Source organism: Sphaerodactylus townsendi, linkage group LG07, assembly GCF_021028975.2.
Source record: "Sphaerodactylus townsendi isolate TG3544 linkage group LG07, MPM_Stown_v2.3, whole genome shotgun sequence".
Lineage (NCBI taxonomy): Eukaryota > Metazoa > Chordata > Lepidosauria > Squamata > Sphaerodactylidae > Sphaerodactylus > Sphaerodactylus townsendi.
The window spans coordinates 23,015,744-23,136,422 of NC_059431.1; the positions used below are offsets into that span (position 1 = coordinate 23,015,744).

At 43.9% G+C, this 120,679-nt stretch overlaps 2 protein-coding genes and 1 long non-coding RNA gene across 6 annotated transcripts in view; all 3 read right to left on the minus strand.

The window, feature by feature from the left end:
- Positions 1-8,246, minus strand: part of LOC125436959 (rapamycin-insensitive companion of mTOR-like) — a 13,757-nt gene extending 5,511 nt beyond the window's left edge. Inside the window, exons 1-2 of the mRNA XM_048504341.1 lie at positions 8,109-8,246; positions 2,462-2,526 (exon numbers count right to left, since the gene is read on the minus strand). Coding sequence (XP_048360298.1) covers positions 2,462-2,526; positions 8,109-8,246 — 203 coding nt within the window. The remainder of the gene's footprint in view (positions 1-2,461; positions 2,527-8,108) is intronic.
- A 9,203-nt stretch (positions 8,247-17,449) lies between these two features.
- LOC125436843 lies at positions 17,450-37,235 on the minus strand. The gene is made up of 3 exons (XR_007245123.1): positions 37,065-37,235; positions 36,863-36,910; positions 17,450-17,495 (listed from the first exon to the last, which is right to left on the minus strand). It is a non-coding gene; the product is annotated as an uncharacterized LOC125436843 (long non-coding RNA).
- An 8,061-nt stretch (positions 37,236-45,296) lies between these two features.
- Positions 45,297-115,796, minus strand: FYB1 (FYN binding protein 1). 4 transcript variants are annotated; one of them, XM_048504715.1, is made up of 19 exons: positions 115,769-115,796; positions 95,478-96,624; positions 86,866-87,031; positions 80,679-80,725; positions 80,210-80,229; positions 75,739-75,782; positions 72,524-72,632; positions 70,831-70,987; positions 69,526-69,670; positions 69,094-69,116; positions 67,205-67,274; positions 63,763-63,906; positions 61,627-61,655; positions 59,173-59,242; positions 58,229-58,343; positions 55,862-56,024; positions 50,117-50,150; positions 48,326-48,357; positions 45,297-48,182 (listed from the first exon to the last, which is right to left on the minus strand). In XM_048504715.1, the coding sequence occupies exons 1-19, from the start codon at positions 115,769-115,771 to the stop codon at positions 48,160-48,162; spliced, it is 2,541 nt and encodes an 846-aa protein (XP_048360672.1). In that variant the 5' UTR covers positions 115,772-115,796; the 3' UTR covers positions 45,297-48,159. The 4 variants fall into 4 exon arrangements, with proteins under 4 accessions (XP_048360672.1, XP_048360671.1, XP_048360674.1 ...); XM_048504714.1 differs by having other exon boundaries at positions 61,627-61,658; XM_048504717.1 differs by lacking the exon at positions 63,763-63,906.
- Between the last annotated feature and the right edge of the window lie 4,883 nt (positions 115,797-120,679).

The window sequence follows — 120,679 nt, forward strand, 5'->3', positions numbered from 1 at the left end:
ATCAGGTTCTCCAAATTCCTAGCTATCACATTAAGAAGTTCCCCTTGTTTCATAGATATGACTTCACCTTCACATTTCAGCAAACAAAGAGAGTAGAGACACTTCTCTTCAGAGGCGTTCCTCCCATTGGGCAAAGGGGGCAGTTGCCCAGGGCACCCCCTTGTGGCAGGCCCCAAAAGTGCAGGTTCGTTTGTGGGATCTTTTGTATTTTCAGTGTTTTTCTCCGTTTTTGGCCAGCAGGGGGCGCAGTTTTTAGGCTAGCAGCACCAAAATTTCAGGGATTTTTCAGGAGGCTCTCCTGATGATATCACCCAGGTTTGGTGAGGTTTGGTTTAGGGAGTCCCAAAGGGAGTGCTCCATCCCCCATTGTTTCCAATGGGAGCTAAGAGGAGATGGGGGCTACACCTTTGAGGGTCCATAACCTTGGACAACCTGAACCAAAATTCACCAAACCTGGGTGGTATCATCAGTAGGGTCTCACGAAGATATTCTGAAATGTTGGTGCTGCTATCTTAATAATTGCACCTCTGACAGCAGGCATCCCCTAAATTTCCCCAGATTATCCTTTTAAATCCACCCACCTTCCCGCCAATGCTTGTTTTCTTTCTTTCTTTTATTCTCTCAATGCCTAATAAAGGGGTTGCTTCTATTATTACATATAATACATATTATTATTGTGAGCAATGTGTTATTATTATTATTATTATTATTATTAAATCCACCCCCTTCGGCATGGATTTAAAGGGAGAATCTGAGGTCCCCAGTTTTAACATTGAAAGGGATGCTGTTTCAGGGTGGAGGAGAATCCACCCTGAAATAGCATCACTTTCAATGTTATTTAAACTAGGGATCCCAGATTCTCCCTTTAAGGTGGATTTAAAAGGAGAATCTGGGCTCCCTAGTTTAAACACCATCGAAGATGCTGTTGGGGTGGATTCCAGCATTCTTTGTTTAAACTAGGGAGCCCAGATTCTCCTTTTAAATTCACCTTAAAGGGAGAATCTGGGGTCCCCAGTTTAAATAATATTGAAAGTGATGCTGTTTCCCTCAATTGGGGGGACTGGATACAACACCATAAAATGTTTTCATAGCAGAATTAAAACATTTTGAAAGCATTTTGAAAATGTTTTCAAAAAATATTTCTGCTGTGTGGCATGGCCTATTGCTGTGTTCAGATTTGTGAGTTGGGGCATGTTCTATAATGTGATGGCGACTTTGAAACAACCTGGTGGAAAAAATCATTGTTTGGTCACGGTGGGGGAGGGTGGCCACCCATGTGGGAGGCCATCAAACTCAGGTTTTGCCCAGGGCTCCAGTTTGCCTAGGTACGCCACTGCTTCTCTTTTTTAAAATGTAGAGAGCAGAGACTTACTTCTCTATTTTAAAATGAAATACAGATTGATATAACTTTATAGTGATATAACACTATTCAATTCCTGTTTTTCAAAGCCTCCAGTGGTGGGGGTAGGAAATGGCTGATGCAAGTACAAGGGCAATTCACATACATCCCCCTCCCAAAAAAAACTGGAAGTCATCCAGGCTTTCCAGTAATCTTTCCCAAAACTTTGCAGAAAAGATGGGTCCGTAAAAATCAGACAAGCTAGGGAAAGCCCAAGAGGCACATAAATACCCCACAGTGCTTTGGGAAAGCGGTGGGGGAGGGGGGGAGACACTTTCCAACAGCACTGAACCTGGAGCAAACAGCCCAACAGCCCAATCCAGTCTAGGCAGGATGGAGCCACTCTGGCACCTCCCCACCCTCTCCAAAGGGTTTTCCTGAAGTGTGAAGTCAAAAAAAACGGCAGAGTAAAATCATGGTTAGGGATCCCTCCACCAAAGCTCCCTCAGAATTTGATTCTGCGACCCCAGTCCCCCCCTGGATCATAGAACTGCCCAGCAGAATAAACACACAGAAGAAGAGAGGCCTTCTAGTATTGATCCTGACCAGCTCCTGCGAACAAAAATCTGTAATGGCTGCAGGTTTAAAAAGAAAGGGGAGGGAGACTCTTTCACGATCCATAAACATTAAGTTATCTGAAAATAAGTAATGCGTCATTTCCTATGCTGCAAAGATATTCAAAGATAATCTTTCTTCTCTGCTCACAAAAAGAAGCACTACAGAATTCAATTGCTGATACTTAGGAGTGAAGGACGTAGCAATGAAGGAGGGGTACACTTGATCTGGGTCAGAACCCCCTTTATCGCTCACTCAGCCAGTCTGAGAGCCGATCTGGACTAAGATACTTGTGGCTTCCAGGCCTGGTTGCTTTACAAGAACTAAGACGTTGGCAAACGATGCAGCACCTCCTACAGGGCTTCAGCGTGCCGATTTTGCCCAAGAGGTGACTTCAGCGTGTCGATTTTCAAATCCTGGCATGCGGATTTAAATCTGCTTTGAAACCACTGTGATTTTTATAATCTGAACACCCCAAATATTGCCATTAAAAAAAAGAATTCTTACCATATGATGATGTCTTCAAACGTAAAACCCAGCTTTTCTTCGGAATGCCCAGCATTACAAAGAAGCTGCAAGCAATAACAGGCTTTCAGTTCTATTTACAATATAATTCGTTCCATAAAAGACTCTTGCAAGCCAAACCCCAAATGTAATGTAAGATCTGTAGGTACGTTCAAGAACACAGACCTTCTAATCGAAGTTAGTGTTTATTGAACTTCTGGAACACGGTCCTTTTAAAAATTCAGTCTACCTTAGGAGTGCCCCAACCAAACATATGTTCGCTGTTCTCCTGTAAGCAACAGCATGCAGGAATTTGCTGATAAGAGTAGTAATCCCAGCACGTGCATTGGAATAACAGAACACAATCTTCCCTGACTTGTTGTAAAGCTGTGCATGGCAAAGTGCTAAAAGAACAAAACAGCAACTCCTTCTGATCCACCTTCTCAAATCACATTGAGATGAGGAGGAGGTGAGATTGCCCTTGCGTGCCCCGCCCCGTATTGTGAGTCAACAAGGATGCTCTCGCATGGGGGAATTAAATCGACCTGTGTTCTGGCTGGGAAGGAGAGGTACCACTTCTTTCAGAATTTTTTGCACCCACCCAACTGCTCTCTTTGAACTTTCTTCATTCCTTCTTTCTTCTCTCCTAGTGTTGTCCCTTCCGCGATTTCTCTCCCACAACCATGGCTTCTACCCTAAGTTTAAGAATTACAACTGTTTCTGTGAAGCTATCTCAAGAAAAAGCTAATTTTCCAATTTCTCAGCAAGTAGATCCCGGACTACTTTAGCTAGCGTTGCTCATGTTTCAGCATGAAACTAACCAATTCGTTCTGGCAATAAAAAAAAAAATCAGCCCCTCTACAAAAGTAACTGATTAAATTGAGCATGTGGGGTTATCCTGATCCTGATTTAACAACTGATTTCTTTTTAAAAATCAAGAAAAGACAGATGGCCAATAACTAGAGTGTAAGGGATTGTTTTAAGCAAAATTTTACTGTTCCAATGTGCCTGAAACTGTTATTTCCTTTAAAAGGAGAAAACGATTGTCAGACAAGTCATTCGCTAAAAATAACATTAGGCTTAATTTGTTTTCTTTCTCAGCACCTGGGGACAAACACCACTGACTAGGTTTCAAGACAACTGATTCACACCTTTGCCTAGGGCATTTCCTCCTTTGGTGGCTTGAAACTGCCTGGGACATCTGACGGCCACCTATTTGTCATCCTTATTTTGTACTTTGAGAGCAGAGTTTCTCACTTGCTCGGCAATCATCTTTACAGGTCTGTTTCTACAGTTCAGTGAAGACCACAAAAATTATTTTAAAAGACAGTCAGCACACAGGTTATTTTTTTAAGATATGGATTTTCATGTGCATATTTTAAAGGATAAAATTAGAGAAAGTAAACGCACATTAAAAACATTTTCCCCAGCACTGCACGTAGGAGTTAGGCTATATTTCACTGATTAAATATTAACTCATGAGTACTTTCACTGGGGGAAAAATGTGTTAAAGCAGCGTAACCACTTTGAAAAGAGGAAACTGTATATTTGTTTACCTCAGTGTTTAGCTGGCCAGTCAAAATGAGAACAGTAGCCTACTGAACATTATTATGTAGTATGAACATTATTACAAACATTATTATGTAGTATAATAACAGTAGTATGAACATTATTATAATTATAATATAATTATAATGTAATTAATATAATTATAATGCATTTTATTCCACCACTGATAAGCTCTTTTATGGAGCTATATATATGCCTCAGCACTCTTGCACGGGCAAGGAGCTCCTAACGTCTTTTCCTCATAGTCTGCATTACTAACGTCATGCTTATTCCTAAGCTTATTCCTCCACCTATTATATACAACTCAGTATCTTCCGTTCCCTCAACACATTATAACTCTTCCTCGAAACCATACCATGTAACAACTGACTCAAGGAACCTTTTAGTAGGAAGTTACCTATTCCTGCTACACAAATCTAAGAAAAACTACTAACATTCATCGACCAATTGGCCATGGTGGTAGGTGCTGATGGGAATTGTAGTCCATGAACATCTGGAGAGCTGCAGGTTGCATACCCGTGAACTAGAATATATCATGTGTCAAGCAAACTATATACTCAACTTATCTACAAGCTGAAAGAACGGAAACTAAATGAAAATGGCTGGCACCGCTGTTGGATTCCTGGAATTAACCGTCTGAAGCTCTAACGTCGATGCAGGGATACTGCCTGGAGATTTACAGTTATTTCAGTGGCAATGAGGTAGCCATAGATGCAGTAGAGAAGAGCAACTGATTCCCGGAACAGCTGGTTTTAATTGTGACAGCATTACTTTAGGGTAGAGATATTAGCTTCCAAACCTTCATATTTCATCTCCCCTATCATTCAATATCACTCCCAGCCATGGCTAGATCATGCTGCAGAGTTGAGTCATAGTGACTTAGGTCACCATGCCTTAGACAGTCGCTTAAAATTAGAATGATCAGAGACAGTGAAAGAAGGGAGGGGGAAGAAACCTTTCAGAATGCAATTAGTGCCTCTTTAAGTGAGGGTAAGAGTAAGGGAAGGGGACCAACGTTTTCCCAGACCCTTTCCAGTACATTAGTCTCTTGTTTTGAAAGTTCCTGAGTTTTCCCATACCTTTTTCAACCAAAGCAATATGAACGATTATTCAACACGGGTTAGCAAGACAATACAGGTCAATCAATACACTGGATTTACACAATTTTGGAGTTGAAGTGTGGGGTTAGGAGACTTGACAATTACATAATCCCTAGAACTCACTTTAGAGGGCATAATGTGTTTTCATTTTTTCTAATTGAGTCGTGGGCTCAAAATACCAAGCCTGGAAACAAAAGCATGCTTATAAACCATCTTGGCACTAGGAAAAGTCAAGTATAAATGCCTACAGAAAATGGAGGTAAGGCTGGTTAGAAAGGCAGAAATCTTGAAGGATGTTGTGCTCCCAATTTTTGATAGAGCTCAGCTTCCCCTTGCTGACTTAGTTGAGAGTTTTAAGGTTATCCTGGATCCAGTGTTATTACTGGAGAAGCAAATCAATGCAGGTGCAAAAGAAAGCTTTCTTCCAGCTCAGCCATTTGACCCCAAAGATTGGGTCCATTGGTTTACCACCGAGAGAGGTCCTTCTACTAAGGCGGGGGGACATCAAACATGATAGGTGCTTTTCCCAGCTGGATGCCGGGGAGCTGGAGACTACAATTCTGTCACTCTCCTGTGGAGCGTTGATGTTTAAGCCAGATCTTGGTCGACGCCTGATGGCAGTGAAACCTCTCCCTAACTAATAGCACTTCAGAGAGCAGAATTTAACAGGAAGAAACAGATAAACTGTCAACAGGACAGAAGAACTGGAGGCAAAAGGAGTGCTTTAAAACCAGAGCTCAGTAAATAGTAGGGTTCACCATACTGGAAGCCTGGTGCTGAGCACAATTGGGGACAGATAGATCGACTCACGGAGACCCAAGATAGTCCCCTGCGATCAGACAGAGACGCTATAGGTAGAAATAACCAATGGACCGTTCACTAGGCAGAGTTGGGACATCTCGATGGGACCCTCCCTATAGCAGAGTGTCCCTAAGAAGGGTGGTGATATCAGTCCCCTAATAGATGTACTCTGCAGCACCCTCCCACCGAAGGTAGCCCCATGGGCTGCCTGGAGTGTAGTTTGTAAGTACCCGAACAAACGAGGGAAACTGGGGACCATGTAAGCGCCTTCCGCAGATATCTATTACTGATGCCTGGCTCTGCAGGGGCGCGTTGCATGCAATCTGGCACTAAGTGAGATGTGATTCCTGATTTGGGATGGTTATTGGTTGGGCCTTGCAAACTGATTTATGCAGGCTTTGATGATGCATCACTAATAAGCATGACCTTGGACATGGGTCCTCCCAAGTTTGGGAGGGCAAGACGTTGATAAACAAGAGCTGAAGTGGTTTTCACGGATGGAGCTCCAGACCTTATAGAGGTAGAAGCTTTAAGAAAGCCGGCATTTAGCGTCAACCATTGTGCCATTAAGCGTTCCTTTTGGGAATTGAGACGGATTATAGGGGCAGAAGTTGGGGACTATGATGTCCTGATTCAGATGAAATGTTGACCTGACTTTCGGAATAAAGGTTGGATCCGTCCTCAGAATTACCCGACATCTTTGTGGAAGTGCAAGCGTCCTTGTTAATTATTGGATAGCATTGAGTTCCAGAATATCTTCTGGGTTGAGGTTATAGCCAGTAGAAAGAGAACCTTCATGCGTAGCCATTTCATGTGTATGGTTTGGATTGGTTCGGCGATGGCGTCGGGGCCGAGTAGGGACTAGATCGGGGGGTAGAGACCTACCAGATGTTCCAGGAACTACAATTCCCATCAGCCCTACCAGCATGGCCAGGCCAGCCTACTGATGCAGAAACTGATGGGAAATTATGGTTCCTGAACATCTGGAGAGCCGCGATAGTTCCTGGACTCAGACTAGACTCAGAAGCGCCAGGGCGGAAATCTGTCATGTGGGATGGTGGACGGAGCTGGAGGGCCCCTTTGCTGGAATCTGATAGCGTCTGGATGTTTGGGAGACAGGGGAACCCAGGTGTATATGGGGGCTACAGGCGGTGGTGAGTGCTGCTACCTGGCGTCTCAGTGTGGCACTGCGGAGGCCCATCTCCAAACCATCTTGTAGGAATAGGAGAACCTGGGGAAGGTCTGGAGCTTCCGGGTTGACGGAGTGTTTGTTACACCATCTTAAAAAGGTTTTCCATGAACAGTTGTAGATGTTGTTGGTTGAGGTTCTCCGTGACGCTAGAATGGTTGAGGGTCGCGTGCCGAATGGCCCTTTCTCTCAGGAGTCTCCCCCAGCTCAACAGCCATGCGCGGTCAAACGGAAACCAACGGGATCCGGGTGGGAGGACCGAACCCTATGATAGGGCGTAATAGATGCAGCGATTGGAGAGGTTAAGGCTGGGAGGTTCTTACTCTATTATCGTGGACAGCCAGGGTCTCCGGTGAATAGAAAGGGGCTAACACCCAGTATCACTCGAGCCTTCTCCTAAGATTCATCTTGAAGCACCTTGCCAAGGGACGGGATAGGTGGGTGGGAAGGCATATAGGAGGGGAGTTGAGCCATGGGTGCCGTGCGAGGGCGTCCACACCTCGGCGCTTCGGATGGTGAAAGCGTGACATGAACAGTAGAAGTTGGCGGTTGTGCCCGCTTTCGAAGCAAGCGGGGCTTCACTTCTGGGGTTCCTAGTGTTTTGGATTTCATGTATTGGAAGAGAGATGGCTGGTTTGAGCTTTGCCATTACATTCCATGACTGTTTGGCGGCTCAAAGCCAGTCCGCTGTGACATTGGTTTGACCCTGTATGTGTTCTGGCTGATATTGGAGTGCAGGTGCAAGCTCCCGCCCCAAACCCAGGGTTCCAGCTTTCACTTCCCTGATGCAGGTAAGCGGAGATGCTGAAGCGAGAACCCGCCTCTGGTTGTTGATGCCAGAGCTTTACTTGGGCATTATTTTGTCCGGTCCTGATCAAAATGTGTTGTCCCCTGAATCCTTAGAGGCGGAAATGTTGAAGTGCTAGGAATTATGGTACCGGATTATACGGTATGATGGGAGACTTTGTTTTGCTCCGCCGGTCACCTGTACCTTGTGATAGTGAGGTCGCTTCATGGTGAAATATACAGCGGCGTGCCGCTGTATGGGGTGGTACCGTGAAGATTTATGTATGTATTGAGGTGCAGATACGCTTTTCCTCTTTCCAGGTTTCTGGCGGGTGTCCACCATCTGAGTTGAGATTTTTTTAATTAGGTTGCTTGGCAGGATGAGGACTCGGGTCCTTTTGTTTGATTTGGTGCTGAAAGGGTCTTTAGAAACAATTGAAGTGGACGGCGTGCAACAGAGCCTTCCCATTGGACCAATGTCGAAGACCGACACCATCAGACCAAAGTAGGCTTCGCCAGCTGTAGTAGCGGAGTTTGTTTGGATATTATGCCTGGGTATTTACATAGAGTAGTTTGAATTTTTGTAGATCTTGGCTGGAGAGATTTTCGCAAATAAGCATCTCTGTGATGTGGTCTGTGATTAATCCCAGGGTGTCGTTAATTCTTGTGATGGGGTTGTATGGTTTTTTTTTGGTCCAGATTCTTACCTCAGGAATCCGATGTTGTTGTAGGGTTTCCAGGGTTCTTTCATTCGCCTCGATGGCTTGCTGGCATTCGGACTTGGACCCTGATTAGGATGCTCGAGTCCAAATATGGATGTATGAAATTGGATGGTTGCTTTGTCTGAGGAGGGTAATGGAACAGGAGTACCTTGAGAACACTCTGGAAGGCGGTGGCGGTCCAAGGCAGGGCCCTGAACTGAGTAAGGTGTTGACTCTACTGCTTAAGCGAAAGAAATCGCCGATGGGTTGGGATTGATAGACGCGATGTGGAGTGCGCCTCCGTCCAGATCCAGAGGTGAAATTCCCGGTAGATTTTTCTGACATGTGGATCTGAAGCCTTGTTCCACATCTGGAAGCTGTCTGAAAGTTTGATGCGACGTTTGAATCCCAGATTTCCATTATGGTAGCCAATCTCCGTTCTTTTGGGCGCGGTGAAGCTTTTGTGAAAATATGTGCCCAAGGATCTCTCCTGCTGAGGGACTGGTTTCTATCGCTTGTGATGTTCGAAAGCAGGTGTTGAATGGCTAGTTAAGGCGTCCTCTTTGGCTTTGATGATGTTAGGTTGACAGGAAAGGAGTTCGAAGCTGGGGGGGTATAACACCAAATTCTATGGCGTAACCTGTCTGAATAATTCTCAGCGTCCAAAGCGATCCATCGTGTCGCCTCCGGACCGCTGTTGTTGGAACAGGCTGGAAGGCTGACATCACTAATTGGGACATGGTCAGGATTTCCAGTTGAATGCGGTTGGCACCAGAAGTTGATTTACCCTGTTTGGAGTGGGGCCGAAAAGAATAAATTAAATTGTTACTGGGGTTGTTGCTATTTTGTTCACGGAATCCCTGAGTGGGTTGCAAGCGCCACGAGCCCTCTTTGGGGAATCTCTGTAGGGTTGGTGGGGTAGAAAGGTGTTGTTGGCCTTGGACATAAGGAGTTGATCTGCCAGAACTTGGAGCGCCCAGCTTCTGCCGATCCCGATGTCTCTACCAGTATGCGTTCTAGGTCCTTGACCGAGAGAGGGTGCCTTGGAAAGGAGAAGCCAGAGATGAGTTGGTTTGAAGTGGGTAGTCTGCCTGCACCAGGGCGTGAGCGAGGCTAAAAGGCGTCCACAGGGACTGAGGCCATGGCTAGGGACGAGGAGATTGTCAGGAATGCATCAAAGCTTAGATTCGGCAAGAAGGGAGATGGGCAGAAGTAGTTCCTCTCACTCCCTCTCGAATCCCATATGCTTAGAACTAGGGATGGGTTAGAGTTTCCAAGAACCCCTCGATCCCAAGTCTCCAGCCCTGGCCATGGTTTGCTGAAGGCAGACTTGAAGTTTTGGTGGCCATAGCCTGATTCTCATTACGATCTCTTGAGTAATATTGTAGCCGGCCCAGCTTATCCAAGGGGGGTCCTTGGGTGAGTTTCCATCCTATCCCTGGGAAACTAGTCCCTCCAGACTGGAGGTGGCGGGGGGGGAGGGAGGAAGGGGCATCCACCTGGTGGGCACCTGGGTAGTAGAGGCATGAAGATGTGGGAGGGGTGGTGTAAAGTTTCCTCTTGGAAGCTGGCAGGGGGGGGAAGCCTTTGCTGGAGGGAGGGGTTGGAGCCACTCCTTTTTTCATTCTTTTTGCAGTGCTCTGGCAGGGGAAGAGAAGATCATGGCCTGGATGGTCGCTCAGAGTATAATGTCGGTTTTCCCACCAGGGACACCCATGATTGGTTACATCGAAGAGGAAGAGGGACTGGGCGTGGGGTCCTGCAGCTGTCCCTCTGGGTCCTTTAATTCTAATGCCGCGATGGCCTTCGTGATAAGGAGGGAGGCATGCAGGCACTTCATGTGAACCCATGCGTCTGGTCTGTGGTGCTCAGTGGGTTTTTTTTTCCTCCGGTTGGGAGAAATGATCCCTGAAACCTCTCACATTCTCCCCTCACTGGCTCCCTCCCTCCCCAGGGAAAATGGTGAGTTTGAGGAGGTGACGCCCTGGGTCCCCCACTGGGTCTGGTGGGTGAGGGGAAGAGGATGATGAAGGGATCTGAGCCCCTGCTTGCTGACCTGGTGGATCTGGTGGCTAGTCTATCATACTTTACTCGTAAAACATCTCCACTTAACTGTTCAGGAGAGGCTTGTTTCATGGCTCCCCTGCTGGGAGGGCACTGAGCTGGGGTTGAGGTCCCTGGGTCACCCCCCTTTGGTCGTGATTTCTTACTGCCTGTTCAGCCGTCTTGATCCGACCTTAGAGGCTCTTGTTTGCAATGCCAGGTTTCGGCCTCCATCCCTATCCAGGACACTGGCGAAGTTCCCCTCCTCACTCTCCTCCTACTCGAACCTCCAGTGGGTGGAGGGCTAGAATGGCTCTCTCCAGCAATATACCGACACAGAAACCATGGGCTGGGATCAAGTCCACGCAGTCCGAGGCGATGGGCTGCACGATCCGGCCCCTGTAAGGGAATGGAGGTGCTGGGCTTCGTTTTCTTCTTTTTTAAGGCCCGGGTAGAGCACTCTCCTTCAATTTGCAGCATGCCCTTCCCTCTCAAAGGTAGCCATGGAGTTGGTGGTAGGACACCATGCCTTAGCGGTCAAGCCCATGTGGCGTTCTCCTCAAGCGTCAGCCTCGGATGCCATAGGGCTAGGCTTTGGCTTAGAAGATCATAGGCCCGGCCTCAAACAAATGGGGAGAAAAAGTCTCCTTTGAATGAGGGAGAAAATGGCAGACACTCCATGCCCAGGAGGGGAGCGATGAGTGAAGGGGAGGGGGGGAAGGAGAAAAAATCCAGCTTAAGCTTCTAAGGAAAGACCCTCTGCATGAGAAATACTGAGGAGAAAAAATCATTAAGAAGTAAAATCAAGAATAAGTTTGGAAAGATTTTAGAAGATTTTAGAAGAATTTAGAGGAGCTCTGTCTAAGTGCTTCCTTTATCCCCTGGATGAAGCAGGGGCGTTGCTGAGGGAGATCTGGTAGGGTGCCCAAACTGGCTCAAGGGTGCAGAGTGACAGCAATTCCTAGTTACTGCTTTGGGTCGGAGATCCAGTTGAAAACACTCTAGGAATATGTCCTCCATACTCAGTGTAGAAGGTCCCCGTACACGGGTGCCCCCCCCCAGTCAATCCAGCAACACCAGAGGGAGCAGAATACTGCGGCTCAGCTATTATCAGGAACTTGGTGGAGCATTCATTTTACCCCCACTCTACAATTACTCCACTGGCTGCCCATCAGTTACTGGGCTCAATTTAAGGTGTTGGCTCTTCATGGCCTTGGACTTCATATTTGAGAGACTACCTCTCCCCCTATGGACCACCACAACAGCTTTGCAAGGTCTTCTGCAGGTTCCAACCTCTACATGAGCCAGGGGAGATTGGCTGGGTGAGCCCTGAAGATGGCAAATGCCTCCTTAGGGAGTGGGGAGGTGCCTCCTGCCTTGAAGGAGGCAGCAGTGCACCTCTTCCTGAAGAGAAGAGAAGATCTCAACAACTATTCCCCGGCCGTCAATATCCCCTTTTGGGGGAAGGTCCAGGAGCAGATGGTGAAAGCACAGCTGCAGGTACACTTGGATTTTTTGCACACCTTTGCAAAAACAAATGCATAATTTTCCACATTAAATATTATCCACATTTCATCATTTTTTTTTGTGGTAAGTTGGCTGACTTTGGTTGTAGGTGGTATGCCTCATACTGCAGCAGGTTTTACATATAACTTATAACTCTTATCTAAAAAATGCTGTCAGACTTGCTAACTAAAACTTTTTGAAGGGACTAAGTCCTCTAGGTAGGTCTGCAGAAGGGCCCTTTTCTCCTAAATACAAATTACATAGCTCATAAATTAAGATTCAAAGAAGAGGAACAACAAAGAATCATAAGGCCTAAACTAAGAGTCGGTTTCCTAAATGAATCCATGAAGCATGTTTTGTTGTTATTTTGTGCACCTTGGTGCTGCAAAATCCTGGTGTAAAATCACAACGCTAGGGCATGCAAGCCTGATGCTCTAGTGTACCAAACAGGCTCATCTTTTGGCTGGATGTGTCTTCTAGATGTTTGCTGGGAGACTTGTTTTCTAAAAGACGAGTTCCCTAAAAGAAAGTCTCAAGTGGTAGGATTGCTTTGTAAAAATGTGTTCATAGCAACCTTACAAGCATTCTTTGAGTGTGTCTGTTGGTCAGACGTTAGCTACGCTTGTTACTTGATATGGCGTAATCACATCAAGCAAGTGAAACAACTGTGTGACACTCACATGGTTGGGAGATCACATCACAAGTTCCCTCTGTCTTTCTCTAAATAGGAGATTTAATTCTTGGGACATACTTCAAACAACTGCATCGCACAAGAGCCCTACCATAAAGCTTAATACCCTATAGCCAGTGAAAGTCAACTGAGGACAACACTGGATAAAAAAGATAATTCTTCAAAGATTTTTTACTATTTATTTTCAGAAGCTGCAGCAAGAGTGACATGACAGCAGCAATCATTCTGCAAGCTGAGCTCTGCTCAGTTTTTTATCACCTTTACCACCAAGACTTTTTGCCATTTGCATCTAGTGCAGGGTTCTATGAATCAGTCTCATTACATTAGGAATTTCCTTGTCATGAGAGAGCCTTCCTCTCCCACTACCATTTGCACAAGAGCCCACTGAAAACCATTGACCTTGTGGAAATGTAAGTTTCAATGGAACAGGAAGCATACTCCACAGTAGTGACTATCTAGCATGCACAGAACCTGTTCACAGAATAGGCTAGAACCACAAAAGCCATGTGTTTCAGAGGGCTGGTTCCTCCATTCATGTCCAGTTCTAGGGCATTTGTGTGAATTCTGTGAGCCAGTTGGGCTGCTGAAAGTGGCTCTGGAAATAATTGAGAGGGGATTGAAGATTACTGCTTGCGACGTTTTGATCTGTGGATCTGTTCATTACAGACATTAGTGTTACAGGTATTCATAAATGAAAAGGAACAATCTGAAACCAACACCTACGTGGAGTCAAAGAGAAAAAAAGGAGCTCTCTACAATGAGGAGCAAATATCAGCCAGTTCTAAGAGCTCTCAAGATATATATCACCTCAGGCATGAGAATGTTTGGCCATTAACCTCCTAGAGAGCTGCAATCCTGTACAAGCTTTGCCTCTGTTTCGGTGGTGGTAGGTGTTCCAAGTGAAACGTACACGGTGTCGGCCCTGTCATTGCCCCATCTACAGCTGCAGGAAGCTGGGGAGAGCGCTGTTGTCACACCACCTTCAGAGGCAGGGGGGCTCCTCCAAGAAACCTCCCTGCTGCTGTGAAAGCCCTGTGAGAGCTACATGGACTTATTACTTACTTAGAGACAGGCATGTTGGAGCCTAGAGCATCAGGCTGAATTCCCTATAAGTGGGGGGTAAGAAGTTGACCTAACATGGTCCCACCCTTTGAAATGCTCCTCTTTGCAGAATCCAACACTGTGGTTCACAGTTCTGGAAATATGGTTCAGGTTGCCATCTTTGCCCTTCTTCTGGGGTAAGTGCCCCAGGGGGCAAAAATCCACAGGTGCAGCCCCACACTGCTCCCCCAAGCTGTTTTGCCCCTCCTTTGGATGGCGTGTTAATCAAGTTAGACTCCTGCTGTCACCTGTACTTGTGAAACTTACATCCTGTAAAACCTGTGTGGTCCCATGAGTCAAGACCTATGGTTTCATTCCTCCATGTGTTCCTTAAATTAAACAGCAATTCTGTGCACACTGAAAGTAAGACACACTAATTAAGCAGAACTTACAACCCAAAAAAATACATAGGACCTGGTATTGCCTTTACCATATCCAAAGACGACTAAACTCCCCAATGCCCCTGAGCCCCAACAGAGGCACCTGGTACATCCCACTCACTCCCACTCCTTTGCAGAGAAACCAAAGCTGACAAAATGGAGTGTTGGTCCATCAGACAGATCCCATGTCCTTCTCAATTGACCTCAGTTCTCAAGTCAAGCCAACAGTATTTTTTAGGTGTGATTATAATACATCTTGAAACAAAATCATTCACCTGGGTTTAGGTCCCGCCTTGGTGGCTCTAGAGTCAGTTCTCAGTTGACTCCTCACTTCTCAGCCTTCTAGATATACTCTGTGGATGCTATAATGGTTTGTCCCAAAATGTTTATTTAATACACTCCCAAATTAAATGTTTTATTAGTCATAGGAGGTAATACGGAAGGATTAAAAAAAAGTGTAAGTTCAAGCACTGAAAAAAATGGTTTAAAGATTCAAATTTGAAACTCTGAGGAAGAACTTACCTCCACAGGTGACCTCTTCAGGCTTCAAAAAATGGGTGTAATGCATCTAAAACACTGATCATTTGTTTCTGCCATGTTGGCAAGCCTATGCTTTTCTGGGAAGCCGTTGCAAAATTTTAATCTTATCTTTCTGCTTTTATTTATTTAGGAGACTGGCCAATGTCTAGAACTGCTAAAAACAGTTGCAAAAAAACAATAATAAAATTAGTCCTAAAGACAAATTTTAATTCTTATCTTCGGTATTTCAGCTCACTCTCTCAGCTCCTGGTAAGCAAGAGACAGAAAATATTTTCCAAGCAACTAATGACTTCTCAAAACACAATGTCCATTTTAAAGGCAAGAAAGAAGTCAGAATGAAGAGTATGGAAATGATAAAAAAGGGGGGAGGCTGGTCTTGGCTATGTTTCGACTATACTGCAATAATCTCGCCCATTTCTTTCTTTTTTTTCGGGAACTATCATAGTTTACATGTGTATCATAATGGTTTTACTCAAAGAACAAGTATATTCAAATTTTGGTACTTAAATCGTTGTGAAAATTCAGATATAAATGTGCAATACTAATTACTGAAATAAATCATAGTGTGAGAGATTAATAACACATTGAATTGGTGTGGATTAATAATGTCATGGGGTTGTGCCGAGATGTGGTAATAGGGTTCTATTTTTGGGGATCCCGGGGTGCATAGAATGTATTGCAGTAAAGGATCCCATACTTTATGAAAAGGGTTGAGGAATTTTTTGTGAATAGGAGTTGTCGATTTGTCTGCTGTTCTGTAGTCATGTATCTCACAATTCTTGATGAAATCAGAAGCCCATGGTTTCCCTTTGGCCCTTTCCGCACTGCGGAAAGGGCGCCCCCGCACCAGCAGGAATCCTGCAGGTGGAGGGGTGGGGACCATTCGCTTATGAGTGTGCTGGCTGACTACAGAGGCTGGAAGCCCAGGAGGAAGCGAAAGCTCCTTGCACGGAGCCGCCTCTTCCTCATCCCTCCCACACTCACCTTGTCGTCCTGCGTCGCCCTGCTGGACTGCTAAGACCCGCCCACGCTGCCCTCCGACCTCCAGGGGTCAGAGGACAGCGAGGGAGGGTCTCAGAAGTCAATGAGAGTGATGCTGAGATGATGAGGTGAGGTGAGAAGTGATAGAGAAACAACGTGTTCCCAGAGTGCCATTCGTACCGCGCTGATGGGAACAGGCTGCACTGTTTCCAAAGCCTCCCTCCAGGAGGGAGAGTTTACAGGCGACCCTGATGCGGCTCGTGGGAGGGTGGAGGGAAGCCAATTCAGCTGCTAACGTTTCAACAGCGCCGCCTATCTCTTTCAAGCACTCCGAGACTAACAGGGACGGCATTTTTGCCGTCCCTAAGGCGTCATATTTGGGCCGTGCGGAAGGGGCCATTGATTGGGCCTGTAGGATTCATTTGTCATAATGGGACTCCCCACTTCAGGGGAGATGAGAAGAAAAAATAAATATTCCTTCTCACCTGATGTTTCTCTCTTCAAACATCCCACAGTAAGTTAAGCCTCAGAGTACTTCACAAGCGCTGCCAGTTCGGACCAACGTTACCCCGGAAATCCCAATGAAAAGCCAACCTGTGTTTCACATTAAAGTCTGAAAACACTGCAGAGCTACTGGATAGCCTGGAATGAATTAACTGTTGTTCTGTTCATGGTTCTTGCCTTGGTATAAAACAAGGCCTCCACATCAGAAAGGCTTTAACAAACAAACTTTTCAGTCAAGCACAAAGCTACCATCCCTGACAGCTGGTGATTCACTTCCAACACACAGAAATTGTGAAGAGGGGAAGAGTGTGTATATAGGCTATGTTCTTCATTTCCATTAGAGGTTATCACAATATATAGAATCTGCTTCTACAAAAACACACACAGCACATTCTAACTTCAGGCATATTACTACTTTCTATTGAAAGAGCTGTGTCCTTTCTCATATGTGAAAGAATTCCAAATCAAATTGCGAAGCATATTTATAGGCTAGATTAGAAAGATCCTATGCAAAGCTAATAGGACACATTCTGCAAGAACGTGATAGTTTTGATGGAAAACAACAAAAACTGATGGCCAAATACTTGTGAAGATAAATAACTGGAGTACAAGTAGCTCAATCAATGTAAAAAATCATTTTCAGAATTCACCATTTGGTTATAAGGTTTTAAATATGAAAAAATCCACACATCCTCAGATTATCTTTGTCCAAACATGTTTTGTGTGCAGGATTGTCTCCTTAGCGACATTGTCGAGAAAAAAGGGTTAAAGATACTTAGTTACTTTATAGCACATAAAAATCTTGCATTACTAGTTTCAAACAGTTCGTGATCATTAAATAGCCCTCCTTATAATACAAAGCTCGCAAATCACCATGTTGTCTTCAAGTAACCAAGACCAGATGGCTACCACTTCAATTAACAAAACACTGATTCTCAATAATATTTCATAACCTGAACATTGTTGAGTGGTCATCTATTGGAAAACCTTTGGCATGAAGTAAGAAATGCTTCAAACTGTAAAAGATATGCATGCAACCCAGTAAGGAATTGTTCCAGGGGTGACTGAGAAGCATAAATGACTTTGAGGGGGGCATAGCGCAGTTTGTGCATTTTGGAGAATTTCTCTCAGATTATCAGAAGGGTCTGCAAAAGAATAGGAAATAAAGAAATGTAAGTCAGGAGAATGGCAACCAGACTAGTTCCTTCAACAGATTTCAGTTAACAAGCACTCTTTAGATCCATTTCTAAGAAGACTGTCAGTGTTCTTCTAATCCAGGAGGACAATAGTCCCAAGATTGGGAGAGTGGGAAGAGAAGGAGATGACTACAGAAAAAGGAGAATTCTCCTTGATAAGCAATATATTGTAACTGACATAAAACCTCAACGAAACATAATTATCTCAACAATCAATAGCCAAACAAGAGCTACCTGTGAAATATGTATGTCACGCTGCATTTGCAACATACTTCACACATTTTTCTGAAGACTACAATAATTATGATCTAATTCAAAATTTTCGTAATAGTTACACCGTTTTCATGTTGTTGTTACTATTATTATTATTATTAATTTGACTTCTATTCCACTCCTCCCCTCACGGAGGGCCATCAATGGCCACTTGTGATCAAATATTTTCTGCAGGTGCCACACAGCTCCAACTCTGGAAGACTGAAATTCAGCTACCACTGGAAGATTCAGATGAGCATTTACCAGTATCTTGGTTGTAAAGGGAATGTATGTATATGCCCTATGAATTGCATATGAAGAAAGTTAAACAGTTTTTCAATTTAGCTTATGAGATTTATCTAAGAAGCATCTGAGTTGAGGAACTAAACTGAAAATATTCTCTGATAAATACAGTACTCACATGAACCATACTGGAATCCACTTTTAAATAAACTACTTTGGCACCCATCTTTGTGAACATGAGTTACAAGTTTGTTGTTCATCCTCTTGGCTTATTTACACAGCAGCGCCTTCAAAAGGACCAAATTAAATATACCAACCAAAATAAAGGAGCTCTTATTTTGTGAATAATCTCCCCTGAGGCCAACAACGAGGCAGCACATGATTTCAGAAGCACCGTTAATTGTTCAGAAAGCTGCCACATACTAAAAGCTATCCAACTTCACTCCTTTGGTTGAAATCCCTCACACATGATGCTAGAACTTTTTTTGGGGGGGGGGGGGATTGCAGAAGTTAAAGGGAGAATACATTGTTCCTCCATCCAATTTGAGAAGTTCAGGATTACTTGAGAGATGGGAGACCCCAGAGAGAACATTTTGTCCAGTTTCAAGAGCAAGCAGAACAAACCGCAAGCAAAGGGAGATGAAAGAGAATGGTGTCAGTATATAAGTACCACTAACAGTTTGCTATAACCTTTAATTTCAAGAGTACATAATGGATGGGAAAAGCGGCTTCCCTATAATTTAGATTCAAGGAAAATATAATTAGGCTGATTCCTATTCTTTTGTTCTGAGCTTTCAGCATAATATTGGCAAGAGCTACCCTTGCTTTCAAAGCTTTTGGCTACGGAACCGATTTGGTGGAACATCTCAAATACGAACGGCCTCAGAGCCATCCAGAATGTTTCGTCGTTCCATGAACAGAAGACAAGATGCTTCCTCAACAAGTTCCTCAAAATGAAACCATTTTAATTCTGTTAGATACATATGTTTTTTAAAAAGTAATGTTTTTCTTCTCTTAGACAGGGACGGAGTAAACACAGCCCTTAAAATAATTGAAGAAGCTTTCCAGCCTGACACTAGTATGATGAGGTTGGGGCATACCTTAGTGATGAAGTCTTCTCCCAAAACAAATAAGCCCCATCACAGTAAATTCATGTCCTGTCAGGATCACATCCTACAGAAAAACAACTTTCTGCCTGTGTGTAAAAGCAAGTATCCTTTTCCCTACCAATCTGAAGGGATGAGCAAATCGGACTAATCCAAGGCTATAACCCTGTCATCTACATCACTGACTCGTTTTTTTCCACCATTCTCCTGCGTCAAGTATTGCTGTGACTAAAAGACAGGATTCTGGATGGGACAGGGTTTCTTCCCCCGTAATACCTGTTTTGGTCATGGTGGGGAACAGACACTGCAGATTCACCCAAAACATCTGGGATGACTTGTTCTACTTGGCCCTCCCTGCCCCCAACAACTGCAATACACTGTGAATGTAAACCTGAACAATAGTAGTGCAGGCATCCTGCTTTTGGGCCTTATTATTTAAAGAGTAAAACATCCTGAAATAAACTACATTAAGGAGCACACCTTTTGAGAGTTAGCCTGGTAGCCTTAAAATGGCATATCCTGTAAAAATTTTTAGCAATAAACTCTTTTTGTTTAACTTATTTGAATTATATAATAAACATAAATATACAGAATAATATTTCATACAGTTTTTTGTGCTCCATTCAGTTACACCGATTGGACAACTCTTAACATATCAAGCAGAAGCTCTGCTTAACAGGAAGCCTTTTAGAATGAACATATTGTTTAAAAATATTTTTCTGACGTATACTCAGATCCATGCAGTGAAGATCCTTGTGCTATGATAGCAGCTGCTACCAAAAGCAGCTTTTAAAAGGTCTGCTCAGCCAATCAGATCTCCAGTTCCCATTCTGAGGCTCCATTGGGGGAAAGCCCCACTTGGCCTTGCCCACTTTCTAAAAACAATTGGCAAGGGCCAGGAAAGGTGTTAGGGGGCCCCACACTGGGGACTCCTGGTAGAGATGATACTGGCAGAACTACTGTGTCCCAGAGGCACTCACTGCTGGTGCTCCGACTATACTCGTTCCATAGAATGATGAGATTAGGGTTGTATATTCCTCCACTGCAGAACAATGAATGCCTGACTTTCTTTGTTGCAGAATGCTCTGCCTGGGTCCTAGTGCCTGCCTATCCCTGCTCTCCCCCCCCCCCCGCCCCCAATCCATTTGAAAGTAAAAATACATTTTGGCATAAATGCTCTTGTATCAAAGTACCATGTTCAATAATGCACAAAATAATGGTTTTGACAAAGGCACCACATAAAAATGAATAATTCTCACATTCATTCAGGACTATATTCTAACATGGAAGCAAACTATTTTCTCAACTGCTGCACCCCAACTGAACAAACTATAATCTTTCTGTGGAACAGAGTATAGTCTTGTAAGAAACGGCTTATCACACAACATAAAGCTAACATGCAGATTTTCTTAACTGGGAGCTTTGGAATACTCAGGCATGTTCATGGAGAAGGGACACATAGACCTCTTTTGAATTCTAGTGTTTGAGAGGAAATGCAGGAATAAAGCCCATGAAACACGATTGGAGCCAGGGATGTGGGAACACTATTTTTTTTATGTCTGGTCTCCTTCTGCATTCCTGATTTAATTTTGAAAGTAATCTCTAGCCTTTTTCTTTGTGACGTAGAAGTTAAACCGTTCTTGCCTTGGTTGACTGGGAAGAGGGGAGCTGCAAGATGCTTAAAGCTCAGTCAATTTTTTTGGAAGATGCTTTCTGTCTAAAGTTCATTACAAACCACTTGTACAGTTATTTGTTTGCAAGAACAGGACCTTCAAGGACTTGCAAGGGGCATTTCATTCCCCCCCGTTTTTTTCCTTTCCTTCCCTGAAAGCTCCTGTATACTGCACGGGTCAAAAAAAGGGCTGTGAAAATATTTACTGACCCCTCGCATCCTGGACATAAACTGTTTCAACTCTTACCCTCTAAACGTCGCTACAGAGCACTGCACACCAAGACAACTAGACATAAGAACAGTTTTTTCCCGAATGCCATCACTCTGTTAAACAAATAATTCCCTCGATAATGTCAAACTATTTATTATATATTTATTATATAATTACTGCACTACTTTTTTCATCATTCCTACTACCCATCTCCTCCCAATTATGACTGTATGACTATAGCCTGTGCTGACATTTCATTTTATTTTATGATTTTACATTTTATGTTTTTATTACTATTGATTGTTTCCTGATTGCTTACTAGACCTATATGACAATCATTAAGTGCTGTACCTTATGATTCTTGACAAATGTATTTTCTTTTATGTACACTGAGAGCATATGCACCGGAGACAAATTCCTTGTGTGTCCAATCACACTTGGCCAATAAAGATTCTATTCTATTCTATTCTATTCTATTCTATTCTAACTTATTCCCTTTTCCTCCTTTCTTCTGTCTCTCCCACTCGCCAACCAACCGATCTTTATCTGGCCTCTGTCTTTACCTTTCCTTTCTTCATTCCTCGACTGGGCAGCCTCCCCCTTTCCACACTTCATTCCTCTTTTCTTTCTCTTGGCAACCACCTTATCCTCACCTTTCCATGCTTCCTTTTTCTCCATTCCACCCACCCACCCAACTTTATCTGCCCCATCTTCAACTATATTTGTTATTTATTTGCTTCCTTTTTGCCTTACTTCCTTTCTGCACAATGGGGGGCCAAAGTAGTTTACAGCATTCTCTTCTCACTCATCCACCCTCGCACAACCCTTTGAGGTAGGTTAGAATATTCCAATAGCCCACTTTTCATACCAGTGACCAATAGCCAGTAATTTTTGTCCATGCAGACACCCACCATATTCCCAAATAATCTGCATTTGATAATATGCAATACCAACATATGTTGTGAAAATTTTTGTAACTGTTTTCTGTGGTGTTAAATGCCACTGATGTATATCCTGTAATTGGTAACCAGCAGTATCTACAGACAACAGGGACCCTGAACTCCACACTGAGATGATTAGAAAACTTTTCCAATGTTATACATTTTAGGTTGCAGTCGTATTTTCATAATTTTATTCATAATCACATCTGGAAAGCCATATTATTTTTAAAAAAACCCATCAGTTTAACTATTACCTACTTCTGTCAACTCAAGATAGACGTAGTCCCAAGTTGGCAAAGGCGTAGCAAGAAGGAAAAGCGCCCTGTGCACTGGTGCGTCCCCCACCCCAGAACACCCCCACTACGCCCCTGGAACGCACTTGCCCACATTGTGCACACCCCGGCCCCCTTGGAGCTACACCTCTGCATGACATCTCTTCTCTGGAATGCCGTCCAGCAACCCTTAGCACCATCACTGGGCTTTTAAGAGCCAAGTAAAAACACTTATTTTCATTCAAGATTCTTCTCTGTTTGGGTCAGACCTCACCTTGAGTCCTGTGTTCAGTTCTGGGCATCTTAATTTAAGAAGGGTATTGACAAGCTGGAACGGGTCCAGAAGAGGGCAACCAAAATGGTAAAAGGTCTGGAATCCATGCCCTATAAAGGGAGCTGGGGATGTTTAATCTGGAGAAGCAAAGGTTAAGGGGGAACATGATAGCTATGTTTAAACATCTGAAGGGATGTCACATCAAAGAGGGAGCAAGCTTGCTTTCTGCTGCTCAGACTAGAACACGGAGTAATGGATTCAAGGCGCAGGAAAAGGGATTCCACCTAAACTTTGGGAAGAATTTTCTGACTGTCAGGGCTGTTTGACAGTGGAATTCATGGCCTCAGAGCATGGTGGCATCTCCTTCTTTGGAGGTTTTAAACAGAGGCTGGAGGATCATATGTCAGGAGTGCTTTGATTGTGTGTTCTTGCATGGTAGGGGGTTGGACTTGATTGCCCTTGTGGTCTCTTCCAACTCTATGGCCCTTTCCGCACAGGCCAAATACGGCGCCCTGGGGACGGCAAAAACACCGTCCCCAGGGAGCCGTTCGAACAGGCGGCGCTGCTGAAACGCAGCAGCGCCAACCTGGCTCCCCTCCACCTCCCCCAGAACAGCATCAGGTCGCCTCAAAAAACCTCCCTCCTGGAGGGAGGTTTTTGAAAAACAGAGTGTTCCCGCCGGCGCGGTACAAACGGCACCGCCGGGAACACGCTGTTTTCCCTGTCTCTCGCCGCTTCCTCACCTTGTCATTTCAAGGTATTGCTCTACTGGACCGCTGACGCCTTCGCTCGCCTGCCCTCCGACCCCTGGAGGTCGGAGGGCAGCGTGGGCGGGTCTTAGGAGTCCAGCAGAGTGGATCGCAGGACTCGACGCAGGGTGAGTGGGGGATCGGGAAGAGGTCTCGCATGTGGAGTCAGCCTCCTGTGCCAGCCCTCTGCTGGGGCCGCTTGCACGCCTCCCGCAAGCGTAATCGGTCTCCCACCCCTCCACCGGCAGAATTCCTGCCGGTGCAGGTGTGCCCTTTCCGCAGTGCGGAAAGGGCCTATGATTCTACGATTTCTGTGAATTATTTTGTGGCAAGCTCTCTCCCCTCTTCTTAATTTGATTGATTGTGACTGTTCAGTTCTGTCCTTCCTGTACCTTGGCGGGAGGAGTGTGTGTGTCTGTTTTACTGTTTTACTGCTTTACTGTTGCGCTTCATGTTTACACTGCTAATACTGATGTCGGACTATTAATGTATTTTAATTTTGTTTATTTATTTATTTTATTTATTTATTTATTTATTAGATTTTTATACCGCCCCATCCCCGAAGGGCTCTGGGCGGTGTACAACATTTAAAACGCAATATAATTAAATAAACATTTAAAAGCAGCGATAAAATTTCCCAATATAATTACCAAGTATAAAACTCAAGTTTAGATTTAAAATTTAAATTCAAGATGTAGGTGGCGCTCCAGCTCCGGTAATATATAAAGTCCTCCTCTCGCTGTAAAGGGAGGCATATGGTCCTTATTAGGTGGTTAGCGCTCCAGATGTTAAGGGCCGGCGAAGGGGCACTACAGCGGCTGGTTCCTCCAAAGGCCCGCGAACAGTTCGCGCCTGGTGCCCTGGCGGAACTCCTGCTGTCCCGCGAGGGTTCGACAGTTGGCGGGAAGAGAGCTGCTCACTGCGGCCGCCAGGGCTGCAAAGCGTCCTGGGTCTGCAGAGGCCGTCGAAGCCAGGGACCACTAGTGCAGATTGGCTCTCCGCCGCATCGGAGAGGCCGGTTTTATGGGGTGATGCGTTCGAAGATACGATGTCTCAGGCCATCCGACTGACAATATTTGAGACAAATCCAGGTGGACCCCAGGCTGGCGGACGGAGGGGCCAAAGCCAATGCACTCTCCCACACCCCGGGCGGCTGGAAAGTCCCCCCCCCCTCAATGCCGTCAGAGGACTCGCCTTCATGGGATTCAGTTTTAACCTGCTCTGTCGCAACCAACCAGCGACCTCCTCCAAACAGTGCTGTAGAGCCGCAGGGGCGGCGGCTGCTCCCCCTCCATCAACAGAATGAGCTGTGTGTCATCAGCGTACTGATGGCAAATCAGCCCAAAACTTTTTTTATTGCAACTACATTCCTATTTGTTATAATAATGCCAATTTAAAATAACAAGTTGGAAGCCACTTTGATAGCAATTATGGCCAGAGTGTGGAATATAAGTGTTATGAATAGTAAAAAAAATAATAAAAATAAAAAATAATAAAAATAATAATGTTAAGCATCCAGGATACTCAACATCTTATACAAGGGGGTATGGCTCAATGGTCCAGAATGTGTTGTAACAGAGAAGGTACTATGCTCAAATCCCAGTATCTCCAATTAAAAGTACCAGGTAACATGTCTATCTGAAATTCTACTGAGCCGCCACCAGACAATACTGACCCGTAGAGACCAATGGCTTGACTCAGTGTAAGGCAGTTTCATGGGTTTACCTTCTCCCATACAATCCTCCACTCGTATTTAAATCTTTGGAATAGGATTTGGTATGGGCATTTTAGTGGTAAGATGCAAGGCACATTTCCTTATCAGGCACAGGACTTTGTTTATGGAATACTCTCCTCCATGAAGTCTGTTCTTTTAAATGCAGGTTAAAGTCATTATGTTCAGTCAGACCTAATGACTTTTTAATCTCTTTTTAATTGTTAATTTTTTTTAATTATGTGAACTGTTTTTAAGATGGTTTTAGATGCAGTGAGACTATGAAAGCTGTTGTAATTACTGTGCGGGATCCACTCCAGGAACAAAGCAGGACAAAAATGCCTCAAATAAAACTAACACAGAAATGAGCATACAAAACATGCACATTAAACATACAATGTTACTCCCTTGTAACTTTCACTAGTGCAAAAAACTATTATTAAAAAAAATATGACAATGACATTGCAGAAAGATATAATTTACAAATGGCATCTTTGGCTACCCCATATTAATTGCATACAAGAATCTTTTAAAGCTGAAATGACAGTGTACCATCTCAGTCATCTGATTTCTATGAAGCCACAAGGCCTACAACTGAGCACCTCAGAATTTGTTAATTTTAAGGCCGACTTTAATGTCGGCTGGCATGCATCAGACACTGCTTTGGCAGAGCTCTCATCAGGCCTTCAACATTGAGAGAAGATTGCCTAAAATATATCCAAAAGTAATATTGACTCAATTGGATTGACTCAGAAAAGGAAGCCGTGGTCCTCAGTCTGCAAGTCCTAAGCAAAGCTGTTGCTGACAGAGGCATAGCTGGGCCATACTGTGCACTCTGTGTTTTCCGCCCCCACCCCCACCCCCGGGGCGGCCCCCCGCCCCCCCCCCTCACTTACCTTTGTGAAACAGTGCAGGCTGGATAATCGACCTGTTCCCTTCAGGCTGAAAATGGCCTGGCGGGAACTACACTTCCCATGAGACCTTGGGGCTTGCAAGGTCTCCTGGGAAGGGTAGTTCCCATCAGGCCGTTTTCAGCCTGCACAGTTTCACTAAGGTAAGGGGGGGCACTATGGCGGGGAGTGATTTTCGGGGGAGGGGGCCCCAGGCGTGCGCCCGGTGCAACTCGCGCACACTCACACACACCCTGGTAGCTCTGCCTCTGGTTGCTGACAGCACATTTTGGAGGTCATTAATGTATACAGTCACCATAGGTTGGAGGTAACTCAATGGTACTCCACACACACACACACACACACACACACACACACACACACACACACACACACACACACAGGCAAGGGAAAACACGTGTTTTGTCTGCGAGTAATATAATTTGCCAATGTGGTTTTCTGGATGCAAAATAAATTCTATGTACAATAATACAGAATTTGCTAATTTTCACAAAAAGCAGAATGAAAAACTCCCCTAACACTAAACTTCAAATTGTAACTGTATAATAAAAAAAAAATGCAAAGTCTCATCTCCGTGTGTGTATGTGTCTATAGACACATACTCACTGCCCAGAGCCTTCCTAAATATACGTATGTCAGAAGCTCTGACAAATTCTGCTGGAGGCTGCTTCTAGCCTCACTACTAGGCACCATTCAGAAAGCATTCCCCCTGGACATTTTGGTGCTGGAGACAGCATATTCAAACTGCAACAAATTTTCCAGTAATGCATGTAGAACAGAGTCCTTGGGAAGTTCTCCTACAAGAAAAGCATCACTAAACAAACTTTGGAAGAATTATGAATCTCTTCATCTATTATCACATCAGAAAATTTGCTGTTGGGCTGGTAGATAAGCCCAAGCCAGTCTGATCTCAAGAGAATAAGGAGGGTTGGTCTGGCATTTGGATCAGAGACCACCAAGGAAGTTGTAAAGCAGAGGTGGGCAATGACAAACAACCTCTGAAGTATTTAGCCCTGAAAACTCTATGAGGTTGCCAGAAGTCAACTGTGACCTGATGGCACTTTTTACCACTGGTAGATGTAGGCAGCTCCACTCATGCAAGTGTTCAAGAAACACAGAACGAATGTTACCTTTCTGCTATTCCTCTAAATATAGAGATTTGCTTTTTACTGTTTTTGAAAACTGAAGCTGTCAAGTACTTTTAGATTGTGAGTGCACAGCTATATATATATGCACGTTTGTAACTTGTTGCTTGGCTGATGCCCATGAAAAATACTTATTTTGCTTCTATTTAAATTGAATTATTTACCATTGAGGAATACTTAAGTCAGATGTTAATAATTTTAACAATTAAGTTTGCTGTCTGAGACATAGTAACCTCAAAATATTTAAACTGTTATTCCTCAAACATACATTTGCAAGCCAAATCCAGCTGATAATGTACTTTAGTCATGGTTTTTGGCTTAAATAGTTCAGAAACTTACATTCTCTACTGAACAGACTGCATTCAAGGCTTATACTGTAGAAACAGCGGCAGGGTGCAATGGACAGCATTAAACCTGTACTTCCTGGGTTCAAATCCCTGTATATCCATAATGCTCATTCTCTTCGGTTAAGTTACTCACTTTCTCAGTCTAGTTCAGGGGTAGGGAACCTGCGGCTCTCCAGATGTTCAGGAACTACAATTCCCATCAGCCTCTGTCAGCATGGCCAATTGGCCATGCTGGTAGGGGCTGATGGGAATTGTAGTTCCTGAACATCTGGAGAGCTGCAGGTTCCCTACCCCTGGTCTAGTTGTTACGAGGATAAAAACAGGATAACTCCATGTATACTGTCTTAACATCCGAAAAATCAGAGGATGCAGATATGATATGGATTTTTAAGGTTTTGTGTCCCTTGCCCTCCATAAAAGCGCTTTTCACAGCAATGTTGCACGATGGAGTACATAAAGCAGTTATTTCTAAAAGGAAGGCTGGGATCCAACAGAAGCATACACAAAGGAAGAGCCGGAAAAGAGAAACACTTCTAGGTTATGAAATATGATGATAAGTCTTTCATTTATCCTGATGACAAATCTTCCATTAGATTACCTGAGAAGCAACGGAACAAAGTACAAGATTAAGATGAACATTATTAGAAACAGACAGTATCACAATGTTAGCTAAGCATTTGAAACTTCTGTCAAATACTAGTCACTTCATGCCCAAAGCACAACCGTGGGAAAGAAACAGGTATGTTCACAAATCTAACACCATAGTCAGAGCTCTACAGAGTTTGGCTGGTGTTACTAGCCAGCCATCATTTTGTGTGTGCATGTGTGTATATCTGCCTTTCTCCCAGACAACAGAGACCCCAGGCAGGTAACAACCACTTAAACTATTTTAAAAACCCAACGTAAAAATGAAGAGACTATTAAAAAGTGCCAACAAAGCATAACAATATATTTCAATAGCTGCTTCAGAATATCACAAGTGACCAAAACTCTCAAAGGCTTCCAAAGACACTCCTAAGAAGTTCCGTCTTGCAGCCCTCGCAAAATTGTTATAAAGACGAGGGCAGCAACAAACCAAGGGCAAAAACAAATGGCACCCTCAAGGGGTCAGCATGACCAGTGCTGCTGTGTGGATGGAAACTGCTGCATGGGCTCAGACTGGACAGATCATGAAGAACTTTACAGGTATGCATCAACACCTTAAACTGGATCCAAAAACATACGGGTAGTCAGTGCCACGGTTGTAAAAATTAGTAATATGCTCCCTGATTAACAGATGCATTAACACATTCTGCGCCAACTACAGTTTCTAAGTAGTCTTCAAGGGCAGCCCCACCACAACACACACTGCAGTTGTCAAGCCTCAAGGTTACTGGTTCACCTCGAATAAGTGTGGCTAGATCATAGTTTCCAAATAGGGGGAAAGCTCACAGGCTAAATGCAGTAGGAAAAATACACGATTCATCTTCAATTAATTCTGCTGTATCAACTGGACCAGGACACAATCAATAGCTGCTTTTGAGTCCCCTCCCCTTGTTATTTGAACACATATCCAGGATTTAGGAAACAGCAGTGTTTCTCCCCACCTCACCAGAACAACGCGAGAAATTCTTCTCATCCCCCACATAAAGAAGGGAGGTGGTCTCTCTTTTCTTGCTCACTCACAAATTCTTCAATGCTGATAACAACTTGGCAACCACATGTGTGCAATCATGTCCATGTTGCCTTTGGATTTTTCTTTGTGGTAGAAAAAAGTCCATCTGGACTGCAAGGAACTTCCCAAGTCATCAATCATGCAAAATTTAACTTTAAGAGACTCAAATGTCTTTCATCTCCCAATGAAATACATGGAACTTTGTACATTGTCAGCCTGTGAAATCACAGTATGTATTCTTGTATATGTCTAACAGTTTTCTGGACAAGATAACTACCAAGGACTTGATGTAGCAGATATGCAAATGTCCCCTCATTCCATGATCCTGGTCCAAATCAGGCCAGTGAATGCTGTCAGATGGTTTTTAAAAAATGCTGAAAACCCCTGATATTGAACCCCCAGCTTATTGTCTCATTAGACCAGAGGTTTCAAACTCATTTGTTACGAGGGCTGGATATGATATAAATGTAACTTGGTTGGACTGAGCTCACAGGATGGGGGTGGCTGCCTCATAGGCCCTAGAACAGTGGTGGTGAATGTATGGCACAGGTGGGCACGCGAAAACAGAGTCCCCACCCCCACACATTTAGGCTGGCCTGGGCTGCTGGGCTCGATTATTAGCATTAAACCTAAGACCTAGTTTTGGGGAAGCAGTGTAGATAACCCTGTTAAACGCTGTTAAACCCCACTGATTTTAATGCGTAGAACTAAAGAGTGATCCTCCTAGGGTCGTGATTCACCTGTTGGAAGAGTTGCACGGTTGCTTCAAAGCAAAGCCACTGACTACCACCAAGCTTACTTGTGAGTAACGCACGCCTCAGAGCCAACTGTTTTTTCTAAACTAAAACCTCAGTATTCAGGTTAAATTGCCGTTCTGGCACTTTGCAATAAATAAGTGGGTTTTGGGTTGCAATTTGGGCACTCGAAAAGCTTCGCTATCACTGCCCTAGAATGACACTTGGGAGAGTGCCTGGACTGGTGAGCCTACAGCAGGGTAGGGTGGCTGCCTTGAGTGGGCTTATCAGGCGTACGAGCCAGCTGGGGCAAACCCCCCCCCCCCCACACTCCCAAATCTTTTGGCTGCCTCAGCTGGCTCATAGGCCTGATAAGCCCCTTCAAGAGGCTGGATCTGCATCCAGTTTTCTAAGTTTTCAGTCACTGCTTCCTGGAATTTCAGATAATTCAACTTTATTGTACTTCTAAAAGGCAGCACGACATAATTATTGATCCACCAAGCCAACTGCTGACCACCAAGGTTCAATAAATCAAGACGCCTGACTTGCTGTATTCATCTTGGAGAACCACAAGCTGTACAGGCCAGTTTTAAGGAACTGGGGACGACTTTATATATGATGTTAAACAAAGGAAAGACATTGCACGTAACGTTCAAAAAGGTACCGGAACCAAGTTGAGAAGATAAAAAGAGGATATGCAAATCCCTTATTTGCATAAAGCCACAGAAACAAGGAACATTGCAGGTCACTTGTGCATATTAACACCCCTTCAGATTCATGTGTGAAACAATTTCAAGATCTCCGCCCACAACAGATAACAGCTGTGCTATTGTTTCCATTAATCATTTATTTAGGAATGAAAAAGAGGCAAGCCAAAAGATTCTCAACCCACTATGAGCTGCTGAATCATTTTCAGCTTACTTCAACTTCTCATTCAGTTCTGGAAAGTGAAAACAAATCGGGGTTGAGAGTGTTATCCAAGGATCACTGAACTGACTGCATAAACAAAAAGCAAGGGCTGCTGTTTCCTGATATCTAAAAACAACCATAAAGGCCTGATCTCTGTCTAACTTTAGAGCATGTACAGCGATGAATGTAGGATGGTTAACAAATTTATCTATTTCCCAGAGAACACACATGTAGACTAATTGTCTGAGGCTGATTTGAAGAATTAGACTAACAGATATCTAGGATGTTGTGGTTTTTCCAAGTTGTATGGCTGTGTTCCAGTAGTATTTTCTTCTGATATTTCGCCTGCATCTGTGGCTTGCATCTTCTGAAGATGCCAGCCACAGATGCAGGTGAAATGTCAGGGGAAAATAATACTGGAACACCGCCATACAACCCAGAAAACCCACAACATGCTAGTGATTCTGGCCGTGAAAGCTTTTGACAATACATTTGACATCTGTTTCACATCTTTAAGAAACGTCTGTACTGTACTGCTGTAATAGGAGACCCGACACAACATGTCATGAAGGCAGACTGTCAGTTGTGAAAATAAAAGCAAACAGGGAGTGTGGGCTATCCAGTATTGAGCAAGGAGTGACACATGTGTGACTATCTGCCCATAGGGCAGAAATTGTGAATGCGTGTTTGACCCTCACAGATTCATTCCCTTGGGCTGCCAAGCTGGAAAGACTATAGGAGAGAGTGAGAGAGGTGTGTGGACACCACCTTTGATGTTCTACCAGAACAGTGCTGGCAGTTCCTCTGCTTTTGTGATTGAGGTGTCGATATGGGAGGGCATCGGGCTAAGAAGGAGGGACAGGATCCATTAGAAGGGATCTCTTCATCAGATAACAGATCAATATCCTCTTGTACCGAAGATACCCTTTGGGATTAGGAGGAGGTGGGCTTTTGAAAGTGGGTGATTCGATGATCAGGAATACAGAGAGGGAGGTCTGTGGTGGGAATTGTGACTGCATGGTGACTTGCCTGCCTGGTGAGAAGCTTGTGAAGATCACATGGCATCTAAATAGGTTGATAAATAGTGCTAGGGACGAGTCAGTGGTTGTGGTGCACATGGGCACCAGTGATATTGGGAAATGGAGTTGTGTGGGAAGACTCAAACTGGAGGTCAGAATTAAGTTACTAGGCAGAAAATTAAAGGACTTCAAAGGTAGCGTTCCCCGAATTGCTTTTGGTACCGCACACAGGGCCAGCTAGACAGGTAGATAATGGATCTCAATACACAGATGAGAACGTGGTGCTGGGGAAAACAGCTTAGACTTGTGAGGCACTGGGGCACTTGGAACCAGCCTAACAGGTACAACAGAGATGGGCTTCACTCGAGCCAAAAGGAAACCAAGTTGCTGGCTCTTAGTATCAAAAAAGGGACAGAGTAGTATTTAAACTATTCCCCAGGAAAATCAACAGAACCTGGGGAGCCTCTGATTCAGGACCACTTAGTCCAAAGGAGCAACTGTACACACACTCAGAAAAATATTGGTAGAAGAACAATACAACTTGGGAGTGAGAGCAGGACTCAAAGGGAGACGACAGTTGTTAAAGAGGGTTATAGGTGGATGTCTGCCCCAGTGAGATATACAGAAAAGAGCCAGGTTTCTAGCAAAAGTGCAAGTTAACACTTACACAAACAAAAAGAGAATTTGAAGAGCAGATTGCTAGCAGTGCAATAAAAAACATTCCTTTAAGCATACCAAAAACATCAGCTAGAAGCAGCTGAACTTTTGGATGACAAAGGAATAAAAGGATTGCTAAAGGAAGATGAAAAGATGACAGAGAAGCTAAATGAATTATTTGTATCTATGTCCAATGTGGAAAGTGTAGAGCAGGCATTCAGGCCAGAGTAACTATTTTTAGAAAGGGATTCAGAAGAACTAAGTCAAATTCAGGTGATGAGAGGGGTCCTTCCAGACCAGTTGGGAAAATTAAAGGACAATGTCTCCAGGCCCTGATGGTTCTTAGGAAACTCACGTGCGGAACGGTTGATCAACTAACCAGTATATGTAACTTGTAACTAAAATCAGCCACAGTATGTCTGTTCCATGTAAATTAGTAGAAGATAGAAGTATCAGGCATATCAAGGAAAGATGCTTGCTGAGGGAAAATCAACATGGCTTCTGCAAAGGGAAGTCCTAACTTGCCAACCTTCTGAAGTTGTTTGAGAAAGCAAACAAAGACAAAGGTTACAGTGACCCAGCAGACATTATATATACTTAAATTGTCAAAAGGCTTTTGACAAGTTACCTCACCAAAGACTCCTGAGTAAGCTTAGCAGCCTTGAGATAAAAGGTCATGTCCTTTTATGGATTAAAAATTAGAAGCAGAGAGTAGGAATAAACAGGGGAAATGGAGGGAAGTACATAGTGGGGCACCACAAAGATTGGTATTGGGGTCAGGTTTTTTTTAATGGTTAATAAATAGCTGTTGTGGGTTTTCCAAGCTTCGTGGCCGTGGTCTGGTAGTTTTTTACAAAAAAATAAGAAGACGAAGAAGAACAACAACAACCATCACCACCACCAGGACACAGTCACACAGCCTGGAAACCCCTCAATAGCTAGTTGATTCCAGCCATGAAAGCCTTTGACAATACACTGTTAATAAATTATCTGGAACTCAGGATGAGAAGTACATTGACCGAGTTTGAGGACAGAAAATTAATGAAGGTAACTCTATGCTTCGGATTATTAGGAACAGGGATGAAAATAAAACAGGCAATATTAAAGTACCTTTGCACAGATCCATGGTATGGCCTTATTTGTAATACTGTGTGTGGTTCTGATCACCATATCTTAGAAAGGACATTCCAGAGTGGGAAAAGTACAGAAGAAGGCAACTAAAATAACTAAGGGGTCGGAGCAATTTTCCTGTGACCAAAGGCTGAAGGGATGGGAACTTTTCAGTTTAGGAGGAGGACGTAACAGAAATGTATCAAATTACACATGGAAAAGACAAAATAGATAGAACTTTTTTGCCCTCTTTTTAGATATCAGAATTCGAGGTGGCTATGAAGTTGTTATGCAGTTGGTTGTGGATGGACAGAAAAAAAATACTTCTTTTGGCCTTTGTGGGTTTTTCAGGCTGTGGCCTGGTAGTTTTTGCTGCTAATGTTTCACCCGCACCAATGGCTGATATCTTTAGAGGCACGCCACAATAGGATTGTTTGTCTCCATGGCACAGTGTTTCACTCTGTAGCACACTCAACACTGTGCCACAGAACAAAGAACATCTTACCTTGACATGGCTCTGAAAATGCCAGCCATAGATGAGGGCAAAATGTTAGGAACAAAAATTACCAAATCATGGCCACACAGCTGGGAAAATCCACAAAGCCAGCTGAAAGCCTTTGATAACACACTGAAATACGTCTTTACTCAATGGATGATTAAAATAGAGTATTGGTTGACAGATGATGTAGTGATGCCCACAGGCATAGGTGGCTTCATGAACAACAGGTCTATCAGTGGTTACTATCCAGAGTAACTAAAGGGAGCTTCCACATTCAGCAAGTCTGAACCCCACTGCTAGTAACTAACTACGGGGGAAGGCCTTGGTTTCCCTGCTCTGTTATCAGCCTTCCACAATAACTGGGTGCCCATTGTGGGTTGTAGGACTGAATGGACTACTGCGTTAAGCAAGGCTCTTCTTATGTTCTTAATACATAAGAGAGATGCACACATTGTGTTAATATCCACATCAAGAGGTCCTTGAATCAGTAACAAATTCTCTATAGCCTATCAACCTCAACCTCCATCACTTCCCATTTTCCAATGGGACAAATGAAAGAAATACAAAAGAGATCTTGACACAGAACCCTACCTAAGCTACTGTAAGAACCTCCTTAGGGAACTTCACTAAATGTAGAAAATATGCAGTGGGTACAATGCAAAGTTATTTAAATGTTATAATACATCTATCTATCTAGCTAAACAAACAAACAGATTATATAACAGGCATTTTTTTAAAGTAGTCTCCTTTTGAATTACATCTCTGTACTGTACTTGCTGTTTTACACTGAACACCATTTTCTGAACAGGAACTAAATTCTTTTAGGAGTTCACACACAGCAGCACGGAAGCTGCTTTCCTCTGGTCAAGTTTCATATCACTGCAGTAACATTCTGATGGACCTTCCCATGCAAACGCTAACAGGGCACCAGCAAAACATACGCATTTCTCTGAAAATGGTACTGAGTTAACAATATGTCTGAAGTTCAGTTTTCTGTTATCCTTTGTACTGCAGACAATCTTGTCACAGCTTAAGTTATTCCATTGTTGTCTTATAAATACACATCAATTTTTTGACTTCTACAAGCATACAAAATTGTTTTGTCATCTAACTATCTGCTGTACCTAAAACATACCATACCTATAACAAGCATAATTAACACATTGATTACTGTAACCATGGTCAAATAATTGAACCTACAACAGTAAAACCAAGCAAAGAAATAACTCCAACACCACACCAACACATACTAGTTCTAAATGATCACAGTGCACTTGTTAGTAAACACACAGCATATTTAAAAGCAGCACTGTACTTTTCCAAAAAGGAAAGCAGACTGTATGTGTATACGTGAAGCAAACTGCTTTAGCAAATACAGGAAGCATCCAAGGGCCTTTCAAACATGTCACCACTATGAGAAATCCCACCGCAGTGTCTTAAAGGCTGCATTCCGTCATGTTAGAATTTAGCTTGCCTACGTAGACAAGGAGGGATGAGTTCATCCATAAGTGTTAAGAACGGGCAGTGATCGGCTATTTCCAAGCACATCACTGACAGCACAGTCTGCAAGCCGAGAATGTACCGTAGGAGGGAATGGGATGCCATAGGAAAGGCCGCTGGAATTTACATACTGCTGGCTACATCAATGCACAAGCACTGAAAGCCCAAATGCTGTTAACAGCCCCATCTGCAGCCAGCAGACGGTAAATAATGAACCTGCAGCAGGGCAAGCTGTACAAAAACAAGTCTGGGGGTGGAGAGAACATACCTGCCAGTAACTCATTAGCTGCTTGTTCTCACCATTGCCTCCCCCTTCTCCCCATGTCAAGCCTGACTCAGGAAATGGTGCAGCACAGTATGCCCCCCCCAATACAAGCACCTCTACCTAGCGCCTTAGCAATGACCTGCTATGTTTCTCATCTCCTTATAACACAGCAGGTGCATAAAATCCCACTATTTGCATATAAGTGGCCTGGGGAGAGGGGGGGAGGACTGTAAGGCAGAACACCTCCTGCTTGCTTTCCACAATTCAAACCAAAGAACCAATTTTTTTCATTTCACAAGTGTAAAATATTTCCCCCCTGCAGTCATGTTAAAGATGAGCAAACATGGGGGGGCAGGGAACAGCCATGGGGCTCCCAGGCTTAATATTCATAGCTAATATTAGCAAATTAGCAACTAATATTAGTAACAAATTATGAACATCTTCCCTTGTAAATTGATTAGGTCCCAGAGTAGTTGGAACCAAAGATACACATATATATGAGCTTTTCATTCAACTAGTATGCTGATTGCTAATAGTTCCATGTTGTCTTTATTCTGTATCCTGACAGGAGATATTATATAACTTCTGCAACAATCTACCTAAAGGATTTTAGAACTTTTCAAGAGGCAACCCAATGTCATCAACCAAGATGTGGTCAGATCCAGAGAAACCTAGATGGGGGTTGTGCTTGTGCAATCCTTCTCCCTCTGCATTTCCCCAGGTCTGCTCATTTCTCACTCTCTATACCAAGTTACTCACAACATAACACAAACCAGAAAAAAAAGGGGTGGGTGGGTGAGGCACTCAGACCAATCTCGGTCATGTTTACCCTGAACACTCATTGAATCGAGAGGTTGGGGGGGGGGGGCGGGTAATGACCACAGCCAGACTCCACACCCGGAATGAAGATCCCACCGGGCTCAATGGGACTTCATGACACATAAGCATGCAAAGGACTGGGGGGAACGGGTGGGGAAAGAAATGAGCAAGATGAGTCTGAGCCCCACCTTTACGTCTCCTTCCCTCCCACCCTCATCATTAAGGCGAGGGATTCCCAATGGGAACCCCCCTTCCCTGAGCCCGGAGAGAGGCTCCGGCTCCGGGATCCCCTTCCCCGTAGGGCCCCTTCCATTACCTCGGGTGAGATCCAGGGGGACGTTCTCCTCGCCGCTGTCGTTACGGCCTGTGAGAGGGAGAAGGGAGGGGGGCAGGAGGAAAAGGAGGTTAGAGACGGGGAAAGAGACCGCGGCAGGGCTTGGGCCGAGGGGGCGCGAGGCGGGCCCGTCCCGTCCTCCTTTCCCTCTCCCCCCTGCCGGGAAGCCCCGGTCCCCCCTCACCTCGGATCCGGAGATGCCTCAGCGAGCGGGCGCGGAGGCTGGCCGCCATGTTTACGGCCCCGCAGTCACAACACCGGAAACCTCGCGCGGTCTCGCGAGAAGACGGGCCGAAGCCGCCCGCTGCCCTCAGCGGCTCTCAACGCGCGCCCGCTTCTGCTCCTGCCGCCGCTGGTCCCCTTAGCGGTCTCTCGCCGGAGGCTCCTGAGGGGAAGGAGGGACTAGTGGCAGGTGGCGGCGGGCGACACCCAGGGAAGCTCCCGCCTAGACTGACTGACCGAGCCTGTGCGAGGAGGATGGGAGCGGCCACAGCGCCTCGGTTCGGGTCGCCTCGCCCACGCTCCGCTCCTTGGTTGGGCTCTTCCCGTTGCAAATCATCGCTCAGCCGCCTTGCTCCCCAAGCGCGCGGCAAAAGGCGCGAGAGCTTTCACGCTGACTCACCCATGCATGTGGCTCACTGTGATGGTGGGAGACCCGGGTTCGAATCCCCGCTGTGCCTTGGAAGCTGGCTGGGTGACCTTGAGCCCCTCACGTATTCCCACCCATACCTACATATGCCCAGCATAACCTGCATATTACCAGCATAACCTGCATATTCTCACCCAACCTACATATGCACAGCCTAATACATATGTCCAGCCTAACCAAATGGCCATGACCCGCGTGCCGAAGGTGACATGTTAGTGTTCACCAACACCTGACAATAGTAAATTAAAAATGTGTTTTCTACTAGGAGCAAGGAGATGAGGCATGAGGATGGCTCCCCTCTATTTGCAAATGAAGTTACTTGGAACTTTCTCCGCTGGCTTTGTTAACCGCTGCCAAAGTAACAATTGATAGTGCCGAACCGAAACAGTAGCAACCGGGCGGCAGCAAATCCCTGCCGGCAAGAAGGCAGGGTTTCCTCAATGGAAATGACGACAGACACAAGAATCTGAAATGCAGGAACACTTTGACTAAAACGAATGGCCCGCAAAAAGCACGCGTAAAACAATTTATAGGGGGGAAATTCAAAGTAAATGGGAGGCGGGCAAATAGAAAGGAGTCCTTATTTTCATTTGTTGAAGGCGATCCGGAGGTGGGTCAAAGGTGTTTCCTTGCTGTGGTGACTTCATGGATAGCTTGAGGCTCCCTCCTTGGACTCTTAATTGATGAAGACAGTCACAAGACCTGCACCCTTTGTGATGGTTCACCAGTCTTTGCAGGAAAGGGACATTACACGAAAGGAAATAAATGCCATTAAGAATCTCAGCTCAGATTCAGAAATCATCATACTTCCAGCAGACAAGGGGAATGCGACAGTAATCATGAAGACTGAACAATATAAAGAAAAAAATCAGAGAACTCTTGGATCCCACAACATATAAAAAACTGAAACAAGATCCAACCAAGAAAATCACTCGCAAAACCATCACATTGATTAAGAGCTCCTCCATTCAACCAGACCACGGCCACACAGCCTGAAAAACCCATCAGAACCAGTTCATGAGTCTCTCTATGTTTTAAATCATAGCAACATTGAAGCAGAGGGTGTAGCTTCCTGTCAGGCCTGGATGCCCTCAACTCTCACGTACATGATGGAGACCATTTAAAAAAAAACATCTAAACATTTATGACTAAATGAACAGAAAATCATATAAAATCAAATTGTGTTTCTTTTATTTTATTGTGGGTAACAGCTTGATATTTGGTAACAAAATATTGGGCACCACAACAACCGCTATTCGTCCTGTTTGAGTTTGAGTACCTGAAATGGGAAAAGAAAATCCTGTCTTCAGCAAAGGATTGCAAAGACATTGATTCTTTCCCTGCCATTTCTCTGTCACAAATGCACATCTCATTGCTCACATGTACCCCTTCACTCTCACACATCTACTCACATGCCATTTTGTCACACGTGTAACTCTCATACACGTTCTGCACTAGTTCCATCTTTCATGCCAGGGCTCATCTCACACAGCTATTTAAACTTTGTACACTGACCAGAATGTGTGTAGTTCTGCAGTTAGAATGTTTGTCTTCTGCAGTTAGAATGTTTGTCAGCCCTCCATAATGAAACAGCTCAGTCCACGGAAAGACTTTTCATTTGAATTAACCAAAATCAAAATGATTACAGCCACAAACTACAAAGGTTCCAAACACTTCAGGAAAGTATTCTCCCACACGAACCTTAAGATCTGTGAGTGGGCTTCAGAAGGAATGTTTTACAAGATTTTCTGCATTGTTTGCCTTGGGGGACAATTACCCGGCTCTGACAATCAGTGCATGAGATCTTGATTCTCTGATGGCATCCATGGGACCTCTACTCCGTGGCTATCAGTAGAATCTTCCATTGCAGCATAGCTCATGTATGCAGGATTATAGCTTAAATTGTTACCTTATACAACAAATGGCTATTTGGGTTTTTTAAAAAATAATAAAATAAAAGTTGTGTGACGGTAGTCTGCTATGTATACTGTGCAAAACAAAGCATTTAAAACATATTGAAACTACCAAATTCATTCCACAACTTTCAAGAATAGTGGTTTGTGCAAAGTTTCACACTTCTAAAAGTGTGGTTTTACTCTGAACAGTGACTGGTTTTTCTTTGAAAAACATCTATCTGCTTCCTGTTTACACACAGAATATTTTTTGCCTGAGTATAGTAATGGAACTGTTTTCATGCTTGTTAATACATAGTGTCACAGCAGCTAAAATTCACAAACATTAGTTTCTTCAGAAAACTGAAGGCTGTTTGAAAAAAGAAATCAGTGCCAGGGCCAACTGTAGCTAAGCCTCCCCCAACTCAAACCTTTATTTATATTTGTTTACTTAATTTTATTTGTTTCATTTATACCCTGCCTTACTCCCCAACGGGGACCTAAAAGAGCTTATATCATGATCTTCTCTATGTTAACCTCTGAAAAAAAACCTGCAAGGCAGGTCTAGTTGAGAGTGTGTAACACTCAACAAATTCCCATGGCAGGGTAAGGATTTGAACCTAGTCCAGCGATGGCGAACCTTTTCGAGACCGAGTGCCCAAATTGCAACCCAAAATCCACTTATTTATCACAAAGTGCCAACACAGTAATTTAACCTGAATACTGAGGTTTTTGTTTAGAAAAAAACAGTTGGCTCCGAGGCGTGCGTTACTCAGGAGTAAGCTTGGTGGTAGTCGGTGGCTTTGCTTTGACGCAACCGTGCAACTCTTCCAATGGGTGAATCACGACCCTAGGAGGGTTTACTCAGAAGCAAGCCCCATTGCCAGCAACCGAGCTTACTCCCACATAAAGAATTGCGCTTTAGTTTAACAGCGCTTAATAGGGTTACCTACACTACTTCCCCAAAACTAGGTCTTAGGTTTAATGCTAATAATCGAGCCCAGTGGCCCAGGCCAGCCTAGAGGGGGCACTCTGTTTGTGCGTGCCCACAGAGAGGGCTCTGAGTGCCACCTCTGGCACCCGTGCCATAGGTTCGCCATCACTGACCTAGTCCAACTACTACACCACAGCAGTGGCTTGGTTTACTCTAAACAATTGGCATTTGGAGACAAGGAAGTCATCCCTTCTTGGATCCACATCACTGTTGCTGGGTCAGAGCTCTTACTCGGGGCAACAAAATACCTTGAGCTGGTCACTGCTTTTTTTTTACTCACCCACTTTTATTTGAGGGTAAACAGATTTTGCAGGTAGGTTTGTAAAATTTCCAAAACCTGCAAAACCCATTTGACCAGTGATGGTTCAGGATGCATGCCAATGAACCTTAAAAGAAGACACATTAAGTTTTTTCTTTTGTACAGCAAGCCCAGTGTTTCTTTAATAATTTTGAGCAAACTGAACACTGACTCAGTTCACATCTCCATGCTTCCAACTGGCTAACTGATTTTTAATTTTTTTAAAAATGCTTACAGGTTTATCTGATCTAATACTTGTTTGGCCCATCATCATCATCATCATCATCATCATCATCATCATCATCATCATCATCATCATCATCATCATCATCATCATCATCATCATCATCATCATCATCATCATCATCATCATCATCAAATTCTGAATTCTTACAGAGTTAAAAAGCTGTTCACAGGTAAGGGAGGAAATGAATTCATGCTATCAGAGCTCCCCATCAATTAGCACAGAGCACAGCAATTTTCTGCCTATAAATGTGCTGAATCAAGCACAACATAATGGAGAAAATTGAATATATGAGTGTGAAACCTCTTTCTGTGGGTTCTGTGGGGCAATACTTGGAAGGAGTTGCAAAGAACTAAATTTAAAACAAAACAGTTTACTTCTCTTAACAATTAACACTTTTAAAACATTTAATATTTACACTTTACAGTCCTGTTAAGTTTGCATTTTCAAGTCCTTATATTTACAGTCTACTGATATTGCCAAGTCCAATTCTTCTTTGCTGGTGGTTGGTTTTGGAAGACTTCAGAGGCTTGGTGAATGGGATTCAAGATGATGAAGGTTCCCAGAAAACTCTCACCATTTACATACACAAAAACCCTTAAACAAGGCGTTAAGGGCTTAATAAAATCAATCAAGGTCCCAGTCTGGTAGCCTTGCTTCTTCCAACCTCATGAGTTCTGCAGCATTCTTGCTGCTTTGAGTCTCCACCCCTTACTGGGTCAACCCATTCTGAGCATGGGGGTTACAAGTGCACTCTCACAGCAGCTCCATCCCCTAAGTATTTACCTTTTGGGATACTTTTACAGTGGGACAAAACAAATATGTGTACATGGAAAAATGAAGCCTCTCTTTACAACGCAGTCCTAAGAAGAGTAACTCCAGTACGAACCTATTCATTTCAATGGGCTCAGACTGGAGTAATTCTGCATAGAGTTGCACTGTTGATCCACTTAAACTCACTTTAAAAACTCACTTAAATTGTTGGCCTCCAGCTATTTTGATTGATTTATGTATGTACAGATGGGGTTCAAAATCTAGCAACACAGCAAAGGTGGGGAGGGGCAGATATTGTTGTTGTTGTTGTTGTTGTTGTTGTTGTTAATTAAACTTGGTATACCACCCACCCCTGAAGGGTTCTGGGCAGTGTGCAGATAAAAGCCCAAATAATCAATACAAGATAAAACCAATGCACAGTTTTAACACAAAAACACAATTTCAAATTAAATACATTAAAAATTCCAAGATCTGCATCAAAAAGCCCAGCTTGAAGTGGTGCCTGAGAACTCTTAATCCCCCCTCTAGAGGAGGGGACCAGCATAAACAGCCAATTAGATGGTACGGGGAGGGGGTTAGCAGAGGAGGCAACAGTACAGCCAATTGGTTTACGCACTAAAGTTCAGCTGAAGAGAAAGCTGACTTGTGAGGGTCCAACTCTACCCTAACCTCAATTTCCAGTACAACACTTTGCGTTCTTACTTCTAAGTAAGTCCCATGAAACGTAATTTTGCCTGTTGCACAAAACAACATTAAGACTCTAAGATTAACCATTAACCGTTTGGTGAATGATAGGGTCAGAAGAACAATTATTCTTGGACAGCCCATGTCAAAACGGCATCAGTAAAAGCCACTCCAACTGTAAACGCTTTAGTGAATTTCTTTTACACCAAAGGACACCAATACATTCCAGCAGTAATCAAGGCATTCAATGCAAAAGTAGTTCCGCAGCTACTCTATGGCTTTCCAGTCCTTTTCTTAGCCCAAAACACCAGTCTAATCACTCTACACTCTAAATTTCTGCATAGGATTATGGGTTTCCCCAACTGCGTGTCTTATGCAGCCTTACGCATTGAACTAGGCCTATGTTCCTTAACTACCTTGGCTTGGATTAGAGCAACTATATACTGGTTAAAAATCCACCATCATTCAAAGCCAGGCAGTTTCACATGCTTACTGCTCTCTGAACTTAACACTTCAAACTGGCATGATAAAATAGTTGATAAGATTACAGAAATTGGCATATCTATGGATGAAATATCAATGTTATCTTATTTAGAGGCAAAAAAATTGTTAAAAGAAAAATTCCTTGAATGGGATTATCAAAGATCTTTAATAGCAGCAAATTCAACTTGCTCACCTCTAAATCAACCAGCCCTCACTATCTCTGTTAAGACTTATAACTTGCTATGACACAGTTGTCACTAATTATAACAGATCCTTGTTTTCTATGAAGTCTATGATACTTGGGAGGTTTTTTGAAGCACAAGTTTAAAATAGTTTTGCCTGTTTGGGGAGGATTTAAAAGTTAGGTTAGCAAAGTTTCACAACAGGAATGTGCAGTGACGGAGCGAGAGGAAACTGCGCCCGAGACACGACCAGCCTGCGTGCCCCCACCCTGCCCCCAGCCCACCTCGATCCGCCCCACCCCCACCCCACCCTTGGCAGCGGGGTCCGGGGGCAATTTTCCCGCCCCCGTGTGGTTTGCGGCAGAATAGCAGAATTGAGGAATTTGAGATGATTATGTCCAAGAGACATATTGTGATTCCAAAAGTATCAAGGTGGACAGTGATACACAGGATTTTACATCCCAAGAAAGACAAGTAGAGTTACACAGCAAGTACAGAGGCTTGAGTTTAGCACTTTCCAAAGTAATCTAGTCTTACCATGGCATGGATCAGCATTATCAAGTACATAAAAGGCATCAATTTATGGTAATGCATATTGGGTCAGATGTCCCTGGGCTGCGGAAAATCGCCCCCACACCCCTCCTCCTCCCCCCTCCCCAGGTGAGATGGCCTGGTGCAAAAAAAATTGGTCATGGTAGGGGAAGGCAGCTGCCCATATGGGGGAGCCCTCCAGAAAACTCACTGGGCTACATTTTCCCTAGATATGCTTCTGATGTTTGTCATCTCACCCACCTATTTTCAAGTAACAGAATGCGGTTCAGCCTTGCTTCCAAGATTCCTGAGACCAATAGGAATAAACCCAATAGAAAGTAAGAAGCATTACACCTTCAAGGCCATCAGCCTTGCCAGCCACTGTCTCCATCTTGTCTGATTTCAGCTTATTTTTCCTCATTCCTCAACAGGTAGGGCTGGATCTAGGAAGGGCAGGTGCCCCAGGCAGTGGGCAGAGAGGGGACAGTGCCAGGAGGTGGGGAGGCTCAACTCCCCAGAAGAGATGGCTTGTTCTGCAGCGCACATCCCTTCCTGCACTAGGCTTGTAGGGGTGAGCCCACGAACCCAGCAGAACCGCAGATAGAGCGCGTGGAATGCCTGTGCCAGCTGCGGCCTTCTGGGCTCACACGCTCCCCCACCCCCTGGTCCCCCGTGAGTCACAGGTCATGAACTACCTGACTCACGGTCACCAGGTGTCCCAGACAAAGGGACAAAGGGGCTCTTGCCCCCAGGTATGGATTAGACCCAGACGCGGACGCTTCCTCCTGCACGTAGCAGCCCCATGAGATCATGCATCACATGACGATCTCCCGCTCTCCCGCTTTCCTGCCTATTCACCTCCCCTACACGCCCCCAGAGAAACCCTAATAAAAGGTGCCAGGGACTAGCACACAGCAGAGCTGCCAGGTTCACGGACCGCGCTTCCTGCTGCTGGCTCTCTCCACCGGATGATATCACCGCGTCTCGCCTCTTCCTTGCGACCCCCGCGGGCCGACTTCAAGGCTGCTGCTAGGAGGTGGGGGAAGCGCAATTGGATGGAGGGGATGGCTTGTTCTGCAGGGTGTTCCACCCTTCCCCAGCTGTGCTGCTGCTAAGAGGTAGAGGAGGCTTAGTTGCCCAGGAGAGATGGCTCATTCTGCATGTGTGCTCCATTCCCCTGATTAGACTGCCACAAACAGACTTACACCCTAATTGATAGGCTAGGCCTTCCCCAAAGAGTCTGATTTTACATCTTGGGAAAGTGTGTGTGTGTGTGTGTGTGTGTGTGTGTGTGTGTGTGTGTGTGTGTGTGTTTGACAAGAATGCCTCATCAATCAATGTCCTCCAAAACACCCTCTAATTTATAACAGCCTCGCTCAGGTCATGTAAACTGAGGACTGTGACTTCCTTCATTATGTTAATCCATCTCATGGGGGGGGGGTCTTCATATCTTCAGTGTTTCTTAGCATTCTTGTCTTCTCCAGTGAATCTTTTTCCAGTGACTTTCAGCCCCTTCTGGAAACGTTTTAAATAAATAAAGTTCCCATCTGGTCTCCACTGACTAGTATATCACACCTTTTCTCTTTTGATGCTGTACATGGTAGAAGAATGAAAATAGTAAGGACACATATCTAGGAGTAAAGAAATCTGTAGGCAGGTTGCTAAAGATTAGAAAATCGATAAGATCTTTAATGTTTCCCAGATCATAACACACTTGAGGGAAAAATCTATTTAGAATAAAAACGCAGAATTCCTAAAAACTGTTGCATAACAATGTGCTTATTATAGGTTAGAACTAATATCTCAGAATACAGTGTATGAAATGAAAAGCTTCTTTTACAATATATACATTACATTCATGATTGTTTAATTAAAAACAAGACAATTGAAAATAAACTTTTATCAATTGATTGCCATTATACCATTATTTAAATTCTGCAAAACAATTTTCTCAGTTATGTGTCACACATTCCTTGATCCCATCAGGGTCTTCTATGCACATACTACTAGACAGAGAACTATTATACTTGCAAGCGAGTTCTGAATGTGTATCAGGTATAGCAGCTACAGCTGTGTATGAATAGAAATCTGGTCATGAACACACATGAACACATGAAAACGCCTTAGATTGACGTAGACCATTGGTTCAGCAAGGTCAGTATTGTGAACTCAAGACTGGCAGCAATTCTCCATGACCTCAGGTAGAGGTGCTTCACATTACCTTCTTCTTGACCGCTTTTAAAGGAAGTCTTCAACATTAATGTCACCACAAGAAAGCTGTTGTTATCAGCTAAATATACTTTAATTGAATGGGAATCATCCCTGCAAAGTACCAAACAATACGCACACAGATTTTATGCAAGGACAATCTAAAGCAATGATGAAAACTGTTTTGCATGCTTTACAATATATCTAGGCAGGGAGAAAATCCTAGATATTCTATTTTAAAGTTCCTTCAGTTAAGACAGCCACATGCTAACTTTCCCAAGGACATCTGAAATTTTAAATAGAAAACAGGTCACTTCAAATATTGCTTCTGGGTCCTTAATTTAGAGAAAATCCAATTTATATTAGTTCAGGATCTGATTATTCTTCTGTATGCATGCAAAGCAGCATCATGGATATCAGGATCTCTAGGAATGGTAGTTCTTCAGGGGCCCTAAGACCCAACTGTTCGGGGAAACTACCAGCAATGTCACTAACATCCGTAATTCCATGGGTTGCACTACAAATCTCAACAACTTGTGATGCTTACATAGGATTTGTTTTGAATATTATTCTCTCCCCCCCCCCCCCAGTTCTTCTACAGTGGATTTTACTTTGAGCCAGAGAAAAACCTCTCTTTTGCATTTGATAATTAGTTGACATAATTATTAAGTTATTTGTCTCCCCCATTCCCCAGAATGCTGTTATGTAAGCATTTTAGGAACTCTGAGAAATTTCCATATCCTGGAAATGAAAGAGAAGTAGCAACAACAGGTGCCACCAGACAAGAGGATTGGAGGAAACACAAACTGGGGCTGGCAAACTGGTCCCAACCTGAATCAAGCTTGGTAGAAGTCTCCTAACCCTAGAAACTACATTTCCCAGCAGTCTTTTGAGTCCCCCAATGTGGCTGCTGTTTAAGTAAGGTGGCTGTCAGCTGCTGAGGCATGTAGTAGCTTAGAAAAGCTAGTAGTGCAAAGTCAAGCTGGGGCCATAGGGCACAGGAAAGAAATAATATCAAGGGGAGGGGGGGGGGCAAAGGTCAGCTCCATGGCAAGGAAGTTCAAGGGCAGGCATTAGCATGGTAGAGAACTGGGGATCATACAGTTGTCCAGAGCAAAGAAATGAAAACAGCCAGAGATCAGGATGGTCTTTGGCACAGTTTTCATGCCACAAAGGCTAAATGACATAGTCTGGAGTCAGCAGCTTTACACTTCCTGGTTACATCTGACTGGACCTCCCAGGCAGCTTGTTCTTGCAGCGGAAGGCCATCTCTGCTTCCTCTGCTAGCCATCTTGGGGCTGCAGAGGAGGTTGAACAGACACTTTCCTAGCTCTGAGGGGTGGGGCAGACAGAGCAAGGCTCTGGAACTACTGGTCCAAGATTTGGGGTTGGAGCACCAACAACACCTGAGCATTATGACCAGTTTTTTCTCATAGGCACTGACAATGATTGGTTAATAGGGCTACTAATTCCAGGTTTGAAAATACCTGGAGGTTTGAGGGTAGGTCCTGGGAAAGTGGGGTTTACAGAAGGGAGGGACCTTGGTAAGGTATAATGTTGCAACATCCACCTTCGAAAGCAGCCTTGTTTTAAAATAAACAAAGAAGCAATTTATGTAGTCTGGAGTTGGCAACCCTACTAGTTAGGTTTGGAGCAGAAGTGGGCGACATGGCAGGAAGCTTGCAAATCTGGGTATGAGGAGAGGACGTTTCTGGGCCTTCCAATCATGGCAAGATCATCGAGGCACGATTTGAACTAATGCCAGACTGGCTTGTTTTGCATGACATCATTCCAAAATGGCTCTAGGAATGCTTCCCCTTAACTGTGGTAAAAGTACAAGAAAATCCATTGTATGATCAACATTAAGTTTTCTTTTTTAAAAAAAGAAGAAAGAAAACACTAAAAATCTCCTTCAGAATCTAGGATACACCACTGAAGAGTAAATGAACAGATTTGAAGAGGTGAAATGGGGCAAATTTGTATTTGCATGCATTATGCCTCATGCAGTGATCTTGGTATGACAACAGCAATATTACAAATACACAAAAACCTTGCTTTTCAAATTTGAAAGCATACCCTTAGTAAACAGACACAGTTTGCAAAAGGAAAACCAGATGGCTACACAGTGATGTATCCGTTTCCTACTCTGTATTGATTGGTTGGGAAAATGGTTCGGAGGGCACAATCAAGGAAAGCAAGGATAGAGTCCAGAAACCTCTTCGTGCCTTCCCTGGGAGACCTGCTTTGTAGTCTGGAAATGGGGATTAGTAAAGATTCCCCCAGGAATCAACCTGCTGGAGATCCAGAAAGGATGACATTCATGTTGGAAGAAAATCACCATTAATCGTTGTCATAGAGGCAGTCTACAGGAGCAAAAAGAGAAGAAAACATCATTGTCTTTTGAAAACTGTCTACATTCTGTTAATAAAAAAAAACCAAATCTCCAAGGGCTTCAATTTATTTCATGACCAGTTATTACAATTCATTTTTGAAATCTGTAATTTACCTTCAGCGATATCATCGTAAATATCTTCATCACTAAAAATTTGGAGAAGAACAAAACATGTAGTTACTTTCCTATGTATTACTCTAATGCATTACATAACTACTACTATGTACTGTGCGTAATATGTACCATCTACCATATATGTACCATGTACCATGTACATAATATGTACCATAATATGTACCATGTAAGTCGATTTCAAATTTTATTAGTGTCATTAAAAGAATAATTCTTTGTGTGCTTACTTGGGGAAAAGTGCCACTGAGTCCAATAGGATTCACTTCCAAATTAGGACCCTAAACCTGAGCACAGTTACATAATTTAGAACAGGGTTGTCAAACTCATTTATTACAAGGGCTGTTTATTACATAAATGTGACTTGGTCAGGCCAGGCCCGGGGGGAGGGGTAGCTGCCTCGACTGGCATTAGAATGGCATGGGGCAGGGGCTGTACCGGTAAGTCTGCAGCGGGGGGGGGGGGCTGCTTTGAGAGGACATGTCAGACCTGTAAGCCAGCTGAGGAAATCTTCCCCTCGTTCCTGTTCCAGCTTGGTGAACCGGGCTTGTGAGTCCAGATCAGGAGCTGGTGCGGGGTGTTAGGATTGCCTCAGCTGGCTCACACATCTGATTCTCCCTCAAGGGGCTGGATGCAGCCCCTAGGTGCATGTTTGACCCCCCAGGTTTAGAAGCACTTTAAATATTGGAAAGGATATTTCTGAAGAGAAAGCATGTGAAGAGTAAGAGATTGGGCACAAACCAGTGGTAGGATTCAAATAATTTAACCACCGGTTCCAGTTGTGGGATTCAAATAATTTCACAACTGGTTGTTTACAAGCACCATTTTAACAACCGGTTCTTTCGAAGTGGTGCGAAGCTGCTGAATCCCACCACTGGCACAAACCACTGACAAGCTGTCCTAAGTTGATTTTGTTGGAGAGCAGCTGCCCAGAAATAAAGCCCATGTTTTTGCACAGTTAGAGGACATTTAAGTGCCAGATAGATTATGCCTATTATCATTAAATGCATGGATGCTGTTCATGAAGATTAGCCATGGATCTTAGCACTTGAATTTGAGATGAATCCAAAAAACATGTTATTAAATATTGCAAGTAATATTCCAAAATATGTAACAAATTATTTAAGTACATGGTGATGGTGCCAAGAGTAATATATGCAGCAAAATGGAAGGCAGAGAAATATCTGGACTTGAATGGATGGATGGGTAAACTGAATACAGAGTAATGACAGAGTTAATATTTTTCATACATAATAGTTCAATCTCAGAATTTTAAGATAAATGGAATGTCTTTTTAAAAAAATTATATAGCTGAAAATTAATAATAGAGTTAAATAAGGTTAAACCAAAATAGAAGAAGAAAGATCTAGGCAATGTATGTATTATAACAAACATGTTATTAGATATGCAGATATATTGAAAAGACAGAGTAATAGAATCTAAAAACTGTACTTTTAGGCAATCAGCTATATGAATATGAAAATTTATGTTTTATGTATATGTCTCTGTTTATTATGTGTATAACAAAATTTTAAAATTAAAAAAAAATACTTGTCATGGTCAACCATTTCCTTGTCAAAAGAGATTTTTAAAAATACACTTGGCTTTGGAGAAATGTATTTGTTTACATGAATTACAAAACAGATTCTTAAAATGCATTTCATAGGGAAAAAGAATCATTTGTTGATCAAGCTTCAAAGACAGTAACTGTTGTTTCAAGAAAATAACCTGAAATATAAGAAGCTTCAAGATTTTGTTTTTAAAAGTAGCACTTACTCATCAACTAAGCAGCTTCTGAGAACATAGCCATCTGTAAAATGAAATACATACATATTTATATTCAGCTTTAGTTGCTACATTTCTTCTCAGAGAGAACCATGAGATGGAAAGAAGGAACAGACCATATAATCCCCAAATGACATGTTTTGATGTAATCCTATGAAATTTATTGGAATTTGGCAGGAATCAAGGCCATGAATGTTGATCTGTGTAAGGCGTATACATTTTTTTTGTGCACAAATCTAAGTTACATCTTTCTAAATCCGTCAATGACCTTAAAAGGAGGCAACTCTTTTTAGGACAGCACTTTACGTTGAGTAAAAACCAGTTGATGCCTCATCCCCATGTACTAGGAATTTTATTTCTTTTCTTTTTTTACTGCTATACCTAGAAATCAGATGAAGGTCCATTGCATATGTGCATGCTACATTGTCACAAGAAGTGTGGTCCTACACAGTAATAGCCTTTCTAGCTTGTTGACTCCAATGGACTTGGAACAGTGTAATTTTTTGTAGGCTTGCACTGGAAATGACTCAGTTTTATACATGAACTTTATCATCATGAACGTGAAAGCAAAATATGTGCCGCTGACTCTTCGATGGCTCATTCACAGGTGTAAATGGAGGAAAAATGGGCCCGTAAATTAGATCTGCTGACACAATCTTTACCAGACATGGCGATTCTTCTAAGGAGAGTCACCAGCAGCTTTGTTGAAAATTTGGTGCTTCTATCTTAAAAAACAGCCCCCAAGTCCTGTAAAGATTCCCCATAGCCTATAACAGTGGTGGCAAACCTTTGGCACTCCAGATGTTATGGACTACAGGTCATCAAGCCTCTCGCCAGCATGGCCAATTAATACATGCTGGCGAAACTGATGGGCAGTTCAGTCCATAACATCTGGAGTGCCAAAGGTTCACCACCACGGGCCTATAATGAAGCCAAAATTTTAAAGCCCTGAGGAACCCAGCATGAATACACTGAAGTTTTTTTTTCTTTTTAAAGGGTTCACTTCCTTTTTTCCTGCTGTAGCTGGCGTTCTTGAAATGATCCCCAAAAATGTGGGATCATCATATGGGATAGGACACCATAGTGTAGTGACATTATATAAAAATTACAGTGAAAGCATACACAACCTGTGTACAGTGCTCACTTGATTTTGATTTATACTTGCACGGAGTAATTCCCATGTTTCATTCAACTCATATACAGATGACTGTGTGATTGAATTTGAACATTTATTCAAAACCTGGTCTCCATTTTCATTTGCAAACCAAACAGGTGTTAGTTCTTACTTACAAACAGATGTACATGCAAAATAAATGTGCATTCACTGAGCGTATATCCAGTGCCAATGTCACCACTACTTTTACTCATAAATAAAATCTGGGTTTGATGTTCAAATTCTAGAACGGCTCTTGCCTCTTTGGCAATATTACATTCCACTGAGTTGCCAGAATCAGCAACCTGACTTTTAAATGGACTGTCCTTGTGCATTGTAGCCTCGGTGACTCAGTTTCCCTCCTGAATAAAAGAATAATGAATAACACTTTCCTTTCTTGTAGCAACATTTTTAAAACTGCAAGGCAAACACTCGGAACCTGATCATACAACTCCCTTGGTGGCCTTTGAAATCTGAGTTCCTGTAATTCATTTCAAGACAGGAAGGCTTCCCCTTCAACAAGGGACAATACCACAACTTTACTACAACTCCCCTGGGGAAATGAGCTCATATCTAGTGATTCTATCCCCCTTTCCTGTCTCTCACAAAGATAATTTTTGCCATTAGCAAATCTGTTAGAGCAACTCATCGATTTTCAGTGCCAAGGCCACTCAGCATCATGTTGTTTATAAAGAGTTTTTTGCCTCAAGTCTAAGTTGACAGTTCCCTTAAATACAACCCACATTAACGTTTGTTTGAAATAAAGAAGTCGTTTCAATACCATTAGTAAACAAAGAGCTAAATCTACCAGAAAACGTCGAAATTTTTAGGCCTAATGCCTCCCTGAGCAGAATTCACTGCATTAGATTGATAACCTGAAACCCAAAGATATACACAGGGATCCTGAATCTATTTCTAAGCCTTCATCTAAATTGGGGTTGGCATCCTTCAGGTGGTAGCTGGAGATCTCCTGGGATTACAACTGATCTGCTAACAAGGCCTTTTCTGCATAACACAAACGAAATGTTGTAAGGCATGAAAACAAAATGTTCTCTGCAAGAGTTCCACACAGCTTTTTGCCCCAAACTTTTGGGGAATACTTCATTTTCCCCTCAGACCATTTCTGTTGAGTACAGTTAACTAGTGACTTTTTTCCTGGAACCATTTGCCAAACTCCTCCTTGCTGTGTAGAGTTCAGGAAATGTTCTATTTCTCCCGTCCGATCAGAAGCTCTCACTTTTGTTTCTCTTTCACTCGTACTTCTCTTAGGATACCAAACAAAGAAACAAAAAATTAGTTGCCAGAGAGCTGGAGAGAAATGGAATATTCACAATATCACATATGGTGACTGTTGCCTACCCTGTGTCAGGTTACCTGTTTGGTTTTTTTTCCTCCTAATGACAAATCGCTTCAACAGGAGTCACTTAGATCAAGAAAAGGTGAAAGGGTACATATAGGAAGAAAGTTGATTCCTTTAAAATGTGGAGTTGGAGGAGAGTTTTACGGATACCGTGGACCACCAGAAAGACAAGTCAATGGGTTCTAGATCAGGGGTCTGCAACTTGCGGCTCTCCAGATGTTCATGGACTACAATTCCCATCAGCCCCTGCCAGCATGGCCAATTGGCCATGCTGGCAGGGGCTGATGGTAATTGTAGTCCATGAACATCTGGAGAGCCACAGGTTGCAGACCCCTGTTATAGATCAAATCAAGTCTTGACTCTTCCTAAAAGTGAAAATGACTACACTGGGGCTATCGTCCTTTGGTCACATCACGAGAAGGCAAGAGTTACCAGAAAAGATAGTAATGCTACAAAAAACTGAAGGCAGCAGCCAGCAGGATAAGAGGAAGACCCAGCATGAGATGGATAAATTCAATTAAAGAAGCCAAGGCCTTCAGTTTACAAGACCAGAGTAAGGTTGTTAACAACAGGACATTTTGGAAGTAATTAATAGGGCTGCCATAAGTTGGAGGCGATTTGATGGTACTTTAACTCATGCAAAATTTTGTAAGTAAATATCTCCAAGTTCTGCATAGAAGCATCTGTTCTCACAATGCAGAATAGATGCTGTTAGAAATACTTTGTCTGCCTGATTACTGTGAGCTATGGCAGAATTCTACGGCCATTTAAAAATTCTTTTTAGTTTCAATGGTTGCATAATTTGGGGCTGTCGCTCCTAGGAGAGGTTGCTTCAGGAGTGTTTTTAAACCATTTCAGTATCTCCCACCCCAGCTGTCACCTCTGTCCTGCTTTTATCTCTGCTAAATAAAATATCTGGGTATTTTTATTTTACCCAGGGGAGAATCTGTTTGACAATTTGGTAATTTTGAGGGAAGACAGAAACAGAGGGAAAAATCAAAAGCCCCCCTCCCACACACTTTTGGAAATCACAGGTCCAAAGCATACATAATTTGTTAGACCCCCCCCCCACCTCCCTACACACAGAGTCCCTTAAAATGACTTTGATATGTGCAGGGCACTGTCAAAAAACCATGTCAGCAGAAATAATTGGCAACTCTGTTCCCTGGTTTTTCCTAGACTGAGCTAAAAGGTGGTCGGGGTAGGTGGTTATGGGTTTAGGTTTGCTGCTTTTCAAATGCTGTAACCCCTGCCGAGCCTTTGGGAAAGGGTGGGATTCAAAATGATGAATAATAATGAACGATTTCAGCTGCAAATTCTTTGGAAGTTGCCAAGACAGATGTTCAAATCTTTGAAAGTGAGGATGGGACTAACTATTTTTTCTGTAGATTGGCAAGCTCAGCTTCTGTCACTAGTTTCACTATCGGAGGAATGTGAAGAATGTGGGGGGTGGGAATCAAAATAGTTTCCCATGAGGGTGTGGGTGTGGATGACCTGCTTCATGGGAGCAAAAGAGCACGGCAGCACCCAGCAAAAAAGGGTAAAAATTTGCAACAAATAGGAGGCTATTTGTTGTAAAAATTCAAGCTAAGATATGTCGCAAACTGGCGTGCTCTTCTTGAAAGAAACTAAACATTTTTACCTCCAGGGGAATATATTTGTATTATTGCTGGTTTCCTAGGAATTATAAACAATGCAAAAAGAAAACTCGTGTCTTTTCTAACAGATGGAGGATTTTACAAGTTTCTGGAGATAGTGCTTGACATGGAAAACCTCCACAAAACCAGGAAAAGTGCATTTCTCTTGAGAATTGAGATACATAATTTCTCCAAAGAAAAGAATGCACTGGAAATACAATACACAGAGAGAGTTGCCAACTTCCAGATAAGGCCCTTTGTATAATGTGTAATTTTCCCAATCAGAGGAAGAGGATTCACAGGCACATGGATCAAATAGAATCATGGTCGAGAAGTGCCTTCTCCCAAGTTTGCAGATGCATGTTATTTCGCATGTGATGAAGTAGGCCATGGTTCACAAAAGTTTACACCAAAATATGTTTGTTTGCCTTTACAGTGCCAGAAGAATCTGTCATTTTGGCTGCAGAAGACCAGGAGGACTCTTCCTTTGGAATCTGTCTGCTATTCAAGGCTTTTAGCCCAAGGCTAAAGGCACGTGACAGAACACCCACTACTCTCCATGCCCCAGGGAATAGGTTTGCTTCCATGTCCTCAGAGCTTCCTGAAGAAATCAAGCGAAAGGTCATCAGCCTACTTCACACTCCTAACACTCTAAAAGTCCTGCCTGCCACTGGGTGAAGCAGAAACGAGCAACAAACAGATTTACTCTCTTTCAGAGGAGGATTTCATGGACACCATGGACAGTTAAAAGTATGTGGATTGTAGATCACATCAAGCCTGAACTCTCCCCAGAATCTAAAACTGAGGTTGTTGTCCTTTGGTCATGCTATGAGAAGGCAAGAGTTACTGGAAAAGACAATAACAACAGGAGAAGTTGAAGGCAGAAAGAAAACATGAGATGGATTGACTCTATAAAAGAAGCTACAGCCCTCAGTTTGAAAGACTTGAGAGAGGCTGTTCATGCTAGGATGCTTTGGAGACCATACATTCACAGGGTCACCATAAATCAGAAGCAATGATGGCACTTAACACATACACAAATGACAATAGGGTTGCCAGCTCCAGGTTAGGAAATACTTGAAGATTTGCAGGTGGAGGCTGGGGGCTGGAGTTTGGAAAGGGGAGGCTCTCTAAATTCCACCTACCAAAGCAGCCATTTTCTCCAGAAGAACTGACATTTTTAGAAGAAGAGGAGGAGGAGGAAGAGGAAGAGGAAGAGAGTTTGGATTTATACCCCAGTTACCCAGCAGGAATGTAGGAGTGCGGAAACACATCTGGTTCACCGGATAAACTCTCCCACTCAGGTGGAGGAGTGGGGAATCAAACCTGGTTCTCCAGATTAGACTCCACCTGCTCTTAGCCACTACACCACATTGGTGTAGTAGTCTATAAATGAGTTGCAATTCCAGGAGATCTCTAGGTCCCACTTGGCGGTTGGGAACCCTGGCTCTTTTGCATGCAAAGTGTGAGATCTGCCAATGAGCCACAGCCCTTCCCTTCCTCCCAAAGTCTCTTTGCATCTGTGCATCACTAAGAGAGAAAGCGGAAGGGAAGAAGAGCACGCGGTCCCATATTTATTTACTCACATTTTCCTTCTTCGTTCCTACACAGGACTTTAGTATTGTCTACATTTTTGATCACATCAACAGAGTCTCCTGGTTTCACCAATAAGTCTTTGGAACCCTTTTTCTTCGGAGGGATAGCTTGCATGATGGTTGTCGTGTACAGGACTTGAATGTCTCCTTCAAACTGTGAAAGTAAAATAATAATAATAAAACTTGATTAGCAATATTACTTTATGAACTGCATTTATGACAAAGCGACCCTGTAGGCACCCAGTGCATTTTCCAATATAGTTTTTTTTAAAGGTTAAGGAAAAAGAATGACTTTTTTTAAAGCCCGAGATGCTTCGCTTTATCGATGCTTCAGGAACGAGGGTGGGGACAGCCAAATCCAGCAAAGGTCTTCTCGGTTGTGAAATGGTTTTGCTGCCACAGATGATCTCTGGGGGCTGCTGGGAGCACTCTGGATAGATCCCCCTGTTGATACAGTTGACTGTGATGCACACAAAGTCAACAAAACCATTTATGTTTTCTTCATTATTCTTAAAACAATGACTTTTAAAACATACGCAAGATGTTTGAGGTGCCAAATATCTAAGCTGCCATTTCTATAATCCAGTGTCCAGTTTGGTATCACACATCGGATGCTATCATTCTTGATAGGTAGTGGGTTAATAAATAAAACTGGTCCAAAAGAACTTCAGAGACTGAGAAAATCTACTCCAGCACAATCTTTTGTCAGTTAGGACTCGCTTCATCAGATGCATGAGTATCTCTATAAGTTCATGGATTTTTTTTTCTCAAAGGCTGCAAAGAGCAAGAATGTGGTGGCAGCGATGGGGGAAGGGTAAATGGGAGAAAGGCTGATTTAAAACAAGATACAGTCAAAACAGTAATCAGTTCACCTAGGTCTGCTCCTGCTGTATACCCATTTTTGTATGTAAACCATCCGAATCCATAAAATATTGTTTGAAATAGCCTGATTTCATCAGATCTCAGAAGCTAAGCAAAGTTGGCCATGGTTAGTACTTGGATGGGAGACCACCAAGGAAATTCAGGGTTGCTATGCAGGGGCAGGCCATGGTAAACCACCTCTGTTTGTCTCTTACTTTGAAAACCCCAAGAAGGGTTGCCATAAGTCAGCTGTAACTTGATGGCACAGAAACATCATCACCTAGCTCATTTCTTTGCTCCCCCTCCTTATCATCAGTTGCTGTGGATTTGGATTCTGAATGCACAGAGTTATATCACATACAAGGATGCCGAATCACAGAGTTGTATCACCTACAAGGCTGCTGAATCACAGAGTTGTACCACCTACAAGGCTGTACAGTCCTCCATTTCGTCCTCACAACAACCCCGTGAGGTAAATTGGACCACGAGTGTGTGATTGGCCCAAGGTCATCCAAGCTTAAATCCTTGGCAAGCTGTGATGCTCACACTTTGGACAAGGAACAATATCTTCATGTACACTCTCCAATGTTATATGCCATATTTTAGTTGCAGGAGATTATTCTCGATTAGTTCCGTTGCGAGGCTTAATAAGAAGATTTCCCTTTCCTTTGGATCAAGTCCTCAAACTCTCTCTGGAGAAAATCAAATAACTTTCTCTGGTAGTCATAACATGATCTGTGATTGATGGCATTAAAAAAAAAAGAGGGGAAGTGTTTCATTCTCACATTTGTTTTCCCAGGGGAAGTAACGACTGCTGCGTCTTGCTGTGATTTCAGCGAGTTGTTTCCAGAGCAGCTTTGCAGCATTTTCAGAACTGTGACTCAGCAGGCGCAGACCGTTGGAAGATCTGCTGCAGCTCATCGCAAAGATTTGCAAGCCCTTTTCACACAAAGTTCGGCCAAGGCTGAGCAAAACAAGCAAGAGCAGGCGAGGGTTCAGCAACAGGCTCTGCCCACCCCATTGCCAAGCTGATATTTCCTTCTTCCCAATGGAGACCCAAAGTGGCTAACATTGTTCTTTCTTATATTTTATCCACATGAAGTAGGTTGGCTGAGATTATGCTACTTACATGGCAGGGCAGGGATTCAAATCTGGATCTCTCAGATCATAATTTGGCGCTCTAACCACTGCACCACACAGTCTCAGTTACATGCTTAACTGATATATGTGTTAATAGATCTTGAATATGCACACTTTGTCAACTTAAAAAAATATGATGGATCACAATGGCTCTAATTTTTAAGAAGCTGGCCTACTCCTGCCACAGTCAATTATTATCCAGGGACGTTCAGCATCATTTGTGCTCTTGGAAATAAAAACAACCTACCTTAATATTCTTTAATGAAATGCTTTCCTTTTAATAATGGAAGACAATAATTAAACATGAGACATTAAGAATGACAGTGATCGTTCGGTGAGTATTCGGTCAGTACTCACTTTAAATTTCTTCCGGAATTCTTTCTCCTCTTTTTCCATCTTCTTAGCCTTCTGAGAATCTCGGTCCTCTGGTTTGTTTTTCCCAAAGTTCAGGAGTTTTGTATTTATCCCTTGGCTAAAACATCAAGTTGAAAAAAAAATAATCCCAAGATTACCTGTAAATAGACTTGATAGATTTTCAGGCAGAGGTGAAAGATATTTGTGTGTCTTCAGGTGCAATTGTAAACACACTTAATAGGGAGTGTGCCCCACTTAATTCAGTGGGGCATCTTTCCAAGTAAATATGTATAGGGTTGTGCTGTTACAGTAGATTCTATGGCATTATACCCCACTAAGCTCCCTCTCCTGCACAAATTCTGTCCATCCCTAGGTGCATACCCAAATCTCTAAGTTTAAGTGCCAGACAGCCCAATCCAGATGGGGGAGCAGTAAGGGGAGCAAAAGCTCACAGGGAGCAGTGAAGGGCTGTGCTGATGTGTTTGCCCCCTCCACCGGCACAAAGGACACCCCCCACAAGCAGAGGGGGCAGAGGCCTGGTGGCTTGCTGCCCCTCAGCTCTGGGGTGGCCCACCCAAACTGGATTGCGCTGTATATGACTACAGGTGTGAGAGATCAGATAGGAAGTTCCTGGTTCACTACTCTTTTCAATCATAACTTTGCCCAACCTGAGGCAAGACACTTCCAGTCAGCCACTGAAATAATGGAGGGGGGGAAATAGTGATAGGATTGTCATAGGCGTATAATGAAAAGCGCGTTGAAACTAAAGTACAATATAAATGCTACAAAGTACAATATAAATGCTATTATTACTAGTATTGGAAATGGAATACTTTCGTTCATGCTTCAGGAGGCTTAGCAGCAATTGTAACAACAAACTTGAGCAATCAATATCACGCACACAAAAAGAAAACATTTTGCATACATGACGATATATGTTCACTTACCTGATTATTTTGTGGGGAGGAGGGAAATCAGATGGCTCTACATCATCATAGACATCACTGTCTCCAGAATCTAAGACAAGAAGGTTTTTTTTTTAAATGCAGAAGTACCTATCTATCAAACATGTTATCCTTATGCACTGCCTTTCAATGTTGGGACTGAGAGGCATTGTTTTGTGGTGGTTTCAGTCCTATCTGGTGGGGAGGTTGCTGCTTTGTGCCTTGACCTCTGGCCTACAGGGTCCTGCAACGTTCCATCTTGCCCCCCATGCTTTTAAAGATGTATTTGAAGCTACCGGGAGAGGTAATTTGGATATGTGGGCTGATGATGACACTCAGCTCTATTTTGTCCTTCCAGTAGATCCCAGGGAGGCTATGAAAGCCATGAGACAGGTGTGGGCATGAGGGCTAACAAGGTGAAACTTAATCCCTGCAAAACCATGGTGCTGCTGGTAGAAGAAAGGTCTGAACCAGGAACTGGAATTTCTCCTGTTCCAAGTGGAGCTGCACTCCCCTTAAAAGAACAGGTTTGTAGCTTGGGGGTACTGGGACTTCTATTGGATAAACCGGTGGCAGGGTGCTTTTCACTAGCTTTGGCTAATGAGCCAGTTGTGGCCATTTCTGGGCAGGAAAGATCTAGCCACTGTGGTGTATATCCTGGTTATATCTAGGTTAGAGTACTGCAAGGCACTCTATGTGGGGCTCCCCTTGAAGCCTATATATTTTATCGAATTGTTTACAAATATGTTTCAAATGCTGTTTTAATGTCTTGATGTTTTAATGTTGATATGCCAAATGTTTTGATACTTGCCACCTTGAAGATTGTATCCGGATGGAAATGCTTATTTATTACAAGTATATAGTCCATGTATAATGGGCAGAACTATATAGGAGATGATTTCTGTGGCCTGTAGTGACAATTATAACCAAGCATATTTTTATGATGCTTTTAATGGTCCGGAGAGGTAAGCATAGTAAAATCAGCCCAGGTTCATCAACTGTCTATAAAGCAGGTTTTTGCCTCTCCACTTTTGAACCACATTGTATCACCAGCGTATCAATTTCAGTGGGCTTATGGGTGCATAACACTTTGTAGGGCTGCGGTCTATGCATCCACAAAAGAGTATTAGTTGTCATCAATAAGATCATTGCTAGAGTCTAAAAGTCTTTTAATGAGAGGTTGCTAAGAAACGGTTCCAAGAAGGCAAGGCAGCTGTGTCATCAATAAAGCATTATGGTTTCTTGCATATGAGACTTAAAGCTCACTTGGTTCATTGTATGGGGTGATGAATGAACAGTCGTAGCAAGACAGAGACTCTTAGAAGTGAAGCTTTCAAAAGTGCGCCGTGACAGCAAAGGACGACACTGATATGCAATATTAACAACATTCTTGGTAGAGCGCTGTACGAGCTCCCCCACCCCCCTCTTTGAATTCTTTCTTTCAACATTCCTGAGGGAATATTTGCGTAATGGGCAAAATACTTTGAAAGGAATTTCCCTTTCTGCTCTTTTGGACTACTTATGAGAAATCACTTTTTAAAAAAACCATCTACATATTTACAGTGAAGATTCCATTGCTTGGAATATTTATTTATTTCGTTCATACCCTGCCTATCTCTCCTCCATTTTGTCCTCACAACAACCCCGTGAGGTAAATTAGACCACGAGTGTGTGATTGGCCCAAGGTCATCCAACCAGCTTTTGTGACCAAGTGGGGATTCTAACCTGGATCTCCCAGATCCGAGTCTGACAGAAATCAGTATACCACACTGGTATGGTATACTGCATATCTGAACATGCAGTTTATCTGAATGGCTGGGGCAATGTCTAGCATTGTACCTGCTCCCTAGCAATATAATTTTCCTACTTTATATGTTATTCCCTAGGTCCTTTGCTCCAATAATATCAATCTGCTAATTAAACCTAAAATTAGATCTCAGGGGGCCCTCTGTGCCCAGACTTGGCATTAATGGTCACCGCTGCAGGGTAATTTTCAAAGCCCACGCTACAGTGGGTCATTCACTGCCAGCCTTCGGGGGTCTTCTACTCTTTATGGCTGCTGCCTGCTTGCTTGACCTCCTTGACTGACTGAGCAGTATCAGAAGTGACAGCTACCACTGTTCATCTTATCTTCTTGTTCTGGGTGGCAGTAGGGATTGGGTCCAGAGAGGGAGGGCAGATGAATGGGTTGTTCTTGAGAAGATGAGCATGCTGTTAAGGGACCCAATGACAATTTCTTGCCTGAGAAGCCCAAACTCTGGCAGCATGCCCTTGCAGTTTCCTGCCCATGGAATATCCTTTTACTTGATATCCAAAGGATGGACAAACTTGTAAGAGGGAAGGAATACAGGTCCTGTACTAGAGAAAACTTCATTCTAAGGGCCGTAGGCTCTTAATCACACTCAAAGAATTGGTATAAACCCAAAGTAGGAAAATATTTTAAGTTTTATGACTTACCCCTTCCAGTTTTGTTTGCTAAAGGAGAGCTGCTGGAAATAAAAACAACAACAATTGTAATTGTATTAACTGGTTTACATCTCTTTTACATATCTGAACATTATTGTAAAGGCTACAAGTGATTTTACATACACATATACTTTGCAATTTCATAATGACAAAAAAATGTGCCACTTGCAATAATTCAACATCCATGATTCTATGCCTCATCCTCCCCTTCTCTGCCTTAAAGATTAGGTTAGGTGCAATGCAGATTCTCAGCTTTTAATTCCTTTCCCAGAGTGGTGTAGTAGTTTGGAGTGGTGGTCTCTAATCCAGAGAGCCAGATTTGATTGCCCACTCCTCTACACGAGCAGTGGATTCTAATCTAGTAAACTGGATTTGTTCCCCCACTCCTGCACATGAAGCCTACTGGTTGACCTTGGGCCAGTCACAGATCTTCAGAACTCGCTCAGCCCCACCTGCCTCACAAGGTCTCTGTTGTGGGAAGAGGAAGGGAAAGAGTTGTAAGCTACTTTAAGACTTCTTGAGGTAGAGGAAAGCAGAGTATAAATCCACCTTATTCTGTGAGATTTATGGCACAATCACAAGCAGTCTAAGTGCATTACTTTCAATGGTCTTAAAGTGGAGTAACTGTGCATGGGATTGCCCTGAATCACATGTATGGTGGATGGTCTATTTTGATTAATGGCTGTTAGAATAATAACATACATAGAGTCTTCAAAAATCTTGCACTCACCCACTTTCCATATCCTGTACAACATGGCTTTTGTAAAGGCAAATCCCCTGGTCCTTTTATTTTTGTGCTGTCAAATTACAGCTGACATGGTGATCTCAATCAGGTTTTTAAGGCAAAAGACATTTGGAATTGGTTTGCCATTGCCTGCCTCTGTGTTATGTTCCTGGTATTCCTTGGAGGTCTCCCATCCAAATACTTGCCACGGTCAAGGCTGAGAAGGTCTGACTGGCTAGAGATTACACAACAAGTTTGCATGGCAAAGAGGGGGTTCAAATCCTAATCCAAAATTTTAACCACTACACTGCATTGTTTTTTTATGATTCTTAGCATAACCTTTTTGGTGATTAAAGAGGACTCTCTCCTCACTTTTTTGTTAAAAGGTAAGGATAGTCCTCTGGGCAAGCACCGGGTCCTAACTGACCCATGGGGTCACCAAAACATAATGATCTATTTCTAATCAGATCAGAAATCCCTCCTGATTCTGAAATTCTCTTGATTGGAACAGGCCCAAATTACATATTATATAAAGGAGCAAATTACAAAATGAGAGGATATTTTTTTGCTGGATCACTTATTTTAGTCTTTGAAGTGGAAGCCAATGTGATCTGCCAGAGGCAAACAGTGGCAGTTCCATGGAGGGTGTGTCTCTTCATGTGATCAGTCACAATGTTGTGTGATGCTTGAAAAATCTGAACATGTAATGGATCATGTACTGTGAATAAGATAACAAAACAGCTGGCAACAGCAGGCAAGTTGGGCTGTGGTATGTTTTTCAGATGCAGCGATGGCCCAAGTCAATGTTGTGTCAATGACTGAAAATCCAATGAACTCTCCACTGATCAATGGGTGACATGATCCTTAAAGGATTGTGCCCCATGACTCATATACGTTTGCTTCCAACAGTGTCCCTAATATGGATAGAAATTCCCGAAATCTGTCACCAGAGGTAGCTGACTCACCTTGGAACAGCTGAGAGAATAATTGACTCACCTTGGAATTGCTAATGGAATATCTTCCACTGGTGACCTAAATTGACTATGGCAGTGTAGTTAAAGACAAAGGGTTGGATCCAGCCAGCTTTTTCTCATCCATCTCTCCTACTGATACCAACCCCTGACCCACATAGTTTTTGTCCATGCAGGTCCCAATATCCTTATCTTAGAACTTTTGATAGTCAATGTGACGTGATTTAAGCGATTCTCCCTTTTTCACTCGCAAAAAAGATGGCTGGATTTAACCCAGAACACGGCTCAACATGAACAATAGTGTACTCAAAGTTTGAGGGTTAAGTATTATGTGTCTGGTTAAGCTGCTGTGAGAAGTTGTTAGTAGCATGTGATCAACAAAATTTATTAGCTATTAGTTTTAGTGAACGTTGATTCACAGCAGACTCTTACAGGGGGCCTTCATTATCTTCGTTCACACTGACTTTAGGTGTTGTTGTCTCCCGAACACTTTTCTTTTGGTAATCTTTTCCCTTTATAATCTTCAATAGGCCCCGGGGCCAGGAGTCATTCTTTTCTTCACCCTGTGATACAGACCTTTGGAGTACGCATGCAATTATCACATTGCAGAATGAAACACAAAACGTTTACAGGACTGGTTTCTATTTTGTGTTTCTATTTTGTTTGTGCACTTAACTCACACGAGCAATAACTTTCCACACCGCCAGTACATTTTTTAGAAATGCTTCTTAACTCATCATGGGAAATGTGTACTCTAGTGTGTGTTATATAATTAATTTCTCCAAAAATAAGGGGGCACGTGGTTGCCACACTTGCACATAGATGCATCTGCACTAGGGTTTCCAGACATATATTTCTAATTTGTATTGGATAAAGTGAGCTTTAACTCGAAGGAGCTTAAACACTGAAAAATTGTGTCGGTCTTTAAGATACTGTTGGACTCAAATTCTGAATGAGAACAGAATCGGTATTCTGAATGAGAACAGAATCGGCTTTCATGGCTGGAATCACTGGGGCGTTGTGTGGTATGGCCATGTTCTAGTAGCATTTGAAGATACCAGCCACAGATGCAGGTGAAACGTCAGGATAAAATGCTACTAGAACATGGCCATACAGCCCGGATACCACACAACACCCCGATGTGCAAATAATCTAAGTCCTGTGTCAAAGTAATCATTGTTCTTAATATTAGGAAATGAGTTTATTTACTGTATACCGGGGACACTGAGGTAATGTTTCACTTGTTTGAACTAGTAAATGGCAAAGATGGGGGGAGAGGGGAGAGGCAGATAACCTTCCTCTGTGATAGAATCCTGCCTTCTCAGCAGAAAAAGTAGGGAAATATATTTGTCATTTATTCACTCACTGAATATAAATATGACACTGTTAAAGGAGGATACGATCAAAGCTCCAGCACTGTCTTTGCACCAGACTCGTGCAAAGCCAGACATGATCTGATGGACTGGTAATGAGGAAGGATCAGAAGGCAGAGAAAGAACTGCTGATCTGGTATCTCAGATCCCTTAACATCTGGAATTTCATGTAAACTCACTAAACAGCTGCATCTTTCCACCAGAGCAAACCTGCCATTTCTTCACGCTACTATAAGCATGGAGACAATCTTTCCCCATCATGTACAATGAAGCTCAGGTGGTCTCCAAGATTCTATAACACTCTGATCACTATATCAAAATGGCTCCACCATCCTGGAGCCTGCAGAGGGCCATTAGCTCCTCCTGTGTGTTACTTCAGTGCCCTGAGCTGAACTGGGTCTTGAAGACAATGTCCCAAATCGGATTTTACTAATACTATTTCTCATGTTTACGAAGACGTTAAGAAAATAGAGATGATAATGAATCAATAGTTATTATGTACTATGACTTTGATGACCCATTTTTTTCCTTTTTAAAATTTCCTGGATTTTTTAAAAAAGAAAATTCAGTCATTGTTTTCTTTAGACTCTCCCCCACCCTTTCAACTTGTCATGTTTATTAACAAGGTCTCCAGCTAGTTGATATTAGACCACATTTGCCTTTTTCCATTGGATGTTAACTGTATTTTGCACTGAGTAGGATTATCACAACAATTTCTTGTCTCTTTATTGATCGTTACGCTAAGTATTTTGTCACCAGCCAATTCCCTGTAAAATCAATGAAATCTAAAAAAAATCACACCCAAATGTCAGAGTGCAGGCAGCCCTATCCAGGTGGAGGGGAATCCCCCTCTGGAGGTGGTGTGGGTTTATTCTGGCGGATTTGCCTTCCCAAGGGCATTTATTCTGGCAGAGGGGCAAACCTGCCAGCACCTGGTCACTGTGGGACCCTGGGATGCCTGGCTGTGGCATTCCTGGGGGTGGAGCCGACCTCACTCAGCTTTTACTACCTATTTAGGCCCCTTGTGCTGGCAGAGCTGGCCTCAGAGATATGCCACGATTTTCATGGCATATCTCCATTTTCCCCTTAGGGGATTCTTGTGGGGTTTTAAAAAACTTTTTGGGCTTCCCGCACAGTGAAAAAGCCACCCACCAACTCTGAATAGAGTTGTTAAACAGGGGTTTATAGGTCCTCTTTTTGCCATATTGAACTCTAGTCCACCCTGTACCATATTCATATTCTACTTTACTGGTTCATATTCACAATAAAAGAGAAGTTGTAGCATTTAAGGATATACCAGGCACACCCCCCCCCCCTCCCTTTGCTGAACCAACCTGTAAATGCTTTTGGAGTTTTAAGCATGGATACTAGGAACCACTTCAAAATGGCTACTTTGGGGCAATCACAAAATTGTAGCTGGGGGGGGGGGGCATCACAAAATATTGAAAAGTTCTACAAAATTGGTTGTGGTGGGTTTTCTGGGCTGTGTGGCCGTGGTCTGGTAGATTTTGTTCCTAACATTTTGCCTGCATCCTTGTCTGGCATGTTCTACAAAATTGGTTGTTGCATGGTTTATGGGCTGTGTGGCCATAGTTTGTGCCACAGAGAGGAATACATCTTACCATGATAAGGCGCTGAAGATGCCAGCCCTAGATGCAGGTAAAATGTTAAGTGCTAAAGCTACCAAACCATGGTCACACTGCCCGAAAAATCCACAACAGTCAGTTAATTCCAGTTGTGAAAGCCTTCAACAATATGTTCTAGAAAATGTTCGAAGGTTCCAAGCCAAGCATCCTCCTAAAATTGAGGGAGCTGTTTCTGAATGAGTATTCCCTGCACACATGAAGGTGATACTCTTGGGCTTTTCTGTAGCATCTCTTGCTCCAATGAGGCAGAAGAAAGCAAGAACTGGCTCTTTGCTCTGGGGAAGAAATAAGTGGACACCAAAAAATCCCCCATTGCCATGGATCTTGTGACGTTGTTCTCCTCATGCTTCTCTGTGGCCCATGTGGAGGCTTTCCTCCACTATCACACCCCTTCCTATCTAGGACTTCCTCTTGTGCAAGAGCTATGTTTTTCAAAGAGCCCTCATGCATGCAAAACTGTGAGCGGTGGAGGAAGTGAGTGCCACATTGTAGAAAAATCTCCACAGTGGATGGACCGAAGGGAAATGATGTCATAGGAACCAACTCACCATCAGGTGCCATGGCACCCATCAGCTCCATGTTGGAGATGTATGGTCTATACCCGTGGTGGCGAACCTTTGGCACTCCAGATGTTATGGACTACAATTCCCATCAGCCCCTGCCAGCATGGCCAATTGGCAGGGGCTGATGGGAATTGTAGTCCATAACATCTGGGGTGCCAAAGGTTCGCCACCACTGGTTTATACCCTTCGGCATTTTTAGCCCATTTACTAGTTTCCTGACATCTATTCATCACTGTCTGATCAAGGTGGACAGAATTCCACTGATTCTATTCTCCTTGTTTTTAAAGCTTACCTTGCTAGCACATCATCATCGTCAATTCCGTCATAAATTTCATCAGGGTCAGGAGGAGGTGAGACTGTCACTTTAAAATTTAAAAAAAGACTAAATTCAGGGCCTAATCCCACAGAAGTTGAAAAAAATCTGTCTGGAAGTTCACTCCTGTTGATTCTTTCTACAACAGACATGACCACCCCACTCAAATCTGGCCAGTCACATTTAAACTATCCACCACATTTGGACCTTCGTCTTACATAAATGCCACAAAGACATATAATGCCAACTGTTTAGTTACTTATCAATTGCTATTGGTACTTCAGCTTTGTTTTTACTTTGATCTTTGTACAGTAGATCATTGTATCATCTCACCAACTACTTTTGAAAATCCCATGTTTCAAAATGGCAGCTACCTCAGATGTTCAAAGCTTCTTTGAGCTTTTTGGGGAACTTCCTTTGATCTTTGGGGTACTTCCTTTGGCCAGTCTCCACCCAGGGGCATAGTGGTTGTAAAATGGTGCCCAGGGCTCATTCAACTGTGCCCCTGCTCCTAACTCCAAACACCCAGGGGCAGTGGCGGGATTCAAATAATTTAACAACTGGTTCCGGTGGTGGGATTCAAATAATGTAACAACTGTTTGTTTACAAGCACCATTTTAACAATCGGTTCTGCCAAAGTGGTGCGAACCTGCTGAATCCCACCACTGTCATGGGGTATTTGGGGGTGGGGCACAGTTGTGTGTGTGTGGAGGGGAGGTGTAGCCCTGCAACGCACTCTTATGAGACCACAGAAATTGACATCTGGGGCTCTAGCATCCCTTACTACACCACTGTTTCTATCCCAGTATCCCATAGATTGTACAGGACAGGTCCTATACTGGCTGTCAACTAGGAAAAATTCAAGAGGCCACTTTTTCAAAACTTTCTGTGAGGATTTGAAACTTGGATTTGTTCTTGGATTCTTCTTTCTTAGGAAATAAAATCCACTGGGGAAATATAGTTGAGGATAAGGAACAGACAAAACAAAACCTATGGAAAGAACCCCAGCCCAGAGACCTGGATTCAAGTTGCTCAGTTCTTCAAACTGTAGGTTTCCACAGAAAATAGTACAGTCTTAAGGGAGTTCTTAATAAACTCCCAGCGAAATGGTGTCATTATGATTAGGGGTGTAAGTGTGTAGTTTGTCCATCCCAGTCAATCCCAGTGTAGTCTATCCCAGTTATTGTAAAGGATGGAGAGTACAACTGAGGGATGAATAGTGATGTGAGTTCTTGCTTTACAAAACTCAATTGATTTAAAAACCCAACTGTGACCTCAGAAGATATTGCCTCTTCTGCAGTGTACAACACGATTTAGTTCTTGCTGGGCAAAAGCAGCTGCAAAGTGTAACAGCCAAGCAGTTCTGCATAGCTACACTGCTGCTAAGCACGGTATTGCATTTAAGACAAACTTTGCCAGGAAACACTGAGGTCTCTTCCACACATGCAGAACAATGCACTTTCAATCCACTTTGCAGCTGGATTTTACTGTGCAGAACAGCAAAATCCACTTGCAAACAATTGTGAAAGAGGATTGAAAGTGCATTATTTTGCATGTGCGGAAGGGGCATAGAAAGACAATTGGATTCAAAGCTTGCCTTGTGTGTGATCAAGCAATTTTGAACTGGGTCTGTTTTCTTGGTGAACATGGACACAGAAGGTCCCAGCATGTCTAAATTGAGCACACCTTAATGGCAAGTGCAAACTGGGGTCCTAAAAATATTGTGGGTATAAAGTATTGTTCTCAGCATTCAGGGATCAAAATGGCTTCTATCTGCTTTCTATTTCTTAGTTATGCTAGAAGGAACCTGCTCACAGAAGGATGGGTGGACCAATTGATTTCAATTCTTAAAGGAAAATAGAACTTACCTATTGTGGCACTTTGTCCTCCACTGAAAAACAAAAGTGAAATATTATTGAAGAAAAAAGGGAAGAAACAAACAAACAAACAAACAAACTTTTCCTATACTATATGTACACAACAGACTTTAGCAGTGGTGGCGAACCTTTGGCACTCCAGATGTTATGGACTACAATTCCCATCAGCCCCTGCCAGCATGGCCAATTGGCCATGTTAAAAGGGGCTGATGGGAATTGTAGTCCATAACATCTGGAGTGCCAAAGGTTCGCCATCACGGGACTATAGCATTCATATATCAATGTGGTCATTTGCCAACAAGTGTCAAAGCAGCAACCCATCCCACGAACAAAAGTAACATAAGAACTGCATAAGAATAACATAAGAACTGCTGTGTTTTGGCAACCTATGGTCCAATACTTTCTGTATGAATTCTAACATACCTGCCACCGCTGTCTTGGTCTCCAATATCATCATACACTTCTTGGTCGCTGTCTAGCTCCTTTGGCTGCGTTTTGAAAGAAGGTCGTGGCTTTCTTTTCAAAGAATCGTAGTCAATTTCTACCATAGTGGTTTTAATGTAGCCATCTAAAATGCAGAATATTTAATCACTGACATATAGTTGTTTTGACTATAGTAGGGGTCCCCAACTTAGCACCTATGGATGCCTTGGCATGCTGACATGATTCTTGGATCCTGCCCAGTGTTCTTAGAAACTGGATGGACCCAGGTGGGCTCCTGCCCGGGAAGGCTTCTGATTGGCCCTTGAAGATCTGCTTGTCTGTGCTAATTACAGAGAAAAGTCTGTTTCACACTGTGTCTAGTGAGAAGGGAAAGTTTAGTGTGGTATATACCCTGGGACATGGACAATGTACCCCATTAAACTTTCCCTTCTCACTAGACACAGTGTGAAACAGACTTTTCTCTGTGATACACCTCTGAAGATGCCAGCCACAGATGCAGGTGAAACATTAGGATCAAGATCCACCAGACCATGGCCACACAGCCCGGAAAACCCACCAGAATTCAGATTTTTTTTTTATTACAATACATTTTGCTGATTAACAGCACAGTCCCATGCAGAGTTGTTCCAGTCTAAGACTTCTGAAATGAATGAGCTTGGACTAGAGCAGTGATAGCAAACCTTTTTGAGACCAAGTGCCCAAATTGCAGCCCAAAACCCACTTACTTATCGCAAAGTGTCAACATGGCAATTTAAACTGAATACTGAGGTTTTATTTTAGAAAAAATGGTTGGCTGTGAGGCGTGCGTTAATTGGGAGTAAGCTTGGTGATAGTCGGTGGCTTTGCTTCGAAGCTACCATGCAACTCTTCCAGCAGGTGAATCACGACCCTAGGAGGGTTTACTCAGAAGCAAGCCCCATTGCCAGCAACCGAGCTTACTCCCAGGTAAAGGATCACACTTTAGTTCTTCAGATGAAATTCAGTGGGGTTTAACAGCGCTTAACAGGGTTACCAACACTGCTTCCCCAAAGCTAGGTTTAATGCTAATAATCAAGCCCAGTGGCCCAGGCCAGCCTAGATGTGTGTCGGGGGTGGGACAACTCTGTGCGTGCCCACAGAGAGGGCTCTGAGTGCCACCTCTGGCACCCGTGCCATAGGTTCGCCACCACTGGACTAGAGTAACTCTCCTTAGGACTACACTGTTAATGTGTTAACGTATGTTGAAACACTTTGTGCTGATTAAATGTAGCATCAATTCTCTTAGTTTGTGCTCTTGGTACCTACAGGAGCCTTTTGTTCTTCCCAGCCATTTGCCCTCCGGATTGTCAGTAATGCGGATGATTTCGACAGTGTCACCTTGCTTGAAACTCAGCTCATTCTTCCCTCCTTTGAAATCAGTGCAAGCTTTAGACTGGTGAAGGACTTCAATGGGACCCACAAGCTACACAAAAGAAACATAAGAAATTGATGTGCGTGAACATTAGGAAGATACTGAATCACAGCTGGAAGCGCTCCTGTACAACTAACCTTGGGGAGAAAACAGACAAAATGATGGGAGAGCTGTGGTTGTTTTTTAAAAAAATGCTAATAGAAGATGTGCTAAATTGAAGCTGTGCTAAATAGAAGCCAGGGCCTAAATTCCTCGTACCTGCGGGACTGTTTTGCCCCATATGTCCCGAATCGACCCCTGCGGTCAGCAGAGGCCAATTTGCTGGTGATCCCTGGCCGCTCAATTTGCTGGTGATCCCTGGCCCCTCAATGATGCGGCTGGCCTCCACCCGGGCCACAGCCTTTACAGCTCTGGCCTCTGCCTGGTGGAACGCTCTACCTCCAGCTATGCGGGCCCTGCGGGATCTTAATGAGTTCTGCAGGGCCTGCAAGACTGAGCTGTTCCACCGGGCCTTTGGGGAGACCGGCTACTGATGGCACCCCCCTTTATAACATCTGTGGATCCTGCCGTCCCCCCCCCCCCTTCTTAGGGGATTTGTTAGTAGGATGCCATCTGTTATATTTGATATTAGGACGCTGCATTTTTAATGAGGTTTGGTTTTAACATGTATAGAGCCATTTATTTAATGATTTATTTAATTAACTTTGATATTATTGATTTTATTTTGTGCTCTATTTATATGTTCTGTTGTTCACCGCCCTGAGCCCTCCGGGGGAGGGCTGTATATAAATATAATAAACAAACAAACAAACAAATTGAATTAAAACTAATGCCCAACACTAGTACGTGAGGTGTATTCATTGGACAGACCAATCCAGAGGCTGCCACAGCCAGGGACAGCTCTGCTGCCAGACCACCTCCAGAGGACTTCCAAGCAACATGGAGAGGCAGTGAAAATCTACAAAATCCTGGCTACCTGCAAGCCCCCCACAGCCCCAAATAGACTTACACCACCCCTTTTGGGTAGTGTAAGTCTGAGGGCTATGCCAGGGGTATTCCTGGACTGAAATGCTGGTGGAACCTGCCTAACGTTGGCTCCATCCCTGGGAACATCCCCAGTCATGCTAGTGTCCTCCTGGATGCCAAGGCAGCTCTGGGGGCCAGGCTCTCTGAGGTCTGGGGAGCCTGCATGCCTCCCAGTGTGCCTTCCCCAATAGCCACTTACGCTGGCAGGGTGGGCATATGTGCCAGTGTGGCCCTGCACTGAGTCCACAAGCTCATTTGTTCCACCCCCCCCCCCGCACCATAGGATTGTGCTGTTAGCTGACAAAACTGGGGAACAGATAAACCCTGTCTTTCTCAAACTGTGTGGTACCAATCCATTTCTATCTTCCAACATCCTGTCTCATTCAATCACATAAAAATTCTGAAGATCATTTATTAACAACAACCAGATCATAGAAGCCAGTGCTTTCCTCTGATATTACCTCCTAGCACCAGTGTTCAAAGATCAACTGTAAAATGGTGGATTCTTTAAGGGAGAACAGCTCTATTTCACTGTGTAACATGCTGGGAAAAAGTCCTTACTTTGAACTTCTTTCTCATTTCCTGTTCTTTTTTCTCTTTCTCTTTTTGTTCTTTCTTCTCTTGATCAGACTTTTTCTTTTCTTCCTTCTCACTTTTTCTTTCATTATGTCTGCAAAATAATTTTAAAAGAGAGAGGATTGATATTCCATTTTACAGGCAAATAGACAACAGCCTGATCAGGAATAGGAGACTAACTAAAACATTCGTTCAAAGGCCTATTATGGGTCTGTGTTTACCGAGAGGCAGTTTGCTCTGCAGTGGGGTTTCCCTATGTTTCTCAGTGCTCCACAGATTGCTCTAATCCAGTGGTGGCGAACCTATGGCACGGGTGCCAGAGGTGGCACTCAGATCCCCCTCTGGGGGCACACATGCACAGAGTTTGTCATGTGATAATAGTGTAATTATTTCAGGGAGATTATTAGCATTAAACCTAAGACTGAGTTTTGGGGAAGCAGTGTAGGTAACCTTGTTAAGCGCTGTTAAACCCTACTGATTTTCATGAGAAGAACGAAAGTGTGATCCTTTACCTGGGAGTAAGCTCGGTTGCTGGCAATGGGGTTTGCTTCTGAGCAAACCCTCCTAGGGTTGTGATTCATCCGTTCGAAGCGTTGCACAGTTGCTTCAAAGCAAAGCCACCGACTACCACCAAGCTTACTCCCGAGTAACGCACGCCTTGGAGCCAACCGTTTTTTCTATATTAAAACCTCAGTATTCAGGTTAAATTGCCATGTTGGAACTTTGCGGTAAATAAGTGGGTTTTGGGTTGCAGTTTGGGCACTCGGTCTCAAAAAGGTTCGCCATCACTGCTCTAAGCCAAGCCATCATTTAACTTGCTCCTGCCTCTGGGTTTTCCCCAGGTTGGTCGGTAAAATGCTGCCTTTCTGCCATCTTTTAATTTGGGGGGAAGGTGATATTTTAATGTTCTTTCACTCCTGTAATAGACAGTTAGTGTTAATTTCTTTTTAAAAGGCCATTGACCCCCCAGAAATGCCTGCCGAGGAGTGGGTGGGACTGCTCCTGCATGAGCGGGAGAAGGCAGAGAGGAGCAGAAAAGCCAAAGCAAGAGAAACATACACTGGTCTGCTTCACTTTCCTGCAAAGATAGGGAGAACATTGCACTATGTCCAGTTTTGGAAACTACAGAGATTATTGGATCTGCTATGCAGTGAATTTGAGAGGGGGGGGGGTATGTGTGCAATGGGAAATCTGACCTGAAGGGAATGTATGCTCAACATGGGGCAGACCACAACTGCATAACTGGCCAATATGAATGAAGAAAAGTTGCATATCGCCATAATGAGCTGGTGACTAGATCAGACTGCAGGGCTATCTAGTTCAACAGGAGATGGCTACAGGAGATGATCCTGGGAAACTTACAAGGAAGTCTCCTGTATCTGCCAATCCAAACTATATTCTAAACCCACTGAAATCAATGGACATGGACTGGAATAACTCTTCATAGGATTATATTGCTAGCTTGCTGCAGTCAAAACTACCAACCAACACCATTAAGACAAATTTATTGCGGCATCATCTCTTGTGAGGTGGAAACTGCTTCATCACATGCATGTAATGTTGCATTCAGTGGGCAGAAATGAATGTAGCTATAAATAGCAGAGGGTCAGACAGAGAATGGGGGAGGGGTTGGTTGTTTTTCTTTTCTTTTTTTTTGCAAACAGAGGCTAGAAAGCCCAGGTTAGCAGGATGGAGAGGGCTAAGTGACACTGCAGAGTATTGATAAAAACAAGATGTGGTTAAAAGATCTGGACCATTCCCACCTGTAATCAATTAGTCAAGAAAATTACTGATAGGTAATTGAAACTGTTTTAAGTTTTAAAGTTTTAAGTTAAGTTTTAATGAATTAAGCTGCACTCTTGTAATTGATATGTTCTGTTGGTTAATGGATTGAATGTGCGAAAGCCATTCTGTGAGCATGCCGGAAGCCTTTAAGGGGAGTGAAGTGACTTATCATCTCATCATAAATAAATAAATAAATAAATAAAAATAACTGAACAGATCACCGAGCAGGGAAGGAAGGTGGAAAACATCTTCATAGCGGCTGAATAAGATCTAGGCCCTTGGCCCTTGGCTCTCAGCCCATTGTTCATCTCGAGACCAAAAACAAGGCAGGCTAGAACATCCAAGAGTTGCCCAGAATGTGTTGTTCTGTTGTAGTTGTTTTTTCTATTTTTTTAAATTCACTTTGGCATCCCCACTGGGGACAAATGCAGGATAAAAGTTCTGAAATCCATATTTAACCTGTGCAGGGCCAGAGGCGTTCCCGGCAGAGAAGGAAACGGAGGAAAGTCCCGCTGACTTGCTGCAGCAGGCTCGGATTTGGCTGATTCCCCCACCTTCTGAGATGGGAGGGGGCTTGAGGTGTCCTGTACACTCTGACCATTTTAGGGGTGATTGGGATGGGAGTTTTTATACTATTGTATGGTTTTAGAATTGGGTTTCATAGGGATTTTATTATTGTTTTTCGGAAAGGGCCTTACTAGGGTTCTTTTCGCATGGGCCAATAAACACGAGTTAGGGGCAGGATAAAACCCAGGTTGGGTGAAACTTTGCATGGATCTTGCTCCTGAAGCGAGTCTGCCTCGGGTTTTCCTCCCAACCTGGGTTTTACAAGAACTGTGATTTCTGCCATTCTTTTGTTTTAATGTGTCTTGCAGCCATGGCTGAGCTTTTCTTTTTGTTTCCCTCCCGGCTTCCATCTGCGGAGCCATGCAGGCACTGTTGGCTCCAGCAAGGCTCTGGGGGAGCATGTGTGCCTGCCTGCGTAGCTGTGCTTTGGAGAGAGGTAAGTTTACAAAAAGTTTTTTTAAAGCGCCTCCGTGCAAAGGCATGCACCTCGGCCAATGCTTTGGCTGTCCATGTGAACAGCTCTGGGCTAGGCCGGGTTCATTTATCCCGGCTCCAACCTAGTCTAAATTTGCTGTGTGGAAAGGGCCTATGTTTTGCATTGTAACCCCCCCCCCCCCCGAGACTGTTGTAAAGGGTGGGTAATAAATCTAAATAAATAAATAACTTTCCCTCCTCTTTGCCAGTGTTTAGTCTAGGAAGCAGAAATCATGGATGTGAGAGGGTGCTAACGTTTAAATCTCTTGTGCCCAGCCCTGTCGTCGTTCATCTTTTCTTTATTGCTCTCTCGTCTTAGTTATAGTATCTTGCCGATTTCATCAACTTTATCTATTAAATATCTTGTTTCATACCTCTCATTTACATCTTCATATACCTCCCCATCACTGTTCAAACTCTGTAAAAAGAAACAGTGCAGATGTTCCAGTCTTATTGATAAAAAAAAATTTCAAATCAAACAATGGTCCATTTCACACAGCCTAAACAAGACATCCTGGGGATGCTAAGAAAAGGTGTCCTGGGAAGGCAGCTTTTCTCCCAAGATGTCCTCAGCATGCCTTATTTTAGCTCAAGGCATCTTTTGGGGAGAATGCTTCAAAGTGCATCTTTTCCCCCCTAAGCTGTTTGCAAAACGTCTCCTGACTGACCGTGAAGAATGCAGAGCTCAGGAGGCATCTTATTTCTCCCACTTGATGGTTTTGCCCTCTGATTTCACCCGCAGCTTGCTCCCGAAGTTTTGTGTGCAGCTGAAGAGTTTCGCCCTGCCACCATTTGCTGAAGGTTGCCCCAGGACGTTTGCTCTGCAGGCTCCGATCCTGGGTGCCTATTCAGCCCCAAAAGTGCATAGTTGTACTCAGCTGGTCCTGTTGATTCCGGCAATACATAGTTTTCCTTTTAAAAAGAATTTTGGAGGAGCTATCTTCAAAGATATGAGACACATATAAGAGAATCTTAGCCGCTCGGAGGACTCTCGTTAAAAAGCATTGGGATCGCAGAGGACAGGTCTACTGATGTTTCTGAAAGGGAACTATCGGTCCCAATGGGGTTCCAATGTTTTTCAATGGGAGTCCTCTAAGTAGCCAAGGTTCTCTCATGCATATCTGTGTATCTTCGAAGATAGCGCCTCCAAAATGAAAAAGAAAAATTATATACTGCTGGAATCAGCAGGACCAACTGAGTACAACTATGTACTTTTGGGGCTGAAAAGGCACCCAGGATTGGAACCTGCAAAGCAAAAGTCCTGGGGCAACTTCAGCAAATGGTGGCAGGGAGAATCCCTTCAGCTGCACACAAAATGTCGGGAGCAAGCTGAGCGTGAAACGGACCAGAGAGCAAAATGGTTGAGCAAGAAACAGCCTCTTTCCCCCTCTGACACCTTTGCAGTCTAGAAAGCACACCAGAAGCTGTCTATTTTTAAGACATCCCCCGCAAGTCTTATTTTGGGTGTACTGGGAGAAAAGAGTCAGTCACCTTTCTTTAAGATGTCCCACAGATATCTTTTTCAGGCTGTCTGGAATGGACCAACATTTAAGTTCAAGTGTGACAGCCCCAAAAAATGGCATTAACGACTTTGCAGTAACATTTCAGTAAAATAAAAAAATACAAGTAAACATTTCAATCCCAAATGACTGTTCAAACAAGTTCTTTATAACCTAATCATTAATTTTTCTAATCTTATGTATCACATATTATCCATGTCTTACAATAAACATTGAAAATGCTGGGGGGAAGAATTAGGACTAATAAAAGGAAACACTTCTTCACGCAACGTGTGATTGGTGTTTGGAATGTGCTGCCACAGGAGGTGGTGATGGCCACTAACCTGGATAGCTTTAAAAGGGGCTTGGACAGATTTATGGAAGAGAAGTCGATTTATGGCTACCAATCGATTTTGAGAGGCATGCCACTGTTAAGATTTTTCTCTCTCTGGGGCCTCTGGAGATGCCAACCACAGATGCTGAAGATGCCAATTTCTGAAGATGCCAACCACAGATGCTGGTGAAATGTTAGGAGCTAAAACCACTAGACCACAGTCACACAGCCTAGAAAACCAGCAACAGCCAGTTGATTCTGACCATTAAAGCCTTTGACAATATATTAAGCTAAGGTACTTTGGGTCCCCATTGAGGAGAAAGATAGGGTTTAAATAAAGTATGTAAATAAATATTCCAGGATGAGTCAATCCAATCTGTAGATTTATTACCTCTGACAAAGTAAAAAGCTGCTAGAACCATGAGGACTGTTCATACTGTTACTTAAAACATCATCTGTACATTACAAAGTCTTTGTGCTTCTTGGAGAACAAAATGAGGACTTTGTATCACATGTGCAATAGGAGTTTGCGCCTTCCAGAAGCACATCAGCCATTTTCTGTTTGTGACTACAGAATGCAGGAAGAACTGGCTCCAGACTCCCCCCCCCCCCCGCACACACAGTGTTTTCTTGTCCTCAGACTGTCCTATAGAGCTCCCACAGGCTGCATTGTGAAACTTATCAGTGATCATGTAAATAATGGGATTTTCATGAGCCAATACCATCTCCATGATTCAATGGGTGACTTCCACAGAAGAAGAAGAGCTGGATTTATATCCCCCTCTTTCTCTCCTGTCCGGAGACTCAAGGTGATTTACAAGCTCCTTTCCCTTCCTCTCCCCACAACAGACACCTTGGGAGGCAGGTGGAGCTGAGAGAGTTCTGAAGAACTGTGACTAGCCCAAGGTCACCCAGCAGGAATGTAGGAGTGTGGAAACACATCTGGTTCACCAGATAAGCCTCTGCCACTGAGGTGGAGGAGTGGGGAATCAAACCCGGTTCTCCAGATTAGAATCCACTTGCACTTAACCACTACTCTATGCTGGCTCTCCAGGGAAGCATATAATCTGAGTCAGTCGAAAGTGGCCTGCAATACAGTTTAAAATGTAAAAAATGTTAAAGTCGACTTTTTAAGCAATCTTTAAAAAATGCTGAAGACAGAAACAGAGCTAGCACACCATCTGCATTTTAACAACAATAAACCACCTCTATATATGCTCACACTGAAACTCACTTCCTCTGTTCCTCTCTGGAATATATATATAGCATACTCTTTGCTACCTCCTTTAAACTGTGGCTTCCAAAGCAGGCTGTGTTAGAAGCATTCCATTTAAAAAAGAAAACAAGCTTGATAATTTCCAACAAAAAGTTTGCTCTCGCTGAGGATCTGGATGAATTTATAGCAACCCAGACAACAGGGCAGAACCACAAGCGACTGGGGGCAAAAGGCAGCTGGATTTGCACTAATATTAGCTCCCTTGGCTTAGCAAGCAGTAGTTATACCAAATAACTTGCCTTTGAAGAAGGTCCTTTTGCACTGAAATGGGTCGGACTAGAAACTTATTTGAGAGCAGCTCTTTGCTGTTTGTGTTGCAGATTATAGAACTGTTGCAATTCAAGCACATTCAACAACTTTAGTACCTGGAATAGCAACGCTAGGAAGAGGAACAAGAAGCTAGTGCATCTCTGCTCAGTTAGGAATGTCGGTCTCCAGGTGGGGGCTGGAGACCTCCTTGAATTATGATGGATCTCCAGTTAGCAGAAATCAGGTCCCCAGCAGAAAATGGGTGCTTTGGAGAATGGACTCTATGCAGTGGTGGGATCCAAAAATTTTAATAACAGGTTCCGATGGTGGTGGGATTCAAACAGTGGTGGCGGTGCACACACGCACCACCAGTCCCCATTGGGCAAGGAGGATGCTTTAGTAACCCCTTCTCAGCACTCAGAAAAAATTAGTAACCACTTCTAGAGAAGTGGTGAGAACTGGTTGGATCCCACCTCTGACTCTATGGCTTTGTACCCTGCTGAGGTCCCTACCCAGACTGTACAACCAAATCTTCAGGCATTTCCCAAGTAGGAGCTGGCAACTTTATGTCCCTTGCTGGCAACATTTTCGAAAAAGAGAACCCCAGACTTCCTTCAAAAAGCAAACTTCAGGACAGACACAGAAAAAAAAAAGTGAGATCGGTATATATTACATGAATATTATTGTGATGTTTCTCTTTTTCCTCTTTCTCTTATTCAAATGATTTAATAATTAACTAAACTTTCCTACTTCTATTGCAGATAAAGAATCACGTTCACTTTGTCTAAGATTACATAATTAGAAATATTTGTAACAAAGGAGAAATCTCCTTTACTTCTGTTTCACTTCTTTATATGCTACCATAATATATGTTTTTGTATTTTCTTTATGTTAACCTTGCAATAAAGATAATATTAAGAAAAAGGAAAAAAGGGGCAGCCCTTAGTAAATAAGAACAGGTATGGATGAGTTAGTTGACAAATGACATCATGGTATATTACTTGCCAAAAGCTTGAAAAAATAAAATTATCTTTAACTTGGCACCTAAAAGACAGGAAGTAGGTAGAGAATAAGATGTCTGGAGAAGATATGGCATACGTAATGGGGGAGCCACAGAGAAGACTCTGATATTATAGCATCCTGTAAGAATAATACATACCTCTGTGTGTATATATATGTGTGTGTGTGTATGTGTGTGTGTGTGTGTGTGTAGACTGTAAGATGGTAAAGGTTAGAATGTTTATTTTTTGAGTTTAGAGATATGTAAACCTAGCTGGAAGTCCTTCCTTCCTTCCTTCCTTCCTTCCTTCCTTCCTTCCTTCCTTCCTTCCTTCCTTCCTTCCTTCCTTCCTCCCTCTCTCTCTCTCTCTCTCTCTCTCTCTTTTTCTTGGGATCTCTTGCTTAATTGCTTATAAATGATTGTATTATGAATTGTATGATAATGAACTACCAATAAACTTTAAATTAAAAAAAAGAATAATACATACCTCATCTGTATTTCCAAGACCTAAAGAGACAAAAGTCAAAAAGTGTTAATTTTCTTTTACAAAAACACAGCAGTGTATAACTTGATAATGTTTCTCATAATTAAAGAAAGACAAAAGTGTGGCTTGTCTTTTTAGTGGGTCTCAAGTAGGAGTAGATTTACTTTCCCCCCATTTTGAACAACCCAAATTCAAATCCACAGCAGAAAGATATGAAGTACGACTGTGATTGCCATTCATCGTTGAATACAATTCAAACGTTACCCAGATTGTCATTTTAATGCTAGTATTTTTCTGTAAGTGCTAGAATGTCACTATCATCATATTCTCAGGTGAATATATTAGTATGACACCCCTCCCCCGGTTCCTCTGGCCTTTAAAATAATCTGCATGGTTCTGACCATAGTATGGAGCAGACATATTGCAATTAATTTTCTCATTCTCAACATGAATTACATTCAGCTCTCCTTACCATCGGTAACGTCAACATCATCGTAGTTTTCTTCATTTTCTGAGTTTCTATAAAAATGAAAAGATGAACACCTTAAACTGGGTGGGGGAGGATGAAGCTAAAATTTCCACAATGATCTTTTGACTAAGAGGAAGAATTCTACCAGTTGCTTCCACTAATGGAAGGGAGAGGCAATTGTTGATCTCACAAACACTCTTCAGTTCTGCAATTTGCCTCTTGTTATGACAACTATATACTATTTTTAAGATCATCAGTAAAGAGACTTAACATGTTTGAGGCAAGTTGGTCAGATATAGGGTCTTTCCCCACTTACCTAAGCCCCGCGCTACTCTCTTCAAGTAGTGCGGGGTCCTTGGGCACTCCCCACGACAGGGGAGGCCACAGCGAAGCTGCCCCGACGCTGCTGCGGTCGCGCCCCCTCAGCGCGCGGCATCCCTGGCGGTGGAGAAAACGGCGCCTGTTGATGACCCCGTGCAGAGCGCGGGGTCATGGGGACACCCGGGCGCCCACCAGGGATGCCGCGCGCTGAGAGCAGCGTACGGCATAGGGGAGATTACTTTGAGTGGGGAAAGGCCCATACTTGTCAACGTCCAGGTGGTGAAAAACAAAAACCAGTTTGCACAAATAATGGCTAGCAGTCAAAAGACCGAATGATTTTACACTTTGCTAAGTTAACAATGTGAACACCATCTATAATGGGGCTATAATGTGTATCACCATCTACAGTGGGGCTATAATGTGTATTGCGCCCCTAAGTTACCAATCAAATAACATTGTTCATATCACACACATCAGAATCTTCAGCTAATATGAAAACCCACATATAAGAACATAAGAAGATCATAAGAACAAGCCAGCTGGATCAGACCAAAGTCCATCTAGTCCAGCTCTCTGCTACTCGCAGTGGCCCACCAGGTGCCTTTGGGAGCTCACATGTAGGATGTGAACGCAGTGGCCTTCTGCGGCTGTTGCTCCCGATCACCTGGTCTGTTAAGGCATTTGCAATCTCAGATCAAAGAGGATCAAGATTGGTACCCTTAAATCGACTTCTCCTCCATAAATCTGTCCAAGCCACTTTTAAAGCTATCCAGGTTAGTGGCCATCACCACCTCCTACTGGCAGCATATTCCAAACACCAATCACACGTTGCGTGAAGAAGTGTTTCCTTTTATTAGTCCGAATTCTTCCCCCCAGCATTTTCAATGAATGCCCCCTGGTTCTAGTATTGTGAGAAAGAGAGAAAAATTTCTCTCTGTCAACATATTCTACCCCAGGCATAATTTTGTAGACTTCAATCATATCCCCCCTCAGCTGCCTCCTCTCCAAACTAAAGAGTCCCAAACGCTGTAGCCTCTCCTCATAGGGAAGGTGCTCCAGTCCCTCAATCATCCTTGTTGCCCTTCTCTGCACTTTTTCTATCTCCTCAATATCCTTTTTGAGATGCGGCGACCAGAACTGGACACAGTACTCCAAGTGCGGTCGCACTGCTGCTTTATATAAGGGCATGACAATCTTTGCAGTTTTATTATCAATTCCTTTTCTAATGATCCCCAGCATAGAGTTTGCCTTTTTTTGGCTGCCATGCATTGAGTTGACATTCCCATGGAACTATCAGCTTCGACGCCTTCGTCCCTTTCCTGGTCTGTGACTGATGGCACTGACCCCTGTGGAGGGTATGTGAAGTTTGGATGTTTTGGCCCTATGTGCATCACTTTACATTTTGCTACATTGAACTGCATTTGCCATTTCTTAGCCCACTCACCCTAATTTATCAAGGTCGGCTTGGAGCTCTTAACGCAATCCTTTGTGGTTCTCCACCACCCTACATAATTTGGTATCATCTGCAAACTTGGCCACCGCGCTACCCACCCCTACGCTGCAGGTCATTTATGAATAGGTTAAAGAGCACTGGTCCCAAAACCGGATCCTTGGGGGACACCACTCCCGACATCTCTCCATTGTGAGAACTTTCCATTTACACCCACTCTTTGTTTCCTGTTTCTCAACCAGTTTTTAATCCATGGGAAGACTTCCCCTCTTATTCCTTCATTGCTGAGTTTTCTCAACAGTCTCTGGTGAGGAACTTTGTCAAAAGCCTTTTAGAATCCAAGTAGACAATGTCCACTGGTTCACCCCTGTCCACATGCCTGTTTACACCCTCCAAAGAACTCTAGTAAGTTTGTAAGACAGGATTTGCCTCTGCAAAAGCCATGCTGACTCTTTCTCAGCAGGTCTTGTTTTTTTCTACATGTTTTATAATTTTATCTTTAATGATAGATTCTACTAATTTACCAGGAACAGATGTCAAACTGACTGGCCTGTAATTTCCCGGGTCCCCCCTAAATCCTTTCTTAAAGATTGGTGTGACATTGGCCATCTTCCAGTCTTCAGGGATGGAGCCTGATTTCAGGGATAAGTTGCATATTAAAGTGAGGAAGATCAATGAATTTCATGCTTAGGCTCTTTAAGAACTCTTGGGTGAATGCAATCTGGGCCAGGGGATTTGGTAACATTTAGTTTATCAATGGCTGCCAGAACTTCTTCCTTGATACCACTAACCCGCTAGTTCGCCGGTTGCGCCTCCTAAGAAACTTTGGTTCCAGGTGCAGGAATGTTCCTCGCCTCCTCTTGAGTGAAGACAGATGCAAAGAATTCATTCAGCTTTTCTGCAATCTCCCTGCTGTCTTTTAAGCACACCCTTTGTTCCTTTGTCATCTAACGGGCCTACCACTTCCCTTGCTGGCTTCCTGCTTTTGATGTATTTGAAGAACTGTTTGTTGCTGGTCTTGATGTTTTGCAGCCAGTAGTTCCTCATAATCCTTTTTTTGCCTCCCTTACAGCTAACTTGCTTCTCTTTTGCCACCATTTTGTGTTCCCTCTCCATATTATTCTTCATCAACCAAACTGGACTTCCATTTTTTTAAAAGACATTTTCTTTTTTTACTGATAATTTCCCTCAACCTCTCTTGTTAACCGAATGGTGGCTTTCTTTTGGACTGGGTGCTTGCCTTTTCTAACCTGTGGAACACATTCCAGCTGAGCTTTTATTACTGTGTTTTAAAATAACCTCCAAGCATTCTGGACAGTTTTGACTCTCTTGATTTTCCCTTTTAGCTTCCTGCGCACTATCTCCCCTCATCTTTTGAAATTTCCCTTTCTGAAGGCGAATGTAGCTTTACATTAGTAGTTGCCACTTGTTCGCATGCTGAGATACTGAATCTGACAGCATTGTGGTCGCTGTTCCCTATCGGCTCAACAACACTTACTTCCTGCACCAGGTCCTGGGTCCCACATAGAATTAGATCTAGGATCACCTCTCCCCTGGTTGGTTCCACAACCATCTGCTCTAAGCCACAGTCATTTAGCATATCCAGGAATGCTCTCTCTCCCTTACTATGACCTGAACATGCATTTTTCCGAAGTTTATATGGGGATAGTTAAAAATCTCCCATTACCACTACATTTTTGTTTTTGTTGGCCTCTCTAATTTCTTTTTTTTTCCATCTCAGAATCCTCTTGTGCACTTTGGTCAGGGGGACGATAATATATTCCTAATATTAAACTTGTCCTTCACACCTGGTATTGATATCCATACGAGTGATTCTGTAGGGGAACCAGCTCCCCTTGCATTGTCTATTTTATGGTGATACTATGCTTCTCTTTGATGTAAAGGAGCAACTCCACCCCCAATCGCCTGTCCTATCGCTTCCTATAGAGCCTGTAGCCTGGTATAACAGCATCCCACTGGTTCTCCTCATTCCACCATGTTCCTCTGTAATGCCCACTATATCAAAAGTCCCTCCTTCAAAACTCTGTACTCTAGCTCTCCCCATTTTTAGGTCGTAGATAGCTTCTACTCATTAGCATGAGAAGACACCCTGTATACCCTGTCTCTGTCCCTTAACCTGGGATTTCCATGTGTAGCTTTACCCTCCAAGTCTTTTGTAGACACTATCCCTTGTCACATGCACATTGCTATGTTCCTCGCTTGTATGTAGGTTGGATTTAGAAAAAACCTCCCTCTCTGTCTGCATCCCCATAGATACCTGTATTCCAGAACCAAAGTCACCTCAGCTCCTGCTTGGCTTTCCCCAGGGATCAGTTTTAAAAGCTGTTCACTGCCACCTTTTTTTTAATGTTGAGCGCCAGCAGCTCTGGTTCCTCTTGTGAAGATTGCAAGATGAAGGCCCGTCCACCGGGTTTGTACACAGGCCTCGCCTTGTCCCAAAAGGTTCCCCAGTTCCTGACAAATCCTGGAAACCCTCCTGCCTTACACCCACCTTCTCATCCCACGCGATTGAGACCTCTGTATCTCTCCGGCTTGCCCTAGCTTCTGGGCCTCTGCGCGTGGAGATGAAGTAGCATTTCTGAGAATGCCACCTTGGAGGTCCTGGACTTCAAGCAACCTGTTTCCTAGCAGCCTAAATTCGTAGCTTCCCAAAACCTCCCGGCTACATTTCCCAATGTCGCTTGGGCAGATTGCCAATGTGGACCACAACTGCTGACTCCACCCCAGCACTTTGTCTAAAAGCCTCATCTAGACCGAAGCATGACATCCGGGCAACGCTTTCTCGCGACCAGGCGGGCAAGAGTCACCCATCGGTCATCATGCACTCTCACAAACCCAACTCTCTACATTTCTAATGATCGAGATCACCCACTACAAAGGAGACCCCATCTCCCCGAGGGGTATCCTCTCAGTCGCAGAGAGGATAGCTGATCACCAGTTAAGGAAGGGATCCCATCTAAGGGAGCATCTTCCCCACCTCAGACTGGGTAACCCTCCATCCCCAAGGCCTTCATTCTCCTCCACTTGACATCTTGAAAGAGATGTCACCTTGGGAAGTGGGACCCGGCTGTTAGGTCCCTGAAAGCCTCGACTGTCACCCCTCTCTGCACTCTTTCAGTCTTCTCCAGGTCTGCCATCTTGGCTTCAAGAGAACGCACACGTTCCTTTGAGTGCCAGGAGCTCATTGCAGCGTAGGGCACACCCGCGCACTTCTGTCCTAGTGGCAGATAGTTAGTCATACATGTGACACTCAGTGCAAAACACTGGAAAGCCCCCATCCCCTGCTGGCTTTCTGCCTCTTTCATATATCTGATTTGTTTAGATATTTCAATATTAAGCTTTTAGTCACTGCCCCCCTGGAGCTATCTGCACGTACTATCTGTCAAATATGTCCTTATTAATTTAAAAAACAAAAAAATTAAATTAAAATTATGCATGCCGTTAGGCGCGCGCCGCTGGTTCCAGAGACTGAACTAAAGAGACTGAACACCTTCCAGATTCAGCAGCCTTAGCTCACAGGAGCCTTACAAGGAGAAAAAGAGATAACCCCTATTAAAATACACTGTTTTAAAAGCTGTGGCTTTGAGAAAAGCCCTCCAAAATGAACACCAGCAGGTCACTCTGCTCTTCCTGGCCAAGTCTCTTCCGCTGCTACTCCTCTCTGCTGGTTCCAGAGATATGAGCAACCCACAAAGAATGGTGTAGATAGGCTTTGATGAAGCTTCGAAAGCTCATGGGCTTGTGGTATTTTCAAAATTCCACAATTCAAGTCAAACCCCTTTTGTCTAATCTCTAGTTGTGAATTGTGGGTAACTCCACCCCCAACATCTCCAGATATTTCTCAACCCAGAGCTGACAACCCTAGGCTCTGATAACCTGTCCAAAAGTACTCTGAAAGCCAAAATATCAAACAGTTTCCTTTTGAAAAGTATCACCTTCACCATGCGGACAAAAACATCCAAAATGGCTCTTTTTAAAATGCCTGCAAGACATTTTATTTGTGCTGTGCGTAAAGGACCAATGAGTCACTCCTTCTTCCCCAAAACTCTTCTTTTCTGTAAAGCAGTGGCTGGAAATTCCGCTGTGATTGAAAACAGAAGGCTGGCTTACCCTTGTGAATTCCCCTTTAAAAATATTGGCTTGCGTTTTTTTTTTTAATTTGACCAGCATCAAAGGCATTTAAATGGGGAATATCTTACCTCATGTTCAAAAATAGCAGCATCCTCAGCAACTTCCACATAGCAACAAAAGACAATAAACCCTACCAGAAGTGACCAAATCAAGGTGGCAGGAGCTCCTACATGGGGAAGAGTTTCACTAGAATTGTGATTAACAATTCCCTCATTCTCTCAGACACAAGAACACAAAAGAAAGCAAGATTCCCATTTAGTTACAGACCTGGCATCAGACCTCGGTTTTATGTTTCTTGGAGGAAGAACTGGAGCTTGTGTTGACGGGTGGGAAGCTGAAGGCGGTGGCGGAGGAGGCGGAGATGTTGTCTGTGTGGCGGGAATGGCTGGTGGATGTGGAGGGGGTAAAGGCACTGAGTGGGATTCCTTGGCACCTAGGAGGGAAAGCCACAAAGGAGAAAAGCACTGAAGATACCCATAATCACCAACACCCTGAGCCCTGCCTTGGCTGGGGAGGGTGAGGTATTAAATCGAATAAAATAAAAATAAAATAATTAAAATAATAAAAAAGAAGCCCTCGTTAATTTCCTCACTCCCGTTTAGGGTTGCTAACCGCAAGGTTGCACTTGGTATAATTGATCTCTGCACAATCAAGATCAGTTCTCCCAGAGAAAATGGTTGACTTGGAGGATGGATATTGCAATATTATATCCTGCTGAGGTCTCTCTCCTTTTTTCCCTTCTGTGTGAGAGCTTTTAGAAACTTGCTTATTTAGCAAAACTTTGCCCAATGCACATTTGGGGAAATTTGGGAAGGTACATGTATGCAGATGAGATTTTAAAACAAAAGAACCTCCAATGTTGCTTAAATCAACATTCACTTCCTTTTTCATCTGCTTCTGACAGACGGCTGTTTTCTTCTCAATTTCCTGGTCTTGCATGTATCTTAAAGGCACAGCATGTATTTTAAAATAAAAGGTGTGGAAAAGTTCTTCACCACCACAGAATTCCCCTCAGTAATTCTAACACAGGGACTATCCTAGATTTGTCAAATGGAATCCTGCTTGAAGTTAATTGCGGGCAAAAAGAAAAAATGTGGAAGATAAGTCATCTCTTTCTCAAAAGCAATTCAGTTCTCAGTCATGCTTGTGGCTCTGGCAGACGAAGAAAAGATTTAACACCTCACATTTTGCTGTAATATCATGCCAAAATGGGACAGAGACTGGGAAAGCTAAAAGGCTGGGCAGGAAGGCAGCGATGATACCAGAAGGGTATCCGATGGGAAGATCAGCAATTCTCAGGACATGAGAAAAAACTTCCTGTTCTCCTGGCTCATCTTTTTTGGATGGGCAGAGGTTATGAAAGATGGGCAGCCCAATCCACAGGACTGAAACGGCTGGGGACAGCGCCACTGCCACACCATCTCCAGAGGATTTTCAGGTGGTGCAGAGAGGCAGCAACAAAGAAAAATCCCCCGACTGCCTCGAAAGTCCTTCATAGCCTGAAATTAAGTTTTGCCTTTTGGGTGGCATAACTCCGAGCCCTGGGTCATGGCATTGCCAGCTCCAAAGCCTGCATGGAAGCCAACTAAAGCTGGTTCCACTCCTGGGAATGCCCCTGCTCGCCCCCCATGCCAGCTGCAGGGCGCTCAGATGCCAGGGTCTGGGCCATCTCCATTGGTGGCAGTGCCCCTTCTGCTGACAGACGGGCAAAAATGCCAGTGTGGCCCTCCGCTGCTCCCAGAAGCTGTTTCTCTCTCCCCGCACACACTTTATTTAGCTAGAGACTCCTTCTTGTCCACATGGTGAGGGTCAATGGGGAGAGGTTTCAACTCTGAGAGCTTAGTTAATGAAGGAGTATTAAATGCTGCAACTCCAAACTAGCCTATCCTAGTTAACCATAAGTTAGAGGATTATGTGTTTTCACATTTTCCTTGAATCCTTGCTCAGTTTGATGCTTGATCTATGTGTACTCTTTTTATTTGACTTTATAAAATTTTATTATATTTTGAATGCTCAAAGCCTGGCCTGTATAAACACATCATGCCTGTTTGGTCTTGCTATTCAAGGAGGGGTCAGGGTTTCTGGTCAGCGGGTGTATTCACCCTCCCTTGAGCGCAATAGCTCAGAAGTCTGATGGATCATCCCCGCGCTAGCTAGTACTAGTGATATGGGAAATGTGCCATTGCATCACATATATGCAGATATGGAGCACTAGATGAAATCAAGCACATGATAATGTTTTGGATTTGTTGGTGGCAGTACTTAATACACAGTAAGAAGTCTGGTAAATCCTTCCAGAAGTATGGGACAGGGACTGAAGTGCAGAATGGAGACTTGAGGTGATTGCAAGGCTTTTCTGACCCCCGGGACCCTAAGAAGGAATGGGGCTTGCAATTCTGCTTCTTCATGCAAATTACTCCATTAGTTCCTTGTGCTGCTTCTTAAATTGTGTATGTATCTGTTTCTTGATGAGCAAGTAAAATATGTTTGTATTAGCACGAGGCGGGGGGAACCACACATGAAGCTCCTTTTTCTGAGTAAGATCACAGGTCCATTATGGCACAGGTGTTAAACTTGCACCCCTCCAGATGTTATGGACTACAGTTCCCATCATCCCCTGCCAGCATCATGCTGGCAGGGGATGATGGGAACTGTAGTCCATAACATCTGGAGGGGGCTGGGGATTGGACATGAAACCTTCTGCAGGCCAAGCAGATGTTTTATTGCAGAGTCATTGAAATGTAGGGGCGTATCGTCCTGGGGGACATATGGGGTCAAATGTCCCCAGGATGTGAACATTTAGCCATGTGGGGGGGGGCAAAAATCACCCCCACACCCTTCCTCCTCCCCCCCAGGTCCATACACTGACTTCAAGACCTGGATTTTAAAAGAGCGTTGTTTGTTAAAATTGGTGGGGGGGAGGGCGGGCCTTAATGAGGGGAAGGGGGGTGTTTGTGGAAAATTTGCACAAGGCTACATTTTTCCTAGATATGCCTCTGTTGAAACAGTTTTCTGAAACGCAGTAGCGTAGTGGTTTAGAGCAGGTGTATTCTAATCTGGAGGAACCGGGTTTGATTCCCCGCTCTGCCGCTTGAGCTGTGGAGGCTTATCTGGGGAATTCAGATTAGCTTGTGCACTCCCACACACGCCAGCTGGGTGACCTTGGGCTTGTCACAGCTTTTCAGAGCTTTCTCAGCCCCACCCACCTCACAGGGTGTTTGTTGTGAGGGGGGAAGGGCGAGGAGATTGTAAGCCCCTTTGAGTCTCCTACAGGAGAGCAAGGGGGATATAAATCCAAACTCTTCTTCTTCTCTTCTTAAATTGTAGGAATGTAGATGCCAGTTTCCTGTTAGAGGTCCATGAAGCCCACACATAGCCAGTTCCATGAGCAGAATGACATGAGCAGGGCCATGAGCAGAATGGGCCTAACAGACCAATACAATGAAAATCTTTGCAAAATGTTTTCAATCCCCCCTTCCCGTTTGTTTGCATTCAACCCCTCAAAATGATTCCTGGCCACCATTTTGTGTTTGTTCACTTTTTAAAAAACTTTTTTGACTTCTCAACGGATCTGACACTATGATGCTTTAAGGCCTCATGCTGAGATTCTTCATAGACTTGAGACTTCATAGACTTAGAAGATATATCATCCCCACCCCTCACCCCAAACCCTGACAAAAATAAACAGGAGAGACGACTGAGTGAGCTCAGAAAATAACGCTGAAAAGGAAGTCCGGCGTGGGAAATTTTTTAAAGAGACTGCATAGCAAGTGAAAACATTTTGTTTCCAAAAAAAGAATTGCTCAAATTGAGGATGCATATAAAATGTTTTCAGGCTGGAAATAAAACATTTTGGTCTAAAAAACATGGTAGCATTCCTCAGAGGAAACATTTTATTTCCCGCCTCAAAACTTTTATTGTGGTTGTGTGGAAAAGGACACTGAATAGTGGCCCAGCTCTGGATAATTTGCATATATGTTTTGCTGGTTTCTTTATGCTGTGTTTTGTTTCTTTAATTTATTCATTAAATTGATTATTAATTAAATTAATAATTTTAAATTTTGTGTGGCATGTGATCTCAAACCCAGTTTTTTGATGGCATGTGTTTATGAGTACTGAAGCTGTAAAATACGCATGTGTCCCTCTTTACACAAAATGGCAAGCATACATATTGAGAGGATTGTATGTAGTGTATGCTCCTGGTACATGATACAGGGGACCGAAAATTGCAAGCACTGAAAATGGCTGATTATTATCTACTCTGATTGGCAGTATCTGTCCAGGATCTCAGATAGGTCTTTTACATCCCCTACTACTTGATCCTTTTAATTGGAAAAACTAGAATAGGAACCTGGGACTGAAACGCCTCTGAGCCACGGTGCCTCGGACCAGCCAGACACAATCGAAGCGTCACATGATTTGCAGTTAGTATCAGTCTGTGGTGACCATATATTTCCCACACTCCTTTGCTTCCCTTTTTTATCCCCCCTTCTTCCAAGGACCTCCATGAAGAACACATGGCCCTCCTTCTTTGTACTCACAACAACTCTGAAAGGCGAGTTATGCTGATAAAAAGCGAATGGCTCAAGGTCACATGTTCCCTTTCTCTGTTCCAAGGATATCAGTCTCCAGGTGGGACTTGGGGATCCCTCAGAATTACAGACTACAGAGATCAGTTCCCCGGAAGAAAATGGATGCTCTGGTGGGTGGACTCTGTGGCATTGTACCCTGCTGAGATCTCTGTCCTCCCCAGGCTTCATCACCAAATCTCCAGGAGTTTCCCAACCTGGATCTGGAATTCTACTCCCTCATCTCCACCTTTCCTGCTGGTGGCCAGAGGGAAGGTGGCAACCCTACTCTGTTCCTAAATAAAGGAGCTGTTGTCAACATGCCATACCTGAGGCTTCCTAGGACCTTTGGACCTTGGCAATAGGTTACCAACTCCAAGTTTGGAATTACCTCTAGATTTTGGAGGTTGGGTCTAAGGAGGAGGAGGATTAGGGACTTCAATGGGCTAAGGAGGAGGAGGTTTAGGGACTTCAATGGGCTAAGGAGGAGGAGGTTTAGGGACTTCAATGGGCTAAGGAGGAGGAGGTTTAGGGACTTCAATGGGCTAAAGAGGAGGTGGTTTAGGGACTTCAGTGGGCTATAAAGCAGCCATTTTCTACAGGTGAACTGTTCTCTGTTACCTGAAGATCAGTTGTAATAACTGGTGATCTCCAGTCACCACCTGGAAGCTTAACCGTCCCAAAAGCACCTGTGTGGCTAATGGTATTAGTGTTCCAATGTCTGTAATATACATACACTTAAACAATTACAAATAAGCTTTTATACTGTATAGCCCAAACAATATCTACACAGGATTATTACTGTGTGATAATTTACACAATCATAAACCAAATAGTCCCTCTACAAAGAGGCCACAACACCAAAATTACATTGAAAGCCAACAGAACGTATTGAGACCAGAGTGGAATAACGGGCCTGGCCAGAGTCTCTATCCTGGAGAGCCAGTTCTTATATAGCTAAGCAAAAAAGAACCTTAAGGATTTTTGGTAGCTTTTTTGTAACTGGTTGTTGTGGGCTTTCCACACAGCCCAAAAAGCCCACAACAACCAGTTGAGTCCGGCCAGAAAAGCCTTCGATGATATGATTTTTAAAAATTACAAGATAACAGGCTATTGTGAAGGTATACAAAGTCATTCAACAACTGGGGAATTATAGCCCATGTGGAGATTGCTCAATATCAATTTGTTGTTGTGAGCCCTTTGTAGAGGGACTATTAGGTTTAGATATCTTTGTGTAAAATGTTCACACAGTAATAAGCCTGTACAGATATTGTGTATGTTATACAACATGAAAGCTTATTTGTAATTGTTTAAGTCAGGGGTCTGCAACCCACGGCTCTGGAGCCACATGCGGCTCTTTCATTTCCCACAGAACTTTTGCACAGAGCTGCTGACATGTATATGGATTGTATAAGCAAAAAAAGCCAGATTTAAGCCTATGCAGGACGAAGTTCCGATAAAAGGGGAGGAGTTGGGGACAGGGCTTGTGGCCTTGATCCCAACACAAGGTTTCAGTGTACACCCCAGGAGAACAAGGCTGTAGCACCTAAAAAAGTGTCTCTGTGTTGCTTGTTGGTTTCGTTCATTTTTTATCCCGCCTTTCCTCTAAGAAACATGCATGGTTCTACCCAGTGGTGGGATCCAAAAATTTTAGTAACAGGTTCCCATGGTGGTAGAATTCAAACTGTGGCGTAGCGCCAATGGGGCTGGGCGGGGCACGACGGGGGCGTGGCCAGGCATTCCAGGGGCGGGGCATTCCTGGACAGGGCTGTAGCAAGGACGCAGCTGCTGCGCCGGTCCTTGGGTGGGAAACAAATGCACGCAGATGCAGGCTGCCACGCACGCCGGTGCACCTCCTGCTAGACTGCTTCAAGTTCTGCACGCTACTGCTGAGAGGAGGGGTGTAACTATGGCAAAAATCACGTGGCAAAATCACCAATTAGTAACCCCCTCTTGGCACACACAAATAATTAGTAACCTACTCTTGGGAACCTGTGAGAACCTGCTGGATCCTACCTCTGGTTCTACCCCCTGCCCCTTTTATCCTCAGTCAAAACATCCTCTGATGTAGGCAAGGCAGACAGAGATGGGTTTTCATGGCTGAGCTGGGATTAAAATTTAAGTCTCCCTGGGGTTGACATTCTAGCCATGACTCCACCCTGGCTTTCACTGCTCTTATTGTTTTGTTTCAAAGTACATGCAAATAGCCTGGGGAAAAGCCCCACGTGTATTTTGAAAGAAAAATGAGACAAGCTTAATAAAATGCCTGCAGCATTTGTAACTGATGTGATATATATGCATTTTATGCGTAGGGAGTAGTTCTCGCATACCACATGTCTTACACAAAGCAGCCCTCGCACTTCCTCTGATTTACTTAAAACAGCGCATAGCACTAATACGCAGCGGCTATATAACTCGAGAGGAGGGGTGGTTAGAGTTCAAAGCAAAAATCCAACTGTGCCTGGTGTGGCTGTACAGTAACAGTGTTGCACCTGTTGAATTTCTACCTTTCATACAGCACATCATCTCTGCCCCTCAAAATGCAGACCACTGTAGTTCTAGATCACCAAGCATCAGGAATAAGGACATGATCTTCCTAGGACTGTGCCATTTCAGAATGGAGGTGGGGGAACCACATAGCCAAGTGCTTCCCACATCTCAAATTTGTTTCTCCACCTCGGTGAGCTAGCCCAACCTCTCCAAAGTGTTGGTTTTCATTGATCTGAAGTGGGTTGAGGGAGATTCTTATACAGGAAAGCAAAGCATATAAATGTATGATTCTCCCATGTGCACTCCGAAATCGACCCGGAAAGACTGCGGTGGTGGAAAGAGTAATCAAGTTCACAGCAAAGGAGGTTGAGGGGAAATTTGCCCTTGCCTGACTATGTGCAGCAAGTTTTGACTTGCTCAGGGGTCTCCCATCCAAGTATTAACCGAGACTGACACTCTGTTCATCTTCAGAAATCTGACAAGAATGGCCTAACCTGGAACTGCCAGTAGGCCTGGAGAAAAGTGTTTTGCCCATTTAAGAGAGGCTTAACAGACAGAATTGGGTAGGTGAACCTTTTCATAGCAAGGAGGTAAATAACATCCCCTAGTAAAGAAGCCTGTATTAAGGGAACGGGACTCTTTCTTCAAGCACTTGGCAACTTTACATGCAGCGGGACAAGGCAGGAAGAATGTACCCCTTGCTTTTTTCAAAGATTTTTCTAAAAACTACTTGGAATTTCATTAACTGGTCACAACCTTGAGTCTCAGTGAGAAAGGCAATCTATACATTTAAAAAGTAACTAAATGAAACTAAAAACTCTCACTGCCTCCACCCCCTGAAAAGTACAAGCCCAGAATGGTCCCTTGCTTTCCCCTAGAGATAAATATCTTCATCTCCCTAAATGGAACCCCTGATTCTTAGACAAAACTTATATATACCTGTCTCTAATCACAAAATCTGCTTCTGGAGAGACAATCCAGAATGGGACAGGCAAAAAGGAAGGATTGCTTTACCCTTTCTTAGCCCATCATCATCTTACTTCAAATCACCTTCCAAATTGTTTTGATCCCAAAGAATTCCAAATTTGGAAAACAAACACCTTTTCATTGGGAATCCTGTGTGTCTCTGTGGCTCATTCCGCACATGCAGAATAATGCACTTTCAAACTGCTTTCAGTGCTCTTTGAAGCTGTGCGGAATGGCAAAATCCACTTGCAAACAGTTGTGAAAGTGGTTTGAAAATGCATTATTTTGCGTGTGCGGAAGGGGCATGTGTGTGCATGTGTGTGTGTATCTGTGGGGAGGAGGCAGGAGGATAAGTTGGGCAATGGAGAAATGGCTGGGGAAAAGAATTAAGAATCCACTTCCTACTTCTCTGAAAATAGCTTCTACTATTTTGGGGCAGAAGGTGTCCTGTAGTTTTAATAGGGGTCTCATATGCTTTTCCTGGCAAGGAATCAAATAAGGAATCCTGGCAAGGAATCAAATAACATCACCTGAAACTGATATTAAAAGAACAGCTGCTAGAGGAACTGGTTGAAATGGTCAACCTGTTGGGGTAATGATGTAATACTATAACATTTTATAATGCTATAAAATGTATAAAGTTACAAATAAATGTTACACGGTTTAGCTTATGTGGAGCAATGCACATAATGCAGCAAACAATTTAGTGTGCTGGCCATTTAATATGAAATATCTTAGGAGATAGGGTCTTTCTCTGAAACAGAGTATCATGCAATATCCCCCACTAGCATGGGGGGGGGGGGGAAGTCCTTACCTTACATAAAATAAATAGCAAATAGGGGTTGAGTGACTCACCATCTTTGTGATTTTTCTGGAATCTTGCCAGGTCCACCACTGGAGGCCTGCTAGGCTTGGCTGGGGCTGGGCCCAATTTGAACTGGGGAGGTATTGCCTTTCGTTTGGGGCCAGGCAAATTCTTCTCTTTTTCGTCTTTCTCATGATTATTGGCCCAAGGTCCTGAGGTAGCCACTCTGGAAGGCACAATTTTTGCAGGAGCAGGGGGTGATCCCACGTCCCCTTGATTGCTTCTGAAAACATCTTTGGTGACGCTCGGCCGAATTTCTTCATTCCGCTGTCCAAAAGGTTTTGAGAGACCTTGAGACAGGTTGTTCTGGCTGCTGACAGGTTTCAAAGTGACTGGAAAACGGACAGGTGTGGGACTGGAGTCAGCACCACTGGTGTTCTTTTCCTCAGCATCCTTGGGAAATTTAAAGGAGTGGGATTTTGGTTTGGGACCTCGGTAAGGCGGCGGAGCCTGATTCACAGAAACATTTTTGTTGACAGTCTCGTCACTGTTGGCAGGATGAGGCGCTAAAGAAGGTTTTTGCTTCAGAACGGCCTTTGGAAAAAGAGGTTTGGGGTCATTTTCTTGCGACGCAACGATAAACGTTTCTTTAATTCCTGCTAGCTTTTGGAACACAGGTTTGGGCTCTGCTTCTTGTAGTTCCGATTTAAAGTTCGGCTTTGGTCCTGGAGGCCTAAGGTCATTTTTCATGGGCAGAGTTGAGCCAGGCAGTCTGGTGTCAGGAAGCTTTGGAAATCCTGGCTTGCTGTCCTCTTTTAGGATTTCAGTAGGTTTGGGACCCAAAGGCTTCGGGAAAGCTGCCCTTTCATTTACTTCTCTGCTAGCCTCCTGAGCTCGTGCTGCAAACTTGCTGGCCGCAGAGCTGCTTTTCAGAGGGGGTGGCTTCGGTTCTTTGTCTGGTGTGCCTTGAAGAGAAGGTTTTATGCCCAAAGGAGGTTTGAAAGATGGAGACTTCTGAAGGGTGCTGGATCTGGCAGGCGGGCCAGCATTTTCCAAATGCGAAAACTTTTCAAACGCAGCTTTCGTTGCCAGGGTAGACTGTCCTGCCACTTTGATTTGTCGGTTGTGAACTTCCTCGGCTGGGTTGTTAGAAGGGCTGAACTTTGCCATGATGGACTTCACGTTTGTCTGGCCATCCTACAACATTAAAAAAGACTTTTTTAAAAAAACCAAGCGGAATGAGAACGGTTAGTTGCAACGTTCAGATATGTTGTACTCTGAAGGCTTTCCTGGTTTGAGGCTTGTGACACTCCTGATTGGTTAGAGATACTGCAGCATGTAGCTTCCTGTATGGCTAAAGATGTTCAACATTTTTGCTACACAATCATTGTGGTTAAAGAAGTCATTTATTGCAGACAAGTGTTGTTTGGCTGCCTGGATCAGCCCCTACTTCATCTGCTGTCATTTCTTTCTCTCTTCCCTTTGCATTTGCAGAATGTGGAAGTGATGCATTATTTAACACTTGCATGCATAGGACAACACTGAGGTACTCAACACCCTCGGAATATATACAGTGTACTTATGTTGATGCATGCTCTGGCTTGATGAATTCTCAACATCATCCTCAGTTTTGCTTTGATTGTTTTTCACATAGCTTGAAAAGCAAACTATGCTCAAATGTAAGCACTACCAACCTGTAAAATTTTCGCAACCCCTTGGTGTGCCACTTTCGTTGGTCCCCTTGGAAACTTGTTTTTTTCATGCTACATGCTATATTCTATGAAAAATGAAAATGGCAGCTCTGTTGGCATAAGGGCCTTTAAAAAAGGTAAAGTTTCCCCTTTTTTCAACCCTGGGGTACCACTGCAAGCAGTGATTTCATAGGCAAGCCGCTTTTGTGGGGTAGTTTGCCATTGCTTTCCCCGGCTATTCTTTACCCCCTAGCTATGTGCTAGGTACTCATTTACCGACCAAGGAATGGATGGACGGCTGAGTTGACCATGAGCCAGCTGCCAGGATATCTGACCCACAGGGGGCTCGAACTCCTGATCGTGTGAGTGGCAGTGCAAGTACTTAACTGTTGTCTTTGTCTTTTTAGCCTATGGTTCCACTCGCCTTTATCTCAGTTCTTTGCCAGATCCCAGGCACCAATTTACTGTTGGTCTCTGGCTGGAACCTTGTGAATTCCAGGCAATCCTAGCCAAATTTACCTAGGTCTTGGAAATGGGTGAGAAGGAGCACAGAATGGGGCTTTTTCTGGACTTTGTTATCTAGGAGAGAAATCACCAAAATTTCTGTGGGCTGCTTCTCGCATAGACACATTGCTCTGCTTAAATCTCTTAGCTCAGTCAAAATTTTGAACCTTGTGGCAATGTTGGAGCAAGGTCTGAGATCTAACATTTGCTGGAGAGCTGAGAAATTACTCTGTGGCCAAGGGAAATGCTCAATACTGTCTTGGCTTTGCTGAGGGTGGCTGGATCCTGTACCTTGCTTACAATCCAGTCCGTTTCTTCCTATATTTCTGCTATCCTGATCTTGCTTCTCAGTGAAGTGTGCCGGGCACAGGGCAAGGAGATCTGCATTTTCTGTACTGAGAGTTTTCTTATCTTGCAGTTCAGCTTTAAGGCATTCTGCTGTTTGTAAGGACAGCTCTTGCTCGCTCGGCTCTGCTGGAGCTGGGAGGGGCAGATCGGATGGAAGAGAAATAACAGGGGTGCATGGAGGGTGGATGACGGGCATAGGGCAGGCGGGGGGGTGACAGCAAGGGCGATTTGGCGGGGGAGGAGGAAATGAGGTCCGCCACTGCTTTAGAGCAATCGGGGACTTGCTGTTCGATTGCATGCCTGCACTGAAACCATGAGTGGAAGACATGAATCGGAGTGCGGGGTTTTGAGCGAAGTACCAAGCCAATACTCTGCCTGTCCTCTGGATTGGGCGTCCCCAAATCCGGGTACCAGGGGCATTGCCTGTTTACTTCCTCAACCAACTCCCGCAAATCTCTAGTTGCTACAGGACATTTCGCCTTATGCGTCAGGAATTGTAATTCCTCGACGTGCCTAGCTTCTCCTGAGCTCAGGCATGATCCCATACTCATGTTGATAAGGGGTCCAAGAAGGACGGGGTGCACCAGGGGTCTGTTCCAGATGATGATGAGTTGGGGTGGCGAGTTCCGAGGGCCCCACGTTGGGCGCCACTTGTTGTCTTACAGCAACGGAGGCAGCATGTTGTTTCGGCGAGTGAGAGAAGCGCGGGCAACTCTGCCGTACTGTCTTCTCCCCAGCCCTTTTATTGACAGTTACAGGTGGAAAAACAAACAGGGGGGAAGCACAACACAATGGATGGGGCAAAGAGCACAGGGGGATTTGAGCAGGAGAATTGGCATTTGCACGTGCACACATTGAAGCCAGAGAGTCTGCAATGTCAGCAGGTTTCTTCGAAACCACCTTTGGAAGGAGAGGTCAGTCAGGGGGAATGTGAGAGACCCTTTTCCGGCGGTGTGCCACCGTACTCGAGCGTTTCCCAGGCACTCAGGCCCTCCAACACTTAACCACTATGCCACGCAGCTCCTATGTGGGCCTTTGCCTACCACAAATTCCAGAAAATGCCTCATTTTGCTACCTGTCACCTTTTGGATCCAGCTGCAGACAGAAAGATGCTGAAAATCCACCACAGATAACTAGCTCCCTCACAGAACTACATTTCCCAGGAGCCTGAGAAAGTAACATATCTTTGAGTGCCATTAAGGAACCATTTTTCTATAGCAATCTGTAGACACACATGAACTGAAACTTCTCAGAATGTTTAGAACCAAGAAAAAGACCACTGGAGGATTCACAAGGCACCCATGCCATTTTGGAAACCATGATGAAATAATGTGAAACTTTAAGAAACATGTGAGAAAAAAATTTCAAATGGAAACTAGAGGCTGTTAAACTTATACTGATAGGACCATCACCAGCCTCATAAGCCAGAACCACAGTTAGCAGCAGAGCACAATTCCACGGGTATGGAAGTCCCCGAGCACATCCAATAGTCATTGCAAAATTATTTATGTTCCAGGATATCCAGGCAGGGCAAGCCCAGGCTGAAAATTAGGGTTGTCAGCCTCCAGGTGGCACCTGGGGCTCTCCCACTGTTACAACTGATCTCAAGATGATCAACATCTGGAGTACCTGGCTGCATTGGAGGATGGATTCTATGACATCATATCCTGCTAAAGTCCCTCCCCTCCCTAAACCATAGCTTCCTGAGGTTCCACTCTTGAAATATACAGGTAATTCCCAACCCAGAACTGACAATCATGTGGACAATCAGGTGGTCTGCTGGTTACACTTCAAGTTTTCCAGGGCAGGACAAGTGGGCCAGGTTGATTAAACAGACCACAAGTAGGGATGCAGAACTATGCAGGCAGACCAGTCTAGAGATCAACACAATAACTGATGTTATAACTAATGCATGTCAGTTTCCTCAGTGGGACCAATAGTGGCGCCCCATGCCATTTCAGATCAGGAAAATGGCACACTTGGAGGATGACTGAAGCCCTTCTCTTTCTCTGTAGTCCTGATCTGAGTTGGGTTCAAATGTGCCTGGAGATTAAGTCCCTACATAGCACCTCTGATCCAAAGTCCACATGCTCTGCCAGATGGACTTTTAAAGGTGAATTAGCCCTGAGGCTGAGGTGTTAGAACAAATAAGGCCCAATGAGTCCAGCCCTGAGAGAAGCACAATCAATGCATATCCTTAAAAGTACAAAGATAGATAAGTAAGAGGTTTTCTCCTATATGGGGAATAAATGTAATGGTATCCCCTGCACAAATACTGGGCCTTTATTTACCTATGGGGTGGCATCACATCATGATGGTTATTAGGCAGACTTTGTTTACAGGGTGTTTACAAAAGCCTGAATCTGAGACATACCCTCAGTGAGCTATTAACCCAAAATCCTTGAAAGAGGGGAGGCACATCTGAATTGAGCCCAGCAAATGTATTGACCACCAACTCCAAGACAATGGGAACATAACAGGCCCAGGCATTAAACTGATGCCTGAATTCTTCCAGCCATCCCATTTCTTTGGTGACACAGATGCCCAGCTTGCCCCCATTGGCCTGTGGGCATTTCAGACTCAGTAGCATTATTGGGAGAGTCATGCTGTGCCATGGTTGGAGTTTGGATGCATCTTTTCTCCTAGGGCATATTCCCCTTCACTGGCCAAATGTTATCCTGAGGGTATGTCTGTGTCTAGGAATGCCAACCTCCAGGTGAGGCCTGGGGATCCCCTGGAATATCAGCTCATCTCCAGACTACAATAATCAGTTCCTCTGGAGAAAATGGCATATTTGGAGAGGGAACCAGGGACATAGCTGTGTAAAATGCTGCCCAGGGCTCCCCCTGGCACTGCCCGTCCACAGCTGTGCCTCACCTTCTCTCAACTGCACCCTTGCCCCAAACTTCATGGAGAGTTCAAGTGCAGGGCACAGTTACAGGAGGGGGCTGCAATGCACCCCCATGTGACCCCAGGAAGTGGCACCTGGGGCTCGAGCCCCCCACTTCACCACTGGGAAGAACTTTAAGACTTACCTACTGAGATCCCTACTCTCCCCAAGGTCCACCCACACATCTTCAGGAATTTACCAACTTGCATTTGGCAACCCTACCCTACCCTGTGCAGGCTACTAGGAGTCTGGGCTTCAGTCTCAGTCGTTTTTATTCCTGTGGTTACCAGCAGACAATCTTCAATTTTTTTGAAGTTATTTTAAGGCCACCTAGACAACAAAGACTTTATTGCAGAGTATTGGATAAGAGCATGAGGGGGAACAGAATAGGGAACTCAGATTGTGTTGATTCAGATGGTTTGAGCTGCTTTTGGCAATACAGGCTTGCCCACATGATATATGTCAATGAGAGTGATGTCTCGGTGGGGGTTTGAGGAACTATTGAGGGAAACCATGAGTTCTGTTGCAATTTTTTAAGGGAGAACAGCCCTGGTCCTATAATAAGGGCAAGAAATTCATTGGGAAGGTAGGTTATATTTCTATAACTCGGAAGCTTCTACCTCCCCCAAAGCAGATGGAATTGTCATGCAATGAGTTATGTCAAGAGTGAGAGAACAACGTTGCACACCAAACACAACCACAATAGTATAACTTTGATCACATTTACGTATGCTTGGATAAGTATCTATTCCGTGAATGAACACCAGTCATTAGCTTATAGTAGAGGTGAAATCTGAATCAGAGATCTTCAGCATCATACAACTAACCATTTGATTGGTTGGAGCATAGGTCTGTTAAAAAACCACTATGTTCAATTTAATGACAGGTGACATGTAATCTCTGTTCAAGGGGGTAGATTGATAATGGATCCTTTCATTCTTGGCAGCCGTTTCTACATGTTGCATTGATACATGTATTGAACAAGCTCTTTGGACTTTGACCTTTTTCTTTTCAATTGTATGAAAGTTAACACTGCTGGAACTCAATTTTGAAATCCTCTTGGCTGTTATTCTAAGGCTTCCTTCTGCTTTAAAGCTAAAACAACACTCTGTTGTCCAGCTACCAGTAAGCCTCATTGCTGGATTTTGCATACAATATTATGTGCAAAATTTATGACCTTACAAAGAAACAAAGGGCTGTTTGCAGTTCTAAAAGCTAACCTGAGAAATGGAAATATCCCTCCTGACCAAATAGCTGAAACATTACAGACCAAACACAGCCATGTATGAAGGGAAGTCAGTTTTTTGTTATCAGAGTTCACAAAACCATGTGTGCAGAGGAACGGTTGAATGTCAAATGTGATAAAATACATGAGAAACAGATTTTTAGAACAGTATTTTTTACATATATGACTTTCAGTCGTTTGCATGACTCCATGTCTGGTGTACATCTGATAGAAACACCAGTTTTATTCCTGCATAATGTTTGAAAATTCCCTTAGGGTCACTTAATAAGGCTCTCTTATTTCTACCAGAAATCTCCCGTAGTCCTTTGGGCCAAAAAACTGAGGACAAAACTGAACATTGGTGGTGAAAAATGCTTTCAAGTTGCAGCTGGCTTGCCACCCTCCCTCCCTGGCTGGCTGCTGCCCTTCCTGCGTCTCCCCCGCCACTTTTAATTGCCCATGTCTGGTGGGGGCACTGGGGAAGCCTTTCTTTGCCTTCCCCCTCTACCTCCCTTTCCTCTCTGGGCCACCTGCATACAGAAGGGCCGGCCACTCACACACCCTACATATACTGGAACTGAGGGCAAGAACCCTCAGTTCCAGCACCCTAAAGCTAGGGCGACACAAATCAATAAAGTTCGTTCCTTTTCATAAAGTCGACTTTGTTTGAGTGTGTTCAGCCTTACACAGAGTATTCATGCAATAGTATTTACATAATGGGAGACTGTTATTTATGCATGTGAAAGGGGTCAATGAAGAGTGCTGACAGCAAGAAGGATGATTCTTTTGAAATCTGGTGCTGGAGGTGAGTTTTATGGATACCATGGACCAGAGGCGTAGCTGGGCCAAACACAGTGTGTTTTTTCTGCCCCCCATGGCCCCCCACCCTCCCCACAGCACCCCCGCAGCACTCCCCCGCCCCCCTTCCCACACTTACCTACGTTCCTTTTCTATTTCTAGTACTTTCTGAGGCTGAAAAATTAGGCCTCTTCACAGTTCAGGGAAAAAACTGCCCGATGAACTATACTTCCCAAGAGACCTTGTGAGCCCCAAGGTCTCCTGGGAACTAGGGGGGCACTGTGGGGGGGGCTGCAGGGGACGTGGGGAAAGGGGGAGGAGCCAGAGGCAATTTTATGCCCTCAGGTGTGCACCTGGTGCATGACGCACCCCCCTGTCCCCTTGGCGCTCCGCCACTGCCATGGACAACGAAACATTAATTCATAAGGTTGCCCTGGGTATCTGGGAGAAGTGTAGGTTTATACATGTTTTCAATCAGTAAATAAAATGCTGTTTCTCATACACAAAATGAAGAATTTTGCACGTCGAGTTCTTTAATCTTACTTCCTGGAACCAGATCATTTAAAGGAGAGGGGAAGGACGAGCAGGGAAAGGGGAAGAAAGATTAACCAACCCTACTGAACTTCTCTCTTTCAAGCTAACCTCTCATTTACTGCTACATAAGAAGTTTTGATAATACACAGGGTGTACTGGCAATTAGGAAAGTCCCAAGGTCACCCAACTAACTGACGTGAGTGGAGCTACAATGATTGACAGTAGCTAAAAGTTTGGGGGCTAATATTTCTTGCCGATTCTGCATGATCATTCCAACTGGGTCAGCCTAAGCTGCATTCTGGTAGCATGGAGAAAAGTCATATGACACCTGACTGCAACACATTTCTACATTACTGGCATTTTCTTCTCTGAAGTAAAGGCCCATAAATGGACTGTACTCCATGGGTGCAGTGATTGAAGCAAGCTATCTCAATGAATGAAAAACTCTTTTGTAAGTAATTGTTGCCATGTGGGTCCCAAAGAACAGGAGTGGAATACATGACTTAGATGACTCCAAGCATTCATCTATCAAATACACTTTCTTCACAGAATGCTCCCCTATAATGTTTGCAAAATATTTGTAAATCACCCCCTTTTGTTCACACTCACCCTCTTAAAATTATTCCTGGTGTGGGGCTTCCCCTCCTTGCCTGGGGCTCCCAGGCTGTGGTGCCTTCCCTCCCTCCCTGTCCTGGGGGTTGGTCTCCCCAGAGATAGTCTTCTCCAATTGGCCTTAAGGGCCTAGAAACAGTTTAGCCCACAGGACGCCTGCTGGCGTGGCAGCCCTTCCCTGGTCTCGGAGCCTTCTCCTCCCGCCCCTGTTCCTGCACAGGTTGGGAGCCAGCCTTGGGTCCACTGCAGTTGCCTCACTGACAGCAGGGCCCAAGGGCTCACAGGGGTACCACCCCCTTGCCCAGTTACTTCACCGGGGTGAGAGCCTGCTGGCTGGGGAAGCTTAGCTTCAGTGCTTCACAGTCCTCAAGCTGCATTATCTACTTTTTGTATACTCAATGCTTCAAACACTGGCACCCCCCCCCCCAATAAAAGAACAAACAGCTAAATGCTACAAATAAACAGGTGAGGGGGAACTGAGTGAGCTCAGAAGATGGTGCTGAGAAGGAAGCTCAAGAAGAAGAAGACAACTTATACCTCCCCACCTTTCTCTCCTGTAAGGAGGCTCAAAGGGACTTACAAACTCATTTCCCTTCCTCTCCCCACAACAGACACCTTGTGAGGTAGGGGGGACTGAGAGAGTTCTGAGAAAAAGATGACTGGCTCAAGGTCACCCAGCAGCAGGGCTGGAGCAAGGGGGAACTGCGCCCCCTCACACACCCCCAGCGGTGCATGTCCGGTGCATCACACGCACCCCATCCCCCTTGGCACTACACCACTGCCAGCATACTGCATGTGAAGAAGTGGGGGAAAAAATCCAGTTCACCAGAAAAGAGTCCACCTGCTCTTAACCACTACACCATGCTGGCTCTCAGAGCAGCAGAAAAGTGTGGGAAACTTAGTCAATCGACTGCACAGCAACTGAAGACATTTCAAAACATTTCAACCAGAGAATCGCTTGGGGATCATTTAAAATATTTTGAGGTGGAAATAAAACATTTGGGACTAAAACATTGCGGAACAATATGGCAGAAACATTTTATTTTCTGCCTCAAAACGTTTTGAATGAATTGTGTAGAGAAGCCCAGTTGGTGTTGTCTACCCTGATAGTGGGCCTCCAGGATCTCAGGTCTTTCACATCACTTTCTATCAGACTCTTTTAACTTCTGGAGGGCTTGGAGTTCACCTGGAATTATCAGTTTTACCGAATATTTTTAGGTTTTCTGAAAAAACCTCAAAAAAATTCGAGTCCATTTGGAATTTTCCCATTTCCCCCCTATTTTTAGGGTTTTAGGTGTGTAGGGGATTCATTTTTTAAAAACTAGCAACACCAAACTTGCAGGGTTTCTTCAGGAGACTCTCTTGATCAGACTACCAAGGTTTGGTTCAGGGGGTGTCCCTATCTCTGAATAAGAGTCATGGCTTTTTTCCTGGTATTTTTTGCAATTCGGTTTTACCGAATCACCAGGCCTAGTGGATTGCATGACCTCACATCAGCACTGATCTCTGTCCCCAAGTTTGCTGTCCCCAGACGCTGTCCCCAAATCTCCAGCAATTTCCCAAGCTGGAATTGACAACACAAAAACGGGAGATGCCAGGGACTCAACCTGAGAATTTGTGCATGTAAAACACACTCTACCACTGAGCTACAGCCCTGCCCCATAAAAGGGTTGCTAACCCTCTGGTTCAGATGAAAGATCCCCTGCTGGGGTTTCCTGCTGCCAGTCTGAACTGCAGCAGAAAAAAATGAAATAAAATAAACAATCATTGGTTTTTCCAGGAAGTGACATCATGCTGTTGGCCAACACTCCCCATAGCCCCACCCCCACAGTCACCTGCTGGTTGCCTGGCAACCCTAGTTGCCACCAATATTATATTGATATCATGATGATTTAAACATATTTTGCAAACGCTTGCATACTTCTACTTCCATCCAGACCATAAAAACTTGCAAGCTTAAGCTCCTCTCTTATGATGCTCTTCATACCTTTTGTTCCATGTGAACTAGGTGCAGCAAAGAGCTTCTTCCAAGGGTTAACTGCAACATAGACTTTGGCAAAGCCTTGCCCTATTATGCTCTCAGATGCTTTGCTTGCATCGTAGCTGATCCTGGGCAGCGACGGGCTTTAAATTCTCTACCTGCATTAATCCAGGGAGAAGGGGGTTTTCTGAGCTTCCCAAGGGCACAGGGAGTGGCAGCGCCAATATGACTAAAATTGGCCGTAACAAAACATCCACTGATGTCCAACTTCAACTTTCGTTGGGCCAGTAAAAGATATCGCTTTCACTGCTTCATATTTTTAAGTCCAAAATAAGCACAAAGAGAAAACATTGTCTGCTTAAGGTATGCTAATATTTTCAATAACCATTCATTTAGTCTGGAGGATGAATAGTTATGAGTGAGAGAGGACAGCAACTTCAGCTGGGAGAGAATGAAACGCAACAGTGACTAACTCTATTGTGATCTGAGCATAATCTCATCACGCGGTGGTTGCCCTTTTGTACTTTCGATGGGATTCACTGTCACTGGATGATACTTCAAAGGAAGCACCAAACATGTTACACGATCCTAGACTGTGAATGGACTGGGATTGACTATTCTTTTTTTTTCGTGTCCCAAATGAAAGTCATAAACTCAAATTTAAAAGAAAGAAAAACATTTTTTAAAAGGAAAATACAGTCCATTACATACAGCACAAATAAGACATCCTGGGGACATCTTAAGAAAAACCTGCCTCCTATTATTTTGTTCTGACAGCATGGACAAAAAAGGTGTCAGAGGAATAAGAGACTCCCCCCTCTCCACCTGCCATTTCCTCCCACCCATGTTTAAGGCTCTCATGCCCAACATTTCATGCTAAGGGAATTCTCCATGACTGCAGCTATTTGGTGAAGGTTACCCCAGACGTTTGCTCTGCAGGCTCTGATCCTGGGCAGTCTGAAAAGTACATGGTTGCACTCAGCATCATCCTGCCGATTCCAGAAATATATAGTTTTCCCCTTTTAAATTTTTTTCAGTGAGCTGTTTTTGAAGCTACATTGACACAATTTCAGAATCAAAGCTGATTTTCATATCGTGTCTGTGTAGTTTCGAAGACAGCTTATTGATTTTTTAAAAAAGGAAACTTATATACATCAGGAGGACAAGCTGAGTATAACCATGTACTGTTGGGGCTGAAAAAAATGCCTGGTATTGGAGGCTGCACAGCAAACGGCCAGGGTAACCTTCACCAAATAGCTGCACACATGGAGAATCCCTGCAGCACAAAATGTTAGGAGCCAGAGGCGGAGGAAACTGTCAAGAGGCTTTAACAATCAGGCAGGAAAAATAAGACATCTTCTCAGCTCCTGAGCTCTGCACAACTAGCAGAAGATGACTGGCAGATGACTTCAAGAAAAAGGTCCACATTTTAGCGACTTCAAAAAAAAATACGGCTTGAGCTGAAAAAAGGCATCCTGAGGACATCTTGGGAGAAAGGCTGTGAGTAGTTCCTCCTCTGTCTCTTTTCTGTCCTTAGAGCATCTTATTTGTGCTGTGCAGAATGTGCTGTGCAGAATGGACCCAGGATAATATGCGGAATGTTTTATTTAGGAAGAGTTGATGTCATTGTGAAATCTCTGCTTCATATCTCAAGCCAGCAATAAATGCACTCTATAGTATTGGATTACTGTACCTTTAGAATAAACTCTTCATCCATAATACAAGATGAATGAAGACTTGTCTACTTTACCAAACTCTCTGAACTGGATTGGCTCAGGCTTTGGGGTTGCCAGGTGCCGCCTGGCAACCTGGCAACTGTGTGCAATAAGGGGGATTTACCAGCAGCACAATGAGGCTTAGGCCTCTGTCATCAGCAACATCACCTACACTGGACGTGGCATCATCACATCTCTAGTGCCATGGGGATTATAGCAAGGTGAATTTGGGCAAAAATTCACAATAGAAATTTAGAAGCCGAGCATCCAAATACGAATTACTAGCACATGATGGAGGAGTAGTAGTTTGGATTTATATCCCCCCTTTCTCTCCTGCAGGAGACTCAAAGGGGCTTACAATCTCCTTGCCCTTCTCCCCTCACAACAAACACTCTGTGAGGTAGGTGGGGCTGAAAGAGCTCCGAAGAACTGTGACTAGCCCAAGGTCACCCAGCTGGCGTGTGTTGGAGTGTACAGGCTAATCTGAATTCCCCAGATAAGCCTCCACAGCTCAGGTGGCAGAGCTGGGAATCAAACCCGGTTCCTCCAGATTAGATAGACAAGCTCTTAACCTCCTATCACTTCCAATTTATGCCTGAAGTGACCTTACTGTATCATCATCAACAGAGGCCTAGGCCTAAGTTTGCTGCTGGAGAGTGCCTCCACTGGCTGAATGGTACTGGGGGGAGGGGCCTGAAAGCCATAGATACTCTGTCCTTGATGGGGTTCTTAGAAACCTTCTCAGGCTAGCCTAGCAGATCTCAAAAGCTAAGCAGCATTTGTCACATTCCTGCACTTGGTTTGTGCAGAGTCCAGAAAGATGTTAGTCAGGCCAGGAGTCAAATGCCAGGAACATTTACAGCAACCAGGAGGATCCAAGAATCAAGATCAGAAGCCGGTCCATTGTCAGTCGGGGTCTGGAGATAGCAGTGGTGTGCAGGCAAGGTCAGGCAGAACACTTTGCAACCACAATTGCAGTTCCTTCCCAAAGGCCTCTATGATGACTGAGGCTGAGATTAAGCTTGGGAGAGCCACTCTTATCTCACCTTGATCTTGGGTTCTTTTCCCTCCTATTAAACTCCAGACCAGCTGATTTCTCAAAGGTTTATTGTAAAAGTTCAAAACAAAGAAATAAAAACGTAAATGCAATTAGAGAAATGGCTCAGCTGAATACAGTCTTAGGGATCTCTTTGGGAAATCCAGCTAAGAGGTGTTTCCCTCCGCCTAGCCCATGATACAGTCACCTAGGCTTTGTTCTCTTACTCTCCAAGAAAATGTTCCACTTTGCCATGCGGTCTGCAAAGGCTTTGAAATGCCGACATCCGGTGGATCAAAGACCATTTGATCAATGACCCTTTTTGCCATGTAGGTGTGACTCTGCTAGTTGTACAGTATTATTCCATTACAGCCTCAGAGCTACTTGCCTGGGATTGCTCCTGCAAATGCCCAGTGATGGTGATCCTTCTTGAGACAGAGTGCCCAAATTGCAACCCAAAACCCACTTATTTATCGCAAAGTGCCAACATGGCAATTTAACCTGAATACTGAGGTTTTAATTTCGAAAAAATGGTTGGCTCCGAGGTGTGCGTTACTCAGGAGTAAGCTTGGTGAAGCAACCGTGCAATGCTTCAAATGGGTGAATCACGACCCTAGGAGGGTTTGCTCAGAAGCAAGCCCCATTGCCAGCGACCAAGCTTACTCCCAGATAAAGGATCGTGCCCAGGCCAGCCTAGATATGTGTGTGGGTGTGGATGTGTGATTTTCTGCCCCCCCACATGACGAACTCTGTGCACACGTGCCCACAGAAAGGGCTCTGAGTGCCACCTCTGGCACCCGTGCCATAGGTTCGCCACCACTGGCCTAGCCTGTAACCTTGCTGAGTGGCGTCTCTCCTTTAAGACCAGTCTCAATCTCCATCTGCAACACAGGCTTGCATCTGGAGATCAAGAGCTGCAAGCTAGCATCTTCTTTACTCCTTCTGACTAGTTCTGAGCCAGATGCCTGTGTGAGTTGAAGTTCTATCAGTTCAGCTGGCGTCTCTCTGCAAGGCTCCATTAACCCTTTCTCAGGCAAACAGTCAGGTGCAGAAGGGGCTTCCTCAGAGGAGCTGTCAGTTGCGGGGGGGGGGGGACATGACACTCTGTGTGTTCTCACATGTGTATTGTATGTTTGTCTGCATGTAAAATAATCTCTTCTTGTCACCACTGCAAGATATAAAACCCAGTCTCTCAGTAACCAGCACCTTGGGGTGCACTGGTAAGGCTGCCTCTGAGCAATTATGAAGGGAAGAGCTTCAAATTACTTTAGCTCCTTCACGGGTGCATGTTCTTAGTATGAATGAGCAGAGAGTGGGGATTTTAGGCACACTCTGCTTTCTTAAACAGGTGATTCTCTGTACAGTATATTAAAATTTTGGAGGATCTTATATTTAGTGATCCCTTTATTGCACTGTAGCCTGGGTATAGTTTTCTTTGGTGTATTTACTTATACTGGAGATCCTCTCTGGTTGTTGCTTATATAAACCATCACGTGTCACCACAATAGAATATTTTAATAAATAAGTGTACAAAATATTGTCATTGCCTGCAATGCTGATTCAAACCAAGTTAATACTATCTAGGAAGAGGTCTGCTTGCCTCTCTCTGTTTCCTGATTTTCATATGTAAAACACTTGGGTGGACCAGTTGCATTTGGGTACATTTGGGTGCACTTGGGTGGACCAGTTATTTTCCCTGTTCTCAACTGTTTCCTGCCCTGACCGAAATGCAAAATAGTTTTAAATTTCTATTTTTGCAGAAACCAAAGGTTTCTAAGACTGCGGATGAGAAATGGAGCACTTTTCAACACAGATAGTGCAGTGGAAAATTGGACATGTATATATATACACACATATATAAATTGAGTTTACTGCTGAAGAGCTAAACTTAGATACTTGTATTTCCTCTGCTAAAGTCTGCTCCCCATATCATCATCTTCCAGGTTGCAGCATGGTTCCAATTCCTTACTTTGTTTTTGCTGGAAATACTTGCTACCAATTCATGCCAACCAGTAGACAAATCCCAGTTTTTCAGTGCAACAAATGGCAGATGAATGTGTAAATTAATTTTATTCAATAAGATGAAATTTACTACATCTTTCTGGTGAACCTGCTAGAAGCTGCTTACTGAATACATAAATAATGAAAAAAAACCTGCCTCACTTCAGATGTTAACCACTTGAAGCCTTCATATCTCCATTTATTTACGCCATGCCATAGTCTTCATTGTTACTCATGCGCTTCTATTCAAAGATTCGCATAACTATTGGCCTGGATTTTGCCTTCTTTTATTTCCACTCCACAGACCAGTATTTTACTCCACCCACCCTGGACACTCCAACGGATATAGCCACTTGCTTACACAGCATCAGATCCTCTGGGAATTACCCGTACAGATGTGGTGAAACATCAGGAGAGTATAACTAGAATACCGTACATACGGCCCGGAAGCCACACAGCAACTTTTAAATGAAAGAGCGTTACCGAAGATATAAATTAAATTAAATTAAATTAATTAATTAAACCCCAGCTAAACCATAAAACAATAAAATATTGCCTATTGAGCAACCTAAAATAACAGTTTCTTTATTAAAAACTTGGGCAATGATTTGGCAAGAGCAGCAGAGACACCAGTTGATGCTCAAACAGAACAGTCAGAAGCTGGATGCAGCTAACTGGACAGACCCACTATCTCGCAGGAAACCGGTTCGCGTATGCAGAATATTTTGCTTTCCCGACTGCTTTTTCGAAATTATCTTTGAAGCTGTCGCCGGAATGGCGATCGCACTTGAAAACAAGTTGTGGCAGTGGTTTGAAAACATTGGCCCTGGCATTAGTGCGGAAGGGGCCTGGCTGACACCTGCCTCACTTCTAAAGGGATAGAGAACACAGCCTGTGAGGTAGATCTTAATTAGTGGGCTAAACCATGAAGAGCATTATTTATGAGATGATATGAACATTTATCTGTGGTTTTTGATCCATGACGACTCATTAACACCCATGATGCTGCAGAGATCAAGTGATAGACATCTATGTATAAATCTTCACAAGAGAATTGGGACCCTGTAATGGCTAGAGACAGGGCAGCGCAACTAAATGCATATTCTGCTTCAAAGCAAGCCGTCAAGGCCAGTTTGCACTGCACCATGAGCAGGTGGGGACCCATGGCCTAGAAACTGCCCCGGGCGCGATGCTTTGGCCAGAGCTGACCAGAGGTCCCACAGCAACCGCTGCCATGGCTCTGCATGGAGTTATGGCTGCCTCCTGTGCCCCACCTCCCTAGGGCCTGGGGACCCTCCCCCCAGCCTAGCCAGTGTTGCAGCTGTGACCAGCAGGTCACCCCGTGCCTGCATGGCCATGTAGGTGTCAGAGATTAGAGGAGCTAAAGGAGACAGGCGCCAGCCACTGTCGGCAGCTCCCCAGCAGGGCCGTTGCTCAGCCCTGCCATTGCGGGGTTTTACAGAAAGAGATGGTAGAAGGTACAGTTCCACACTAAAACCCGGCATGGTGTTCCCCCCCCCCCCCCAGGATTCACCCAGTTTCGGGTCAGGATCTGTGCGAAGTTCCCGCCCAAACTGGGTTACATCCTGCCCCCATCACGGAATATTTGGCCCATGGGGAAGGGGCCTCAGTTCTAAAATCCTGCTTGTCTTGAAATTACATTTTCTACCCATTACGAGGTTAATTTCATTTAACTTTGCCTCTTGCCTTCGCTTGAATGCTTTGTAGCAACATCAAACAAATATGGTCGACCTGACTAAGAAGACCACAGCACATTCCTGTCATTCCTTACCTTTAATGTTTGGCCTCGATTCAGACATATGTTGCTATTAAGTTCAACGATCACCGGCTGTGAAATCACCTTATGAATAGAGAAGCCATTACGGACAGTAGAATTTTACAGAAGGAGCTAAAACTGGGGAAAAAAATAAGCATCTGCCCATTTATTTAAGCTGGACATTTCCATTGGTGGAGTTCTGGTTTTGGGACAGAGTGCTGAAAGGCACCATGAATGTCCAGGAGGAATGGATTGACGCAGAGTGGACCTTTTTCAACAGAAGTTGATTTAGACTGGTGGTAGAGCAGTACAGCTTCCAGCCGGGCCACTAAGCGCTAGCCAAGAATATTTTGATAAATAGGCGGTCCACGCCAAGAGCGATTAACCCGGCCGAGGAAGCATTATTATTTGTTTAATTTAATATACCACCCTATCCCCGGGGGGCTCAGGGCGGTGCACAACATAAAAACATCATAAATAAAATCATCACAGAAAATTATCACCATAAATACAGTGCTAAGGCAGCGAAGTTAGTTCCGAATATTACCGTGCGACGGCAACCTGGCCCAGAACCCTCCCCAGAAATATACCGCCTTGTATAGTAGGTCGTAATAGTATGAAGGTTACATAGGGGCAGAGGAGGGGGGGCAGGGGAAGGGTAAAGGGCACCCTCAGCAGCTAAATAGCAGGTCTCACCAAAGGCCCGGTGCCGGACAACTTCGGTCTTACAGGCCCATAGATTTATCCGGGTCCCGTAGGGCCCGGACAGCTGGATGGAGAGCGTTCCACCAGGCCGGCATGGAGCAGTAAAGGCTTACATTAGCGATGGAAGGCCAACCAGCGGCGGCGTCATTGAGGGGCCAGGGGCTTCCAGTAAATTGGCCTCTGCCAATTATCTTCAGTGCAGCTATTTACAAAGTATATACAGAAATCAAAGAACAGTCTGACAGCATGCTATGGAGAAACTCCTTCAACTTTTGTACTTCAAGCTGACACATTTTCACATGCACTTTATACCGGGCGTTAGTGATGTCTTAAAGGTCAGCTGTCCAGTCTCAGCTGGGTTTCAGTAAGTTTCAGCTAGGACTTCTGACAGTTACTTTACCCATCATCCTCTGGGAAGATCTGTCACTTAGATCATTGTGATCATTCTGCTCACACGATGCTCTCAGTTAATTACTATCTCTGATATGGATGAGTTGAGATTTCAAGATTTGAAAGGCGAACTTCGGATGTCAAGATACTTGGTACCTTCACGGCTAGAATCAGATCAATTGGTCCACCTTCCTCAGACTGTGTTATTTAAGAGGCAGCTATTCTCTGGATCCTCAAGCAAAGTGTTTCCCATTACCTTCTATGTAAGATTTTTCATTTGGAAACATCAGGATCGAACTCAGGATCTTTCATATAAAAACAGGCACTCTGTCACTGAGCCACAGCCCCTCCTCCAATGACTTCCCCATTTGGTAACATAACATAACACTTCTATGATTCAAGACCCAACCCCTTTTGTGCAACTTGATACAAACATTACTTGAATTAAACAAAACATGCAAACTAGCTTGGAGGAAAGTCTCTGGCTCATGACACATTTCTCTAGACCCCAAACAACATACCTACCCTTGTTGCAATCGTGTTTACAATGTGCTCATTCTAAATTTGGCATTTGGTCTTGTTCTATTGTGCTGTGCTAACCACAGGCTATGGTGGACACCAGTGATAGCAACAATGAACCACTGTTCATTTTTCTTTTGCTGCCGGTTTTCTTTACACCGTCTTCAATATACATATAAAACCAACCCTGCCTGCAGTGCCCATATACTTTCTTCTCCACGTTCTATCTGACATGAACAGTGAAGTGTGAAATGGGAAGCTTGACTGGATGCACCACTGGTCTGATCCAGTAGGGCTATTCATATGCTATTAGAGTCCCTGAAATTTGTTCTTAAATGACTTAAGGGGCAAAAGGGGGGTGGGGGGGTGAAGTGGAAGGAAGTCACCCACCATTTCCTCCAGCATGCAAGTTCCCTACTATAACTGGAAAGAAATGGTGAAACAGAAGCTAGAATCTCACCCATTGAAAACAATGGGAGTTAGAAATGGTTAATATCAGTAGCATTTCCCCCATTTCTTAAATCCTGTTCAGTCTTCTGTCTTTCCCTAACATCAGCAGATTAACTCTTTTTTAAAAAGTCCATAATGTATTCTTAATATTGCCAGATCCCCTCTGGCCACTCGTGGGGGAGGGTTTCCAGATCCAGGTTGGGAAATTCTGGGAAGGACAGGAAACTTAGTGGGTTCCCCTTTAAAGCATTCATTTTCTCCAAAAGAACTGTAATTCTGGGAACACCTGGTGGTTGGCATCCCTGTGTACACAATATGGTACAGTACTATACAGAATGGAAAGAGCTTTTGTTGTCTATTAAAATTGAAGCCATATTTTAGCCTTGCAATAAAAAGAAATGTGTTTATTAACCCTTGGCGCTTCCTTGCATCTGATAGCTACTATGTCGAAAGAGATTTCATAGCAACATACAGTGCCTGTTTGCCACAGTCTCTCTCTGCCCACAGTGCTTTCAGAGAAAACCAAATTGGTCTCTTCTGCCAGCATTTCTCATCGTAAGGAGCAGTTGGATCCAATGGTGGGATTCAAACATTTTAACAACAGGTTCTGATGGTGGTGGGATTCAAATAATGACTGTTAAAAAGTATTTAAAATATTTTTAATATCACTTTTGTATTTTAAGTATTAAAAATATAATATTTAATAAAAATATTTTACGTATTAAAAAAGTGATATTTTAAATTTTAACAACAGGTTCTACAGAAACTTCGGAACCCCCTGAATCCCGCCTCTGGTTGGATCTACAACTTGAGACCCACCAAGCTGAACCTACCCAACATACATACCAGCCGTGGACAGTGGCCACCAATCTTACTATACCTCTTCAGGTTGAAGCACCCCCACCTGCTTCAGTCCAGCACCTAGCAGGCCACAACAGCCAGCTGCTGGGAAGTATGTGGCGTTGTGACAGGTCGCAAGTTGTGCACCTTGATCAACAAACAACTGGGAACAAAAACCTGAGGTGTACCACACAGCAGGATACTCAAAGAGGTGGAGCTGAAATTCAGGTTTCAGTCTTGAGATGCTTCCAAAACAGCCACAGCAGTAACTGTTTTAACTTTTCCATCTGCTTTGCTGAAAACGGTCATAAAATTTGGCACTTACCATGGCTGATAAAATTCTGTGCTCGTGAGCCTGCTGAACGATGTAGTGTTACAAAGAGAACATTTTCTTTGTCCTTGTCTGGAACTTCCTATTTTGAAATTGCAAAGTGGTTATCCAGCCTTCGTAGGAAAAACCACCCAGCCTAAACCAAATTTTGCATATGAGGCATCTAACAGAGTTTGTAGTGATAACTTGAAATGCACCGTAGTACTGTGAAGCTAGCAGACATATGAACAGGGAGGATGAGAAATCTCCAGAAACAAAGAACACAAAGTTCATATAGTGCTTCCTTAAAAATGTAAAGTTCTTTTTTCACTCATATTACTTTAGTTTTTTTTAAAAAAAATCATTAAATGGAACAGTTTTGACTCACTCCTTGTCTCTATAGCTTGGGGAAGTCTTTGGGGGCTGCATTTAATCTTCATTAATTCAGGTTTTATTTTAGGAATTGAAGCATGCCCAGTTGGGTGCCTTTTAAAAATCCAGTTAGTTCATTTGTACCTCTACTCTTGCATTCTTGTTGCAATCATCCACCTTCATAAACTCTGCTAATAAACAATCAGTGAGCGTAGTGGTTAAGAGCAGGTGCATTCTAATCTGGAGGAACCGGGTTTGATTTCCCACTCTGCCGCTTGAGCTGTGGAGGCTTATTTGGGGAATTCAGATTAGCGCCATGGTGGCGAACCTTTGGCACTCCAGATGTTAAGGACTACAATTCCCATCAGCCCCTGCCAGCATGACCAATTGGCCATGCTGGCAGGGGTAATGTGTAGTCCATAACTAGATCTGGAGTGTAAAGAGTGCTCCCACTACTAGATTGGCATGTGCACACACCCACACCGCCAGCTGGGTGACCTTGGGCTGAGTCACCAGCTTTGAGTTTACAGGGCTCAGCCCCACCCATCTCACAGGGTGTTTGTTGGGAGGGGGGAAGGGCAAGGAGATTGTAAGCCCCTTTGAGTCTCCTACAGGAGAGAAAGGGGGGATATAAATCCAAACTACTACTCCTCCAATTGCTACTGTAGGCAAATATTTTGAACAGCATGCCTCATGCTCTGTCTGGTACTACTTTTGGGAGTCTCCTGAATTCAAAAGCACTTTCCCCATGTGCGCTTTTCCATGTGCACAAAAGCGCTTTTCCAGTGGAGGGATTCAACTAACAACCGGTTCCGGTAACGGGATTCAAACAATTTAACAACTGGTTGTTTACAAACACCATTTGAACAACCGGTTCTGCAGAAATGGTGCGAACTGGCTGAATCCCACCACTGCGCTTTCCCCATCTTGTGTTCAAAGAAACACAAGCCAAAAGGCCTGCTGAGTACAGGGAACTCATGGCAGGCCCACATGTTCAATCCTGGCCTTATAAAGCAGAATGATGCAATACATGCCTTTGTTATGATCTAATGAGCAGCTCAGAATTTACAGTACAAGAAAATGGCCGGGTGTTGGTAAATATTGTTAATCCGTCAAACTCTCTGGCAGCTTCAGGGACAGGTCTGATGTAACCAGAGTTCATGTTCAAAGAAACAGGGGAAAAGCAACTCTCTGTACTGAGTTCATCAAAAGAAAGGTGCTTTTTAAAACCCTCCCCCCCCCCCAATCAATCAAAGAGTCATTCCAGGAAGAATAAACAAAGGGAAATTCCCTAAATTTTCAGAGATTGTGATTTGCCAAAATGAAGTCTTTGAATAGAAATAGAAAGGCAATCTGGCTGTCTAAAAAATAAAAAGACTCCTGAATCATTGTTTCCAATGACATGGTTAGGAAGTATTCACTTAGGCTCATTCCGCACATGCAGAATAATGCACTTTCAAACTGCTTTCAGTGCTCTTTGAAGCTGTGCGGAATGGCAAAATCCAGAGGTGGGATCCAGCAGGTTCTCACAGGGTCCTGAGAGTAGGTTACTAATTATTTGTGTGTGCTGAGAGGGGGGGTTGCCCCTGGTGGTGATTTTGCCACTGCGATTTTTTTTTGCCTTGGTCACGCCCCTCCTCTCAGCAGTAAGCGGCATGAGAACTTGAAGCAGTCCTGCTTAGGAAGGTGCACTGAAGCGTGCGCAGTGGCAGCCTCTTGCCCGGCATGCAGTTCGCGTTCCCACTTGCCCAGGACTGAGATTGCAGCGGCTATGCCCTGGAGTCCTTGCCACAGCCTGCGCCTAAAGAATCCCCGCCCTGCGGAGATGCCCAACCGCCCCGTCGTTCCCCACCCAGCCCCATTGGCGCTATACCACAGGTTGAATCCCACCACCATGGGAACCTGTTACTAAAATTTTGGGATCCCACCACTGGCAAAATTTACTTGCAAACAGTTGTGAAAGTGGTTTGAAGAAACACGATGGCCTAGCACTGGCGTGTGGAAGGGGCCAGAAGTGGATTAATGTCTTGTTAGCAAGAAGAAAAATTTCTTAAAATGATGTAATGGAACATGTCTCAAAAACTAAATCGGCACACCATTGGTGCATGCATGCCGCTCTATAGCTTGAAGTTTGCAAGTGTGAATGAGCCACCCTCATGTAGAACTTCCCCTTCGACATCTTCATATGCCATGTTGTGCCGCTTTGAGATGAAGCTCAGCTGCAGCTGCTGTTGCTAGTCAGCAGGGAAATGGGTGTAATCAGAGTGCTGAGAAGTCTGAGTGCAGAGCAGCACCATAGATTCTGCTTCTAGTGCTTCTGTTTTCTCACAGATATTTCCTGAGTTCATTTATTTATCAGCTGCCCAGGAGGATGGACAGCTTGGGGAAAGTATGTAATCCTCTGGCCGAGTAATTACAAAGTCCCGATCACATGGAGATGAGCCAGTGGGAGCACTGAAGCACATGTTCTGTCTTGCTGTGTGGTCTCAGATAATCATTTGAATAATTTTGAATAGTCATGTACAAAAATCATTTGAATAGTCATGTACAAATCCTTCCTTCCTTCCTTCCTTCCTTCCTTCCTTCCTTCCTTCCTTCCTTCCTTCCTTCCTTCCTTCCTTCCTTCCTTCCTTCCTTCCTTCCTTCCTTCCTTCCTTCCTTCCTTCCTTCCTTCCTTCCTTCCTCTGTGATGCTTGTGAGCCTCTTCATTTCCACTAATTTTGGACAATGATGTTCTCAATTACTTTGGATTTTTAAATGGGATTTGAGCTATTTTACGCTACAATGGGGCAGAGTATAAATACTTATAAATAAATGTTTCTTTTGCCATGGAGATTTTATATGCCATTTCTGTACCCATTAATGTCCCTTATACACACATCCATATTTTCATCACCACTGTATATTTTGAAAAGGAAAGATGCGGAGATTTAGCAGCTTGCTTGTAGGAGAAAGGGGATAGCTTGAGCTATCCAAGGATGCAGCCACCACCACCACCTTCACCGCTACTTCCCCTGTGAGTGTGTGCCCTCCAGGAGGGAAGGTGGAGCACAAGTCAACTGCTTGGGAAAGTGGAAGGTTTTGAAAATGACAGGAAGCCCATTGAGGGATCCAGATTGGATGGCAGGCTGCTACAGCAGCATGGAAGCCTTCATACTCAGTCTTTAAAAGGGGTGAAATGTATATGCATTGCTGTAAGATGGAGAATCTGCCTCTTCTCTTTCTCTACTTTCATCCCCCGCATTCATGGTCTGAATCACAAAGAATCACAGAGATGGAAGAGGCCATCTAGTCCAACCCCCCTGCTCAATGCCAAATCAACCTAGAGCATCCCTGACGTGTCACATTACACATCATAAATGCAGGTGAGTAGCCATGATGGTCTGAAGCAGTGGGGAAAAAGTTTGAGTTCAGTGAGATGTATACACACCAACACCGTTTTATTCTCGGTATAAGTTTTCATGTGCTTCTTGTTCTGAAGAAGTGTGCATGTACACAAAAGCTTATGCCAAGAATAAAATTTGGTTGGTCTTAAAGGTGCCACTGGACTAAAAACATTTTTTTTGCACAATAAATAACACACCTTGCTAGAAAGATAGCCGAGTGATGTGATGGATCTTCATCCAAGTCTTAGACAGATAGGAGCTGACATTAGAAGAAGAGTTTGGATTTATACCCCACCTTTCTCTCCTGTAAGGTGACTCAAGGTGGCTTACAAGCTCCTTTCCCTTCCTCTCCCCACAACAGACGCCTTGTGAGGTAGGTTAAGGGGCTGAGGAGAATCCTGAAGGAGACTGCTTCGACTCAGCCATACCAAAGTCACCCAACAGGAATGTAAGAATGTGGAAACGCATCTGGCTCACCAGATAAGCCTCTGCTACTCAGGTGGAGGAGTGAGGAATCAAACTTGGTTCTACAGATTAGAATCCACCTGCTCTTAACCACTATACCATGCTGGCTCTCATTAGGGGTTGGTGACATGGTGGTGACAGGGTTCGCTTTAGTCCCTAGCAGGCTGTTAATGGGCAACTTTTAAAACTAGAAAGCATAACCCCGGTACTTCCAGTGAGGGCTCCTACTTATTTATTTACTTCATTTTATACTCAGCCTTTCTCACTGTGGTGACTGAAATGGGAAGCTTACACCGCTTTTTCTGTCACCCACATTGTATCCTCACAACACCTTGCCCAATGAGGTGGAGTTGAGTCCTGAGTGCCTGTGACTTGCCTGAGGTCACCCAGCAAGCTTCCATGGCAGAGTGGGGGATTTGGTCTTCCTGGTCCTAATTGGACACACTAACTACTATAGCACACTGGCTTTCAACTGATAGATGTGGGCAAAGATTCCCCAGTGATCATCAAAGCACTTGAAAACAGCTGTGATCCTTGGGTGCCACTCCATTTCTAGTGTGGTTTTTTTGCCCCTTCTTTCGAAGGCATGCACCTGGCTGGCCACTGTAGAGAAACATGCCTTGATTGCTGAGCTAAGATGGCAGCCTTTGTTGCTTACCTTAATTCTACAATTCTTTTATCTCCTCATTCCCCTCGCTTTGTC

Bases quoted from the DNA above. Each gene is read 5' to 3' on its own strand.
- FYB1 (XM_048504714.1), bottom strand. The intron at 87,032-95,477 runs GTGAGTCACTCA...TTTCCCTCCTAG, and splicing joins CCAGAAAAATCACAAAGATG to GTGCCAAGGAATCCCACTCA. The intron at 63,907-67,204 runs GTAAGCTTTAAA...CGTACTCCAAAG, and splicing joins GATGATGATGTGCTAGCAAG to GTCTGTATCACAGGGTGAAG.